Below are 144,179 nucleotides of genomic sequence, written 5' to 3'. Positions count from 1 at the left end.
ACCTTTTCAATGAAGCAGTGAAGAGAAGGGAGATGTTATAAAATTGAGAAACAGGCATATTTTAGAAACTCTGGAGACAGATCACAGAGAACTGTGCAGCACAAAATAGAAGTACATAGAGCTTTACAAACCTAGTCGCAAAAGACTTTGAATTTCAAGTAATCACATAGATTCTGAGAATGTGTGGATACTCTATCAGTCCTGATGAAAGGAAATTATAATGAGATGGCAAGTATAGGATATTGAAAAACATGGGTATCAGAAATAAGCCAATAAATAGGTGGTCCACAAACCAGCAATGGCTGGTGAAGATCTGGTCAAAATTCACTATGGTCATTTCCATGGTCTCAGTTAAGCATTTCACTACAACTTTAGTAAAGTACTGTTATGTTTAAAAATGGGTTTAAATTTAAACTAACTGTTCATATTTTCTGTCCCACAGTAAAATTTTAATCCTTCTTAATGGATTAGTTTTGTGGTCTTTATGAAATTCCGGATTTAATGAACCTCTTTAGATATTATTAAGGAGAGGTTATTAACATCCGATATTAAACAGAAAATCCCCACTCAGAATTCCAGTCCTTGAGCTGAATAAACCAGACAAGTGCCATCTCTTACAAAATGTGTCTGCACAAACTCTAGGCTTTGGTTATATCACGTTTCCTACGCAAGTATCGTTCAAAAAGCATGCATTCAGATCAATCAATTTCCTATTATCACCAAAATTCTTATTGGATCTGAAGTATGACACTAATTATTTCTGAGATTAGTGATGAGGCTGTGAAGACAAGAGAAAAACCCCAACCAGTTAGTCACTGAAACCTTCGGCATGGCGATCACTCATCTGAGGATTTGTTCAAGTGACAATATACAAGCATGGTTTTGAACATCAGGATGGACAAGGGTCACAGAAGGACACCAGAACAGGCGTTCAGATTGTCTTCTCAAGACTCTAGCAAAATTCGTGCTACTAGTTTTTATATAATAAATGCAGGTTCTTGACTGTTAAGCCATATCACAATTCTCTTTGAGAGACATGTAGCTGATATTCCACACTACTTTGCTATCATAGGAACTGTTTAACCAGCTAATTCTATTTCTTCATTAGCTCTATTGAGTTATAATTTACATACGAGAAAATTAACCAATTTTAAGTGCACAATTTGTTTTTGGCATCTGTCCAGATCATTGTGCATGGAAGTAGTTCAGACGTTTTATTGCTGAGTAGTATTCCATTGCGTGTCTACCACAACCTGTTTATCCACTCACAGGTTGATGGGCATTTTAATTGTTTCTAATTTTTGGTTACTACAAATAAAGCTGGTATGAACATTCACATAGAAGTCTTTGTGTGAAGATATGTTTTCTTTCTCTTAAGTAAATACCTAGAAATGGAATTCCCAGGTTATATGATAAGTACATATTTAATTACATAAGACATTGCCAAACTGTTCCAATGTGGCTCAACTATTTTTCATACCCAGCAACAATCTCTGAGAGATCCACTTGTTCTACATACTGAAAATACTTTTAATTGTAGTCACCCTAGTAAATGTGTAGTGGTATCTAAACGTGGTTTTAATTGTCATTTTTCTAATGATGTTGGGAATCATTTTTATGGATTTATTTATTTATTTATTGAGACGGAGTCTCGCTCTGTTGCCCAGACTGGAGTGCAGTGGCGCGATCTCGGCTCACTACAAGCTCCACCTCCCGGGTTCATGCCATTCTCCTGCCTCAGCCTCCCGAGTAGCTGGGACTGCAGGCGCCCGCCACCACGCCCGGCTAACTTTTTGTATTTTTAGTAGAGACGGTGTTTCCCCGTGTTAGCTAAGTTGGTCTCGAGCTCCTGACCTCGTGATCCACCTGCCTCGGCCTCCCAAAGTGCTGGGATTACAGGCATGAACCACCGCGCCCAGCAGATTTACTAGAAATTTATGTATATTCTTTGGTAAAGTGTCAATCAAATATTTTACTCAATTTTCTACTTGGGTTTTATGTTTTCCCAGTGAGTTATTACAACTCACTGGATATAAGTCCTTGATCAGTATGTATTTTGCAAATATTTTCTCCCAGCCTGTGGTTTTTCTTTCATTTTCTTAAGAATATCTTTTGAGGGGCAACTGTTTCTAATTATGTTGCAGTCCATTTTAACATTTTTTGTCCTTTTTGGATTGGAATTTTTCTGTGCTATCTAATAAATGTTTACTTAATTCAAGACCACATTATTTTTTGTTTGTGTCCTTTCAGAAGTTGTACAGCTTTAGCTCTTATATTTTGGCCGATATTCTATTTAGAGATTGTCTATGGTACGAAAAGCCAGGATTTTTTTATACGTATGTATGTACAAATTTTTCAGTAACAACTGTTGAAAGGACAATTCTTTCTTCAGGGGATTGCCTTTGCATTTTGCTGACATTAAATTGACCATAGGTGTAGGTCTATTTCTGGGCACTCTATTCTATTCCATTGGTCTATAGATCTGTCTTTTCAAACATACCCACAATGTCTTGACTATTGTAACTGTATATTGTCTGAATTTTTATTTTTTTCAAAAATTGTTTTGGCTAATCCAGGTCCTTTGAATTTCCATATAAATTTCAGAAACAGTTCATCAGTTTCTTCGAAAGAAAGTCTTGGATTTTGATCGAGATTGATCAAATGTCACCTCAACACTATTGATAGTCTGATCAATATACATGGGATAGCTCCACATTTATTTAGATCTTTTTAAACATTTAGCAATGTTTCATAGTTTTCAGTTTGTAGACCTTACCTAATTTTTGTTAAATTTATCCATAAACATTTTATATTTTTGATGCTTTTCTTAATTTCAAGTCTTTTTGTTAGTATGTAGAAATACTAATTGAGTTTTGTATATTTATATTGTAATTTGAGACATGGTTAAATTAGTTATTAGTTCTAATAACTTTTTTGTTGATTCCCTGAGATTTTTAGCTAGACAATTACATAGCCTATTACTGAAGATAGTTTTATTTCAATATTTTGGCAAATGTTTTTCTGCATTTCCTGAAATTATGATATGATTTGTCTTATTTTTATTATGATTATAAATCACATTGATTTATTTTCTAATTATAACCTAGCTTTGCATACAGACTAACTGTATTTGACAATGATGTTATAAATCAATTATGAAAAGATCAATTTGCTTGTTCCAGTGATTAGTGAACCTTACATATGGTTGGTATTTAGCAAATATTTATTTTAAAATAAATATTCAATTGAAAATATTCAATTTAGTCAAATTCACAAAAATAACGCAAAGTAGGATATATTTTTTTAATTGTTAGCCATAAAAATAATACAACTTTGTAGTCTTTCCTGAAGTAGTGCCTTGTGATAGAACTGTGATATTTGTATTGTCAATTTCCTTAAGTTCAGAAGTAGATAGTTTAGACCTAATAGCCAGTGCAGTCATCAGGTAAAGAATTTTAAAATGTGTCTTTCTGATATAATGACTTCTCTTCCTTTGGGTAGATATCCAGTAGTAGGATTGTTGGATCAAATTGTAAATCTATTTTTAGTTCTTTGGACACCTGCACATGTATGTTTATTTTAACACAATTCACAATTAAAGAGATATGGAACCAGTCTAAGTGCCCATCAACCACTGAGTGGATAAAGAAAATGTGATATGTATATATGTCTGTGTGATATATATCAATCACATTATATATATCTATAAAGAAAATGTTATATACATGTGTGTGTATGTATATTTATGTATACACACATACATACCAGAGAATACTACTCAGCCATAAAAAAAGAATAAAATAATGTCTTTTGCAGCAACTTGGATGAAGCTGGAGGCCATTATTCTAAGTGAAAGTAATTAAGGAATGGAAAATCAAATACTGTATGTTCTCATCTGTAAGTGGGAGCTAAGCTATGGGTATTCAGAGGCATATAGAGTGGTATAATGGACTTTAGAGACTCAGAAGAGGGGAAGGTGAGTGGGAACTGAGGGATGAAACACTGCATTTTGGGTATAATGTACACTACTCTGGTGACTGGTGCAGTAAAATCTCAAGACTTCACCATTACACAGTTCATCCATGTAACCAACAACCAGTTGTATCCCAAAAGCTATTGAAACAAAAAAATACAAAAATTCCAAAAAATAAAAATAAACAGATGATTTCATTGAAAATAATCTTAAAATGATAAAAGTAATGGTTTTACTATTCATTATTTTTATATTAGCATTGCATCCCATGTATAACATGTATAGTAACCAATGCACATAAAATAATTTTTCTCTCTTTCTCTCTCCTCTCTTTGTCATTCTCTCTTACACACACATACACACACACACACACACGAACAGGAAGTAACTTACTAGATTGGTGACTTAACTGACAAACTCAACAATTTGCAACCCAGAGACCAAAAGGTCTTGGAGCAGCCAAAATAAACATTTTTATCAGTGATTGTTCTCATAGCTTATTACCTGTGGTCTTATTACTCTAATTTAAATAATATATACATAGTATAATTGTTTGGATCAATTTGGCTGTGAGGTTAATCTGTACATAGAAGATTAAACGCAGTGCTTTGGCCTGAGAAAATGAACTTTAGTGAGAGGCACAGAGATGGGAGGATCTGAGAGCCTGCAGCAGGAGGGGAGAGATTACAAAGAGCAGACAAAAGAACTGAAAAATGTAGCAGCTGGGTCTGCTCCATTGCGTACTATTGTGCATGATTCATGCTTGAGAGTGATCATAGAATTTTAGCACAGTCTAATAGTCTGTGTTTGAGATGATGAAATGTAGTCATTAAGAATAAGTTAGGTCTGATCGGTATATTCTGTTTAGCAAGGCATGAAAGTGTACAATCCGTTTTACACAACTGTCCATTTAAAAAGCTAAAATATTTTGTAAAATTTTGGGAGTAAGCCTCATTTCTTTTGGGAAATTCACTTCCAAAATATGCTTCAGTGTCTCTTTGTTCTATAATGCTGCTTAAATAAAGAATTTGATCTATGCTTGAGCAGTTACCACTTAAAAGCCACAGTGGGTACACTGCCAACTTCAGGGGGCCGCTATTCACATAGACTCCAAGTTTAGTAGCACCCACCCTAGAACTGTGCAGTGCTGCAGCCCTGTCCACAGGGGCTGGGATTTTGTTTCTATTTTCACGGTATCCTCAGTGCCAGAACAGTACATGGCACATAGTAGGCATTTAATACAATTTTAAAATTAACTATGAATAAATGCATATGTAAATAAATTTAAACTGCAACATTTATGAACAAAATATTTGTGTTCACAAAAGAACTAACATTGCATTTAAAACTTTCATTTTTAATTTGAATAAAACATGGATGTCCTGCTCAAATTAGAGCATAATATTTTATGGAAAGGTAATAGGGAAGGTCTATAATGTAAAGATCTTATACCATACATATGCTACTAAATATACTTTAAATATAATATAAAGTAAAGAAGAGAAGCTGGAAAGCTCCAACCTCATAAATGTCATGCAGGAAAACTTAGGTTTTTTCCCCTCAGTCATCTTTGCCGGACAGTATTCACCTTTTCTTTCCTGGCCAAATTGGGCCCCAGAGTAGCTTTTTCCATACCCAAATTGGATCATGATGCATTGTATGACAAGGTTTACTCTTCTTATTCTCTGCTCAATCAATTGTAAATTCAATTTGTGGTGTTGCTGAACTCTATTTGTTTAATATGCTTTGTCAGTTCTAGTTTAATACCATATAAAGAGAACATTTATCCAGATGATAATACTAATAATGACAAACTATTGAATTTGGAATCTGAACATTAGAATTCTACACCTGTGAACCATTTATGCTGTGATAAATGACATAATTGACAAAAAAACAAGACTTTCTATTTTCCTGCTATCTTTTGTTTGTGATGTTTAAACCAATCTTAGAAGTATTATATCATTATGGATAGCAATTAAACAATTTGGAATCCAATGTTTTCATATTTTATGATAATGTATAAAATGCTAAGAACCCTATCAAACACATTAAAAATAAACTATTTTTGCAGCTTTAAACATATTAATATTTTAAAGCCCACTGGGATACCAGCCAAGCAGAATAATTCACAAGTTATTAGATGTGTGCATTGGCTTCCAGGATATGTTAAAGAGAATGGGGAAGTGGATTAAGAAAACAATCTTTTGTGCTGTCTTGGAATTCTTATCTATGATAAAGTCAAAAATAGTTTTGAAAATCTTGTAAGGGATATGCTATTTATAGGGCTCATGGTCAGTTTGTTGGATATAATGGTTTTCTCATATTGGTCATTAATCTTTGTTTCAGCAATAATCACAGACCACTATAAATGCTAAATACCCATGGAATTTTATGGTCTGAAATTATTCTTCAATTTAATGTCCAAGCATTAAAAATAGACCAAGATTTTGGGAATTTGTTTTCTTTTAATCAGTTGCAATGTTAAATGTTTATGAATCACAATCTTGAAAAACTATTTTAATATGATGAAATATTTTAGAACCTTTAAAGAAGCCATAACAGGGTTGGATTACATCCTTTATATTGAATTTAACAGAGGAATTTTTTTTTAAAAAAAACATATTTATCTATGAATTTTACAAGATTGTATTTTAGGTGCAACTTGAAGTCACCTTCCAGATGTCTTATTTATAGAATATGACTGGTTTATCCATGAATCACCAACAAGTAATTCTGCTTCAGCATTGAAGTTTTATGTAAATGAAGGAAAAACTGGGGTCCTCTGCTTTCCTGGGCCTTTTATTCCAGAATCTACCCAGTACATATTGAGTGATGATGAAAACCAGCGTTAGAAGACAGGCTGTGCTTGCAACAAGCTCAATGTCTTAGTAATTGGCTGTAATCATTCTGGAATATTATATCCCAGATTTAGACTTCTTTCCATTTTCTGTATTTTATTCAACAATCATGGTTTCTGTCATAACTTGGCAAGAGTCTCTAGAATGCTGTATATTGTTAAAACAATCCTACATTTCCTGAAGTAGACATTTTATATATCCTAGAGTGAAGAAGTCTTTGGAGAAGTTCTTTCTTCTTGAATTAAGTTGTATGTATAAAAAACATAGACTTAGTTTAATTACAATCATATGTTAAATGTCCATGATATAAAATTTCTGAAAATATTTTGATAAATCAACTATTTTTATTGCATGTGACTGCTTGAATTAAATGCGGAAAATTTCACACTTTATGATGGAAAGCTTATGATATAATGGAAGAATTACTTTGTATGAAGAACAGTTTAATTTATTGGGAAACAATAGTATTTTCAATTTAGAACTTATAATAAACAATTGAACAAATTTTTATGACCTTCTGAATATTTTTAGTAGTTATTACTGACCAATTATTGATATTTTCATAGCTTTTTGCATAAAACTCAAAGCTTTTTGCATAAAACTCAAAGCCTTTAGCATTATATCAAAAGACCTTCATATAGACTTGTGTAAGAGGGGCTCTCTCGTAATGTACTGAAAACACAGAGGGCCACTCATCTCATGAATCACATTTAATACATTTATTAAAGAAGAAAATAACTGCCTCTGTTACTCACCCAACACAGTCTGTAACCAGAAATATCACTGTCTCGAGGAATGCTCTTCCAGCCCCAGGATAATGCTTCTCTACATCTCTTGTTCCCTGTCCTCAAACTAAAGGTGAATATATCCTATTGCTCTCAATGTTGTAAAGGTGTATGGGTTTTGTCTCTGTCGGCAGCAGAGACAAACACAGTTTATGCATTAAGAAGGCAAATTTGTCAAGGTTAGAAAATACAACATCATTTTATCTAGGTATTTGTTAGCTTGACTAATAACAAAATATTTAGCCTCTATCTGTACTCATCTATCAATCCATAACTTCATATACCTGCCTCCTCTCTTTCTAATCTCTTCTCCCCACTCCTTTCTCTACAGAGGCTTTGTTGAATCATTTTGAAATACTTTCTGTTTTCTGAAACACACTTATCTTGCACCCATTTCACGCGTTTCCTTTCTTGGAATCTCTCTTTCTTCCTTGTCTTCTGGATGAAATTGCTTCATCTTCAAGATTCTTTTCAAGTTTAACACCTTTAAAAATTTTTCTCAACCACCTATAGTTCTACATGATGAATTTAAAAATAGCACTTAAAATATTGTAATTATCTCTGTATCCAACAGAATCTCTTTTCAAAACCTGAGTTATTTGAATGCAAGAGTTATGTTGTTAAAGGAATATATGGTGCCTAATGCCGAGAACATGGTAAGAATTTAGTGTGTTTGTTCTAGCACATAGTAAAAGTTCAATGTCTTGTTGTTGCTATTGTTAGTTCTTTGTGTTAAACTTAACAATCCCACGCCTACCCGACCCTACACCTCACTAGGTTAGCCAAATGTTACATGTTTCTGTGGCATTATGTACTTGGATATTGTCCATTTGTAACACTCACAAACTTGACTAATATTTACCTTTTGGTTTACATCTTGTTCATTGCTGTGTACTACACACCCGGTATTAAATTGAATAAATGAATTAGTTTCAAGAGGTGAAATAGAGGTGGGACTTGGAGAGCTATGCCTTGGATCTGGAATACTGAAGTAGGTACGGAGATGATAAATAACAATAATAATTTTTAATTAAATGAATAAAGCTACAGGGAATTTGCTATGGTTTGAATGTTTGAAAATCACCCTCTGAAAATTAGGCGGAAATTTAATTGCCATTACGGTGTGAAGAGGTGGTACCTTATATAGACTTGAGGACACTCTCCTCACCTTGATCAGCTCTCATATGGATTTGGTGATTCTACAGCTTTAATTGACATCTTAACTTAAGAGCACACCTCCTTTTGATAACATGGAGATATATCTCTATGACCACCTGTTAGTAAACATCAAGATAGCCAGTAAACAAACAAAATCGAGTTTATTTGGGTGGGTGTTATCGTTGATTAATTTCTTAGCTGAGCCATGGGGAAGATCACTTATATTTCTGACAACAGAATTTCTCTTTTTAGAAAATACTGTTCTGGGCTCCAGAAAAATGTTGGCATGAGTTCAGTGGGAGATCAATTATAATGACTGAATTTCAGTGAAAGGATTCTTCTCTCTTTTTTATGTTGTCCCATCAGTTTATAAAATATAAGACATTTATCTTATTTTTAAACATTTTTCCTTCCATTACATTTAGCTATAACTGACCAACTATATTAAAAGTCAGGAAATGAGTCTCCACCTAAAGATGACTTATTTTCTTACTCTGGGGCTGGCAAAAATTAGTAGTGAAAACACAGGAAGGAAATAACATCTTAAGTAGAAATTACTTTAAGTCAGGTTTCTCAAGTCAGTTAGGAGGCAGTATTCACTGCTGAATAATCAGTCTTAGTGAGGTGATAAGTCCATGAGTAATAGAAGAAATCACTAAATGACAAGTAAAACAATTGTATGAAAAGAAACTTAATACTTAAAAAAAAAAAGTATTTTCTTTAGGAGCTCATTATCCCAAGGAAAACTACAAACTGTATTAGAAAGCACTTCCATTTGAGTTGAAAATTATTTCAAAACACTCTATAAAGCACTAGATGAGGTAAGCAAATTTAACTGCTTCAACCCTCCAATTACATTTTCACCATCTGTGCTTCCACATTTTCATGAAATACCCCAGTGAGATGACACAGAACATTGCTGTGTAACTAACACACATAACATAACTCATGTATGTGATACAACGAATCCAAAAAATCCTGATACATTAAACAGCAGAGGAATTAAATTTTTAAACCCTGTTAAAGGATACGGTAGAAAAAACATCTGGAAAAGAACAGGTTGATTGAAATAGGCCTGCCTGGCTTCAGAATTGCAAGGTCATACTAAACTAATCACCAGAAGAACTCTGAGGGTATTACTGCCAAAAAAGACAAAAGTGGCTCAGGCATGTCATGCATTTGGATTTTCAAAGATCACTTGAAAATTCTAGAACTTAAAGAGATGGTCTAGCAACCTGTTATCCTTTATTTCTATCCTTTCCATTGTTTTCAAAAGTGGCTCTCTGGCTTGTTTATAAAATACATGTGAATAGGCAGAAAGAGTTAAATTCATTTAGGAAATATTTGTTGTACTTATATGTGCAAGGCAGGTACTGAGGTTGAAGAAACCAGTGTAGTATCTTCATCATTGAGATTCCCAGACTCCAGTCTGAGAAACAGGTAGCTATCCTGACAATACACTAGAGAGACATTGATATGGTTTGGCTCTGTGTCCCCACCTGAATCTCATCTTGAACTGTAATCCTCATGTGTCAAGGGAGGAACCTGAGGGGAGGTGATTGGATTATAGGGGGCGGTTCCCCCATGCTGTGCTTCTGATAGGGAGTCTCACAAGATCTGATGGTTTTAAAAATGGCAGATTTTTTCTCTGTTCACACTGTGCTTCTCTACCCTGCTGCCATGCGAAGAAGGTCCTTGCTTCCCCTTTGTCTTCTGTCACAATTGTAAGTTTCCTGAGGCCTCCCCAACCAAGAGGAACTGTGAGTCAATTATACTTCTCTTCTTTATGAATTACCCAGTCTTAGTAGTATCTTTGTAGCAATGTGAGAAGACTAATACAGAATTTTGCATAGTCTGCTTGAGCTACTTACAGGCAATTTGAATTTTATAAGTAAAAAGGAAGGTGAGTCCCACTCATACCCCATGGTAAACATATATGTATATATATATGCATATGGTTTTCTGCAGGAGCATTTTGTATAAATAGAAAAGAAATAAAATAATAGAATCTTAAAACAAAATGTCATTATGTATATTATTTTAGCTCTTTCCAGAGCAGCCTGAGTTATCTTAATTAAACCTTAAACACTATTGAATGGATGAATCATTTAAGAAGAACAGTGAAGGCAGTTACTACTGGAATCAAGCTACATGTTTCATATTAAATCATGGAACTCTATAGCTAGAGTCTCAGACAACTCTGGCTCAGATTCTTGAAGTATGTTCCTTAGAACAGTAGCCCTTAGTGGTGCTATTAGCTATGATACAAAAATAACAATTGTGTATGATCAAATAGTCTAGAAATCAATGGGTTAAATGAAGTTAAATATGTTTTTCTCCTGCAAGAATTCTCAGTGAATTTACTCTACCAATGTGCATTTTACTCTTCACAAAAAGCACATTTTACAGCATTCCAGAGATTTATTTAAATACACACACACACACACACACACCCCTTTTTTTTTTCAAAGAACGCTTTGTGAGGAATATTCATTTGAAAACTCTTTGGAAAATATTACCTTAGACCAAATCCCTTACTTTGCAAAAATATAATTAATACTTGGTGAGTTAAATGATTTACACAGAAAAGTCAGTTGTAGTCAGCCAAAACAAAGAATGTAGCTTTTAGATGTTCAATCTAGCACGCGTTGTTCTAAATCACAGTTTTCAGTATGTGCACGCATATCTCGAAGAGCACACAAAAATTTTCCAGATATATATGGGTTCAGATAGTTTTAAGGGCTCTAGTTCTAGATTTTGAATTTCCATATCTCTGTTTCCTAAAATTAATTTGCCTAAGAACAAGTCTATGGGTTGATCATGGGAAAAGGATTACTCTCTCTTTCCCTCCAACCCCTTTCACAATAGCATTTTCCCCACTTAACAAATAATCTCTCATTCATCTGCAATGTTACTAAGGTGCATTTCTCTCAACTGTAAAACTTCTGGAGTGCTACATAAGGCATATTAAGGTCCTTTGAGAACAATTCAAAGAGAGGTTCAGTACGAAATGATTGAAGGTCAGACATCTTATTTTATCTAGATGAAAAACTTTTGGCAAGGAAAACGTGTATCTATCAAACATATGTATCTATATCTAGGTATATATAGGTATCTATCTGGGTGTATATCTATAGGTATACATAGGTATCTATATCTAAGTACATATCTAGACAGGTATATGTGTGTATGACAGGTATATATGTGTAACTCTAGACAGGTACATATATATGTATATATGTATATACACACACACATATATATACATGTATATGTGTATCTGTCTAGATATATACCTATATACAAGGTAGGACTTGGAAGTGAAATAATTGTAAAGGAAGAATATTAACATGTTTATTGGATCTGACTGATTGGTTGATAATGAAGATTAGATTTGCCAGTAAAATATTTATGGACAAAGTTTTAATAAATTGAATTAGCTAAATTTCAGATTCAGTATTTTGATGAAAATATATCAAAACTTATATACAATAAAAATAAACTAGAAATTATATCATTCACAACTATTTAATCTTATGATAGAAATATCAGCTGTAAACTTAAAAATATATGAGTGAATACATATTTTCCCAAAGTTCTGTTGGGCAGTTATATAAACAATTAATTTAAGACCACTGTTCTATACCATGTACCAGAAATGTGTTCATAGAGTGTTAATTTCTGAGAATAATTAACAGTGGAATAAGAGAAAAGCAACAACAAAATTACTACAGAAAAATGTTTTTTAAATAAGGTTTTGTCATATTTTACAAATGCAAGACAATGAGATTGAACTTTGTATTTTTTATTTTTTGAAAAACTAACATTTATTGTCATGTTCTATTAAAAGAAAGTATGAAGTCTACGTGAAAGAAAATGATCACAGAGAAAACACATAAACTAAATCTTTTCTAGAGAGCATTAATATGTATTTCACAATGAATCTTTTTATTTGGTACATTAGAAGAAATTATTTAATTTTATGGAAAAGCAGTATGTTTTGAAGAAATTTAGCTTTCATTGGTTACTCACAGAATTAGGAATAGGAATATTATACTAAAATCTTGTTACTTCACCTTATAAAATATTAGTTTCATTAATGCAATAGTTATCAACACACAGAGACTGCAAACACACCTAAACCTTGACAGCATTAGTCACTAGTGTGCTATTGATTGCTAATTATCAGTAAAGTAACATTTATAAGTCATTATATTGACAAAGTAAATATCTATCAGCTGTCATGTACATATATATCACCTTTTTTCTTTTTTTTTTTTTTTTTATTTATTTATTTATTTATTTATTATTATTATACTTTAAGTTGTAGGGTACATGTGCATAACATGCAGGTTTGTTACATATGTATACTTGTGCCATGTTGGTGTGCTGCACCCATCAACTCGTCATTTACATCAAGTATAACTCCCACTGCAATCCCTCCCCCCGACCCCCTCCCCATGATAGGCCCCGGTGTGTGATGTTCCCCTTCCTGAGTCCAAGTGATCTCATTGTTCAGTTCCCACCTATGAGTGAGAACATGCGGTGTTTGGTTTTCTGTTCTTGTGATAGTTTGCTGAGAATGATGGTTTCCAGCTGCCTCCATGTTCCTACAAAGGACACAAACTCATCCTTTTTGATGGCTGCATAGTATTCCATGGTGTATATGTGCCACATTTTCTTAATCCAATCTGTCACTGATGGACATTTGGGTTGATTCCAAGTCTTTGCTATTGTGAATAGTGCTGCAATAAACATACGTGTGCATGTGTCTTTATAGCAGCATAATTTATAATCCTTTGGGTATATACCCAGTAATGGGATGGCTGGGTCATATGGTACATCTAGTTCTAGATCCTTGAGGAATCGCCATACTGTTTTCCATAATGGTTGAAGTAGTTTACAATCCCACCAACAGTGTAAAAGTGTTCCTATTTCTCCACATCCTCTCCAGCACCTGTTGTTTCCTGACTTTTTAATGATCGCCATTCTAACTGGTGTGAGATGGTATCTCATTGTGGTTTTGATTTGCATTTCTCTGATATCACCTTTTTTCTTACTGTTTTAGATGAACTTTCTGTGCTCCTATATAAGGCCAATTTCTCCATGCATGTACTATATCCCTTTCTCTCTCATGAGTTGTAGAGTATCACTTCTGTATTTTTCATCCTATTTCATCTTCATTTCATTGAGTTTCTTATCAGCATACACACATAGTGTTTTTTCTTATATCAAACACAATCCTCTGTTGATTACACTTGCTTCTCCAGCTATTTTTCCACTTCCTTCCTGGTTTTTAATTTTTTAATTAAAAACAAAATTGTAGAGACAGAGTCTCACTATGTTGCCCAAGCTGGTCTCAAACTCGTGGGCTCTGACAATCCTCTCCCCTCAGCCTCCCAAAGTGCTGGGATTACAGGCATGAGCCACTGCTCCCAGCCTCTCCATTTTTCTGTCCCCCTTCGTGGCAAAATTTTTAAAAGAATTCTCTACACTTATTGTCTCCATTTTCTCTCTTCTTATTCTCTTTAGAACAAATACCCATCAGTCTTTGATCCCTACACCTTCAAAACTATTCTTGTCAAGGTCACCCAAGTCCTCCACATTAATAAATCTAATAGTTAATTCTTAGCCCTTATCTTACTTGAGGACATTTGATATGTTTGAATACTTCCTTCTCTTCAAAATATTTTTCTTGTGTCTCCCTTGCTATTCTTTGTGCCCTTGGCTGGATCTTTCTAACATCCCTGCCCCCTTGACGTTAGTATGCGGGGCTTCTTGTTCTAATAATCCGTAAACACTTCTCTTGTCATTTCCTCCCATGGCTATATGCTCATCACTTTTTGTTTGTTTGTTTTGCTTTGTTTTGTTTTTGAGACAGAGTCTCACTCTGTGGCCCAGACTGGAGTGCAATGGCACAGTCTCGGCTCACTGCAACCTCCACCTCCTGGGTTCAAGTGATTTTCCTGCCTCAGCCTCTCGAGTAGCTGGGATTACGGGCACCCGCCACCACGCCTGGCTAATTTTTGTACTTTTAGTAGAGGAGGGGTTTTACCATGTTGGCCAGGCTGGTCTCGAACTGCTGACCTCAGGTGATCTGCCTGCTTCGGCCTCCCAAAGCGCTGGGATTACAGATGTGAGCCACTGCACCCGGCTATATGCTCATCACTTTCAAACTCCTATAGTGCCATCCAGGTTCTTCCCCTTGGTCTCCAGACTTGCATACTGAAATACCTGTTTTACATCTCCACTTTGGTGTTCCAAAGCCATCTCAGAGGTAAAATTTCCGAAAGCTACACTTCCAGGTTTTCCCTCCAACTGTTTTTCTCGAATTCTTTTCTATTTCCATTAATGGTGACTCAATCCTTTCAGTTTCTCATACTTGACTTTTCTCTTTCTCACACCTTATTCCCAATCCCTCTAAGAAATCTTTCAACCTCAAACTTCAAAATGTCTTTGAATTATGGTCCTTTCTTACCACCTCTACTGCTACCAGTCTGGTTCAAGAACCTGATCTCTTGCTTGGACTTTTGCTTCTACCTTTATGCTCTGGTTCTCATTCCATCTCCCCACTCACAATCTGAGGTCTGTCACAGCAGCCAGAGATATCTGTTAAGATGTCTGCTCAAATATTCTAATAGTTATTGATTTTATTCAAAGAAAACTCCAAAGATCTTACAACTGCCTGCAAGGCCCTACGTGATTGGGTTTTCACTCATTCTCTGCTATTAACCTCCAGTTCCATTAATCTGCTCCCACCCACAAAGCATCTTTGCTTTTCTTTGAACATGTCAAGCACGTCTCTTTCTGTTCTCTCAGTCTTGTAACACTTACTCTTCTCATTGGCTCTTCTCTCAGTCTGTAATACTTCTGCTCAATAACCTCACGATTCATTCCCTTACTTCCTTCACTCCTTTGTTTAAATATAAACTCTTCAGACACGCCTTCCTTGACCACTGAATTTAAAATGACAACGCTCCTCAGAACTCCATTGAACTCTCTGTTGCTTATTTTTCTACATATCACATACCATCTTCTAGTGTAAATTACTTACTAATTGTGCTTGTTGTCTGCCCACACAGCAGAATATAAGCTCGATGAGGACAGGTTTTTTTATATTTTTTATAAGGTATTTCTAACGCAAAACAAAAATGGTGGAAAAGACAATATAGCCATAGCAACTTCAGGATAACGGACACATTTATGGAGCAACAGACTAAAATTAGATAGAAATGAATAGGTGGCTTTCGTTTTATGTTTGTAGCTTTTTAATTTTTTAATTTTTTTTTTTTTGAGACAGAGTCTCACTCTGTTGCCCAGGCTGGAATGCAGTGACATGATCTCGGCTCACTACAACCTCCTCTTCCTGGGTTCAAGCGATTCTCCTGCCTCTGCCTCCCAAGTAGCTGGGACTACAGGTGCCTGCTACCATGCCAAGCTTTTTTTTTTTTTCCTGTATTTTCAGTAGAGACAAGGTTTCACCATGTTGGCCAGGCTAGTCTCAAACTCCTGGTCTCAAGTGATCCTCTCGCCTTGGCCTCCCAAAGTGCTAGGATTACAGGCATGAGCCACCGGGCCTGGCCTTGTAGCATTTTTCTTTAAATAAGAAAGGACTCAATGATAGTAAGTTTATTTCTGTTACATATTAATGGTGCATACATAGGTTTTCATCATATTTTCCCCTGGACTTTCTACATGTTTAAAGGTTTTATAATATTAAAAATAGTTTACTAAGAAAGAAAGAGATGGCATTCCAGGTAATTGGAGTTCTAGATGGCTGGTATATAGATTGAAGAGACAGATGGAAGAGAAAAGAAGGACAGAAGAGAAAGAAAATGGCCAGGAGTAAGTTATCAGTGTGATACTGCTGTCAAGTGTGCTAGAGCAGTGCTTCTCACACCTCAACATTCATAGCAGCCAAGGAGGATGGATTACCAGAATGTATAAAGAGCTCGAACAACTCTACACAAGGGATTTGCTTTAAAATGCAAATTCTGATTTCATAGATCTGGGACAGAGCTATGACTTTGCCCTCCTAAAACACTTCGGGGAGATGCCAATGTCCCTGGTCCTGAAGCACGGGTCACAAAACCCTGGAGTGTGGCATCTGTAACTTGGCTACATGTTGGAATCACCTGGAAATCCTAGAAAATATTGATGTCTACATCTGACTTCCAAAAATTCTGATTTAATACATATTGGGATTCATCTGGCCACTGGGGTTTTGAAAAGTAATTCTAATGTGTAGCAAAATTTGAATACCCCTGCAGGGAGTCCAGGCCAGGTACCTTCCTGGTACACTGCCTCTTCTGAGGACTCCTTCATGATGCCTGCTTCCTGCAGACTCCTTTTGAAGAGACTTTGGGCAGAGGTCACAAGAATGGACCAAGTGATGCTGCTTCTCAGGACAGACTATGTACCAGGTAGTGAGAGCTAATACAGACGTAGGCTGGGCGCCTGACAGGACTGCTCTTTTCTGAATGAGACCTAGCTGGTCAATTGCTTTAAGGACCTGCATCACAGTGATACACAATGTGAAAGTGGGAATTATGCCTGTTTCTAAAGTGGATGCTCTCAGGGATGCTGATAAGTGGCCAGATCTGTTGCTAGACTATGAAATCCATTATTTAATTCATTTGTTATTTTCACAATTTACTGACAGTCTGATACGTGCAAGACACATAGCTTAGTGGAGAAGACAGACTTTTTCCGGCCCTGGTGGGGCTGAAAGTCTATCAGTTATGACAGACAGTAAGCAATTTATTATACAATTGTGAATTTATTTATAATGTAGCAATTGTCATATGTGTATTCAGGAGTCTGAGAGAAAGTACTTTCTGAAGAAACAACAGATAAGCTTAGACCAGAAGGGTGAGAAGTCAGTGAGGATAACTGAGTATGAGACAGGGGAAAGCTGCTGGGGAACTCTGAATGTTATTCTATTTTTAGGGAGTTTCAGTGACTTAAACGATTTCCTCTCTGCTTCTTCTTCAAGCACTTTTACGTAAAACTTTTAGTAACTGTGTTATCCTGAATATTTCACTGTTTTTAAAAATTATTTTTAGACTGAGAAAGCCAACCCGCACTAGTTAATTGTTTCTAACAAGACCAAATGGTGAGATGCAGCAACACACACAGAACAGGTGAGGGCCACTGTCTCAGCTGTGCTTCACTGTGGTGCAGTCTGGGTGATTATTTGGAAAACAGTTTGAGTGGAAGAAAGGAAGTAAAGAATGTGAGAAGAGTCTGGAGGTTGTGAGGCCAGCCCAAAGGCAGGTGATATGGTCTGGCTCTTTGTTCCCACCCAAATCTCATCTTGAATTGTAATCCCTGTGTGTCAAGGGAGGTTCTAAGTAGACATGGGGTGGTTTTCCTTGCTTTGCTTATGATAGTGAGTGAGTTCTCAGGAGAGCTGATGGTTTTAAAGTGTGGCACTTCCTCGTTCTCGCACTCACTCCCTCCTGTCACCTTGTGAAGAAGGTGCCGGCTTCCCCTTCACCTTCCGCCATGATGGAAAGTTTCCTGAGGTCTCCCCAGCCAGGTGGAACTGTGAGTCAATTAAGTCTCTTTTCTTTAAAATTACCCAGCCTTGGGTATTTCTTTATAGCAGTGTGAAAACAGGATAAAATAACAGGTGTGTTAGATCCAGGTGTCTAAGTCAAATGCAATTTAAGAGACGAATCTCTAAATTTTATTAGGGAAGCAAGAATTGCAACTCAGGGCATACACACAAACTAGTGTCCAAAAAACAAGGAGAAGGTTGGAGGTTTTCTAAAAAGGAAAAATGTTACATATTGTTTTTTCAGAAAGTTCATTGGCACTAGTAAAATTCTGGGGAGCTGGCAAGCTCTGATTGATGATTGACAGTAGTGGGTAAAACTGGCCTTAGACTCACAGCAGGTTGTTTGAGTAGCTATGAGAGAAAAACTTGTTTCAGGTTCCAATAGGCAGTTTCAGCAGCTGGGCTTGTGGAACATTTAATTCTTGGAGCAGGTGCTATATGTCCCGAGTGCTTTGTCCCTGGTTCTTCTATTCTGATTTAGCTGAATATTACAAGAATGATCCAATTTGTACAATCAACTTTCACACAATGAAAAATGGTGGCTACTTATACAAAGGGCTTGGAGAAGGGATTGAAGAGAAGCCGCTAGTTTTGGGACGTGTAGTTATGGTATTTTGTGACTGATGGGATGTGGTCAATGACGGAGAGGAAGGAACCATGGAGGACTCCCTGAAGGACTTGATACACCTCAGGTTTAAGAAGGTGGTTCATAATTTCTTCATTTAAAAATTTATAAGCTTTGAGGAACTCTTAAATATTTCTTATTTGCGTTTAGGTTAATTGAAGCCTATATTTCATAGATTGTTATGACAATCAGTATGTATTGTTCTTTAGGTCACTTTCTTAAAGCATGCATTGAGACACAAAATCTAACCATAGTCCAGAAAAGGAGGCCCTAATCACATAATACCTTATGAGAATAATATGTTTAAATATAACAAATGAGTCACACTGAATATTTCTCAGTACATTGAGTATTACACAGTGTAATTAATTTTGGTCCATCTGATGCCATTCTTTTCATCCTAAATTAAGTTTCTTCTCAATCTCTGTTCTTAAAATGTTAATTGAATCACTATATTTGACATAGATGAGTGACTTCAGGAGGGCCAATGACTTTTACTTCAAGCCTTTTATCTCTCAATGGCCTGAAAGTCACAAATGATTGGCTTTAGGGGATGCTGTCATTAAAAAGGCAGACAAAACAAAACATTCTTGCAAACATAGCAGAAGCTGGTTTTATGACTTAGAGCTACACATATTAGTAAAGGGTCTAACAACTTTGGTGCATGAAATTTAGCTACAGAAAGGACAAGCAACTGCCTCTGCTAGCCAGAACAAAAGCTAACATTGTGAAATTTCAGTGGCATAATATACGGGCTTCAAATAAGAGTTCTGGTCAGTGTGACATAAAGGAAGTGCTTCATTAGCTATCATAGTGCATACCTCTCAGCCTTGTACCACATGGCAGCATGCAGCAAAAGCATGGGCGCAAAGAATGAGCCATTCACTCAGGATTCATAATCTTGCTCTGTTTCAGCCTCCTGGGTTGACAGCTTTCAAGTTAAGCGTGGAAGGTTCTAAAGAAACAGTCTTGCATTCTTCAGTGATATGGTTTGTTTTTGGAAAATGCCTATCTAAAATAAGGAGATAAAATGAGTTTAGCCTGTGAGCTCCATTTATTACATTAGCTGTCTTACCAGGGCGGGGTGATATTTTTATGCTTACTTTGAACGCTTTAATAAAACAGTTTTACTGAAAGATTCATCTCAAATAAAATAATTTGCAATTTCTATGTCATTCAACACTATGTAATTATGTTAACATTCATTCTACAGTAAAAGCTTACATTCTAAGTAGAAAAATTACAGTAAAATGCTTTGCAAAGATACTGAGTAATGGAAAAATAATTCTATGTAGTAGTTTTCAGGAAAATCATTGTGAATTCCAATTCTGTCATCTGTAATCACAGACCCTTCTACCCAAGGAAAACACAAAAGTATGTAACTCAAATTCAAATAGATGGCACGTTTCTGTGTTCATTTTATACATCATCTGTGCTATGAAAGGAAACACATTCTATTTAGAATCTCATTTATATTCATTTCCTAGATTCCAAGGTCAGTGTTCAATAGTATTGCCCAAAGGCTGAGGGACTTAACTTTATAAAATTGCATAAAGATGCCCAGAACCTTCTGAAATTGAACTACAATAAAGAGAATGTAAACAAGGCAGCTATCTATTGGGCTAGTGTCAGAAAACCTAGACATTATGTTGTTATCATAGAATTTCCAAGACAAAGTAGCAAAAGAGATCATACAATGCAAATTCATATTTAACATTATTTGTTAAGTTGCATTGCTGTCCTTAAATATATCAGCCATATTTATTTCTAATATAGCTGAGTCATGTAGGACTTGCATTTGTTTTGAATTTTACTGGATACTCAGATGGAATAGTAGGAAATCATTGCCTAATGCCTAAAAACATTAAAAATCCTGAAATATACCAATCTGAAAAGAACTGAAAAAGTAACTTTCACTTATTTTCAAATAAAAATAATACTTTCTTAAGATAATTTCTTACTTAAACATGAGATGTAAGCAATCACTCTGTAGGCTGGCCAGACAAGTTTATGATGGGGTCAGAGAATATAGCTTGTCCTCACAAGGCCCCCACAGACATGTACCTAAAATAAAGATACTTCTTAATGAACAGGTAGGTTCCTATATTTAACAATTTGTTTTTCTCAGTTAGAAAATCACCAAGTTTTCATACGAAAAGTTGACCCCAAAAGCAGATTGTGTAATTAGCCTTTAATCTGGTTTTCGTATAAACTACACATCATAGGTTAAATTGTACTCCTCCTCCCCCACCATTCTCAGGTTGAAGTCCTAACCTCCAGTATCAGAGAATGTAACCTTATTTAGAGATAGAGTCTTTAAAGAGAAAATCAGGTTGAAATGAGGCCATTTGAATGGGCATTAATCTAACGTGGCTAGTGTCCTCATGAAAAAAAAAAATTGGGCACAGAGAGAGGCATGGAGGGAGAACATCATGAGAACATGAAGACAGCCATCTACCAGTCAAGGAGAGAGGCCTGGAACAGATCCTCCCCTCACAATCTTCCGAAGGAACAAACCCTACTGATGCCTGATGCCTTGATTTCAGTGATAATATTCTTTACAAAAAAAATCTCAGTGAGATTATGTTTTTTTTTTAATTCAAAAAAATTGTTGGTTAAAGCAGGGACGTTTGCAATGTCTAGAATCAAACTTTTTGTGCTAGTTCATATTACGACAGTTCATTTTACAAATTGACAAAATCAATTTGTCTACAATTATTTAGAAAAAATTCAGATAAATATTGTATATTTAAAGTGTTCTCTCCCCCCCTTTTTTTTTTTTTTTTGAGACAGAATATTGTTCTGTCACCCAGGCTAGAGTACACTGGTGCAATCATAGCTCACTGCAGCCTTGTACTTCTGAGCTCCAGCAATCTTCCTGCCTCAGCTTCCTCAGTAGCTAGGACTAGAGGTGCACACCTGGCTAAGCAACTACAGTCACACCTGGCTAAGTTTTTCATTTTGTGGAAACAAGGTTGGGGAGAGGTCTTGCTGTGTTGCCCAGGCTGGTCTTGAACTCCTGTTCTTAAAGGATCTTCCTGCTTCATCCTCCTAAAGTAGAAATTATTTAAAAATGAAAAGTCACTACATGTGAAAGATTTAATTTTACTTTAATTTTTTAAAATGCAAAACTGGGGTAAAGTGAATAATATTCTGGCAATATTGAAGGAAAATAGATGGCAAATTTATTTAAAATCTTTAACTGGAGAGCTCATTCTTCAGTAGTTATTTCTTCATCTGTCTATTCATCTACCTACTTACCTATCTACCAGAGCTTTGCAATAATAGCATTTTACAGGACAACTATATATCATGCAGGTAATACTGACTGCTTGAATTTTTAAGTTCACTACATTTCAGAACTATGATAAATTTTATATATGTTTCATAAATCCAAGACAAATATAAATATCCAATTTTAAAAATGGGTAAGGTTATTAACTGTACTTCTAGTCCAAAATGTGTTGGAGGTATTAGTCAAAGAAATTAGATGTTGAAGACAAAGCCATTACAGACATAAAAATTAAAAAGGAAGAGGCTATCTTAATTTATAGATAAGATGATTATATATTTGGAAAACCACAAGAAAAAAATCAGTGGAAAAACTACCAGAGACAGGAGTTACAGGTAGGTTGAGGGTGTGCCAACAAAGGAGATAGAATAGGGGATTCTGCACCTTGATTTTTTGGTGGTTACAGAACCTATATATGTGTTAAAATTCACAGAGTGGTACACTAAAAGAAAGAATTGGGTCAATTTAAATAAAAACTTTAACAAAATAAAATAAAAACTAGTGTAAACAATCCAAGGACAAGTAGGAAAAAGATTGATACATTTGATATATGAGAGAAAAATCAAAATTTTACATGGCAAAACACAGCATAGACAAATAGACAAACTGAGAAGAGCCATTTGGAACCAAGTCACAGACAAATGAATAGTATTTCCAAAATATGAAATCATTCTTGAGAATTAAAAAGAAAAAACAAAATATCTATAAAAATAGGTAAAAGAATATATGGTACACATAAAAAGAAATGTAAATGGCCTTTACACATGCTTAAATGGTGTTCATTCTTACTGCTAATGAGAGAAATTCCATTTAAAATTACGCTGAGATATCATTTCTTATCCTTTAGACTGGCAAGAATCCATACATTTGAGAACATACCCTGCTGGCCAGGCTTTTGGGAACAGATGCTTCCATACATTGCTGGCAGAAATGTAATATGTGTACCGCCTATGGAAGGGGATTTGGAATTAAGCAGAAAACTACATATGTTTTCATCTTTTGTTATAGTAATCTCACTCCTAAAATTCATCTTGATAATATACCTCCACAGATACAAAGCAAATTTTGATTTCTTATAATAGCAAAATACCCATGAAAATGTGTGGATAAACTACACTGCATTCCTGCAATGAAATACTATGCAATCATAGAAATAAATTAGAATGATGTTTATATGCTGTTGTAAAGTGGTATCTAGAATATATTTTTAGGAAAAAAAAACAGAAAAATAGCTATGAGGCAATGTGTAGAGTATGTCAATTTGTTTTTATAAGAAGAGGGGACCACATATGTATGAGAGACGTTATTTATATTTTCAAAAAATTATTTTGAAAGAAAAATAAAAAACTCTAAAATTATGATTATCTATAGGGAACATAATAGCAAGAACAGAGAATAAAACTATACTTCTCTTCCTGTTCCTTTTCACTTTTTCATTTATAAAAAGTATTTGTACTTTGGAACTGTTAGGAAGTAAAACCCTTGAGGACTACATTAGCCAAATGCAGTCGGTGGACCTTGTTTGGATCCTGATTCTGACACTTCACCTTGCAAAAAGCCATTTTTGAGGCAGTCAGATAAATTTGAGCACAAAATAATTATGAGATGATATTAAAGATTTATCATTATGTGCTAGATGTGGTCATAATGTGGCTGTTTTTAAAAAGGCCTAACTTGTAAGAGATACAAAATGAAGTATTTATGGACAAAATAATATTATATCCTAGAAAAAATGATGTACGAAACTCTAAATTAATTTTTAAAAAATCATGAGTGATGTAAGATCCTTTTCTTCACAGAAACAGCTCCTCACAGCGAGATTCCTGGCATCTTTAACTTAGTCTCTTAGGAGAAGAGCTAAACATTTCATCTTGCTTGATTCACAGAACCTTGCACAGTGGCACTTGCAAAAATTGGTGTAAAGGGTAGAATATTTTTGAAGGATCTGTCAATTTAATCTATATAGGAGAAACAGATCTCAAAAGCATTAAAATGTGCATAAATTTTGACCCATGAATTATGATTTCTGAAATTTATCCCAAACATATAGCTACAAATATATATAAAGATTTAGCTAAAGGAATAATTTTTCATAGCAAAAAAACTAGAAATACCTTGTATCTGAAAGTAGTTGTTAAATGAATCAAATAATGCAAAACCACCTTTAAAATTATGTTGAAAATAATTTTTACAATGAATGCAAAGTTTCATTTTATTCATAACTGGAAAAAACTGTTCATAAAACCAAAATTCAATATAATCTAGGTTTTAATTAAGAAATTCAAGAAAGAACATTACAATACTTATCAATGTTTATAGTAATTCTCTTTGGGAAGTCAGAATATAGGCAGCTTCTGCTTAAAATCAGTATTTGTGGTTTATCATTTTTTTTTTTTTTTTTTTTTTTTTTTTTTTGAGACGGAGTCTGGCTCTGTCACCCAGGCTGGAGTGCAGTGGCGTGATCTCGGCTCACTGCAAGCTCCGCCTCCCGGGTTCACGCCATTCTCCTGCCTCAGCCTCCCGAGTAGCTGGGACTACAGGCGCCCGCCACCTCGCCCGGCTAGTTTTTTGTATTTTTTTTTTTTTTTTTAGTAGAGACGGGGTTTCACCGTGTTAGCCAGGATGGTCTCGATCTCCTGACCTCGTGATCCGCCCGTCTCGGCCTCCCAAAGTGCTGGGATTACAGGCTTGAGCCACCGCGCCCGGCCATCATTTTCTTTTTTAAAAAAATCTGCAGTAAACCTATATTATTACTTTTGCAAAAAAAAAAAATAGCTGTTAAAGTAGAAGACAGCTAGTCACAAGGCAGTTGACCAATTTCAGAAAAAAATACTAAAAACAAAGATGCAGAAAACAGAATACAAAGATAGAGATATTCATGAGGTAAAAACTTTTTAAATGAAGGTAAAGAACAACCGGTGAACCAGAAAAAACATATTGAACAACTATAAATAAAATTATTTTTCATCATGAGTGATATAAGATTCTTTTCTTCACAAAAATGGCCCTTACAGTGAGATTCTTGTCACATTCAACTTAACCCCTAGGAGAACAGCTAAACATTTCATCTTGCTGGATCCACGGAACCAAGCACAGCGTTACCTGAAAAGTTCATGTAAAGGGTAGAATATTTTTGAAGGCTCTGTCAACGTGGTCTCTCTTATACTTAAACTAGATTCCCACTTTGTACCCTGCACACCACTCGGAAGAGGTCCCTGCCAAATGCCAACTCATCAAGGAAACGGTTATGATATTTGGGAGGAGAATTGCTTGCCAGAGTGACAGATGCTGAAAGCTTGCTTTTCTCCCTCCATAGGAAAGGAAAGCAAGAGAGAAGGGGAATCACGAATTTGTTTTGACTTCTTCTTTCTGGGGTTGGCCTTATAGCTGCAAATGATTCTTGATCATTAAGGAAAAAGCTAGAAGAAAAGCCTTGGCCCTGCTCTCTGATAGGAACTACGAAGAAGAGAAAGTAGCTGCAGAACGGTAATAGGACCGGCATAGCAAGGTTAGGCCAAGAGAGCCTGATTGGACTCTTTCTCTTCTATTCTTCCTATCTCTCAATCCCCACCATAAGTAGCCACAGCTTGGTGCATGAAGGATTCTGACATTCCCAGCAGCCCCTGAGAGATGGCGAGAAGCTTGGGATTTCCAAAGGAAAACTATTACTCTTCATATTTGTTTAAAATCAAACTTTGACCTGTGTTTTCATGAATCTTATTTGACAAATATAGTACTGTTGAGATATTTTATTCCTTAGATAACACACTTACTAGAATGTAAAACTGTCCACTGGGTCACGCTGAATATTACAAAGAAATTAATTATACAACTTCCCACCCACCTTTATCTCCTTGTAGGATAAAGTTATTTTTAAAAATCAAGAGAAATTTAAGACACTTTTATAAAAAAGACAGATTACCCCAGACATTTGGCATGTTAGAAGACACAGATAGATTTTATTTAAAGTATAGCCTCCTTGTTCAATGTTATGGATAAGATATAGATAAAACGTGAATAGTGTGTAAATATGAATGTAAATATTCAGAGAATGAGGCAGAGGTTTGAAATAAAAATAAATAATGAAAATATTGAGCCCTACTGGAAATTACTTGGAATTATTCACAAATTACATGGTACCTCTTTTGTAAAGACTACCATTATATGATAAAATACAATTTGGGTTGAATAAATGAAGTTGGAGTCTCCTTATCTTCAATAGGAAGTTGGCTCATATACTTGAGATATGCTTTTTGAATATTTGACTTTAACTCTTTGCCAAAATGAACATTTGGGGAATATATCTGGCTAGACCTGAATAATACCCCCCCAATCCCCAGCAAACACAGGAAGAAAGAGAGAGAGACAAAACTGAGAAAGAAGGGTGTCTAGGCTCTTAAAATTATCCTAGACATTGACTAAGACCTAGACTCAAGAACTATTATGGCCTAGGAAAAGTCCATCTGTAGAGTTAACATTTTATAATTTCTCATGATAATTAATAAAACTCTACTGTGTTTTTTAAATAAACCCATTAATAAAAAATATATCCTGAAGAATAGCCCAAGTTTGGGAATTCAGTTAGAAAAAAGGTTAGATTTCCCTGAGCTGACAGTACTTATTTCCCCAAATCCTCTGGACCTGTGTAAGGTAAGATTTATTTGTTCCATAGCCATTCACTCAACAGAGATTTCTTGAACACCTGCTATGTGTCTGCTGATTGCTGAACACATACTAGTCAGCAACACCGAGATGATTTCTGCCTTCAGCCTTCATAATCAAATACTCATACAATCACATAGTTGGACACTATTTAAAAAAAAAAAAAAAAAAAAGTCTGGAAAGAGTTTAGGACAGGGGAGGGTATTAAGCCCTTCCTGAGGAGATAAGACTCCGAGGAGAAGGATAAATTAACCATATTAAGAGTGAGGACTGGCGTGGATATGCCAGCCAGGGGGCACCTGCATGGACAAAAGGCCAGATAAACTGATTTGGAAAATTCAGGTGCTCCCCCTGCCCCCCGCCCCCCAAACTTCAAGGTCGTCAGAATGCCGGAGCACAGAACACTACTTCTTACAGAATGGTGTATTTTGACTTTTCTCCAAAGACATGGTCTACAAGGAGGTCTCTTGGCTATAAACCCTGCAGACAAGTTTTAGCTTGTGCATGTTGTCCAGCGCGTTTTGCTTGATTTTTAAATCTAGATGCATTTAGGGGGGCGTACACGTTCGGATTTGTCACAGGCCACCTAACTCTATTCGTCTCACACACGTGTGCCACCTGTCTGACCCCTGGGAAACAGAGTTTGCAAGCTTTTCCCCTTGACTACTCGACTTTAGCACCAAAGAGAAGCGGGAGTGCAGAAGAAAGGGCGAAATCGCCAACCCAGTGTCAGCAGCGCAGGCGAAGTGGGCGCTGCGGGGCGCGGAGGAAAAGGCGGGACGCCGCAGGGTGGCCAGTCACTGCGCATGAGCGGCCCGCGTTGCCATGGCAGCTGGGAAGGCGGCGTCTCCCGGAAGACAAGCTACGCAGAGCTGACGGCACTGAGAGCCATTTCTGGAGGGGCCCGCTCCTGACGGATTCCTGAGCCAGTCTTAACCTGGGCAAAGGAAATGAGGAGCCGAGCCTGATGCATTGTGATGGCCATCTGCCCAGAATTGGCCCAAACGGACGAAAGTGCTCTGGCAAACCTTTCTGATGAGACTGAGACTTTGAAGAGCTTTACTGATGAGGTACAGACTTCCAGTTCATTCAGCTCCTCTGGAGGACGGCAGTCATCGCCCCTGACCTCTGGGAGCAAACTGGAGAGGGAAAAGCAGACTCCAAGCTTGGAACAAGAAGACAAACAATCTGAGCTTTTGGACTTCAAAAATTATGAAAAGAAGTTGAGTAAAAAATGGATCAACTACCTCAAGCGCAAAGACTCTGACTTTGAACGGCACCAACCAGACACCAAACTTCAAACAGAAATCACTCAGGTATCCGATGAAGAATTGAATGCCCTGCAGTCTTATTGCACCATGAAGATAAATTTGATTCATCATAGAGGGGATTCTAAGAAGAAGACGAGTGGCAGACATAAAAAGCTGTATGTTGGATTGGATGCAGAGGCTGCAGAGGGAGATGCCTTAAGTGGTACTGTACCCGATGAACTTTTGAACAGAATCTACTTTAAAAACATGAGGACAACGCCAAAACAGGAGGCAGCAGCTAAGCAACACATATCTTCTCAGTGTCCCGATTGTAACAGGAAAAGAGCACAGCTGGCCCTGTCTGCCTTTCTGAAACAAAAGAAGACTTTACTGGAGTCATTTCTACTTCAAGAGAAAATAGATGAACATCTTCATACCAAAGACTTTCTTACCCGTATTGGAGAAGCACATCAAGACTTCCCCAGGCTTTCAGATGACCCCAGAATAATCTGGAAAAGACTGACTGGGAAAAGTCATATCAGATACTCTGGTTTTAAAAGATCAGATACAGAGCAGAAGATGCAGCGAGATGGAAATAGTGCTTGTCATTTACCCTTTGCCACTTCTCAAGCCACTTACTCTAACCAAACCAGAGCTGGTGATTGTTAATGATAATGTGTAATGTGGATAGATGTCTTTGTTGTGTATTTGAGTAATTACCGTAATTTCTACGGCACTTGGGAAACTAACTTAAGACTTTACTATGCTTCCTTCACAGATTTGAGGATTAAGAACTTTCACTTTTTTTTTTTCTGATTATAGAAGGCACTGTTGTGGTTGGAATAGTTACAAAAACTTTTACAAAAATCCAAGAGAGCTATGTTGGTAGTTTGGGCTAGGGTGTTGATGGTACAGAAGCAAAGTAGTATGGGGATGTAAGAGAAACTTAAGAAGTAATAACTGTCTTTGGCGATCAAATGGCTATGGGGAATTAATAAATAGATATTTGAAATGTTATTAAGTGTCTGACTTGTGCGCCCGGATGAATGATCATTAATTTCGTTAAGATAGGAACACCAGAAGAGGACTGTGTTTGATGGGAGTGATGAAGAGTATGATTATTTGGACATATAAGGTGCAGTGGGGATGTGCACATTGACAGTTTGAGGAAACATTTGATTATTTATTTTTGCACTTCAGAGGAAAGGTATAGCCTAGAGGTGCAAAATAAATTGGCAAGGGCTGGGGGAAGGGTGGGGATCAATGGAACATAGCTGGAAATTGAAGCAACGGATTCTCAAACTCTTTTGGAAGTGACTAGCGTAAGAAGAGAAGCAGGGTTGATACCAGCTCTTGAGAAATGTCAATTAGTGGCCAAGTAGAGGAAAATCAACCTGCAGTTAAGGTTGTGAAAAAATTGTCAAGGGGATCAAAGAAATCAGGAATGTATAGTGTCATAGATGCTAAGGAATGAATATTTAAAGAAGGATAATTATCTAACCATATCAATCAACAGAGAGGCCATGTAAAGATGATATAGTCATGTATTGGGCACTGTTGACCTTAGCAAAAGCCATTTCACTTATAGAAATGGGATAGACAAAGTAGATTGAGGAAAAATGTAAGTAAATAATGAATGGATATAGAGTACCCCTTGCAAAATTTAGCCGTAGGGGGAAAACGAAATAAAGCTGGGGGCAGGTGTTGAGTTTTGAGGGAAGAATGCTTGAACAAATTATCTAGACAGCCATTTTGGTCATGAAGATTTTATGAAACTTCTGTTGTTCATCCAAATAGGAAACAGTAAAGGAAACAGTACTTTTTCCCGAGGAATACCATGGCATTTTGAAAACCCATTTATGGGGAAAAATGTTAGATGGCATTCTGAGAAGTCATTTATTATCTATTTCCTCTATCAAAATATAAAACCATAGAATTAGTGGCATTACCTGGAGGTCGCTTTTCTACATATCTAACACCTGAATTATCTCGGTGAAAAACCAAATTGTTTTTGCAAAAATCAGCATAGAAGAGTTTTTGTATTGTACCTCAGTATTACTCTTGAAGACCTTCATTTATGTATAAAGATACTATTTTTTCCCATAAAATTTAACATATTTCCTCTTAGTCATTCTAAATGGAAAATAACCATTACCATTTTCATAATAACCTTTTATTTGAAATCCATATTATGTCATGCTTTGTCTTTGACATCTCAGTATATTCATGTTTTACAGAATCAAAATTCTGAATAATTTTCCCTTTAGAATTCCCCCATTAAAGGTCATGCTCCACCCTTTTAGTCAACCAAGCTAGAAATCTGAGTCATCTTTTGTTCTTCCTTTTTTTTCAACTCAACCCCAAGCTAACTATTTTTCAGCAAGACTTTCAGCATACAGTTTCTAAATGTCAGCATACAGTTCTCAGAGTTATTATTTTTTAAATTTGTTATGTATTTACGATTGAGACAGGGTCTGGCTCTATCACCCAGGCTGCAATGCAGTGGTGAAATTGCTGCTCACTGCAGCCTCGCTCTCTAGGATTCAGGTGATCCTCTCACCTCAGTCTCCCCAGCAGCTGGGACTGACTACAGGTGCATGCCACTACCCCTGGCTACATTTTTTAAATTTGTATTTTCAGTAGAGAAGCTTCGCTATGTTGCCCAGACTGATCTGGAACTCCTGAGCTCAAGTAGTCCACCTGCCTCAGCCTTCCCAAGTGCTGGGATTGCAGGTGTGAGCCATCGTGCCCAGCAGCCCAGAATTATTTTTCTGACACACAAATCTGTTCAAGTAATTCTCTTGATTTAAAACAAAACAAAACTCTAAGTCGTTTATCTCTGCTATGGAAATATTTCAAAGGAATTAAGGTTACATACTGGTTCTTTAACATCTGGCCCAACTTTACCTTTCTATTCTCATATAATCCCTCCCTCGTATATTCAATCCTCTCTACAGTACTTCCCTGAGTTGTTTTGTGTCACTATGATTTCTATGTGCTCATTCGTTTCACCTAAATTCTCTTAACTTCCCTTTTCTCCTGGCATACTCTCCCTCTTCTTTGTCATCTTCCTTCAGCTCTCAAATTCTATTGTCCTGTTTTTATGATCAAGAGTTGAAAGAATATTAGAAAGGTTAGTTTGCAGAGTCTCCCCTCTACCCTGTAACTATCCAACCTCATTCTAGACTAATCTAGACTAACCTCATTCTAGACTCCTGTCCTGCCGGGGTTAACTCTGTACTTGCTGGACCATCGTGCAGACAGGTATCTTGGGATGAGAGCACAGGAGGAGAGAATTCACGGTATCAGGGAGTGGACATTTACCCACCAGAAGTATTTCTGTACTTTAACCAATACAACTTTATTATTGGATAGGGGCTGAATATTGATATACCTATAAATAACGACTTACTCTAATTTCTTCTGTATTCTTCCAGTGCTGTTTTATGTAAATACAAACACCAAAGATTGTTTATTATGTGTTCTCTTCAGCACCTTGCTTTTTTTTCCTTTTGTTTTTCTTGGGGTAAAATCTGCATAACAGAAATTTGCCGCTTGAACTATTATTAATAGAACCATTATTAATAGTACCATTCAGTAGCATGACATACATAATGCTGTGCAACCATCACCACTGCTTTCAGAATATTTATCACCTCAAACAGAAACTCTGGACCTGTTCAGCAATAACTCCCCATTTTCCCCTCCCTCCGGTACGTGGCCACCTCAAATGCACTTTCTATTGCTATAAATTTGCTTATTTGAGATACTTCATATCAGTGAAATCATGCAGTCCTTGTCATTTCGTGTCTGGCTTGGTGTCAAGGTTCATCCAAGTTGTAGCATGTATCAAAACCTCATTTTTATAGCTGAGTGATATTCCATTGTATGTATATGTAATGTGTATGTGTAACATGTATGTGTATTCATTCATCTGCTGAGGGACACTTGCATTGCTTCCACTTTTTGGCTATTGTGCAGCTAATTAATGCATTTTTCATTTTAAACAATTAATATAAAAAGATATTTCTGGGCAATACACAGTTTCAAGTAGAAAGTTATCATTAATTTTAGACATATTTGATGACTTTCTAAAATTTTGAAATAGGATAAAAATTTTTAATGCTCAAACCTAACATATATATTTTGCCCCTGAATATATTCAAAGGGGTTGGATATCTTTTCTCCAAATACTTTAAAGCTGCACCCAAGAGATTCTAATACAGGTGAAATGGAAAGTTCATCAGATGAGGTGCTAAGAAACCACGTATTTTCATAATTGTTTCCACAACACTAAAAATGTGTCTAGCCACTTAGTTCATAATTATACAAATGTGTAATTTATATGATTATAATATACAAATCATACAAATATTTATTTAATATTTTGTCATCTAGATTTATTACCAAATAGACTAAAATTCTGTGCCTAGAAACAAATCTGTTTATTAAACAGCATTATAATAACGGAACTCTTGAAACAGAAGTAAGTGATGATGCCAGACTGAGAGAAAAGTAAGCTCAATCCTGAACATCTGAGTCCTTCAAATTCCAGTCTCAGAACTGTTTAGGCATGTTTGGGACACCCAGCTTAGAATACCTCCAATTTTAAGCGTGTTAGTTTGTTTCATGATGAAACCTAGTACAGTAATTTAGCTCATTCTGCAGCAACATAGTAAACAGGTTGAAAAGAAGTAGGGATTGTGACTGAGTGTGAGCTCTCCCTCAACTTTGCCTGAAAGTGACAGATAAAAAAATAAATACACAAATAGTTAATTTGAGAAACACAAAACGAAAACATAGTTGAACTTCTATTATCAGTTGATAATTACCCTTTGGAATGGAGAATTCGGAAATTTTCCAACTTGCAGTCAACTCAAATTACAGTGAAAATTGCAAACTTCCATCAAAGTGTCTAATACAATCATAAGGCCTAATTTTGATGAGCACACTGTGTGTTGAGGTATTAATTGATGTTTAGGACAAAATTTATTGTAGTCCTCCCACTCAAAATTTGTACTGGATGTCAGGACTAATGGTGCCACTTATGCACCGAGAGAGTATGAAGGTTTATTTACTCATGTAATGAGGGTTAGGAGGGAGGTAGGAGGCGCAAGCTCTCAAGCAGATCTGAAAATGGCTTGAAAGTGAGGAAAGAGACTAGCATGACTTTCATTATAATTAGGGTGTGGGGCTTAGGGGAGGATTCTCACGTCTGGACTGGGGCTTGGGTATTTTGAATGTCCTGCCACACCAAATAAGGGAGCATAAGGGCTTTTTTATCAGCTAGCGCAGATATGGGGCAGAAGAGTGGGGCTTGAAAGCTTTCAGCTGTTAAACATGAAAACGATGGAGTCCTAGTTTTTATTACACTTTATCCCTGATGCTTGACTGATGGCTGAAATACATCATGTTTCATTTAATTAAATTTTAGCTTCAGTGTACCATAACAGTGCTCTCTCAGGCCTGTCACCTGAAACTGGTAAGGGCAGCGAAAGTTCACTGAACACCTTGTTTGAGAGCCCAGCATTGTGTATTTTGAGAAGTAAAATGAGTGCCTTGGTCATTATGAACAATATCTGGAGTTCTGAAGGGTATAAAGGAAGACTTTGTATTGTGGTTTTAGTATGCACTAAGACATGTGTAACTTTAACGTATTTTGAGTATCTATGTGGCAAGAGATTCCCATAGTTATTTCCCTCAAAGGAGCAAATCTTGGATAACTAGTTGTTGTTGCTACCGTTGGCAGAACCAGAGGGCTGGACCATTGGCAATAGCCTGTAAAAGTGCATAGATGGAGCCAATTGTAGCCCAAATTGACTGCCTGAAGTTCAGCTAAATATACTGGCCCTTGGATCCCACTCTTTATCAAGGATGGCTGGATTAAGGGATGAAAAGCAGCAGCTCCTCAGTAAGACACATCATGTATAGTTTTCATACTCTACGTAAAGTGTAGAAACCCCCATTGCTGTTCATTCATTAAATCCCAAGGGATTCCCAGGTAGTTAAGGGATTTGAAGGTTTGAGAAGAGGTTGCTAAAGCCTCTATGGTGAAGGAATTTTCTGGGGAGGGGAGAGGGATCATCAATGGGAGTGCCAATTGTATTGCAATTTGACCAGATTCTAGAGTTCTTTGTTTTAGAGGACACAATTCCAGAGGGAACAATTTGCAACAGCATAAATAGGCATCAGTAAAATTTATAATGAGAATGTAAACATTGAAATATATGAAAAATGTAAACATAGAAATATGTTGCCTCCAGATCCTGAAAAGTTCTAAAAGTTGAACTTCTTTTAACATTGTGGGTTCTGAGAGAGTCGATTGCTATTTCTTACAGATACAGAAGTCCTCAGCTTACCCAATAATTTTCATGAATTTAACTGGTGTGCAGGGCCTTGTGCTATGTGCAGAGAAATGCCTCTCTTCTTTTCGGGAGCATTCGCATGTCTTCAGTGAGTGTGTCAAATGAATCTCCCCAGAGGAGGGTATGATCAGTACAGTGCTGTGTCTGTGTTGCTGGAGAAAGTTGGATGTGGCTAAAGCCTAGGCTGCAAAGACTGTGTGCAACGATAGAGCTGAGCAAGTGCCCTCTGAGTAGCTTGGAAAAGATATATTGTGTCCTTTTGAAGGTGAGGGCCACGTGTGGCTGTTGAAAAAGGCACTGAACAGAGGAACACATTAGTGATACCTCTGACTGCAAAGTGCTTACCACTTGCTGATTGGATGGAATCTACTGACTCTATATTGGGCTTAGGGGCCTTCACGGGTGGAACCATGGCATTAAGGTTGTGGTAATCCACCATAAAGCACCATTAATTCTTTCTAGGTTTAAGAACAGTCCAAACTGGGCTGTTACTGGAGAAAGAGTGGGGATAAACATCTCCCAACATTGGACTTTATAATAGGTTTCACTCCTTGAAGACTGTGCTTTAATTTATATCAGTTTGCATTAACTATTTTCGCTGGACAGTAGGGAGGGAGGTCTGTAGAGCCCCAACTTACCAAGCCTAATATACATGACAAGGATCGCATCTAATTATAACTTATTATGCATGGGGTCAGTGTCCATGTCCACAGAGCATGTTTTAGAGTAATGGGTTCTATGATTATGAAGAATTTAGGCAATGTATTTTTTGCAGTGGTTAAGGTGAGGCATTTCTCTTTCATGTTCAATAATTCTCTTCAGATTTTAGGTATATCTTAGTTAAATTTAATGGGATCCTTGACTATAACCGTAACCTGAATTCAGCATTAATTTGTGTCATAAAATTTTGCCAATTGTTCCATCTCAGTAGATGCTAATTTAATTTAGAACCTACACTGTATAGGGGAAAAACAAATATTTTATGTTTTTGTTATATAAATTATTTGAATAAATTTTTCATTTCTGATTGAGTCAAATTATGACCACTGTTTTGGGCTTTTGTTTCCTCCTTTGTATCTAGGATTAATATATGTGTGTATGTGGTTATAGGATATAATTTGTTGGGAGAGAGTTATATTTACCCTGCTCATATTTTTAAGTTTCTTCCTGTAGAGAGTCTCAAATTATTATTTTTAAGGTTAGGGCTTCACCCATGAAAATTGTTGCTTTATTGGATTCAAGGATGCCAATTGATTGAAATTAATTCCTTGGATGTGCCACAGAAGGTGGGGACATAGGGATGGAAGTATGAATGTTTATTCCTATAACACTGAGGATCAGGTTCTATAGAAACAGGAAAAAAAAAGTGTAATTCCTACTCTCACACACTCAACATTTTATGTTTTAAAAATTAGTTTGCATTTCTTTGTGCGTCCAGTGAACCAACTCCCTGGGAGCTGGCTCTGTCTCTCAAATTCACTGGTAACTTTGACCTTCAGTAACTCAGCACAGCTGCTGCTCTGTACCGAGGATGACCACATGGCCACCCAGGAATCAATGGCTTCTCCTTTCTCTAATCAAAAGCTATCCTTTCTCATCCCAAGCCACATGTTTCAGTGAGTCAGAGCCATTCCAGCAAATCTCACTTCACTGACACCAATTCTGAAGGAAAAAACAAACTGCGTTTTCCTACTCTCTTACACAGTCACTCAACACTTATGACACCATATGTGTGGGGTTTTCCCTGCTACACCAAGCAATTCTGCAGTGGATACAAACTGGGTGTCCTAGAATTCATTCAATTCTGACATATCTATCTGGAGTTAAGGTCAGATCCCACAGGTTAAGAGCTCAGTCCTACAAGGCTTCCCCCCGACTGCAGATGCCCATAGCAGGTAATATTAATAGGTTGTCACCTACACTTCTGATTGACCTGCTATAAATCCAGGGTTTTCAGGACCCTCTCCTCAGGTTCAATTAATTTGGTAGAGCAGTTCACAGAGCTTAGGGAAACACATTTCCTGGCTTATGATAAAGGATATTACAAAGGATACAGATGAAGAGATGCATAGGGCAAGGTGCGGGGGAAGAAGTGTGCAGCTTCCATGTCCTCTCCAGGTGCACCACGCTCCAGGCACCCCAATGTATTCAACAACCCAGAAGCCCCCCGAACCCCTGTCCTTTAAATTTTCTGTGGCGACTGCATCACGTAGGCATGATGAAGTAAATCACTGGCCATTGGTGACTGACTCAACCTTCGGCCCTACTCCCCTCCCTAGAGGTTGAGGCGGTGGAGCTGAAAGTTCCAACCTTTTATTACAGGTTGGTTCCTCTGGCAACCAGCTCCCATTCAGAGGCTATCCAGAAGCCCACCAGGAGTCACCTCACTAGAACAAAAGAGACTCCTGTCACCTAGGAAATGTTAAGGGATTTAGGAGCCCTGTGCCAGACTCTCCTATCACTCATTAAATTACAACGGTCTTAGGAGCTTTGTGCCAGAAACCAGGGGTCAAAGAGCAAATATTAGAACAAAAGAGTCTCCTAGCACCACCACATAAAAGGTGTAAAGAGCTCTATTTGAGGAACTGGGAGCATATATATATATATATATATATATACACACACACACACACACACACACACACACACACATATACCTTGACTTAAAGTCAGATCCAACAGGTCTGACTTTATATATATATATATTTTTAATATAATATATATCTATATATTTTATGTATTTAATGTATTATAATATTTTTATATATATTTATAATATATTTAATATATTATATAAAATATATACACATATACATATGTATGTATGTATATTTATGTATCTTATTATATCACAATATTAGAGATTATTTTGGGGCAGTAGTGGCATAGGTAGCAGCAGCAGCAAAAACATTTTGTAGTGTCCTAGCGAGCCCACTGCTTTTAGAATTGTGGCACTCTGCATAGCTCATTGTGAGTGCTCCAGGTATGCCCATATATTACATGTTGTATCAGTGATTCCCTAAGCACTCCCTAGAACGGTGGCCAGTGCCAGGTTGAGACAAACAACAATGGTGGCAGGGCAGGAGTTATTCCTCTGAGCCTAGTATCAGCCATGGAAAATGCTGGGCTCCAGACACATGAGTTAATCTCAGACACATGGTCTAGGCTAAGACACATGACCCAGGATCCTTTGAGGAGCGCCCCAATCCCATATTCCCATATGCCAATCATCAGCTTCTAATTTAGGTTGGTTACTTTTTTTTTTTTTTTTTTTTTGAGATGGAGTCTTGCTCTGTGGCCCAGGCTGGAGTACAGTGGCACAATCTCGGCTCACAGCAAGCTCCGCCTCCCAGGTTCACGCCACTCTCCTGCCTCAGCCTCCCGAGTAGCTGGGACTACAGGTGCCCGCCACCACACCCGGCTAGTTTTTGTATTTTTAGTAGAGATGGGGTTTCACCGTGTTAGCCAGGATGGTCTCGAACTCCTGACCTCATAATCCGCCCACCTCAGGCTCCCAAAGTGCTGGGATTACAGGCAGCCACTGCGCCCGTGCCCGGCAGGTTGGTTACATTTTTAACTGAAGCTTACACAAAGCAGCACAGTTGAAAGCACAAGCTTGCCAGAAGGGGGCACAGGTAGAGCAAGAGCCCTCAGTCATGGTGGTCATTGCCTGGACTTCTGCTCACTGTGCCCATCCCTGACGTCATCTTGCAGAGGTGAGATGGACTCTCATGCAAAATATAGTTGAGATGACAAAACTGATGATTCATGTCCAAGGAAGAGCAGAAAGGATAAATGTCTCTTCTCTAAATAGATCTTGCATAATGGGTTTCCAACTTTTAAGACCCTGTTTTAATTTACATTAGGCAGTATTAACTATTTTAACTAGAGAGTAGAGACCGAAGCCCCCACACACCAGTATGAAAAGGTTTACTACGCACACAATCAGGCTTTCTGAGAAAAAGCAGGACAGGCTCTAAAAATAGCAAGATAATTCATTGTTTTCTATTGTGATGGGGGGTGAGGATGGGTGAGGGCTCTCCAGCATGCTCTGAGTTTTGCATGATTTGAGCTTCCCACCAGTGCTGAAACAAGGGGCACCCCAGCATTCTTATCAGTTTTCCCCCATGTAGGGCAGGACAAGAGAAAGTGGTGGAACTTTAAAGCTGTCAGTAGTCAAACATCAAAAATGGAGTCTGACTCTGTTACAAAGTATTTACTAATCTCTCAACTCTTTGCAATGAATTAAGACATCTGCAAGCCTGGGAGATCTCATTCAGTCAGGGTCCAATTTTATCCTTCACTTTCAGTTCTAGCTCATAATTGCTCTCAGCTAACCACACATTTTCTCCTTAAATTTCCATTTGTTCAATATCAGTGCACTTAGAATAAATATACGTATATAAATGACATCATTCAGAGGAAAAAAACTGAATCATTTGCTTCTAAATAGGCACCTTAAAGTTAGTCTGTCCGAAACAAAACTCTTGCTGTTTCCCCAATCCCCTCTCTGTTCCAGCCTTCCCCATTTCAGTAAATAGAACTAATATGTATCCATTCATTTAGTCAAGGCAACAATCTTGGTACTAAATTTCACTGCTTTCCTTTCTCTGATGTACCATGTCCAATCCAACAGCTAACCCTATATTTTCTTCGTCCAAGATTTATCTAATCCAATCCATTTAAGGGTCTTTATATCCGCTGTCACCCACCTTAGTTCAGGCTTAAACTATTGCGTTACGTGTCTAACTGGTTTTCCCGCTTCTGTTCATCACCCTGCAATCCAGTCTACATAATGAAGGTAGGGTAATCTTTCAAAGATATGAATCAGATTATTGGGCAAAATCTATTCTATCGCTTCCCATAGAATAACATCCAAACTCTTTATCAGGCCTTGCAAGGTCCTCTGTGATTTGTCCTCTGCCTTCTTCTCTCTCCCTCACTTCATCCTCACTCTCATGTTTTCAGTTTTGTTTTCCTATCTAAAAAAAGACTTATTGTAGTTCATGGAATCTGAAGTCCACACATCAAAGGGAGCTAGAAAAAATTTAATGTACTTAAAAAATTTTAGAAAAACTGTGTGTGTGAGTGTGTGTGTGGGTGTGTGAAGGGGGTAGGATGGATACACAAAGTTCTACTCTCATGGGATCTCTGAAGGAGAAGGGATTGGAGAAAAAACAAAGTCTACTTTCCCTAGAGAATAATAAATTCATCTCTTAAATGCATTTTTTTTCTGTAGCCTCTGGAGGTCATCAAAAAGAGCTTCTAAGCTCTTTTTCCAAGGGTCAGGATATGGTAATGTACACCCCTGCAGAGATTTTCTCTTTTAAGCAAGTGGCAGTGAGAAAAAACAAAACAAAATGAAACATTTTGCAAAAACTCTCTTCAAGAAAACACCACTAATATGGTATAGGTACCTGTGATGGTTAATACTGAGTGTCAACTTGATTGGATTGAAGGATGCAAAGTATTAATCCTGGGTGTGTCTGTGAGGGTGTGGCCAAAGGAGATGAACTTTTGAGTCAGTGGGCTGGGAAGGCAGACCCAACCATAATCTGGATGGGCACTATTTAATCAGCTGCCAGTGAATATAAAGCAGGCAGAAAAACATGAAAAGGTTAGACTGGCCTAGCCTCCCAGCCTACATATTTCTCCCAAGCTGGATGCTTCCTACCCTTGACCATCAGACTCCAAGTTCATCAGTTTTAGAACTTGAACTGGCTCTCCTTGCTCTTTAGCCTACAGATGGCCTATTGTGGGATCTTGTGATTGTGTGAGTTAATACTTAATAAACTTCCCTTTATATCTATATAAATATATATACATATACATATGTTTTTTTCCATTAATTCTGTCCCTCTAGAGAACCCTAACTAATACAGTACAGGAACTCACAGATTTTGTGGATTTGGTTCTATAATACTTCAGTAATGCTAACATCTCAATAAAGTAAGTCATACAATTTTTTTTGTTTCCCAGTGTATATAAGAGTTATGTTTACATTATACTGTGGTCTATAGAAGTGGTGTAAAGCATTATGTCTAAAAATGTACATACCTTAATTAAAAATACTTTATTGCTGAAAAATGCGAAGGATCATCTACATCTTTAGTGAGCTGTAATCTTTTTGCCTGTGGAGGGTCCTGCCTTGATGCTGATGGCTGCTGACTGATCAGGGTGGTGGTGGCTGAAAGTTGAGGTGGCTGTGACGATGTCTTAAAATAAGACAATAGTGAAATTTGCTGCATCAATAATTGAAACTTCCTTTTGTGGAAGATTTCCCTGTAGCATGTGATGCTGTTTGGTAGCATTTTTACCCAAAGGGGAACTTCTTTCATAATTGGAGTCAGTTCTCTCAAACTGTGCAGCTGTTTATCAACTAAGTTTATGGAATGTTCCAAATCCATTGGTGTCATCACAACAATTTTCACAGCATCTTCATCAGGAGTAGATTTCATCTCAAGATAATGCTCAGAGGTCAACTTGTCTTGAATAAATTCTCCTCTACCTGCCAAGATCTCTGATTATATGCTGAGTATTTTTGTTACTATACTCTCCACATTGTATTACACATATTTGTTAAATATTTTTGTGATCTAAGAAGATGCTAAGTTCATTGAAGGCAATGCCATGAATTAGTACTTAAATTCCTAGTATTTAGAGTTCCAGGAATTCCTCAAGAATATCTTTACTGAGTGAATAAATGAATTATTTTATACAGTGTACTACATAGTTTGGGTATACCAAAATGCAGAAGCTAAAATGAGATTGGAGGTACAAGAGATTTACTAAGAGGGGAGTTCCCTCTTAAAAGTGGAATTACAAGTTCCACTTTTAATTGGAATCAACTTCTTCCAATATGTAAACAAATGCAATATCTGTGAGGTACAATAAAGTGAAGCACTATAAAACAAGGTATGCTTTTATTTAATATTTTCATATCAGAGGATTGATGACAAAGACAAACCTGTTAATTCTTTAGCAAAATATTGATTAAAAAAGAAACAAAAACTGTTGCATCTTTCTGTTAGAGAGTCAGTGGCTCTGAGTTCAAGGCCTTTGGAGATGGAGACTGTGCTCAGTGAGGCTGCATGGTAAAAATTGCCTTGAGTGTCTTTGGCTTTTTTAGCACAGGCCCTCAGTAACCACTCACCTGAGGAGCTTACCCTGGCAAAATTGGTTGGCTTATTGGATAAACACGCACTGGATGACATCCTGGTCAGCTATCATGATCACTCACAGGGTCCAGGAGAGCTGCCTTTCATCTAGGAGCTGGCTGAATGACTGCTGTTCTGGTTGGATTTCTGTCTGCATGTTCTAGTAAGCATTGGTAGAAAGCATCTGAGTGCCTGATACCAGCAGGGACAAGCAGGTGTCTTGCCTCAGTAGGTTCTTTGCTGTGTTGGTTCTGTTCTACTGCATCAGCTGTATGTTCTGTCCAGGGTCACTCTGGGTCTGCTGGGTTCACTCCTGTGGCTGGATCTAGACAGTGTGAACTGCTGAACTTATCCAACCTGCAGCTTCCCAAGTGTGTTGTCTGGCCCTCCAGAGGCTGCACTGTGAAGATCTGCCTGAGCCAGATGGTGGTCATGGAGATGGTAGTCTTGCTCGTCTTGCTGCTGCCTGTGGGCCTGGACAGGCGTGGGCTACTGAACCAGGATGAAATAGTACTGGATGGACTATGCAGGAGGCCCAGATTGGTGCAGCTGCTCCTCATCTATGGCAGTCTTGATCATTTCTTGGAAAGTATCAATGAAAAAGTTATACTGACCACATTTTGTAATTGTCATGATGGTATCATTCAACTGTAGAATTTGGCACTTGTTTTCCTCTGAGAAATTCTGGGGTATATGCCGGGCACAATAAAAACACATTGAAAAACAGCATGGAACAAAGATTTACCCTTCAAGCTGGTAGAAGTCATGCTTTATGGGTGCAAGATTCCTGATGCGAGAACTGCAATTATTGCAGGTGTGTATACCATAGCTTAGCTGGAGTGCAGAGGTAGGCACATTCGGATGTGATGTAGGAATATTCCAAAGGGCAACTTTGGCTCAAAAACTTTTCGTTGGTTCAACAGAAACTTTCTTGGAACTGTGCACACACCAAGGCTCTTCCTACCCAACCCTCCCTTTTCTTTCTTCTGCAATAGGCCTCAAAACCACATTGTAATCTGAAGCCTTTTCCCACCACCTGTTATTTTCTCCCCTCTTAATAAATCTCTTGCACCTCCAATCTCATTTTAGCTTCTGCATTTTGGTGTACCCAAACTATGCAGTACACTATATAAAATAATTCATTTATTCACTCAGTAAAGATATTCTTGAGGAATTCCTGGAACTCTAAATACTAGGAATTTAAGTACTAAGACACGGCACTGCCTTCAATGAACTTAGCATCTTCTTAGATCACAAAAATATTTAACAAATATGTGTAATACAATGTGGCGAGTATAGTAACAAAAATATTCAGCATATAATCAGAGGTCTTGGCAGGTAGAGGAGAATTTATTCAAGACAAGATGACCTCTGAGCAAAGTCTTCATGAATGTGTTTCTGGAGTATAAAGAATGAAGAAATATGCCTGGCATGGTGGCTTACACCTGTAATCCCAGTACTTTGAGAGGCTGAGGCCAAAAGATTGCTGGAGGGTAGAAGATTGAGACTAGCCTAGGAAACTCAGCAAGACTCTCATCTCTATAAAAAGATTTAAAAATGTAAAAAAAATAAAAAAAGGAATGAAGAAATTAAAAACAGATACATGGCTATAGAGCAAGCCATAGGGTAACAACCTTGTGAGCTTAAATTGTCCTTTGTAATTTGTAAGGGTGCATCGTTTGTTAGGGCTGCTGTAACACAGTGCCACCATCTGGATGTCAAAACAACATACATGTTTTATCTCTGAGTTCTGAAGGCTGGAAGTCCAAAATCAAGGTATCAGCAGGGCTTGTTCCTTCTGAGGGCTGTGAGGGAGAATCTGTTCCATGCCTCTCACCTAGTTTCTGGTGGTTTTCTGGCAATTTTTGTTGCTCCTTGGCTTGTAGGAACATCACCCTAATTTCCTCTTTCACGTTCATATTTTGTTCTACCTATATTCATGTCCCTATCCAAATTTTCCCTCTTTATAAGGACACTGGTCATATTAAAGAACTTGATTACCCCTGTAAACATCCTCCCTCAAAATACAGTCACATTCTGAAGTACTTTGGGGTTAGGACTTCAGTGTATTAATTTTGGAGGGATATAATTCAAACTGTAAGAGAGAGAGAGGATAAAGCAGAGAAATATAATGCTTAGCCTTTCATTTTAGTGAAATCATTGTAGAGTCTTAGTTGAAAACATATTCAAGGGGATGATTCTCAACCATGGTTGCACATTATAATTATCTTGGAAGCTTTGAAAATATACCGATGGCCAGGTCCTGCTCATAGATATCCTCTGCTAATTGTCCTAGGATAGAGATTTTGGCAGTATTGTTTTATAAAAGCTCAAGTGATTGTAATATGCAGCTGCATTTATGATGACTGTTTTAAGGTGCTAAGGCTTGAGGCAGGAAGGGCAATTTGGATATTGTTTCATTATCTAAGAAAAGAGAGAATGAGGCTATGAAACTTGGCCATCAGCAGTAGGAAAGAAGAAGAGGAGATAGATGATTTCTAGAAACAGAAAGTAAATCAGTAGGACCTGATGACTGATTGAATGGTGGAGGGGAGTAGGGAAGAGTCAAAGATGGCTCATATGTTCTCATTTGGTACATGGTGGTGTCATCAACAGATGTTAAAGATAAAAGGAATGTGTTCTCTTGCGGGAGAGCATAGTAATTTCTTTTGGGGGAGAGCTTAGTAACTGAACGAATTTAGTTTTTTTTAAAATTAGACATTTAAAAAATTAGAGAATAATGCATATGCACACATGCATCTGCATGTAAAATAATACATGTTAGAAATAATACAGAGAGACTCCCTGGAACCTTACCTAGTTTCTTGAAAGGCAACGTCTTTCAAACATACATAATACAATATCACAACCAAAATGTTGACATCAATCCAGTCAAGTTACAAAACAGTTCCATCACCACAAGGATATATGGAATTTGAAGTGCCTGTAGATAGTACTCAAGCAAGACTTGTTATGGTGGCATTCTCTAAGACATGTTCTTCACCTAGTTTTGATCACTCTAAGGTACCAGAAATCTTCAGCAACTAAGTAAGACCCACCTGTATCAGGGGGCTCAATATAATAATACATGGATATCGAGGATTTTTTTTTAAACTTAGGGTTTTATGCAATACATGTCTAGTAGGGAGTTGGAAATATACATAGGTAGCTATTTCACCTGCAAAACAGGCTCTACTTGGGAAAATAATTTACAGACACACACACACACACACACACACTCATGCATATGCATAACCACAGATGGCGGCACATATACACCACAAGCTTGTACATGCATAGATGAGAATTTTATTAGAAGAGATAAAATTTTGTGAGTGGCCATTAGACGAACCCCTCACATTTAAAGAGAGTGATGATTCTGTTTTTTAAAGGGTGTGCTTTTAGTGTAACGATAGCCAAGAAAAAAAGAGAGAGAGAGAGAGAGATTGAAAACAGCTGGAACATATGTCTATTTTCACCTCCTCCATCTGGAACTTTGTTTTTGGATATCACAGACATTTTCCAAACAAACCTCTGTTGGACAAAATGATAAATGTAGAGGAGACATGCATTACATGTATGATTCTCTTTTTGTTTGAAGAGCTTTATAGAATCTGAACCGCTGGTGTGTTTTCCAAACATAAAAATAAACCTTTGAACAGCACAAATGTGACACTATATACATATATATATAGTTAACTATATATATATAGTTAACCTCAATATTGGCTCTTTAATCCATAAGTTCTGTTTACCTGGGTGGTAAAAATGAAGTCTTTTATTATATGTTGATATTTGAATAGAGCAATCAGAGAACTAAAGTAATGTGCTAGTCAGTCTTTCAAGTTTCTATCAGCACTCTACTCTCAGAGTCACACTTTTCTCTAAATTTCTCCTGTATCATGTCATACCCCCATTACTATAACTTTCTCACCCTTCCCCTCATGGCAGTATGATTTTACAGCAATACATCCTATATGAAAGTTATAGGTTAAACATTTAAAACTTCTTGAATAACATCACTCCCACTGTGTACAGATCAAATTCCAAAATCCTTGACCTTTATTATATAGGCCCTACTTCAGCTGACACCAGAGGTTAAGAGCCCAGGTTTTAAAAGTCAGACAGTCTTCAGTTCCAATCCCAGTTCTTCCAAACGTAAGTACAGTCTACAAGGATTCATGATTCTAGCTCAACCGATTACTTTTGAGGGCCTGAAATTACATAATGGCAGAGAAAACAGATGAACAATGGAAAAAGAATGGGGTTTAAAAAACAGGCAAACCTTGGTGCCCAGTTGATTAGAAGAGAGAAAATGGTAGGAAGCATGATACCTACCTTAGCCTACTGGGTGGATTACCGAAGAGGGAGAATCCAGGAAAGGGAGAGGTTTGTCAGAATGAGGAGGAATTCATTATTTTGAATTTGGTGTATGACATTTAGGTGAATATATTCATTTCCCAGTAGTTGGGAGCCAAAGAATGACAGCAGAGGCACCAATAAAAACGTAGGAGGCAGCAGAATATTATCATTGCCATGCTCATCCAACACTGAATATAAATTCATTCCACTGCAAGAATTACAACCTGGGGGTACAGCATATTTAAAACTCCCAATTTTACTGGATAATACAGCAATAAAATTAAAGTATATTCCATAAAAGTGACAGAAAATAGTCTTAAATGAAAGTTCAAATAAAAATCTTGGTACAATTTACCTCGAACTTTTGGCTCAATACAAGACAATTCAGAAATTATGGCTACTTGACTATCTCAGCAGCTGTTTTCTCAAAGACTAAAGATATAGACTTGGGATGCATGGTTAAGTGATATTTATTAGACTAGGAGAAGCATGGGGGCTGGGAGAGGTCATGGTTACTCTTCTGCTGTATGTTTATGGGAGTTCTTTTGTTTTGTAACAAAGCACATAGTTTTGGGATAAGTGAGGAGGGAGAGGGTCACCTGTTTAACAAGCTACATTACCCCAAGGCAGTCAAATGGGTGACAGATGGAGTCAGATTGCCCTCACATTCCTATAAGAGAAGGTATTTTTCACAGTTCTGGACCATATCCATTCAACATAAAACAGAATCTGATAATAATTATGGGTTGCTAGTGCACAGTGAGAAGTCAAATACCAAAGCCAGTTCTTGCCAAGTTTTTCTTCGTATTTTAACCACACGATCCATATTCTTCATTAGGCTATACTTCATCTGTCCAAACAGCAGGCTGTCATCAGTTTATACAGCTTAACCATTCTTAGCCCAGAGATGCTTACTTATCCTTCTTTAATATTATAATAGAATTGAGATCTTAGTATTTTAGATAATTGTTGAAACTGCTATTAGAAAAACAAAAAACAAAATAAAAGCTTTCTGAGAATGTTTGCAAAAACTAAAGGAACATTCACTGTTACAATAACAAGGCACAATGACTCTCCATTTCTTCTGAGAAAATTCTAGTAGACCTTTCTGACAGCTTTGATATAGGCGCTTTGTGGATAGATCACATGAGCCCTCTGAAACTGACATTCAGGGGAATGTTGGCTTGTGTTTAGTTCACTTTACAGTGCAGAATCCACTGAAAATTCAGCTATGACATCATAGAGAATCATCTTTAATTTTCAATTATCTTATTTAATGACCTTGAGGAATTTTTTCATGTTGATTAGCTATTTACACATTTCTTATTTGGTGAATTGTCATGTTCATCCTTTCTGCCCAGTTCTATATGGAATACTCTATTTTTTCTCACAGATTTAGGAAGCTTTCATATACCAGTGGGAACAGTTATCTTTTTACAAACAGAGATTGTGTAATTTTTTTTAATTTAAAGAATATTAAAATATAAATGGTAAAAGGAGGTATTTTAATATTTTAATAATCAAGACAAAAGAAGTATATACTCATCTAAATTCTAAAAAGAGATGTCTAAACATACTGTTTTGGAAAAAACGCAAAGAAACTGCACCAAGTATGTTCACAGCTGCTATCTGTGTGTTATAGGATTATTTTTTCTTCTTTGTATATCTATGCTATTTTCAAAATTTCAACAGTGAACATGCATTCTTTTAAAATGCTATGGAAAACTTACCAAAGTTTAGGAGAAACTCAACATGCATATATATATATACACACACATATTATAATATATTAAATATTTTATAAATATATAATATAAAATGTTATAATACATTAAATATTTGTCCACACACATACTTTCATTTTTTAAAATTTTCCCCTGAAGTTTATTTTCCTATGCATACATTTTTCCACATATGTTTGGATTGGCACCAATCCTATATTTACAGTATTAAGGACATTTTTCTTTTGTGGTCTCTCAACATCTTTGAATATCTTTCCAACATTCTAGTGATTTCCCTCATTATGAGTCCTGCCTTTCTAAGATAGAAGCCATAAAACCCACATCCCCAGTTTCTTTTGCAGCTATTGTACAGATATATCACAGAGGTTCCACCAAGTGGAATCTTTGGAAGGAACATTGTATTTAGAAGTGAGCAGAGTGAGAACGTGGTCATATATGCAGAAATCAATATTCTAATAATTATGGTCATGAAAACAGCTAGTTCTTTGTACACTTCAATGGTGGATATCCAGTTCTGAGCATCTTGGGTGCTGAGAGGAAGACACCAGTGTATTCAATAGAAAATCCCTCATAATATGCTTGGCCAATGGATTTTGTTGTTTAGTTCCAGAATTTTGCTTTACTAGCCTTCCAAAATACCCTGGGAGCTTCAAAATATTCGTTAGTAACAAAATAATCAGAGTGGGCTCTGTATTTGCATTGTCCAATAATGTGCAGTTTACATTTGTTTTCTCTATTTCATTGTAGCAGGAATTTTAAATAGCTTCATGCCTATTAGGCCATTATTTTAAAGTTCTATAATTTATTTACTCCATGCAATTCATAGAATATTTAGTTTGTTTTCTATCAATATAATTAAAAATGCTGCATTTACTACTTAAGCACAAATACAAACCTGTTTACCTTTCTTTTTTCTAAAAGGATACTCTGAGAAAAAGAATGACAAAATCAAAATATTTTATATTTTTGATGCTTTTACAAATTTGGCCAATATTTTCTTCATTATAATCCCCAGGCAGCAATAAAATGGAGGTACTTTAAATTAACAATGAACATAATGGATGAAGGAAATTTATGTGAGATGAGATTAGAGAAAAAGAAACAGGTCACAGAGTGTGGGGTTTCTAAGTCATGGTGAAGAGGTAAATTTTTCCTCAAACTGTGATGAGAAATTTTAGGGAGATATTAAAAATAGAATGGAAACTATCTTAAGTGCTTTGAAAAATGATTGTCACACTCATTTTTTATTGCAAGGAAGGTGATATGGTTTGGCTTTGTGTCCTCACCCAAATCTCATCTTGAATTGTAATCCCATAATGCCTACATATCATGGGAGGGACCCGGTGGGAGGTAATTCAGTCATAGGGGCAGTTTCCCTCATGCTGTTCTTGTGATAGTGAGTGACTTATCACAAGATCTGATGGTTTTACAAGTGTCTGGCATTTCCTCTGCTGGCACTCCTTCTCTCTCCTGCTGCCTTGCAAAAAAGGACATGTTTGCTTCCCCTTCCAACATGATTCCTGAGGACATGTTTGCTTCCCCTTCCAACATGATTCCATGATTCCTCCGTTTCCTGAGGCCTCCCCAGACATGCAGAACTGTGAGTCAATTAAACCTCTTTTCTTCATAAATTACCCAGTCTTGCGTATTTCTAATACCCAATGGGACTAATACAGTGGGATAACCATTGGGAGGTTTTTTTTTGTTTTTTTGTTTTTGTTTTTTTTTTTTTTGGAATCTAGGCAAACAATAATGTTGGCTTGGACTTATTGGTAATAGTAAAGGTAGAAATATTGGACATATTTGGGATATATTTTAGAGGTAGAACTGATAGAATTCATAGATATGTCAGATATGAAATTTGAGAGAAAGTGGATCCACAGTGATAAATAGGTTTTGACTTCAACAACTTGGAACAAATTGTATTGAAATACACTGAGATGGAGGAAATTAAACAAAGATTAGATGTAGGGAATGGAGAGAGAAACCAATGGTTTTGTTTGACCTTGTCAAGTTCAGTGTACCTTGGATATTCTTGTGGAGATTTAAAATCATCACTTGGTTACAAGTATCTGGAGTTTGGAGGTTGCAATCAGATATGGATTCACTGACATATGATTAAAGGTTTGGAACTGGGTAAAGTCGTAGGGTAAACCTGTGGATAGAGAAAGAGTTCAAACATAGGGCCCCAGGACAGTCCAGCGTTTAGAATTTAAACAGAGCAAGGGGCCTGAGCAAATAGAAGAAGAGCAGCTTTATTGGATAAAGGGTAAAAGGTCTTATATTTATCAACTTTTAGAACGTCTTCTAGAAATTTTCGATTCAAGTATTCTGCCTCCTTCCCTTATATTTTCTAGTGAGATATTTGATTTTTTATTGAACTATAAGATCTTACCATACATCAGTGACATAGCCTCTGTGTTATAAAATTTTAATTTGTATTTTGTTTCATTTATAGTTTTATATTTGTCCTTTATTTGTTTCATTTATATTTTTATATTTCTCCCATTTTTTGTAGCAAACATATTGATCTTTTAATGTTCTATATGGCTTATTAACTTACTTTTTGCTTTAAGTATTCTTGTCCATCCAAAACCTAACATTGACCAATATATTTCTATTTTAGAAATTCCTTATTTAAAAAACTTTAGCTCTTTAATTAATCCAAAATGTGTTTTGGTAACTGAGCTTTGGTAACCATTTGTTGAAACTATAGAGTAAGTCTTGGATAGCTAATCTGGTGCCTGCCAAGGTTTCCCCACTGAGAGGATTTCCAGTGTTTGGCGCTCGGAGTCCTGCTCTTAAGGGAGGCATTGGGAGCAGCGTTCAGCAGAGGACACTACTGGCCAAGCCAACGGTTTCTTTCTGTGCAGTTTATAGAGCCCTAGGATTTTGTTTTGTTTTGTTTTGTGGCTAAGCAATGATTTATCTCTGTTAACCACATTTTGCCATGTTAGCTTCCCAATTATTCTATTTGATTCTATTACTTATAATTAATCCCAGAAATCTTACTGACTCATGCTCTTCAAACAGGCTCACACCCTATGTCCCTCTTTCCTTTTTTCTTCCAAATATTTCCAAACCTGAGTTCGATTTCTCTGGTTTCTGCTTAAGGAATTTAGCTTTAGCATGTGAATATGATATTATAGCCTGAAGTAGCGAGGCTGTTCAAATTCCTTCTGAAGTTACACTGCAATACTCCTCACCTCACCCCACCCAATCTCTGTTCCAGTTGAGAATTTTAATAAGAGCCATCACCCATTTTATTAGCAGCAGGCCATGAGGAGGTGTTTTGGAGAAGAAATCTAGCATCCCTAAATCCAAATGCCTGGATCCTTTGGTTTCTTTATCAGCATACCAATTTTAGGAGTGTCAGAGAAATTAACTGCTTCAGTTCCACTGGGAATATGTGGTAGCCATTGGTTCTGTCCAGCAAATATTTCCAGTTCTTCTCGGCACAAAATAGGATTGCAATTCTTTGCTCTTCTCAAACTGAGTGTAACCGTTCAATTTGCACTGATCAGTGAAATGTTGAGTGGAAGTTATATGTGTTACTTCTAGATGAAAACTTAAGATTCAATTCACGCTTCACTAACTCTGACTCAGCAACCTGCCAGTTCTAGATAACCTGGATGCCAAAGACAGGCTAACGTGAAAGAGTGAGGAGATGTGTTCCTTGAATGACAAAGAAACCTTTGTTGTATTGAGTCACTTACCTTAAAAGATTGTTCATTATTAGACTGCAATGGAGCCCCACCCAATTCATACAGATTGGTGCCTGAAAGTGGGTTACTATGGAAACAACCTGATTTGAAAACTTATTTTGAAAACAAGAGACATATGGTTATTAGTTATACTCAGAAGTGAAACAATGAAAAGTAACTAGGAAATTAGGAGTTCAATTTCGCACATCCTTAGGTGGTGTGGGCAAAGACTTCATCTATGTGGGTGTTCTCATGCTGGCCGCATTGGTGAACACCAAGGTAAAATTAGAATACTGTGACAAAGCACAGGCCAAGAAAAAGGAAAGAAAATACCAATGCAAAGATCCTCTCAAGACCAGCCTGGGCAACATAGTGAGACCCTGTCTCTACAAAAAAATTAAAAGTTAGCTGAACATGGTGGTGCACGCCTGTGGTCATAGCTACTCAGGGGGCCTGAGGTGGGAGGATCACTTGAGTCCAGGAAGTTGATGCTGCAGTGAGTCATGATCATGTAACTGTACTCCAGCCTGGGTGATGGAGTGAGACCCGGTCTCAAAAGAAGGAAAAAAGATCCTCTTTTTATATGGTAATGATAAAAACTGAATAAGAATAAACAAATATAAGACTGTCTGATTCCAACAAACAGAAAACCTCACAACCTTTTGAAGTATAGGCCTTTTTATTGATTTTGCCTGAGACAATGAAAGACTTTTCAATGCAGCCTACTTAGCTCTGTATCGGTTCAGAAGAGGTTTCTGTAATTGTTGTTTCTATGGCCATTGTTTTGATTGATTTTTCAGAGGCAATGTAATTCTTAGCTTCTATTACTACTATCTATCCTCATTTTATCTGATTCTCCCACATTACTTTCGTCTCTTTGCCTTCCTCTGCATTCTGAGACAATACCACAAGTCTGGGCTTTGTATCAGTTCTTCAATTTTCTGCATAAGTCTTCTCCTTCACGTCTGTAACCCTCATTTTAATTTTGCATTTTACATTTCTTTTCCTCCTGAACTTCCTGACTTTACTGTCTTTTCAAGACAATATCCTGAAAACCTTTTTTTCTTTTTTAAAGGGAAAGCAAATTTATTAGAGAAGTAAAGAAACAAAAGAATGGCTACTTCATAGGCAGAGCAACTGAACACCTTTAAAAACCATACTTACAATATGGAGATTGTTGCAGAGGTTTTTTTCAAGCAAGTTAGAAGAAATTATCTAATTTCAGGGTGCTTTTATTTTATTTTTAATTTTATGCAAGGCATGTGTAAGTTAACAATTTATTTCACCATCCTTTTCAGGTTTTGGAGATTATGGAAGTTCATGTTCAATGTGACTATTGATTGACTCTCAATCTTTGATTCCTATTTTCTTGTGAATTTCTATATATTTCTGTACAGACTTCTTCACTTGTTGTGAGAAAAAAAAAGTGGAATAACCTGGATCACAGACCACAGTTTTCTCTTCAGATCGCCAGAGAATCTAAATGTAATGACCAATGATTGCTTGTGACATTATAATAATTATTGTTTACTACAGTCACAAGCATTAAGATTACTAAAAATAACGGCACCAACGGCCCTCACCCCATTCCCAAATGAAAGGCACATTTAATTTTTTTGCCAACAAAAATCACAAGGATATTATTTTTGAAAGACAGTAGTGTTTCAGATGTCAGGTGACAATTCTTCCGACTGTGCTATTATAAATGTGTTCATTTTCATGAAAATATGTGAACCATCTTATCAACATCAGTGGGTACAGCATATTTGCATGATGGAAATAATAGTTATGCAAACGGAAATTGTATCTTTCAGTATTTAAAAGTCATTTTGTGTTCATAATTTTGGATAAAAAGAAATTTGACAATGTGCCCGACGTGTGGTGTTTTGAATATTCTTGCCATTAATGAGATAAATACCAGATGAATGTTAAAATGTATCTTTAATCTTGAGGTCTTTATGATTAAGGGCAAAAGTAAGGAACATATGCTAAATATGTTGAACAGCTTTGACTCTTATTGAGTTAAAGAAATCTGGGTGAAAGATATGCTGGTAACTACTAGAGATACATATTTAAACATAAACATTCTCTCAAATAGAGAAAGATTACTAATTGTGAAAGTATGTATTTTTAATCCAATGCCAAAAATTGCCTGGGGTTTATTGCATTGCATTATCTTAAAGAACATCTTTAAATAGAACAGTACATTATTTTTTCTTGTAGAGTCACTAATGTTATCAACCTAAATAAAATGTTTTCAATAACTCTTGTAGGCAGCCTATGATAATTGCACATTACGACATTGGAATTTTCATTTCTAAATATATCACACAAAAGCAATCTATACAAAATAACTTACTAGGAAATCTTTTATACATGCAATCCCCACAAACATATATACATATATCTTCTACACATTTATATGATGAGTTAAATAATTCTGTGAATTAAATAAGTTTTAAACTAAGTAAGCTTCAGTTGGATTTGTTCTTTTGAGATCAAAATGATAAGAGTGATGTAGAGAGATTTAAAATGCTAAATATATTAATCTCAATGGTATCGCATCGTATAGTCAATTGTTGGGTGCCTGTCTTAGCACAAAATTTTGACCTTTATAGAAAGATGTTAGGAACCTTTAAAAATGACTTTCCATTTTGTTATTATATTGTCTTCTGGAAGGAATTAATAGGATGGTGAGGTTGGAGACAGTTTAAGGAGGGAAAAGTAGCTTTTCTTGGCAGAGCCCCTCAGTCCTGTGATTCTAAACATCTTGAAGAAAGAGCCTTCAGCCTCAAGTGTTTTATTTTAGGTTCTTCCATAGAGGGTCTATGGAACTTTTCCAATCCTGTTCGTGAATTTTGAAAATCAGTTTCCTTAGAGGCCTTTCTTAAAGGTAATTGATGATTTCATGGAAAAGATAGTTCTTTAACTCTTTAAGAAATTAGCAGAGTATTAGTAGTAGTTTTTTAAAGAGTGCTTGGGCTTTGAATGAGAGCATGTGAGCTTAGAAAGGAGGCAGAAAGGAGAATGGACATGCTTATTGAGATAAATTTGGGAGTCTTTCAAATGAAAGTTCTGTACTTTATAAATTTTCCTAGGAACCTCCAGGCTCCATCTAAAACCCTGGCATTATGGGCTTAAAAATAATCACACATAACACATCACACAAACCTGGGTTGAGCTAAGAAGCTGAAGCTCAAGAAATTCTTGGCAAAAACGCTTGTCATAGTCAATGTCTTAATAATGTAAATTTTGATAAAGGTAATTACCTTAGAATCATACAATGGTTCTATATTATTAAATGCCTGTGGAGTGTGGATCAGAATGCTTTCAGAACTCTGGAAGTTCTTGTGATGTAGATACACTCTTTTGTTTTTTCAATGTTCGTTTGTTTGAAAGAGAGATTGGCACTCTGGTGTCATCTTGTTCTTCACTTAGCAGAATGCAGCAAGGACAAAAAAATTTATATTTTTCATCTCAGTATGTCCATTTGTCCATTTGGACTTTTACTGGCCATGTGTTTAATGCTATTACATTTGCACTTTTGGAGCCAAAGTTCTTATCAAATTTATTGATATAATTCTAACATTCAGAATCAGAATGCCCACACTTAATTTGTAGAGTAAATGAAAGACGGATAGATTTGTCACCTTATATGTCACATTTTATTGTAACTGACATTGGACAATTTTGAAGCTAGAAGAATGACAGAAGAAGACGTGATTAGGCCTTCATAAGACGTGATCCGTATTGCTTCTCCCATTTCTTATGACAGTTTACCATCTACTCTTTGTTCAGATTGCTACTTTGGCCACTTGAGTTAATTCTAGTAGTATGTTAAAACTCATACAAAAAATAGTGTGAAATACCATCTCGTTTCTTGAGCTATGTTTGCCAGCATAATAGTAACTTTGGGTATTTTACCCTTTTGAGTTAAATTAAAGCTAGCAAGTCTTATTTTGTATAATTACAATAAGATAAAGATCACAGTGTGCTTTACATTGTAGTGTGTGTGTGTATATCATGGAGGATAAATGTTTAAATGGAATTATGGGATACACAAACATGGGAGGCACTGACCAGTCCATAATAACAGATGACATTGTGATATAGAAAATGTGTGTATATTTAATGAAGATGTTTTAACTTAAAGTCAATATCTTACTTTCTTGCAAATCTCTACTCACAGTACATTTCATAACTGCACAGAAGAACTGATAAACAAACAAACTTATAGACATACGCAGATCTATTTTTAATTTGAATTGCTACATGGAAGATTTGCAATTGTATTATATATAGAATAAGGGATCCGTGCAACAACTAAATTTAGTCACCTCTGTATGGAATGCAGACATGAATAAACTATTGGGATTGAAGACGTTTACACAGAAAATAAAATCGGTATCAAGAGTCTAATTACTAGTTTTGCTCCGCCACGTGTAGTGGTCTGCCCTGTTTCTAAGTAAACGCCACTAGACTTCAGTTTTCTCATCCAGCAGAGAAGTTTATTTTCTAGAGATTTTGAGTTCACAGTTCAAATCTTTACTAACTATTAAAATTATTAAAATGTAAAATAAGGAAAGATTTTCGAAAGTATAAAAATAAAATGAGATATAAATACAATTTCATCATCTCTTTCTTAAATTGTCTCATTTTTATAAATATGTAAGAGTAGCATTTAGTGCTTGCTGCTAGTCAGAGGCTTCTGTAGGGTTGCCCTGTGCCCAGCAGGCTGGGATGGAGAGGGAATAGAACAAGGGTGTCTCTACCTGTCTCTGCCGGGACCGCTTAGACAAAAGCTGAGGCTTTGTCAGTTTCATTGTTTACATAGCCAACAAATATTTGCTTTGAGGAAAGAGTTTCTTGGTTAAATAAGATATAGGAGTGACTGAGAAATGATTCCTTATGTCCCTTTTAGAATAATCTACTATTTTAGTAATCTATTACTCTTATGATCTTCAAAATATAGTAAAATTACCTCAAAAGAGTTATCATCCTTTGAAACTTTTGTTTCAATCCATAAGCTGATTAACACATTTACATTTGCATGTACTATTTTTTCTTACATAACTCAATATAATACTATTATTGTATTATTACTTTTGTAACTTGGCTTTAATAATTAGTATTTAATTAATCAATTTATGTATTGGCCTTAGAATGTGACAAAGCAACTCCAAGTCAACTGCCTAGCACATATTGTTACATCAACTCTGCCTCATTCCATGAATGAACTAAAATTCTGAAAAATAATTTTAAAACTTTTTTTGGGCAGTTGAGGCATGTTAAAATTTCAAAACTAATATTTACATTATTCTAAATAAAAATGAAATTTTAGATATAATATACCATTTAAAATAACCTATAGTTATACTCTGAGAAAAATAATGGCATTAATTGTTTCTGTAACTTAAACATTTAAGTAAGGTACCAAAGAAGAAGGCAAAAGGAAGTTCAGAAGTAAATTAACACAGATAAAATCTGAAAATTATGCATTATAAAACAAACAAGCATTCTGATTGGAAAAAAGTCTGCTTATATGGAAAGACACAGAATAAAAATATACCCCTGACATGTGAATAAGACAAAGGGAAGAAAAAAACATGATTTTAGAATTTATAAAGCAAATATATTCATAATTATAGAAGATATTAAAGAATTATAAAGATCATTATGCCAGCCTCATGTCAATAATGTACATTCGGATAAAATGCATGTGCCATAGAACAATAACAAATTATTAAAAGTTATTTTAATAAAAGAAGAAAACCTGTACAAATCAATATCTATGGGAAATTTTTAATGAATGATTTATCATTAAATGGATGTTAGGATGAAGTGGTTCTTTCTAACATTTGTGTGTTAGTTAAAATATTCCAGATGAATAAAAAGGCAGAGTGCCCTAATTTCTTTTATAAGTTTATTCCAAATCCTAATGAAGAAGGCATGAACAAAGAACAAACCAAGAACCTAAATATCTAGAAATAAACTACGGAAGTTGGAGAAGTCATTTATCAAGAAAATTATAAAACAATGAGGGACATTAACAAAGGTCTAAATAAATGGCCACGTACACCTTGCATATGGATTGGAAGACTCAATATTGTAACGATGTCAACTCTATCCAAATGCATGTATAAACCTCTCATTGGTGTGGAATGGACAAGTTGATTCTCAATAGGGAAATGTAAAGGTCCTTTAGTAGCCAAGGCACTTCTTAAGAAAGAAAAAACATACAAATCCTTTATATGATCAACAAAAAATGTGTAGATTGTGGATTTATTTCTGAGGACTCTGTTCTGTTCCAATCTCTGTTTTGGTCAGTAAACTGTTTTGGTTACTATATATGTTTGAAGTCAGGTTTGTATGCCTCCAGCTTTGTATTGACCTATTGTCTTGAACAGTTCCATATAATTAAAGCAGTTTTTTCCATCTGTCTCACTTTCATGGCATTATCAAATGAACTTGGGCTTGGCCATTTTGAAATCGGATTCTTCCTAATGACACTGTTCTTCCATTTGTTTGTGTCCTCTTTTATTTCACTTCATGGTTTGTAGTTCTCCTTGAAGAAGTCCTTTACATGTAAGTTGGATTCCTAGGTATTTTATTCTCTTTGAAGCAATTGTGAATGGAAGTTCATTCCTGATTTGGCTCTCTGTTTGTCTGTTACTGGTGTATAAGAATGCTTGTGATTTTTGCACATTAATTTTGTATCCTGAGACTTTGCTGAAGTTGCTTATCAGCTTAAGGAGATTTTGGGCTGAGACGATGGGGTTTTCTAAATATACTGAGCTGGGAAAATTGGCTAGCCATAAGTAGAAAGCAAAACTGGATCCTTTCCTTACTCCTTATACGAAAATTAATTCAAGATGGATTAGAGACTTAAATGTTAGACCTAATGACCATAAAAATCCTAGAGGAAAACTATAGTACCATTCAGGACATAGGCATGGGCAAAGATTTCATGTCTAAAACACCAAAAGCAACGGCAGCAAAAGCCAAAATTGACAAATGGGATCTCATTAAACTAAAGAGCTTCTGCACAGCAAAAGACACTACCATCAGAGTGAACAGGCAACCTACAGAATGGGAGAAAATTTTTGCAATCTACACATCTGACAAAGGGCTAATATCCAGAACCTACAAAGAACTCAAACAAATTTACAAGGACTTTAAGAAAAAAAAAACAAACAACCCCATCAAAAAGTGGGCAAAGGACATGAACAGACATTTCTCAAAAGGACATTCATCAGACCATGAAAAAATCATCATCACTGGCCATAAGGCAAATCAAAACCACAATGAGATACCATTCACACCAGTTAGAATTTCATTAAAAAAGAAACAACAGGTGCTATGTGGAAATAGGAACACTTCTACATGTTTGATTGTAAACTAGTTCAACCATTATGGAAAAAGTATGGCGATTCCTCAAGATCTAGAACTAGATGTACCATATTGAACTGGGTATATACCCAAAGGATTATAAATCATGCTGCTATAAAGACACATGCACACGTATGTTTATTGCAGCACTATTCACAATAGCAAAGACTTGGAATCAACCCAAATGTCCATCAGTGACAGATTGGATTAAGAAAATGTGGCACATATACACCATGGAATACTATGCAGCCATAAAAAAGGATGAGTTTGAGTCCTTTGTAGGGACTTGGATGCAGCTGGAATCCATCATTCTTAGAAAACTATCACAAGAACAGAAAACAAGCACCGCATGTTCTCACTCATAGGTGGGAACTGAACAATGAGATCACTCGGACTCAGGAAGGGGAACATCACACACTGGGGCCTATCATGGGGGGGGGGGGGGGGGGGCGGGATTGCATTGGGAGTTATACCTGATGTAAATGACGAGTTGATGGGTGCAGCACAGCAACATGGCACAAGTATCATATGTAACAAACCTACGTTATGCACATGTACCCTACAACTTAAAGTATAATAATAATAAATAAATTAAAAAAAAAAAAAAAAAAAAAAAAGAAAGAAAAAAAACATACAAATTTTTATATGATAACTAAAATGTGTAGTTGAGAAGGGAAAAAATATCTCAAACTTACTATATATGTATCAGTTTGTATGATGTATGGACCTATTGAACAGTATAATTCAGGTTTAGCATCTTCACCACTTTCATCATTATCAAATGAACCTTGCCTGAAATCGGAAACACTGCTTACTTTCATTAGTTGGAGAAGTTGACATGAATGGAGGTATCTCAAGAACCCTAAACTGTGTCATTAGAAAGCAAGAGGAAACATGGTTCCCTTGTTTTAGGAGTTCTACCAAAAATTCTGAGTATAAGGGTCCCAAAATTATGTAATTCTCAATTATTTCCTTGTGAGTCTTGATTTAAGCTAGTGCACTATGGAGAGACATACCTGTTTCTCAGATAGCCTTTTACTTAACTTATAAATTATCCCAAGGCATGGACTTTATAGAATTCAATGATCAAAACTTTAAGTAAGATGAAACCAATTAATGAATTTCTGGGGGAAATTCGGACCTTAAAATATCTCAGTAAGGCTGTTATTTTAGTTATTTCCATTAAAAGAAATGTATGGTTATTCATGTTATTTGGACCCCAGAAAATTAGCTACAACTGAAAATTGTCCAAGGAAACTTTAAAATAATACGACATCAAAGACATGTTGCAGTTTCTGTCAGTTACTAGCACGATTCTCCAGCAGTCATCTTCACCCAAATCACAATGTAGTACAGATGCAGTTGAAATAAAGAAAAAGTGGCAGTGTAAAAACGGATCATTGTACTCCTGTACAGGACTATTTTCTTTCTTATAAAAAGATTTTATTTTATTTTGATGCCTTTCAAAATCTTAGTATTTGAAGAATTAATTTTTATTTAAAGTAAATCTTATTTTTTTAGCCTAAAGCAATGATATTTTCATGAACCTTATCTACAGTGAAATTCCTTCTCATTAATTTTATTTTCATAAATATACAAATACAGATTTATAAGCATAAGTGATCAGGGCATTTATTTGTATATATTTGTAATGTAGGGTCATTTACTACTTCAAATGGCATATACTCATTTTATATGTAGTATTCATTTTAACCAAATCATATTTTCCCAATTTAATTTATATTTTATTTGTTTATTCAGTACTTCTTAACACATGCATACTCACTTGAGTCTCATAAACTTTTTAAAAATGGGCATCTACTTTGATCCAATCTCGTAAAGTCATATAAAGCCCTCCCAAAGACACACCTTCGTCCCTATTAATATTATTTTAGGTGTGGCAGTGTCAAGCAGTTCTAACATAATACTCAGTCTACAGTGTCAAGCAGTTCTAACACAATACTCAGTCTACAGTGTCAAGCAGTTCTAACACAATACTCAGTCTACAGTGTCAAGCAGTTCTAACACAATACTCAGTCTACAGTGTCAAGCAGTTCTAACACAATACTCAGTCTACAGTGTCAAGCAGTTCTAACACAATACTCAGTCTACAGTGTCAAGCAGTTCTAACACAATACTCAGTCTACAGTGTCAAGCAGTTCTAACACAATACTCAGTCTACAGTGTCAAGCAGTTCTAACACAATACTCAGTCTACAGTGTCAAGCAGTTCTAACACAATACTCAGTCTACAGTGTCAAGCAGTTCTAACACAATAATGCTCAGTCAGCTCACCAATAAATTAGCTTTTCTCTAGGTCTTGTCTGTGATATTTTAGTTTCCATAATCAGATTTCTGACTAGCTCTTGAGCTCAAATTCCAGTCTTCCAGTAAACAGATGCTATCTTATATTTCAGTGCATAGGGCCCTGTCTGAGAAAATTGTGATTTAAAGTAGTCTACCCATTTGGTCCCATAAATAATAGAACTTCTAAAGAAATGCCAGTATTGTAGCATGCAAGGCAAATTTCCCGGATTGTTAGAGATGGGACGAAATGGACTTTTCAGACTATGTGCCTTATTTTTGATTTCTGGAAACATCATTGCTATCATCACATTACTATTCATTGGAAAGCACTTGTTAGAGTAATTAGACTTACAAGATGAAGCTGGGATATAAGATGGTAACTTTGCTAACTTGTCAAAGAGTCCAGTAAAGAGCCACAACAATAAACAACAAACAAACAAACAAAAAGGAAATAGAAGAAAGAAAGGGGTGGGAGAAAACTGGAGTGTGCATTTTGTAAAAAACCCGAGACACTTAATTTTTACTATATATGATTTCAAATTCTAGAAAATGCAGTCATATATAACGACAACAACAAAACACCCTGCATTGGTGATTTTGCTAGCTATGTAACCCAGATGCAATATTTATATTTCATTTTGAGTCATTTTTCCATAAGTTTTAATGTGTCCAGTATTTTTCAGAATTAATTCTATGCTTTAACATTTCCAAATAAAATATATGGCATTGAGCTCCAATGGCTACCAACATACAAAAAAGAAACAACTACATACTAAGTGCCTTCTCAGGGATAAACACAAGGCCAGTTATAAAGTACGCAGCCAAAAATAAAACATGAATCTGAGCAATTCTCTAGCCTCAAATAGCAGTTTACAAAAACAGGGAAATCAGAGGAACATGTTAAACAATACCATGGTATTGCAATCAGCAAAATCCAGAAAGAAAAAGTGTATAAGACAAAAATTTAGGTTATTTTCAACGATGTGTGAAGAAAAAGGGATAGAAGAAGAACTTTTGAACTGAAAGAATCTTAACATGGCACAAGTATACATATGTAACAAACCTGCATGTTGTGCACATGTACCCTAGAACTTCAAGTATAATAATAATTAAAAAAGAAAAGAAAGAATCAATCAACTGCCATGTGTAGGTCTTATTTGGATGCTGATTTAAATAAATACCAAAAAAGACACACAGGAAACTATAAGATGGTTTATACACTTACTATTTTTATGATATTAAGGATATTTATTTTTTCAACTTTGATCATTGCATCCCAGTAATTTAAAGAAGAGAGCTTATCTTTTAGAGATGTATACAATATCAATTTTTAAATACTAAAATGTTTACAAATACAATGACATGATGTCTAGGGTTTACATCAAAACACATGGAAATTAGCACAAGTTGAAGAGGCTGTGTGTGAAACAAGAATGACTCTATGTGTTAATCGTCAAAACTTAGTCCTGAGTACCTAGAAGTTCACTATACTGCTCTGTACATTTTTGTACATGTTCAGAATTCTTTGTGTATCTTAAAAAGTTATGGCAAGGTAATTTTTTTCCCAAGTTGCTAAAACAAAACAAAATAAAATAACAAATTTTTTCAAAATTGTATTTCCCAGAATTTTAGCTTTTTATATTTTCCAATTCTGTGAAGATTTTAAGGAAAAGACTTTTTATTCCTTGTTGCTTAAAAAGAATTTTTTGAGATAAAAGTCTCTTCAGATAATATATTTCTATTTGTCGTCAGACAATTTTCAACATGCAGTGATAAAATAATTGAATTTTAAGGGACAGGTCTTTCTGCTGGGTTGAAAACTTATTTTAGATGTCAGATAATAAAATTCTTTAGGGATTTTAGGTGGCAATACCTTAGATAACCCAACTGTTGATATGACAAAAATAATCAAGATATAAATAAATTGTTCACAAACATTCTATTTTGTTTAATAAAATTTAGAATATTATCTTTTTCTGAAAATAAAAAAAACACTTATGTCACACAGAATAGTAATGCTGGGTTTTACTGTCATCCATTTCTATGTAGTGTTTCTAACATCACGATGTTAGACATAGTTAACTATGATTAATAGCAGTTCATTCTGAGTATATTCTAACATAATATGCATTATGTTAACATCATCATTCATTACGAGTCTTGGTAATATTAAAATGGTAATTCTTACACACAATTCACTGATGTAGACAGAGTTTGATTAATGGGAATTGCTAATTTTTTACTTTAGTATTTTATTTAGAATTTCCTAGCTGATATGGAAACAGAAGTCCCTGAATCAACAGAAATGTAATAATATTAAAATTAGGGTATTATGAGATTAATGTCGTGCCAATATTACCTTCCCTGCAAATTCTGATAACGTATTCAATATAACAAAAAAGGTGCATGTTAAATTTTAATTACTTATACTAAAATGTCTTCACTCTCTACATCATGTTGGCAATTTAAATCTCCCCAGCATAAATGTTCAAGACCTTTGCCCTGTTAGGAACCAACTAACTGAGTAAATGCAAGTGATTTTAAATTAAAGATGACTGTGCAATTACTTTAGGGAAGAAAAAATTAGCTTATCCATTAGTGTTATAGGTTGCTATAAGGAAAGCCATGCTGTCTGTTCATTCAATTAACTCCCAACCTTGAAGGCAACCGATCGTTTCCTTTGTAACCTTGTTGATTAAGCGGCTCTGAATTTTTAAAAAGCTATGCCTTTTGAGAATATAACCTCGGTCATAGGTTTCTTTTGGATTGCTTGAGTCTGTTTGGTACATTAGCTAATTGTCAGAAAAGGTAAATGATGTACTTAATAGGCTTTGATCAAACTCTACGAAAAAGTTTATAAGAAAAACATAAAAATATTTTTTTCTAATCAATGTAACTGTAAACATACATAAAATTATTCCAAAGTGCAATGATAATCTTATGATATGCTTAAATTATTCAATAAAATAATACAGGTAGAAACAAAAGTAAAATTGCAAACCCAAAACATTATCATCTACTTTAAATTCAACAAATATTTTCACTTTGAACAATGTAGCAGAAATCATCTTTCCAAAATATTATGTGACAGAGCATTACAATGATCAATTATTGTTAATATGTCATATTTCCGTGAGAAAGCATTACATATTTTTGGATGAATATAGTTTCAATCAATGTCAGACAGTGACACTGAGCATCTCAACTTCTTTTATGTGTATTTAGTCACAGACATTTTTCTTTCCTTCTATAACTTCATTTCATGAATAAAATATTGTGACGATATTTTTAGAAAGACTTTAATGTGCAAACTACTAACATAATAATACACATAGTAGATTGTTATATATGATACAAAGTATAAAGGAGAAGGAAAAGAGTTTTACCTGGTTAATCACATGTGTTGTTCTAAAGCAGAGTAGAGCAGATGAACTCACTGCCAATGTCTTGTCTGATAATCATGGGTGAGCTCAGCAGCAATGTCAAGGGGTGGGACTTGTTCTCAGTAATGAATTCCCAAGGGACTATTTCCAATCACAGAATGGGATTCCAGACAATGAAACCATTCTCCATTTGTTGACTCTAGTTTTGTGTTTACAATCAGCTGTGGGTGTATTCATGCCTCAGGGAAGGAATTGCCATGTATTTCACTGAGGTTTATGGTATGAAGAATATTTTGAAACAAGGATTACATGAAAACAAGATTGATCTTTAATTGCTTTGAAGTTTTTCCACCATGTGTTTATTCCTTTTAACTTTTATTCCCCGATTGGGATGAAAATCAGAAAAACGCTTAACTCTAAGCAGTACAGTCCCCTACCTGATGAAACAGGGAAGTCCTCTGAAGGAAGATGGATAATGGAGTCTCTGCCTTGGAAATCTGGATGATGGGAGTGGAGCTCACTATTTTCGGAGTCACTTTATTGAATGCAGGACAGACAGTGTTACCTATTAGCCATCTCTTTATCTTATGGTTATGCCTGCATTGTATTTTCCCCCAAATTGTATATAAACTCGTACATTTCATCTCTGTATTATAAATCAGATAGTTTTGTTTGATTATTTGTCTAAAACTTACATTTTCCAGAAGGATATTTTTCCTCTAAACACTTCTCCTTACTTGTTTGGACACATTCCTCACTCAATTCTGTCCATCTGTGTTAAGTGTATAACTGAAATACAACAACTTTGCACCACTATGAACACCACTGCCTTAGCATAACAGATCTGCAGCTCATCCTCCTAATCAACCTCCTGTCCTCTTCACCAGTGCCCTGTAGTCCATACTACGTAAGGCAGCCTGGCTGATTCTATTAAAACACAAGTCAGCTCATGTCATTCTTCCAATCTTCCAATAAGATCCATCCTCGAAGTGATCTCAAAAATCCCCTAATAACCTAATGCAGAATTATAATTCCCTACCATAGCTGGCCCCTCACCCCAGCTCTCTAACTTTGATTAACACTTACTTTTCCTCCCTCCACTTAACTCCATGCTCTCTGTGCTCCAGGTACATGGGTCCTCCTGCCATTCCTCAAGGTTGTCAAGGGCACTCTTGCCTCAGAAAGTTGGACCTGCAGATTACTTTCCTGAAATACTCTTCTGTGAATGGATTTCTCTGCATTTAGATCTCCATTCACCTCAACTGTGAGATCTTCACTGACTACTTGTAGAAATAACAGATGCCCTCTTTACCACACTCTCCTTACTTTGCTTTATGTTGTTACAGCATTTATTTATCTAAGTGTTTATTTGCTTATTATTTATCTCACCAATAGTATGGAAACTCCAAGAGAAAGGAGACTTTATTTGCTGATTTACCTTAACACCCAGGACAGAGCTTTGTGATGAATAGGTATTCAATAAATATTTTTTAAATTAATGACTAATTAAGCTTAAGCTTTACTTTCCTTCCCCATTTTACAGACTATTCTAACCAACAGAATCTAATGGAATAGAAGTATCAGTCTAATGGAAAGAAGTATCCGTCCAATCTAATGGAAAAGAAGTATCAGTCTATCTAAGGGATAGAAGTATCAGCCTATCTAATGGATGGAAGTATCAGTCTATCTAATGGAAAAGAAGCATCAGTCTATTCTAACAATGGCTTATTGACTGCATTAATTAGCATAATTAATTTTAAATCCTAAAACCTGAAGATCTCTAACATTCACCATGATTAACTGTCTGTTACCATCCTAGAATGCATTGACCTTGTGGACATTTTTTTTCTTGATCTCCATTTATATCCATTCAATTGGCTTAATTACCCTTATTATAAGAAAATATACTCTGCATAAAAACTAGTTTACTTCCTCAAATAATCTCTTAGAAGTTTCTGAAAGACTCTGAATAACCCTCTGTTTTCTTCCTTAAAATATGCCAAACTTTCTCTGAAGCACTAATTTCCTACAGGTCTTAATTTATATCTCTTTCGCTATAAAATTTTATCTCCCTGTTCATTTCAACAAAACTTCTGCATCTCTGTTAAAAGCAGAAGACTTAAATGAAGTGTCAGTTTAATGAAATGACAGGCACAAAAAAGTCTTTGCCTCTGTTGAAAGCAAGCCTTCACTTTTCAATTCCATATCTAGTTAAAGCCGATGGTTATTTCCAGATGATGGGAGGGAAAATGGTAAAACCAATACATAACTCATTTTTCCAAGACCTCTATCTTTTTAAGTTCTGAGACACATGAGCAGAACGTGAGGGTTTGTTACATAGCTAAACATGTGCCATGGTAGTTTGCTGCACCTATCAACCCATCATCTAGGTTTTAAGTCCTGCATGCTTTAAGTATTTGTCCTAATGCTCTCCCTCCCCTTGTTCCTTAGCCCCTGACAGGCCCCTGTGTGTGATGTTTCCCTCCCTGTGTCCATGTGTTCTCATTGTTCAACTCCCACTTCTGAGTGAGAACATGCGGTGTTTGGTTTTCTGATCCTGTGTTAGTTTGCTAGTAATGATGGCTTCCAACTTCATCCATGTCCCTGCAATGGACATGAACTCATTCTCTTTTGTCGCTGCATAGTATTCCATGGTGTTTATGTGCCATGTTTTCTTTATCCAATTTATCATTGATGGGCATTTGGGTTGGTTCCAAGTCTTTGCTATTGTAAGTAATGCTGCAATAAACATACATGTGCATGAATCTTTATACTAGAATGATTTATAATCCTTTGGGTATATACCCAGTAACGAGATTGCTGGGTCAAATGATATTGCTGGTTCTAGATCCTTGAGGAGTCACCACACTGTCTTCCACAATGATCGAACTAATTTACACTCCCACCAAGAGTGTAAAAGCGTTCCTATTTCTAGACAGCCTCACTAGCATCTGTTGTTTCCTGACTTTTTAATACTTGCCATTCTAACTGGCATGAGATGGTATCACATTGTGGTTTTGATTTGCATTTCTCTAATGACCAGTGATCATGAGTTTTTTTTCATATGTTTGTTGGCCATATAAATGTCTTCTTTTGAGAAGTGTCTGTTCCTATCCTTTGCCCACTTTTTGACCTCTGTCAATTTTTAAAAGTTTTAAAGGTTCTGTGAAGTCATAGGTTTAAGATATGGGAAGTGATATGAGAGCTATTATGTTCAAATGCAGGGGATGTTGTATATATAGGATTGGGATAGTTTAAGAATGGCTGAAATGTTTAAATGTTTTATTAAGTTGACTTTTAAAAAGTAAACATATATATCTGCAAGTACATTGAAATAAATATAAACACAGTAATCCAATCAAAGAGTGAATAGTACCAAGGTCCTAATTGTTTGAAAACAGTTCTCATTTGTTTTTGGTTGCATATTATTAGGATTCTAGCAAGATTAATCTGTTTGTCTCCATATCTGTATTTATCCATCCATCCATCCATCCTACTATCCATCATCCATCCATCTGTCCAACCTCCATTTATATTTCATCATACTTATATAAACAGAACATTTAACAGCAGGTTTAGCTGGAGAAATAACCAATTTGAATGAACATTGGCCATAATCCTTTACACAGAGTTCTGGAGCTCCTTACTTTGCCAAGGATTAGTTTTATTTGTTGGATTACAGGGAAATGAAGTTGCAGGCAGGTACTGGTCTGCACCAGGGCACTCAGAGGGCTTGAGGCAGTAGCTAATGACGAATTGGCAGTGAAGTGTTTGGATATTTAACGTATCTAACAAGCATTATGGCTGGTTACATTATTTAAGTTTCACATTTATAAGTTACACACATAAATAAATTTCAAAGGTAAAATAAAGTTGAATCAAAAATTGTAGTGTCTGTATAATATTTTGAGCCACAATAACTCTGAGAAAGGTTGATTATGAACATTAGTGATTAAAAGCTCATATTTCAAAAAATTCAAAACTTTTTGGCTGACTTCTTGTCAGATTTTACTTTGTAATTTGGCTGATGAAGGGCGTGTAATAGGGAAATAGTCAACTCTACCAATTTCATATTGCTATCTTTGTTTGTGTTATTATTTTTATTATTACAATAAATGCATAGAAGGTACCTGACTACTGAAATCAATACAGAGAATTCAGAAGAATAAAGAAATCTAGCTATCATTTGAAAATAAATTGCTCTTCTCTGCTCCATTTGAACTTTGCTCATACCACTCTTGAAGCCCTTATTATATTACATGAGATTATTTCCTGTGGTGCTTTTCCTGTTTTGGCTACTAGACTGTTCTTCTGGGATAAGGATAGGAAATCTTCACTTTTAACAAGGTCCCCGTATAATTCTTGTGCATGGTAAATTTGAAATCCCTAAACCAGATAAAGAATTCCTCACAAAAAGAGCCATTTTGTTCATTGCTATATCCCCTAACCTTCATAAAGCTTTGGTTTCAGATATCTCTTAATGATAATTTCTTGAATAAATTTTTATTGTTCTTTGCCAAGTTTAGTGGGAGCTACTGGTGATGATATTTATAGATATAAATATGCACTCACCCTCAAAAGATCTTCAGTTCTGTTGGGAAACCTGGCAGAAACTGTCAAATAATAAATAAAGTCAAATCAGTTTAAGTAGTGAATAAGTAGTATAGGTAATACAAACTCCAAAATAGGGTCTGGTTGTTTCACAATTACGAAAAAGAAATGAAGAAGAAAATTCTAACATAGATTATTAAAGCACTTGGTAGTTTTCATTAGTCCTTGTAGCTGAATTGTTTTATTAAATATCAATGCAGGATTATTTGTAAATAGACTGGAATGCCTTTAAATTGCCTATGAAGGCATAATAGTCATTGCAATAGTTGTGATCTGATAGCGGCAAACAATGATTTATGGTAAATAAATAAATAAGTGTGTGTGTATATGTGTGTGTATCTAATAGACAAAGACCAGGAAATGAAATATGAGTCCTATTTTCATTTTTCTCTTATTTATGAAACTTTTCACAACTAAGGTGTGCACTTCTGAAATACTCAATATTGACAAAGTTACCAGCACTTAGTACCCACCCATCATATTGAGACAAGTCCAAATTCCAGGAGAAAGCGTTGTCAACATAAACTTCAAACACGTTGAGATAAATCACGATATCACATAGAAGGAAGTTCTCTGTACTTAACATTACTTGAGCACTGGGTTCTATTCTATCTCACTTCCCTGTTGTCAAACATGTCTTTCCCTTTTTAGAACAAATGAACAAATAATCCCCATTCAACATAGTCCTCCACTTCAGCGTATAACTCTAATATCTCTGCACCAATGTCAATCACTATCCCCATTCTCTTCCCCGGACTTCAGATCACTATTTTATTATAGTGCAAGTTATCTGTACTTGTCTTCTTTTCTGATAGACTTCTAACCCAACGTGGTAAATCTACTTTCCATTCCTGGAAAGTCCTCTCTTTAGGCCACAAATGACCTCTCAATCGCAAATCTTTTCTCACTGGATAATTCATTCTGCATTGTTGTTCTTTATAATGCTAGTTCTTGGGGAGAGTCATGTAATAAAAAAATAGGGTTTTATTATCAACAATATTGGGAAATACTACATACTTCATTTCCCAATATTTGAAAACAAAACTTGAGGACAATCACCACATATTGGCATGAAAACTCTGCAGCATGGAAAATCATTTAACAATATATAACTCAAGGATGTTTCCAAATTACTCATTTTGTTCCTTTCCATTCACTTTTCTTAGTACCATTTGAGGTTTTGGATCTGAGACTCCTTCCTTTACTATTTATCAGCAAGGACTGTACTTCATATTGATTTTATAAGCTGTAAGTCACTGCTAAAACTGGAGGGGTTAATTTTACTTCTTAAATCTGTCTTATCTTCATTCTCTCTTATTCTTTGTCTGCCCCCACCCCATATCCTCTATGATTTACTCTGCTAAATCAGGCACTCAGCAGTGATGTGCTAAAGATTGATTATTATAGCCTTGCCTCTAATTTTTCACCCCTCAAGTCCATTCTCCACTCAGTAGCTATAGTTAGATATTTCTTAAAAGCCAATTCCAATTATCTCACGCTTCTGCTTAGCATTTGCGCGAGTTTACTAGGGCTGCTGGAACCAAGTACCACAAAATAGATGGCTTAAATAATATAAATGTATTTTCTCACAGTTCTGGAGGCTGGAAGACTGACATGAAGGTGTCAGAGGGTTGCTTTCTTCTGAGGTCTCTGAGGGAGAATTGGTTCTAGGCCTCTCTCTCTCACCTTCTGCTGCTCTGCTGGGAATCTTTCGTGTTCCTTGGCTTTGGGTACATCACCAGGATCTCTGCCCCATCTTCACATGATGTTCCCTGTATCCATGTCTGTCTCCAAATTTTCTCTTTCTATGAAGACACCAGTCACAGTGGATTAAAGCTTGCCCTAATGATCTCCCTTAAACTTGATTACTTCTGTAAAGACTCTGTCTCCAAATGGAGTCACATTCTGAGGTATAGGGGCTTAGAACTCCAACATATTTTTTTATTTGTGAGAATATAATAATTCAATGCGTATCTTTCTACCTATAAAATGTTTGCGACTTCTAACATGAAAATTCCTTGGCCGGGCGCGGTGGCTCACGCCTGTAATCCCAGCACTTTGGGAGGCCGAGGCGGGCGGATCACAAGGTCAGGAGATCGAGACCACAGTGAAACCCCGTCTCTACTAAAAATACAAAAAAAAATTAGCCAGGCGCGGTTGTGGGCGCCTGTAGTCCCAGCTACTCGGGAGGCTGAGGCAGGGAATGGCGTGAACCCGGGAGGCGGAGCTTGCAGTGAGCCGAGATCGCGCCACTGCACTCCAGCCTGGGCGACAGAGCGAGACTCCGTCTCAAAAAAAAAAAAAAAAAAAAAAAAAAAAAAGAAAATTCCTTTACATGTCATACAAGATCCTGATCTCATTCCTGCCTTCACTAATTTCAACTATTGCCGTTCTCAAAATATCTTGCTCCTCTCAAATTAAGGAGACAGAGAAAAAAGCTCCTGAAGGAATTTTTATGGTATCACCAATAAAACATGAAACAAGAATACTGATAATCTCACCTAGGTTTCCTAGCTAACTCTTATTCTTTCATTAGGGCTCAACATAAGAGTTACCTATTTGGTAAGCAATTTAATTACTCAAGTTTAGTTGGGTAACTTTTGTGCATTTAGCATTCTTCCATCTTTATTTTAAACCTCTTCATAGGTCACTGTGAGCACCCTGAGGGCAAGTTCCATCATGTTTATTTCTGTGGCACAACCCAGCTCCTGTTTGAACAATGATTAAATGGATGCGCCTTTCAGGGATCATGTGGAAAGTGGATTTATTCTAAGAGGTGAAAAATGAACACCCTAGGACAGGACATCAGGGTTATTTGATCTGGGAAAGAATACCAGCAATTACTGTGGAGGAAAGAGATGTAAACTTGGTCAAACTAGAGGGGAAGGAAATAAGGCAAAACATCAAATAAAGGTAAAATTATGAGACACTTTGTCCACTGCCATAAGATAGCTTCAAACAGTAGAAAGAAAATGTAATTTGCAATTAGACAACAACATAGTTCAAATTCCAGCTCTGGTACTTACTGTCAGATCATGCATGTGTTGCTTGAATTCCAAAGTTTTATTCCAAAGTTAAAGCATAAAATGGCAATAATGCCACCTATTTATGAGGGCTTAATAAGTAACCTTACTTTCCTCAATTCCAAAATAACCTCAATAAAATAGAGACCCAATGTTTTAGGTTAACATTATCATGAAATTGTGAAATATCTTATCCTTGTTCTCAGGAGAAACTTGCCACCCAACAGACGGATGAATCACCTGTTAGGTAGAGTTTTCACAACTGGGGCATGTGCAAATTTAGTTTTACCTCCCAGATGTTAATATCATACAGTTTTAACTTAAATGAGAATTCATAGTTGTAGCTTCAGTTTTCTTTGAAGGAAAATTATAGAACTCAGCACTGCCATGAGAAGTTAATGTGTATGCAGAAATCTCCTATCATACTAGTGAGAAAGGTAGCAGAGACAAACAGTAGAAATCACCAAGTAGATAGAGGAGGAAAATACAATTGTTGGTGGTAGAGAAGTATCACATTTTGCTATAAAAATACCTGTGTTATTTGAATCCTGTATGATGACAAGGCACTTATGTTTATGAAATTAAAGAATTTAATAATTTTAAAGCAGAAATTGCCAATTAGAATACATCATCCTATTTTCCAGAAAACAGAAAAGGTTGATGTGGCAAATTGATGCATCCTTATTAACTGTCAAACACACACTTAATATTTCCATATCAAAAGTTTACTAACCAACTTACTAATGAAAGTTGTTTAATTTTTGGAGGTCCATAAATTAATTAAAGAAAAAGTAAAACCATGAGTTTAGCCGTAGGAAACATTGGAAAATCCCTCAGTAGTCCCCCTTTATTTGCTGAGAATATATTCCAAGACTCCTAGCAAATGCCTGAAACCCGGGACAGTACCAAACTCTATACATACTATATTTTATCCTGTATATACACCTATGACAAATGTATGATAAATGTACAAATATGGCACAGTACTCTTGTGCTTTGATACCATTATGAAGTAAAATAAGGATTATTTGAACGCAAGCACTGAGGTACTGCAAGTGTTGATCTAATAATCAAGATGGCAACTAAGTGACTAAAGAGCAGGGAGTGTCTACAGAGTAGACACACTAGAAAAAGATGATTTATGATTCCAGATGATTTGTAGCAGGGCGGGGAGAAATTTCATCATGCTACTCGGAATGGTGTGCAATTTATAACTTATGAATTGTTTATTTCTTGGATTTTCCATTTAATACTTTTGGACCATGATTGACCACAAGTAACCAGAACCATGGAAAATGAAACTGTGGATAAGTAGGGAGCACTGTATACTCAAGAGGTCAAGATCACGAGCAAAGCCTGTCAATAGAGCAAGATGTAATTTTGCAATCAGATGTAGCTGCTAAAGAATGAAAGCAATTTGGATAAATCTAGTGTCTGGATTTGGAGAAGACCTGTATGCAAACGTCCATTCTGGTACTGAAGAATACTTTGAATTACTAAGATGGATGAAATGCAATTATAAGCTATTTTTGATTGGTTAAAACTGGATATATAATATGCTTCTTTTTCTCTTTTAAAGAGCTTATTAAAAATGTATTTTACACTTATTGAAGTTGTTTTCCAACTGCAACAATGTGTACTTTTTTTTTTTTCTTGAGACGGAGTCTTGCCCTGTCGCCCAGGCTGGAGTGCAGTGGCATGATCTCGGCTCACTGCAACCTCCGCCTCCCAGGTTCAAAGGATTTTCCTGCCTCAGCCTCCAAAGTAGCTGGGATTACAGGCGCCCACCAGCATGCACAGCCATTTTTTTTTATTTTTAGTAGAGACAGGGTTTCACCATGTTGGCCAGGCTGGTCTCGAACTCCTGACCTTGTGATCTGCTCTGCCTCGGCCTCCCAAAGTGCTGGGATTACAGGCGTGAGCCACTGCGGCTGGCCAATAAATATTTCAAAGAATGTTTTACTTCCCTTATGATAAGGACTCAATATTGGAATATTTGGGGCCTTGCAGGTGAAATCTTGAATACCTATAAAGCACCCTTAAAACATTCTTAACTAGAAGTTGACTAGTTTTCTTGTCCATTTTACTGCCCAGCTCATGCTGTGGTTGCTGCTTCTTCAGTCCTTTCTGAGTTGCAAATGAAGAAACTTACCTGGGGTGCAGAGAAATGACTCTTAGAGTGAGAACAGTTCCTGTATAAACAATAGATCTAGGAACTTCGAACATGAAAAAAACACCACCAATAACACAAGTTTTATAAATAGATGTATGCGTCTTTTTAAAATCAGCTTTATGAGGACAACACATTTGTTTTCTAAGAAAATGATTAAATATAAATATGTAATAATATAAAAACATAAATATGTAAAAAGTCTGTTGGGAAATTTTCTAGTCTGAGATCTAAAATGTTACTTATATGATGTACAGATATTTCATTGAAGAAGTAAAGTTTTAAAAACTTACTTGGTCTTTTTTTGTACTGTAAATTTAGAAGTTAAGGAGATGGCATTCTAAAGACTTTTAGAATTACTAAGAAAGAACTATGTCCCTTATTTTTGTTTTGGAAAGTATTTTCAAATAACCTTTGAAGTGGTGTTTATAAGATCACTATATTCCAGGCTTTGGAAATCATTTTCTCAGATCAAATACAAGCTTAAGATACCATTTAACTGTTCTCAGTATGGGAATAAATTTGTTCATTTCTGAGTTCTGTGTTGTGGTTATATTAAATTACTGTCTAACTGGTTTCCATCCACTTTCCAGATTACCTTAATAGAAAATAACATTACTGCCCCAGGTCATTTTTCCTCATATAAATGGATTAGATATATATTTTTTCTCATTGCTCCTTTAGGGAGATTTAATCTGGCAGCAGCATTTTCTGTGCTTACCCTGGTTAAGGAGCATGATATCCATTACCATTAGTGGACAAGGTATAGTTAGATGTTAATGAAATTACGTTATTCCATTTTGGAGGTGGATTAAAATAATCCTTTTTCCTTGAAAATGGAAAACCTTTCTGCATGGTTAGCAGCTGTCATTCTAATTTATGAAGCAATATGCAGAGTGGTAGGAAAGAAAAGAGTACTTCAGAAACAAAACAGAGTCCCAGAAGAAATCCCTGTCATTTATAAACCTGGAAAAAGGCTCACTTTATATTTGGCGAATAAACATTTTCTGGAAGTCTGAAGTCCAGCATTTTTCTCTGAGCACTATGAAATTAGAAATGGCAATTAGTATGTTGTGGTGTCTTTATTCTAAAGCGCTCCAAATCCAAATTCATAAACATGTTACTGCGTCTTTGGCTTCTATTCATGAGAGAGAACATCAGAGCATTTGCAAATGGTGCTGGGTTTGCTGGAAGCCCTCTATGCCCAAAGGTTGGAATAAAGCCTATTACTCTGGTGGTCTTCTGTGCCCCTTCCAGACTAAGTTGCAGGATTAATGACTTAAAAATATATTGGACTTAAAGAGTTAACTGCATGTTAAAGGTATTTTTCTTACCTTAGTTTCTATTCTCTCTGTGTTAAAAATTCCTCTCTCTTTACTCACTGTCTACTCATCATTTAATTTTTAATGCTTGTGTGGCCTCCCAGGTAGAGGGGGCAAAGATGGGTATGGAAGAGTGGGGACAAATGACAATAGAATGTAGCCATTATGTGTGAAAATAACCTAAACTCAATTTATCAAGGCCCTACAGGGACCTATTTGGAAAGCCCGAAGCAAGAAGAATGAATGCAAAATTTTGCTTTTAATCCTAGTATTCTAAAATGGCACAGGAAAATCTTATTTAATTTTACAGTTTTTTTTGTTTGAGGCATCGAAAGAATAATAAAATTAAACCAATACAAAGGACATTTTGTTTGAAATTTTGAATGAATAATGAAAAATAAACCTATAAAGTGTGCATTGCATAACTCTAAATATGCTAGTCTATGTATTTTCTGATTTTATCTTCTAAAGAGCCCTAGGCATATATGGTGTCTGTACATTTAAGATAATCCAGTATTACATTTTTTAACCTATTTACTAGACAACTGGAGCTGAAAAAAATGAAACAAGCAGCTTTAAAAGTTGTTTTTTATTAACCCTCTGTGCATACACATCCTTAGCATGTTTTCTTTCATCCTCACACCCGTAATAAGACTGGAGCACCTCAGAAAATCACATCTGCATTCGGAAAGCCAAAGGCTTTCTAAAAGCCCCATCCAGAAGACCTGGCTTAGCTCCAACCACTTGTGAAAGGGGAAAGAGGTTGCTAGAATTGGTTCATACTTCTCATGAGTCATCTCCTGGAGGAAGGGTACTGTTCACTTCTATCTTCAAGAATAAAGAATCTCTGCCGCAGGTTTGTGAGCAGGGAGGGAGGGAGGCTATTGTTGAATCAGCAATAGCCAGTGTCGAGATCTGTCACACCAGATAGGACTCCTTCCTTAGGATTCTTTCTGCTCAGAGGCAGATTTGCTTCTTTCTTGTGGTAATTTAATGTATAATCCTCCCAGAAAACCAGAGCCTCCAGCTCCTGAAACAACAATCACAATAATGGTATTTTTCTTTTCCACTGGTTTGGAATAGGATCACTGCATTGATAAAAAGTACTTAAATTTTGTGTAGATAAAAGATATAATACGTCATCTACAGTAGAAATCTATCAAATAGGTAGCAAACCAGGCAGTAAGTTTCTGTGGAAAATGCACCTGTTTTAGAAGCAGTATTTAAATTTGAGTTCTGCCATTAAGTAGCAATGTTAACTTGGGGGATTTATTTATCCTTTTAGAGACTCCGTTTACTTAAATAGAATAGGATTGCAACTTGCAGAATGCTGTGAACATTAAATGAGATTATGCATAGAAAGTACTTATCACAATTTTTGGCACATACCAACAGCCTAAATAAATGGTAGCAAATATCATAATATAGGCCCTAATATATCCACTTTATTATAACAAAAACCTATGTTGTTACATGTTTCTAAGGGTGAACATGTTCCCTCTGGGAAATGTATGGATTTTTTACAGATGAATCATCACTTAGATGACGTTAACAATCCGGTGTACTACTAGGCTGACTGTACACTACTTGTTTGCTACCAGAAGTACTATTTTTAAGCAACTGTCACATGCTCCTTCTTTGCAGGTTCACTTACAAAGTATCACTGGATTAAGTGCTACAGAGGTTTATCCTGCCATTGTAAAACAGAGCACAAATTTGGTAGAAAATCATGACACTGATAGAAAAGTAAACAGTTTCATTTTGAGTACTCTGTGATGTAACTTGCAACCTCATTTCACCCAGGACTGGAGAAGAAAAGCTCATGTGTTCCTTTTTAGAGAATATCAAGTACTTCCTGAGGAAATGTTTACATCAGTAACTTACTGGACTAAATTACCTTTTTTTTAAAAAAAAACAGAAATATCTTTTTTGTTATTTTTTTGTTTTTCTTTTAAAATTTATTATTTTTTTTTTTATCATACTTTAAGTTCTAGGGTACATGTGTACAACATGCAGGTTTGTTACATAGGTATACACGTGCCATGTTGGTTTGCTGCACCCATCGACTCGTCATTTACATTAGGAATTTCTCCTAATGCTATCCCTCCCCCAGCCCCCACCTCCTAATAGGCTTCGGTGTGTGACGTTCCCCATATTTTTTCCAGATCCTGAAATTGTCTTTTTTTTCCAATTAGATAAAATTCTGATTATGGATTGGACATGAGATAACTGTATACATTTTGAAGTGTTTCCTTAAAGGTGAAGTTAACTTTTATCTAGCTGTTAAGAAGAAAGTTACGATTAATTAGGCCAGCTTATTTTTTTTACAGTTTTCCTTCACTTTTATAAGAATTTACAGGAAAAAGAGGAGTTAACAACTTTTTCATCTAATGCCTTAATATAATAAATTATTGAAGACTTCAAAGCATTTTAAGTACCACTTAAAATAATGAAATTGACTCTATTTACCACTGTATTGAAACATAATTTAATTCATTCTATTGATGATTAGTGGAAATGTTAATGCAAATAACTAATTTATTCTCCTGACAGTCAAACACACTACAAAATATGTCCAACGCCGAACACAGCTTCCTCTAACAAAATGTATATTCATAATTAAGTGTCTAACTTGAGTAGAGTTCACCAGAAGAATAAAAATTAAAAAGTCAAGATAATGTAAAATAAATAATAGAGAACACATCTCCGCTATTAAAAGTACTGCATAGAGATATTTACCATAAAAGCAATCGCTAATGACAATAAATTTTAGAGAATTAAGCTACAACATGTCTGTTGAAAAGGAGTGCCACTGGATAAGCTGGACAAGGCAACAGATATTATAAGCAACTCCAAAATCTCAGTGAATTAAGAATAAAAAAATATGCTTTTTGCTCATATCACAGTCTAGAGAGAGTTAGGTAGTGCTCTTCCAACCAACGACACAGAATTTCAGGCCACTTCCCTCTTTCGAGCCTGCCATCTTGGAGTTTCAAGATAAACCCTGCCTCAGTGAGTGTGGAACCTCAGACACTTGGTACTTAACACCTTCAGCCAAGAAGTGGATGTATATCACTTACACTCATATTCCACTGTCAAGAAATAAACCTATGGTCCCAACCTGCAAGCAAAGGAGAGGGTATTCGGATATGTCGTCCCCAGTTGCTCAGTGATGAAATGATTATACACTATGGAAGAGAAACTTAAAACTTTAGTGGTAAACTGCCTCTGCCACCCTAATCAGCCCTCTAAGCATGGTTCTAAACTGTTAGAATGACAGCTGAGAAGGAAGAATGGGAAGGTCAGCATATAGCAGGTGGAAGCAACGTAGAGAAAATGCCATCTACCTATGACCTGGAGTCTAGCGATGGTTTTTAAGGATGATTTCTCAGAAAAATACATACAATTATTCTACTTTCTGTTTCAGCTTAATATGATTGAGAGGTTGGTAACTTTTTAAAGTAATGTGGGACAAATCTTTATTGACCATTGAGAATCCAGGTCTACAAGAAGGTACTATGACTGACTTAATCAGTAGAAGCTGAGTAGAACACATTTTAGACAAATACTTCGCATAAACTTTATCAAATCAGTACTCACAGTCAGAAAGAAGGAAAGGATGGGTCTCTCCTTTCTGTATTTTAGTAATAATTAGACATTTCCATTATCCCCCAGTGGAAGGTATCTTCATTGTTCTTCAGCTAATCACTTTGAAGGGGAAGTGAACAAGAAAGGGTAGTACATAGTGGAGAGTTTTATTTCTGTAAATATTATGAATTGGTAAAGAGAAACATCCCTCCCAATGTGGAGAAAACAACATACACGATAAATAAAATAGAAAATTAAAAAGTTAAATGCAAAGCTGATTTCACACAGAAAAAGTAAGGCAAATCTCTAGGAGCTATAAAGCGGGTAATGTTTAAAAGGCTAAAGGAGGGGTGCCCTAGAGCAAAGACATGGAACATAACTTCTAAATAAATAGAAAAAAATGAAATAAGAAAACCCAAACAACAGAAAATATGCCAAGAAAGATAAAGGAGATCAGAGAAAAAAATCTAGGCCAGAAGTAATAGTGGTATAAATACATCCAAAAATATCAACAATCTTCATAAATATAAATGGACTAAATTTGTTGGTTATGAGATAGAGATTGTTGAGTTGACTACAAAAGGTGCATTACAAGCTCAAGACACATCTAGAACTGAAGGAAGACTAGCTAACAGTAAAAGGATAGTAATAAATCAGGCAAATACTTACAAATGAAAACTGGAATGACTGTGTTAGTACACAAAGTGGACTTGAGTACCAAAAAAATGGATATTAAAAGGGTTACTGAATAATGATAAAAGGTTTAACCTCCACAAGAAGATGTAACAATTCTGAACTAGAATGTATCTATCATATACCAAATGTTTATGAGCAAAAATCACTGGAACTCTAAGGACAAACTGAAAAACTTCGATAAATTTTAATATCCATTGCTCATTAGTCAATAGACTACAAGTAAAAACTCATAAAGAAGATTTGAACAGTATAATTAATAAGTTTATCTTATCTAGGAAGGAAAGGCACAATTTCTTAAGCAATTTACCAATAAAATATAATGATGTAACTGTATTTATTTATAAAATATAATTATTAAATAATAATAAAAATGGCACATTAAATATAGTAATACCTAGAAGAATACATTTCCATAAAGTGTAAATATTAAAAAGGAAATCTGAAAAGTAATGACATAAAAATTTAAGCCAGCAAGTTATAAGAAGAAACAAAATAGAACTGAAGACCATAGAGAAAAATATAATAAGAAAAAATAAGTGTGAAATTAATGAAATAGGATACAAAGTTACAATAGAGAAAAGCAGCAAAGCCAGAGTTCGTTCTTTGAAAATACTAATACAGTAGTCAATTCTGGAAGGTTTTGCAAGGAAAAAAAAGGAAGAAAATGAATAAGTAACTAATATCAGAAATAAAAAGAAATCTAATTGGTGATATGATATTCATTACATATCTATATTTTATGTAATATGTATATATATAATATATATTTATGATCAACAAATGTTAGCAAACTAAAATAAAATAAGAAACTTTCTTAACTTCTTAACCTAAGGCCTATTTAGCAAAACCTAATGCAAATATCATGCTTGATGATGAAATATTGAAATCACTTCATTTGAAATCATTTCCACCAAGGATGTCTGCTACTATTGCTCCAATGTAAAATTTTACTGAGGATCTTAGTAAGTAAAATACAAAAAGAATATATAAGAATAGATCATGGAAAGAAGAAACAAACTTATCTGTCCACAATATTTGTCAGAGAACCTGTAGCCATATTACTAGAAATAAAAAGTTCATCAGATTTGTACAAAATCTAAAAATACACTTTGGGAGGCTGAGGCAGGCGAATCACCTGAGGTCAGGTGTTCGAGACCAACCTGCCCAGTGAAACCCCGTTTCCACTAAAAATACAAAAAAATTAGCCAGACGTGGTGGCGGGCGCCTGTAATCCCTCAGCTACTCAGGAGGCTGAGGCAGGAGAATCGCTTGAACCCAGTAAGTGGAGGTTGCAGTGAGCTGAGATCATGTCACTGCCACCCTAGCCAGGGGGACAAGAGTGAAATTCCATCTCCAAAGAAAAAAAAAATCTAAAAATAATTTAATTTACTACACCCCAGTAAAAATATTTTGAAAGTATAAACTTCAAAATATACTATTCATAATAGCAACAAAAATATAAAATACCTAGGAATAAATCATAAGGTGCCGAGAAAGTATTCGAAAAAAGTGTATTTTACTAAAAGATATTACAGAAAATTAACTTATAAAAACTTAAAATTAACAGAGACATGTTTTATGTTCATGCAAAAGAAATATCAATAAAACAATACTGTCAATTTTTAAAATCAAATCTATCCATAAACGTAATGCAATTTTAATAAAAATCTTGTTAGGGTTTAATCAGTATTTGATATGATTCTAAAAATGCACAGAAAAGATCAAAGAGCCCTAAAGAAGTGAGATAATTTTGAATAAGAAAAGTCAGGTGGGTGTGCTCGTCCTACCAGATGTTAAGACTTACAAAGCTTTATTTTAAGAAGACAGTGTGGAACAAGAGACAGACAAATAGAACAACAGTAAAGAAATGAGTCCAAGAATTGGACTAATAGACCTATAGAAAGTTAGCAAATGACAATGTTGGCTTTTCAGATAAGCAAAGACAAATCTTTTAAAAAAGTAAAACTTTTAAGTTATTCAGAATAAGATAAAAGAGTATTAAGAGAGTATTTAAATATTGCAGATAAGAGGAAGAATTTCTTAAACAAGAGAAATAAAGAACAAAGGCTAAAGAAAATGATTAACAAAATTGACTGTGTCATAACTCCAAATGCCTGTGCAGCAAAAGATTATAAAATGTAAACAAAACAAAAACCCAGGATAGTCTATAGTCTACAGAAGAATATTTGGAATGTGAAAAATTAATGAAGTCAGTATTCCAAATAGAGGTTTGAAACTATAAATAAAATAAGAAAAGAAAAGAAAACTCAGTAGAAAAATGGAAAAATATATAAAAAGGCAATTCACAGAATAGGAAGCACAAATGGCCAATAAACACATGAAAAAATGTCCAACCGCTCTGGAAAACAGTGAAATGCAAATTATAGTCACAAACAGGTACAATGTTTTAGCCCTAAAATAGAGAAAAATGTAAACCGTCCAACACTCGCAAATGCAGGTGAGGATATGGAGCAGCAAACAGGACTTCTTGTCGCTGATGAGGAAATGTAAATTGTTTTAATCATACTGGAAAACAGTTTGTTAAAATCTGGCATATATAAGTTGTATATAAATGTTGTCCCAGCAATTCCACTCCTAAACATATATCATACAGATTAAGAAGGCATGTACAAGAGTGATTATAATAGCATTGTGTGTTATAGCAAATAACTGGAAAATGAAATGTTTTCAATAGGAGAATGAGTGGATAAACTGGGGCATATCCACCAAAAGTAATACAAATATGAATAAAAAATTAGTCATCAAGCATTAGGGTATAGTCTTGGATGAATCTCACAAATACTATGTTGAGAAGGGAAGAGCAAATTGTCCATGAATTTTCCAGAATGCCATAATTTAGGGAGCATTTAGTGGCATGAAGGAGTGTACTACATATACTTTAAGATACAAACACATGTAGTAAAGGACAATGAAATGTATAGGAATGAGAAACCTATGTTTCATGTATTTATTTATTTATTTATTTATTTAGCAGTAACTGAGTCCCGGGGAGAGAAAATAATTTAATCAATGCTATCTAGTTAATGATAGAATTAGGACGAAAAACCATGGATCTGACTCAAACTCCGCTGATTTAATATTTCCTATTACTAAGGAACGTTGGAGAATGAGATTGTTTAGTCTCTTTTGCAGTTAGGAAAATTGATTCTGAAGGAAGTTTAATTGACTGCTTACGGTATCAGAATCAGAAAATAGATCAGCTTTTTTTCTATCCTGACATAGTCGATAAAAAGATTTGTCAGTAAAAGTGGCTCAAATGACCGTAATTTTATAAACCTGTGTAATGGCAAGTGCGATATATTCAAGATCCCAGAGGGAAGTTGCCTGACTGAAAATTGCCACTGGCTGATTCTGATATATTGTTTCCCTTTGCCAACGATAGAGCGGTTTAGGGGGAAATCTTTTGACCCATGGAATTAAACACTTCCCGTTCAGTTCAGAAGAGCTGTACACATATTTTTGTTGTTCATGTTAGGAACTGGGCATGTATGAATTAGATGACACATATTAGTGAAAACTGTGTCTGTGTTTTGCACACACAGATTTTTTTTTTTATGTCAATGAAATAATGTACTTTTTTTTTTTTTTAATTTATTTATTATTATTGTACTTTAAGTTGTAGGGTACATGTGCATAACGTGCAGGTTTGTTACATATGTATACTTGTGCCGTGTTGGTGTGCTGCACCCATCAACTCATCATTTACATCAGGTATAACTCCCAATGCAATCCCTCCCCCCTCCCCCCTCCCCATGATAGGCCCCGGTGTGTGATGTTCCCCTTCCTGAGTCCGAGTGATCTCATTGTTCAGTTCCCACCTATGAGTGAGAACATGCGGTGTTTGGTTTTCTGTTCTTGTGATAGTTTACTAAGAATGATGGTTTCCAGCTGCATCCATGTCCCTACAAAGGACGCAAACTCATCCTTTTTGATGGCTGCATAGTATTCCATGGTGTATATGTGCCACATTTTCGTAATCCAATCTGTCACTGATGGACATTTGGGTTGATTCCAAGTCTTTGCTATTGTGAATAGTGCTGCAATAAACATACGTGTGCATGTGTCTTTATAGCAGCATAATTTATAATCCTTTGGTATATACCCAGTAATGGGATGGCTGGGTCATATGGTACATCTAGTTCTAGATCCTTGAGGAATCGCCATACTGTTTTCCATAATGGTTGAACTAGTTTACAATCCCACCAACAGTGTAAAAGCGTTCCTATTTCTCCACATCCTCTCCAGCACCTGTTGTTTCCTGACTTTTTAATGATCGCCATTCTAACTGGCACACACAGATTTTTTTAAGTTGATGACAGAAAAGTGCATTAGCTACAAATATTCAACTTTGTGGGGCTTAAATATATTAGTGGGGGGCGCTGGCAAACTGTTTAAGTAAAATCCACCTGTCAAGGCAGAGGTCAAAATTCCAAAGAGGGGACAGCATGGCCTCCAGATAAATGAGAGAATTTATCTGTTGTGGGTTTGTACGTATCAGGTGGTGTCCATAGTAACCACCTATCATTTTATACATTAGACAATATCCAGCAGAGAGAATGAAACCTTCAAGAGCAGAAAAATTTCACCAAGACTCTTTTCACTTAATTACTGAGACAAAATCCACCTTCTTTCTCATCTCCTTATAAATCCATTAACTCTAAGATTTGTCTTGGTATCTGAGGGGTCTCCCTTCTTCCCCCATGTCAACTGAGCTAATCTACCTTCTTTTGTTTTGGTAACTAGAAATGGAGATAGATGGGTAATAAACACACCTGTTTAGGTGTTCTAAGAAGTTCTAAGAAGTTCTCAGGCAAATTTACAGGTATAGAAGAAATTATGTAGAAATCTTTAGAATTAAAAAAAAAATTCAAACTGAACAAAATTAGTAAATCTAGCAGGATTTCTGGAATCAAGAGAACAAACATAGAACAACATAATCAATTTGCCCTCAGGTTCTTACTACTATATGGAGAAAATAGACTATGCGAGGTTTCAACCATATTTGTAACATTGGGTGTTGCACACCCAATTGTTAATAATGCTATTATTTATGCATTTTTGTATATTAAAACTATTCATAGCTTTTTATCTCAAAAGATACTGATAATGAAATGAACCATAGAAATATGTCAGAACTATTTTATAGCTTTTTTCTCAAAAAGATACAGTTAGTAAAATGAACCATACGAAAGTCTAATCTGATGTTTTTATTTATATTCTTAAGTAGTAACTGAGCAGTAACTGAGCCATGGAAGGGAAAAATAACAGAATCAATGCTTTCTAAATAGTTAATGATAGAATTAGGACTAAAAATCCACATGACTGGCTTAGTGTGATAGAGAAAAGTATAGAGTGGTGATATACAAAGACCATGTAAGCAGTAGTAGTTGTGGAATCTCCAATAAAAATATGAGTGCAGCTTTACTCAAAGGAGAGTGCCCTGACATTTTTAACGGGAACACTGATGATTCTTATGGAGCAGGGTGGTATGAATATAAAGAGGAGAGTGGGCAGATGTTCCCTTACTCCACAAGAAGCTTCCTCTTCCCTGGAAACCTGTCAGGGGTCTGTCTCGGGCCTTACGGTAGAGTTGATGAGAGTAGTGGGACAGGAACCAGGAGCATCCTGTAGGAAGGACACTTTTCACTGATCCCTTAATTTGACAGAAGCTTAAGAAAAGACAGAATATCAAGGCCTCAATTAGATGTAGCCTCTGAACCCGAGTCCCACCCAGGAAGCAGAGGAAACCATTATTTGTAAAACAACCTGCTCTATCCATTCCTTAGCATTTTTTCTTTAAGCCACTCTAAAAAGGACAGGCTTTGGATTTAAAAAATAAAAAATAAAAAAGACAAAGTCCAGTCAAAACCAGGGAATAAGTTAACCAAAAATAAACTGGAAAAACATTAAATGGTTATATTAAGAGGCAGAAGTCCAAATGCACACAGCGGGGCCCCAGCTAAAGTTACAGATGATTTTATTCAAAACATCGACCAAGAAAAACTAACTCTTTAGGGCTACCACTAACAGGCAGACTCACTCCAGGCGACATGGGATTCTGTAATCAAAGCTGACCAATTGTCACATCACTATAGTGTCAACAAAAGAGGGGCATTTAATAAGGCATGGCTCAAAGATACTGACACCCATCTCTGACTTAAAATGAATTACAAGAGCTTGCTAATATTCTCAACTAACTACCAAATGATATTGCCTTACTATATTTACAGATTCTAAGACTGGGTGTGATGTCCTAGCTAGATAATGATAATCTAAACACAGTCAGCAACGTTAATGCTTTAACGTTACCATTCAAAATCACCTTACATACATTCCTTCCAAAAATTAATAAAACATTTTAAGCATTCAAAAATGATATCACAGAAATCTACTTTACCTCTCATTGAGATTAAGCAGATGCCAACATGTACTATTTGCAATAGATGTCTTTGCATTTTTAAAGAAATATCTTTAAAAATACATTTTTTCACTTTTTTCCCCAAGTAAACATTATTTGGAAGTTAGTGTTTGTCATTCCCACATTTGCTTCATTAATACATGTGCTATAACAATCAATTTTTGAATTTTTCATGATGGGTATATACATTTCTATTTCATATATTGTAGATATATATTTTGAGATGCATACGGATTCAAATTTTTCTCATTCAGATGAATTATTTATTTCACTATAATGTAGTTACTATTTTTGATAACACCTTTTATTATTTTTATCTTTGATGATAATTATAATATTCTTGGTTTATTCTTTTCCTGATCTTTTTTCTTTTACACAGAAGAAATATTATAAAGGCCTCAATGGCAAATATATATAATGGTTTTAATAAGATAAGTATATAGGGGTTATTTGTACTGTATCAAAGGACCTTAAATCTGTAATATGAATTTCACTGGCTTCCAAGAATGACGTTAGTCTAGAAGCTTGCCTGATGGTATATTAGTAAGACTCAATCAATTACAGATAATGGTCATTAATTCCTGGAAGAGATGTGGCATGGTATCTCTTATGGCTACTATGTCTTAGCTCTGACAAGTTGCTTAACTCTGACAAGCAGTAAACATAAGCAAGAAATATACTTACTGCTTTCTCAACTTAAGAAAGCAGTAAACATATTTCTCTCCTCCAGCCTGGGATATTCTTAATTCTGTGTTTATTTTCCTAGTGTATTTATTTGCTTTTTTGTTAGACAGGATGGATGATCTCTTAGGGACCACTGCCACTTTAAAATAATTAACAGTGAGTGGGATTGCCATCTGGGAGAATAGTAACTATTACCAGCTATCATGAAGTACCTCCCAGACCCTGGATATATTCCCTGCTGGGTGGGTAAGTTCTGTGTTACTGGGCGAATAGAATGCAAACAGTATCCAGTAAGACATTGTAGCAGGGGCAAACACCCCCTACTCAGATGTTGCTATAAAGACTAATACTCTCCATATCTCTTTTCTGACGACTAAATAGGAGGTAACTTGAGCCTTGATGTGACAAGTGTTGTCCCCGGACTAACAGCTTCAGCTTTGCAGCCCCAGCTCTCCTAAATCAAAGCCTGCATTTTAACAAGATCCCCACGCTATAGTTTGAGAATTTATGACCTGGCATGGTGGCTCTCGCCTATAATCCCAGCATTTTGGGAGGCCGAGGCGGGCAGATCATAAGGTCAGGAGTTTGAGACCAGCATGGCCAATATAGTGAAACCCTGTGTCTATTAAAAATACAAAAACTTAGCCAGGTGTGACAGGTGCCTGTAATCCCAGCTACATGGTAGGCTGAGGCAAGAAGAATCGCTTTAACCTGGGAGGTAGAGGTTGCAGTGAGCCGACATCATGCCACTGCAGTCCAGTCCAGCCTGGGTGACAGTGAGAGATTCCTTCGCAAAAAAAAAAAAAGAAAAACAAAAAGAACTGAATTGATGATCTAGAGGGAATACGTGCGACGTGTGGATGGAACATAATAAATAAGCATGAACATAAACATAAATAAGCATGAACTATTAGGAAAATTGTAGCTGGAGGTCTCTTTTTTTCTTCACACATCCTAGTAAGTGCCTGTTGTGAGTGGTAGCAGCAGCAGCGGCAGAATTAATGATAGTAGGAATAGTGGCAGCAAGAGTCATCATAGTAAGAGACGCCAGAGACATGGGCAAGAATTCCATTATGAAGAGTTGAAGGTCGTTGTCAAAGTTCTGATGGAATTTAACAGGAGAATGATGTAATGGAATGTATTTGCAAAGATCATTGTAGTAGCAGAATTCTGATAAGATGGAGGAAAGAAAAGCCAGAGTGAGGCAGACCATTAGCAGATAATTGTCATAATCTTGATACTAAATGGAGACCAGAATTAAGGTAGTGACTGTGGAGATTTAAAGAAAGGGTGATTATTTAGAAGAGAGAATTCATAGGCTGGGTGACCCATTGGAGGAAGGAGATGAGGAAGATGGAGTCATCAAGAATGACCCTAAGTTCCCACTAGCTGAGGTTGGGTCTCCCAGGAAGAAGATACAGCGGCAGAGATTTTTTAAGAGGGTGAGGGAAGAAGTGGAATTGGGCAAAGGGAGATGTAGAAGGGTGATGTGGTGGCAGTGGAGGCTACATGGAGCTCTGGAGGTGCAGTGGCCCCTCAGAGTTGTCCCAAGTAGAGACACGGAGGGTGAGCCTTTTTCCTCCATATTTAGTAATCACTGGATGTGGGCTACCCCAGGAAGGGGATACAAGCTTGGGTAAAAGAGATTCTTTTAGCTAAAGGCACTTCCTGGGGAAGTACACATCGATGAGTTGTCAGCATTCCTGTAGCAACGGGCGAAATGCAGGCCTCAGTCTTAGGGGTGGGATTCAGCTGGCACGGCCCAGAACACACCGTTCTTGTCTTCTGTGTTCAGGTTGGTGATTTTAACATGCAACAAAACAAAAGAGCTCAGAGGAAGAGACAGATATGTTAATAAAGATGTGTTAATAAATGGACATGTTTGATTTGATTAGCACATTAGAGTTGATAATAAATTTATTAGATATAGGGACCACAAATTAACAGAGAGATCTGGAATTACAGATTTAGGAAGCTTTAGCCTGTAAATGGCAGTTGAAGCCATACTTAGTGCTGAAATTGCATACAGTTAGAACACTGAATACAGAAACTTGAAGAACATCTTTTCAGTCAGGAGTACCAAAAAGAGCTTTTACGGAAACAGAAGCAGTAAATGGCATAGAAGCTGAACCTAAAATATTCAGTGAGTCTCCTGTGCTTTGAAGGGCACCAGCAGTGTAAGGAAGGCTATTTGTAAGGGATCTGGCATTGTGCCTATCAGTGGCGTCAGTGAGTGACAGCAGGGTCAGTGGAGTGACAGGTAGTGAGGACTTGTAGATAAACCGGGTAGATTACTTTTTCAATAAATACGTTGCTCATATTGATTGCTAGAACTAAGAAAGCAGTAATAATTGGGGAGTTAAGGAAGAGATAATTGGAAGAGAGGTGAATGTATCATTTAGGGTCCTGGCAGGGAGGAGATGGCAAACTCAAATTGAATAATTAGAGGCAAGTTCAGTAAAAGACAACTTTTAAAGGTATAAATTAGGTGAAAGGCAGGCCATGCAGGGACCCTGTATTAGTCCATTCTCACACTGCTATAAGGACATACCTGAGACTGGGTAATTTATAAAGGAAAGAGGTTTAATTGAGTCAAAGTTCCACATGGCCTGGGAGGCCTCACAATCATGGTGGAAGGCAAATGAGAAGCAAAGACATGTCTTATATGGCGGCAGGCAAGAGAATGTATACAGGGGAACTCCCCTTTATAAAACCACCAACTCTCATGAGATTTATTCACTATCATGAGAACAGCACAGGAAAGACCCACCTCCATGATTCAGTTACCTCTCACAGGGTCTCTCCTACGACATGTGGGAATTATAGGAGCTACAATTCAAGGTGAGATTTCGGTGGAGATACAGCCAAACCATATCAGATCCCAAGGCTATTAAGATTTATGGTCATTAGAGAGAGACCGAGAGACAGAGAGAGAGAGAGAGAGAGAGAGAGACAGAAATGGAGGAAGTGGGAGGGAAAGAGGAGAAGAAAGAGATATTTATTGATTTGTGTTAAGAGGGTGGCCTGACATTAGCTATGACCCCTTTGGTCGAAGGATTTAGTCAATCTATATCATCCAGGATTCTCCAGATAATCCTCCAGGAAGAGAAAAGGGACATTAAATACCTGATCCCACACTCCTTCCTTCCTGTATTTTTTTTTTTTTTTTTTTTTTTTTTTTTTTTGGTGTTCTCCATTCAAACTAAGTTGAAGTCAGAAGGCAAAGGATCCTTTGACATAGTCCATTCAGAGCAGAAGGAGAAGAATGCAGAGTGAATCTGCAGGGACAAATAGAAGATGCAGCACAATGGAGACACGGTTTAATGCCACGGGGGACCTGTGCTCTTTTCCTCTCTCCTATGTAAAGAGAATTTCCTCCATCCAAGTAAAACTGATGGGATTGGTCAGATTTCTAGACAACAGAAATAAATAATTAGCTCTGTGAAGAATGAGAATTATTCCTATGACTATGAAAACGATAAACCTACCTTCAATTTATAATCTTAGAAAGATTCAGGGAAATGAACAATCTATGATACAGTAAAATGCACCAAAGAGACTATACATTCTTAATAATATGTCTATTATGATAGTAGATTATAGAAAAAAAACATAGTGTTAGAGTTTTACGTTTGCCAGTTGCCTCTTTGTTTTGTGGGTTTTGGGTTTTTTGTTTTTTGTTTTGTTTTGTTTGTTTTTGGTCTGAAGAAATGGAAAGCAGAGAAGCTTGGAGATTTACCAGGACTGAATTTCTTCACAGTCAACAATTGGCTCTTAAACTTGCAAAATATTTGGAGCATGTGTTTTTCTTTGCTTGTTAGTTTTCCCACACTACAGATTTTCTAGATTTTGCTAATCCAAGTGCCTGGCTCATTTTTCCCTCAGCATCCTTATGCATTTCCTCTACAGATCAAATTCCCTGCCTAAATTAGTACACATTTTTGTTCTTGAAGAAAGAACCGAATCAGAAAGAGAATCAAAATAGGCCAATATTGTCTTGGCATGAAGACAAGCAATTATTATATTCTTCCTTGCGGTTTTTTCACTTAAAATCATCCCAGAGTTGTATAAGAGATTTAATAAAAATCAGTTATGGTGAATTTGATTTTTAAATTCTTAAAGTTACTTATTTGTTGTTGTTTTAGTGACCGATGTATTTGGCTTGGAGCTATTTGGGGACAAACTGAAAAAGAAGAAGAAGCTGGTGAATTCCTTCAAAAGAGGTTTACTGTTTTTTCCTCTTCCAACCTTGGTTTACCTTGAGAAAAAAAACCTAAATTGTATAGGGAGACAGGAGATGTGAAAGGGAGGTTTGAAGAGAGCCCTGGGGAGCCTACTGAGCCTTTAGTGGCCTTTAGCGCACTTAACACTGGAAGACAGAGCCCTTCAGGAGGTGCAGGGAAGAACACAAGGATTCTGGCCCCTAAGCTAATGAAAGAAGAGCAGAGGTGATTCCCAGAGGGATTTCATTTGGAAGTAGCCACTGACGCTGCTTCATCTGCCAATGGCTTTTCTAAAGTTCCTAATTGCTCTTTGTGGTATAGTTTGGAACTATAAACGAATTTCTAGGAGTGTTGATTTCTGCCATAATCTGCATATTTGTGAAAACTTTCTCTGGGCAGCCTTAGCCCTCAAAATAAGCTTAACATTGCTTTAATGAGGTGATATGGTTTGGCTCGGCTCTATGTCCCCACGTGTGAAGGGAGGGACACGGTAGGTGGTGATTGGATCATGGAGGCAGTTTCCTCCATGCTGTTCTCGTGATAGTGACTGAGTTCTCACGAGATCTAATGATTTGTAAGTAGCGATTTGTAAGTAGCACCTCCTCCTTTGCTTTCTGTCTCTCCGGCTGCCTTGCGAAAAAGGTACTTGCTTCTCCTTCACCTTCCGCAATGATTTTAAGTTGTGTGAGGCCTCCCCAGCCATGCAGAACTGTGAGTCAATTAAACCTCTTTCCTCTATAAATTACCCAGTCTCAGGCAGTTCTGTATAGCAGTGTGAACATGGGATAATACATGAGGTATCAATTGCAGGATATGCTTACACTTAGAAACTGCATTACTCACATCCATGTATGGATTGAGTCAGTAGATATCATTTTAGGCAACCTTATTATTTAGCAGATAAGATGGCCTTGATTTATCTTCCAATCAATAATTATGAAAAAAATATTTGAAAACTTTCTTTGGTAGAATAGGGAGTGAATTAGGGGTAGATATTCACTGTTGTCATGATTAAATGCAAACCCTGTTGCCAAAAGGTTCTACTATGGATGCCTTAGATCTTTGTCTCAGACCAATATTTATGCAGTCATATCCCACATCTAAATGAGAAACTTACCTTTGTAATAGAACTGCCAATTTTTACAAGCAACTTTAAAACGATCTAAAATTTATAATTTACTTATTCAATTATTAATGGTGACAAACCATGTGCCAGAAGGGTTTTGGTTCCTGTTTATACAGAAGTGAACAAGCAAATTCCCTGTCTTCATGGAAGTTGCCATTTACTGCTTAGTAATATAGCCAGTGGGAAAACACACCCTTTCAGATATACCTCAAGGATATCCAAGGTAAATGGCACATAAGCATAGCTTAGTCCTTTATGGTATGAACAGCAAAAATGCCTCCTTCTATAGAATCTCCGCTTTTTATAGTTAGCGTTGGATGTAGGAAAAGTGAAAAATTGTTTTCACTTCTGTCTGATGAGTACCCCCACCTCACTTTTTTGGAAGCCTCTTCCTTCCTATCTGGAATCTATCCTGTACCACCATGTTAACTTAAGTATGACTGTTACTCACGGGAGACAGCTTAAAGGATAGACACTTCTGGAGTTATTATATATTAAAAATAATGTATCGAAACAACATAAAAATTGTAAGCCTTTCAAAGTCACAAGATGTAAGATGTCGATTTGACAGGGAATTTGTGTTGGTATTTTTGATTTCAGGACTTGCCTTAGTTAATTCATCATTTAACCCTGCTTTGTTAAATATGAGCAGGGGTCTTCTCGCAATGTTTGTTTTGCTTTGATGTGACTGAGTCTATACATCTATCAACCTTTTTTACTGGATCCCTGAAAGATGCCTTGGGCATTTCTGAAAGGTTGATAGGAACTCCAGCCAGTTTAAGCCAAACAGCAGCAGCAGCAACAACAACAACAACAAAGAGCAAATAACACTTCATTCTTATAGTAACAAAGAACAACTTGTTAAAACGAGCGCCTTTATTTTTTAAGACCCCAGTTCTATCAGCCTTTCTCAAGTTTCTTCCTTCAAAACTTCTTTGAATACTAGGATTTAGTAAAGACTTTGGAAAAAGAAACCCCGAGCAGGATGTCCTTGTGGCATTCCAAGTCAAGAGTATTTATCAACAGAAATTTCTATTTTTATAAATGTCTGAGATCATGTGAGTTTAAAAAAAAGAGTGGTCTATTTATTATAGTGAGGCCTTTTATGTTCTCCCATGACAGGAGCAAGCACAAGACTAATCATTTATCTTTTCACTCTGTATTTACTTTGAGAACAGTAACTCTTCCAGCACTGATTTATGTATGTGCCAAAAATTATTTCTGCTAAATATTTCCATGTTATGTACACAGACGCCTCAAGTTTTAGAGCACTGTAGTAATTTATTAAAGATATATTGGTATTTCTGTAATATAAAACTGCACTAATCTACATTAATTAACAAAAATCAGGCTGAATTAAAGATGTATCAATTTCTGATGCTTGAAGAAAGCCAGTTCTATTACTTCCACCTTCATATATATATATATATATATATATATATGTGCAATTGTTACTGATCAAAGTCTTTATTTAATATATTTCATAAATAAGCAAAGATGAGCTACAGTTATATCTATCTATAATCTTATCAATGAAGGAAAGGTTATAAAATTATGTTTTAGATTTGCATTGCAAGTCCTGCTGTGAACATATATGTTCTCTCTACACAAAATTCTGTTTTATCATAGTTATAGGTGCATTAACCTTGAGCATACTTTGAGAATATAATGCATTCTGAAATGTGTACTCTTAATCAAGAATATTTTCCACATGAGAAGTTATCAGTTTTCAAATGGGTGATATTTTAAATTGTTCCTGACTATTATTTGGGGCCCTAAAATTCATATAATGCATTTTATTTTTTTGCCTGAATTCCTTTGATATCTTCTTTAACTCAGAAGTATCTGATACATAGCACTATATTAGATTAATAAATTTGCAAAGTTGTATTTACACTCATGTGAGCTTGCACGGCAATTTATATGTAGTTCACTGTGTAGGAGATACAGCTTAGGCTTGAAATAAGTATCTTGACAGAATGGAGTATAACGCACCATTCCTGTTGGATGTAAATTCTAGAAATGGTCTTGAATCAGCGTATTCACAGGCCGTATTCCCCACAATAAAGTTCATGGGGATACCGCTCACTTTCTGTACTTGCGTTTCAGTACTTTCTAAGGGCTGATTGCAATAATGCCTTAACTCGTAACCTCTCCTTGTGTCTATACCCTTCACTCAGTTACTTTGCAGTTCCTCACACTGAAAGGGCAGAAAATAATTTTTGAGCTTGTAAATCTGAGTTTGACGATGTGACTTGACTTTTTCCAATAGAGTTAGATGGAGGTGGCAGCCGGTCTGTTCTGAGCCTAGGCCTCTAGAGACCCAGGCTGTTCCATGTGCTTTTCTGCATTTCTGCCATCATCCTGGGGACATGGCTAGTCCAGTTGAGTCCAGCTGAGTCCAGCCTAGAGGAGCAGATCAGCCAACCTACCCCTAGACAGGAAAGCAAACCCAGTCTTTATCTGCAGAGCTGCTTAGTAGAGCGCAGTTGATTTCAGCCATGTGATCAACAAATGCTTATTTTTATATGTACTTAGATTTTTGTTGTTGTTGTTGTTGTTGTTACTCAGAAAAAGTTAACTGATACAACCAGACAGGAAAACTCATCACATTGAAAGCAAGAAAGTTTATGTGGTGGTTTCTCAAAACGTAAGCCATCCACCTCCTGTGTCAGAACCATTTTACTGTGTGTGTTAGAATGTAGAGGCCTAGGTCATATCTGAGGCTCACTGAATCAAAATATCTGGGAAAAGGCTATCTGAAAGTGGATATATGGAAGCAAATATTTAATATCCCCATAATTATTATATACCTTAAAATTCGAAGATTGATAGTGTATGGGCTCAGTCTCCTAGGGGAGAATTTTCTGTGGTGACAGCAGAAAATTTCCCAGGAGAACTATCAATGGGACATGTTTGGACACTTCCTTAAGTTGCTCTTTTTTCTAGATTCCCACAAGTAAAGTAAGCATAAGAGTCATAGAAGAAAACAACCATACACAAATTTTCATGGTCTATTCACGAATGCATCTATGCCTGTTCTGTAAACAATGTGTTTGAGAGTCATGATGTATCTTTGTGCCATAGACAGATTTACTGTCAAAAGTACACAAGTAAAAAGAATTAAGTCCTGGGATAAAACTCTCAGTGATCTAAGTTTCTCAAACCCCTTATGTAATAAGTATTTTTCAACCTTTTATCCCCTCACATACAAAAGATGTGGGGAGTTCTAGATTGTATAACCATACATATAACCTCAAAAAAAGCACATTTCCTTTTTTCTGGTTTTGGAGTTTATAAAACTCATTTGAAATGGCTGGCACTAAATGTTCATATGGTGAATTTGGATACCATAAAAGTTTACATTTTTGTGACCGTGTGCTATATCATGTCCTGGATTCAATTGCTAAATAACATACAATATTGCACTTTGATATCTTGAAATATCAGTAAAACTTTTCCATCCCTTTAGTTTTATTCTTAATGAACTTGATGTGATTATTAAAATACAAATTTAAGTAACTGACCATTGTTTTAGCTGTTATATTAGTCAATGTTCTCCACAGAAACATAACCAAAAGGGGGAGGAGAGATTCATTTGCTATAAGAAATTGGCTCATGCAGTTGTGGAAGCTGGAAGGTCCCAATATCTGCAGTCAGTGAGCTGGAGACCAAAGAAAGCGGATGGCGCAGGTTCCATTCCAAGACATAGAAGAAGCCCAGTATCCCAGCTTGAAGACAGTCAGGCAGAGAGAGCAGACTCTCCCTTACTCAGCCTTTCTGTTCTACTTAGGCTATCAAAGAACTGAATGAAGCCCATCCACACTGGGAGGGCAGTCTGTTCAGTCTACTGATTGAACTGTCAGTCTCATCCAGAAACGCCCTCCCAGGTGCACCAAGAATGTTTAAGCAAATATCTGGGCATCTTGTGGTCCATTCAATTTGACATATAAAATTAACCATCCTATGGTTCAACATACGTGTACCTGGGATGTTTAACCTACAAATAAAGATTGCTAAGAGGTCAGTATTTCTGAGAGGGAAAATTGTTGTACATGTATAGTCTTATGACTTTATGTTGGAGCTTGGAAATCTGTTTTCCAAACCTGGCTGCCTGTAAAATAAGTTCTCAGGAAAAGTGAATGGAAAAGCAGGTAGTGATGTTTCTTTCTTTTATTTCTATTTCTTAATTCCAAAGTGTTTTCTTTGTTATATGATAATAAGATAAAGATAAAAGATTAGTCAATATATAGAGGAAACACTGGGATCACAGAGAATGCTCTGAAATAATAACTGTGTAGTAATTGAATGTTTTAAAATATGTTAATTATTTTTTTGTAATCATAAATTTACTTTCCATAGTACCTGTAGGAAAATGTACTTTCCATGGCACTAATGCTTAATAGCTTACCAAGCATAAACAAAAATAGATCTCTTAAATTAAGTGTTCTTAATTTTTAGGTGAGATATACATTTTGTAAACAAAGGTAAAGATAAAACCTACTAGGTTAACCTTACTCTTCACTTGAAGGTAAATATGAAAACATTTTGGTTGCTTATTTATTTATTCATTCATTTATCTTGCGAAGTTTTCCATCCTAGTGCAGAGAGCATAACAATAATATTTGCAAAGATGACCAGGAGAAAAAAATTTAAGAGCTTGAATACTTTTACTCTGTACTAGTTAAGGTGACACTAATTGTTTAGAAATTTAAAAATGTAGAATGTTTCAAAGATGAGAAAAATTTATTTATCTCACACATAAAGTCCCAAATGGTTTTCCTAATCTGGGTAACTCTCCTTCAACTGGGGATATAGGAGTCCATGTTCCTTCCACGTTATGGTTGTAGCTTATTAAATATGTTGCTTGCAAGTTCCCTGCAGTCATTTTGCAACAAGCTAGTAGAAGGTGACAATCCCATCAGTGAGAAGGGTTTATGGGCCAGTCTTGAAGGGTTAAGCAGTGCACATCACTTCGCATCACATTTTATTGCCAGAGCTCAGTCACATGGCCACACCTAACTAGAAGGAACATTGAGAAATAGTTAAATTGTGTGTCCAAAAACATACAGGTGAAGAGTTATCCACATTGCTAATAACTGGCTACTGAATGTTTATATGACAGATTTGGATGCTATTAAAAACTCACACTTTCAATCTAGTTTTGATTTGTGGGATCCAGAGATCAGGCAAATGCTGCTTATGGGCTTATAATGGACACATTTGATCACTTTTATAGTGCACACTTTAATTGGTGGTGCACAGTAGCAGGGTCTTCAATCTTTTATGTAAAGGGCCAGATAGTAAATACTGCAGACATTGCAGGTCATAGAGTCTTTGTGTTTACCACTCAACTCTACCATTGTAACACCAAAACAGGCAGTATGGGTGGGTCGGGCTATATTACACAAACACTATTTACAAAAACAGGAGGTGGGCCAGATTTGTTCCATGAACCATAGTTTATTGACTACTGCTGTAGTTGAAATATTCATTTATAGATTGCTTATATTGTCTTTTTCTTACAAGTACTATAGCTTTGTTCCATTGCTGTTGAAATTAGTGGAACATAGTTAAATTGGCACTCATCTTGACATTTCCTTACTATGCATATTTTTTGAGAAGGGTGAAAACTATATACAACTATTAATGGCCATTTAGTTGCTTGTCCTTGAAATGTTGTTCCAATGTGAGTCTAGGGCTTGAGAGAAATGGCAGGAGTGTTTGAGAGCTCAAAATGTGCTTTAATCACTATCTTTCTGTTGTACATGGGCAGAATCTTAATTTAAAAAATGGTATAAAGAAAAAAGAGCTTTTATTGGCTCACAAAACTGAAAAGATCAGAAATAGATTTTCAGGCAGAGCAAGATCCAGATGATTAAACAATATTTCTATACATGTGTCTCTGTCTATCTGTCTGCTGTCATTTTCTGAATGTGGTATCTTAGTTGGTTCAGGCTGCAATAACAGAATACTATAGTCTGGCTGGCTTAAATGACAGAAACTTGTGGCTGGGCATGGTAGCTCATCATGCCTGTAATCCCAGCACTTTGGGAGGTTGAGGCAGGCAGATCAGGAGGTCAGATCGAGACCATCCTGGCTAACATGGTGAAACCCCGTCTCTACTAAAAAAATACAAAAATATGAAAAATTAGCCAGGCGTGGTGGCGGGCACCTGTAGTCCCAGCTACTCGGGAGGCTGAGGCAGGAGAATGGCGTGAACTCGGGAGGCGGAGTTTGCAGTGAGCTGAGATCGCGCCACTGCACTCCAGCCTGGGTGACAGAGCGAGACTCAGTCTCAAAAAAAAAAAAAAAAAAAAAATTGACAACAAAAACCAAACAAAAACAAATGACAGAAACTTATTTCTCACCGTTCTGGAGGCTGTGGCGTCTGAGATGAAGATGTCAGCATGGCTTGGTTCTGGTGAGGGCCTTCTTCCTGGCTTGTAGATGGCTGTCTTCTTGCTGTGTCCTTACATGGCAGAGAGCTCGAGGAGACTGAGCAAAGTCTCTGATGTCTCTTCTTATAAGGGCACTAATCCTATCACGAGGGCTCCCTCCTCATGAGCTCATAAACTCCCAAAGATCCCATCTCCAAATACCACCTGAAGATGAAGATTTCAGCCTATGAATTGTCTGGGGCCACAAGCATTCAGTTCATAGCCTGTAGTCTTTCACTTTTAAGGTAACTATTTCCAAGTCGTTTCGAAAATAATCTTCCATACTTCTGGCCTTATATCCTCCTTGGTCAATAAGCTCAGTAAACATATAAGTCTGTGTTTCTCTATCGTTTCAGTAAAAGTGGTGGTAGGGATAACATGCATTGTTCCAACTTAAATCAATGCCACTCTGTGTACCTGATGGCTGAAAGGAAGGGATAAACTCCTTAGTTCGGGAAGCATTACGTTGCCATGTTTTGGAGATATGGAACGTGGAGTAAAAGTGAGGCAGATAAAGTTAGCCTAAGGAAATAAAACTCTCATACCAGAAACCGAGGGGATGCATAGTGGTTGAACAAAAATTATCCATCGTAATTTAATAAATGTATTTTTCAAAGTTTTCCAAATAAACTTTAGGTGACTGTATTGCAAAATCATTATATATGGATGCTTTGGTTGAGGGGCTAAGGAAAACCAGAAAAACATTACGAAGGTGAGTTCAATCTCTCTCGAGGGATACTTATTCTTACAAAATTTGATTCAGTTAAACACTGACACAGTCCTCCTCTCCTTAGAACAAATTCTGTCCTATAAGGTACTGAATGTTCAGAATGGTCTAATTGGAATATAAAATTATCCTGATAAAATAATAATTTGAATTTGTAATATAGATATAAAATATGAGAGTCTGTTCTGCCAAAATATTAATTTTAATGGACATAAAATAAGGATGTTTTAAATAATTAGATTTAAATTTGCTCCAGTGGCTATACATTCCAGATGTTTGCATCTATGACTTACTTGTTAATAAATTCAGATTTAGAATTAACTGACCAATTTGTTATTTTCATTTTCTTCCATATGTATGGCTATGTGTGCCAAATTTGCCTTCCTAAAATACTATGTAATTCTTTTATTCCACAAGGAAATAACATCCACCAGATGGTACAAGTATACGTGCATAAAGCCCAGATGTCAATATTTTCAAAACTTCATTTTTAATGAGTAGAGATGAAGGCAAACATGAATTACATAATGGTTAGCATTTCGCACTATTCAAATTCAGGGGAAAAAGTTGAGAATGTTCCCTACTGTTAAAAGTTGGTGCCCATTAAAAAAATCATTAAAATATTGAAAGCATAGGATATAGGTAAATTCCTTTTGTCTGAAATGTATTAAGAATCATTGTAATCTTGAATTAAGCGAAAAAATCATCTGCAAAAGTTCAATATGAAGGTAATATTATTTCACAGAAACATATGTGGTAAGATTAAGGAGCCTCAACATGAATCTTCATATGATGCCACTTGAAAAATTGCAAGTTAATGTGATGATGAGTAAAATAAACTCAGGAGATGACCGTCTCTTGCCAGTATGCCCCAGTGTGAAAACACTTGGGGAATTGCGTGGCGTTCTGTGCAATAAGCACTACATGGAAAACTGACAAACAGAAATTCAGCCAGAAAATAACAGCTGTGTCATCTGGGGACTGCTTATGACAAGTGGGGACAGTTAAGCTGGAGCAAAGAAGAAGAGATGAATGTTGTTGCAAGCCTGCCATATAGAAGACTCTGTGAAGACGAGAGGACAAATACCCCATTCACATAAATGAAACATCCTAACATTGGTGTTGATTCACAATGGAATGGATTTTCTTGGAGGGTTTTAAGTTTCCTGCATTAGGAATATTCATGGAGATTCAAAATTGTCAAGAATATGATGGACAGCAAGTGTTCTGTCAATATTTTTGGAATGAATACATGATGATAGGAAAGATGATTTAAATTTATTGAGCATCTACCATGTTTCTGTTCTAGGAAAACAGTCGTGTCATTTCTTTAAAGAGTCTCGTCCACAGGAAATATTGTAATCTTCATCTTACTGATTAGACCACAGATGCTCAGTAAATGGGGAACCCGAATTCTTGCAAAGGCCTTTCCCATTTTCTGATTTCAAAACCTATTCATGCTCTGTCTAGATATTTTGTTTTTAAATCAGGATTGTGCAATCTGTTGTTTAATATAGGTATTATTGGGGGTGGAAGCTGATAAAATGCAGATATACAAGCATGTTACAAAATATGTGTGTCAATAAAGAAAATCCAACTGATAGAGGCTTTTTTCTGCTGAGGGGAAACAGAAAATGAAATAAGATTATTTTATTTTGTTTATTTATTCATTCAATCATTCATTCATTTGAGATGGAGTCTCAGTCTGTCACCCAGGTCAGAGTGCAGTGGCATGATTCTGGCTGACTGCAACCTCTGCCTCCCGAGTTCAAGCAATTCTTATGCTTCAGCTTCCCAAGCAGCTGGGACTACAGGTGAGTGCTACCACACCTGGAAAATCTTTGTATTTTAGTAGACATGGGGTTTCACCATGTTGACCAGGCTGGACTCGAACTCCTGACTTCAGGTGATCCATCTGCCTTGGCTTCCCAAAGCACTGGGATTATAGGCACGAGCCACCACACCCAGCCAAGATTATTTTAGATAGTGCTATATAGAAAATGTAAAGGTAGAGAAGTACATTGAGATCTTTACATAATGTAGTCACGTTAGGACTTGATATAGTTTGGACATTGTTCCCCCTAAATCTCATGGTGAATTGTAATCCCCAGTGTTGGAGGTGGAGCCTGGTGAGAGGTGACTGGATTGTGGGGGTAGATTTCTCGTGAATGGTTTAGCAAGATCTGGCTGTTTAAAAGTGTGTGGCATCTTTCTTCTCTCTCTCTTGCTTCTGCTCTCACCATGTGATGTGCCTGCTTCTGCTTTGCCCTCTACCATGAGTAAAAGCTCATTGAAGCCTCCCTCAAAACCAAGCAGATGCCAGTGCCATGCTTATACAGCCTGTGGAACGGTGAGCCAATTAAACCTCCTTTCTTTATAAGTTACCCAGCTTCAGGTATATCTTTATAGCAAGGCAAAAACGGCTTGACAGAGGACTGTTTGAAGAGATGAGGTATATAGGGAATACCTAAATGATGAGGAGTCAGGTGAGAGATGGCCAGAGGAAATGAGTTCCAGGCAGAAGTAGCAGAAAGTCTTGAGGCAGGAGGGCAGGGTAGGGTTTGGCACTTTCAAAACTGCAAAAACAGGCCGGGCGCGGTGGCTCACGCCTGTAATCCCAGCACTTTGGGAGACCAAGGCGGGCGGATCACAAGGTCAGGAGATCGAGACCATCCTGGCTAACACGGTGAAACCCCATCTGTACTAAAAATACAAAAAAATTAGCCGGGTATGGTGGCGGGCGCCTGTAGTCCCAGCTACTAGGGAGGCTGAGGCAGGAGAACGGTGTGAACCCGGGAGGCGGAGCTTGCAGTGAGCCGAGATCACACCACTGCACTCCAGCCTGGGCGACAGAGCGAGACTCCGTCTCAAAACAAACAAACAAACAAACAAACAAACAAACAAACATCGTATTATTAACACTTGATGAATAAGAGACATAATTCATGAATATGGTCAGGGAGAAAGACAATAAATAGAACTTCTGCTGTATAGCCAGGTGTGTAGATCTGATTCTTGGGGACGTCTAATATAATTTGGGTTATGTGTTAAAAGTTGTTTACTACTGGATGAGAGAATAAGCACAAGGTTGATACAGATAGAAGAAAAAGATCACCAGGAAAATATTTTTAAGAATAAAGAGAAAGTGAGAGAGTTTAAAAGGGAGAAATAAGTAGATAGTTTCTAGCTATAAAATCAACTTCATTGAGGTATCATTTGCATGCAATAAAGTACAAGCCTTTTAAGATCAATGTGCTTTGACACATAATGTATCCTCAAGTACTTTTTAGGGAACATAATCAAGGAACAAGAAAGAGCTCATGAATAAAAATACTGTAATTTACAAGTTAAAGTGATGACTTGGGAAATAAATGAAGGCAACCTCTCAGAATGTAGGACAAAGAGACACGAGACTTAGAAATATTGACAGAAAAGACAAAAGATTGTCTTAGCTTGGGCTGCTATTACAGAGTCCATAGAGTGGGTGGTTTAAACATTGATTTCTCATAGTTCTGTAAATAACCCCTCGGTATCTCTTGTTATGAGGGCAATAATCCCGTTTCTAAGGGCTCCATCTTAATAACCTCCCCAAAGCCCCACCCCCTAATATTATGACATTAAGTATTAGGATTTCAAGGTTGTGAATTTTGGGGGGACACAGCGTTCAGTCCACATCAGAGATGTAGAGGATTTCAAACTATGAAATTTCAAACTATGAAAAATATTTTTAAAGTGAAGAACATAGTTACATAAAATGATGTTGTATGAAGTTTTGTGAGAGAAAAAGCAGATAACTTTGAAGGGAGCAAACCCCAGGCAATATTAGCCTGACTGCTCATTAGCAACATTGATTATTAAATGTTGATGCAACGGCACCTTTAAAATTCTGAGCAGAAAATTACTTCTAGCCTAGATTTTTTTTTTTTTTTTTTTTTTTTGAGACAGAGTCTTGCTGTGTCGCCCAGGCTGGAGTGCAGTAGCACGATCTCGGCTCACTGCAAGCTCCGCCTCCTGGGTTCATGCCATTCTCCTGCCTCAGCCTCCCAAGTAGCTGGGACTACAGGTGCCAGCCACCACACCCTCTAGCCTAGAATTCTATACCCAGCCAAACTACTAATCAAGTTTGAGGGCAGAGTAAAGTCATTTTCAGATATTCATAATCTCAGAATGTTTATGTTACACACACTTTCTCTTTGAAGTTTTTTGAGAAAAGCTTTAGGAAACCAAGTGAGAGAAAGACAAGGGATTCAGGAAACAGTGGGTGGATCTAACCCAAAGAGGTAATAATGGGACATCCTAGATAATGTTAGGCATAGACTCAGAGCACCAAAATGAAGAGAGCAAATGGAATCATCTGGAAGCACCTTTCTGGGAGTGGGGGGAGAAAGATGAAACTTTAGAAAACTTTAGAAAACTTTAGAAGATAAAGGTAAATGAAGCTTAACCCCCCAAAAGCATAATATATGTCCTATTAAGAAGCACAAAAGTTTTGACATTTGGCCTGTAAAGGAGGAAAGCATTATCAACACACTATATGGCTCTGGAGTGAACATTATCAACAATAATATAATTTTAAAATTTTTTAGTTCTGCAAATCAACCCAAAACAGAATATAAATATTACCAAATCTGATGATATAAAAGTAAATCCATAGATGACATATTATATATGGAAGATGTAGGAGAAAGGAGGAAAAGATAGGATCTCTCTTACTCTTCAGCAAAAAGTAAAAGAGATACTGTCACTAAGGAATCAAAAATAGGTGGTTTATGTCAGTTAATTAAATTTGCAATGGTAACCAGGGAAGCATCCATAAACAATGAAATAGTCATTGGGAATAAAGAGCAAAAAATGTGGCTTCAGTGAGGTAAATTCCTCCCTATCATATCTCAAAGTCAGTAAGTGATACCTTCATCCAATAAGCCAATAAAAATCAGTATAAACACATGATTCAGAATGACGGAGATGACTGCTGGAGGAATTCAGAATGGTTTTTGCTTCTGAACGCAGAAGTGGATGTTCCTCAGAAATATTTAATTTTTAAAAGTCATGTATGGTTTATGTATCTCATTGATAAACTTAAGAAGTAAAGTTCAAATACTACTAACTAGGAATAGAATTTCTTAAATATTAGATGTGTTGGAAAGCTTTTAATTATTATGAATTGATTTAATGCATACATATTTTTAAGACACCTAACTTCTGCTAAGTAATATTAGAAAGTATAAACATGATGAAAAGTATACTTTTGTCCAAATGTGTAGAAATAGTGCTATCATACCCAGTAATGGGATGGCTGGGTCAAATAGTATTTCTAGCTCTAGATCCTTGAGGAATCGCCACACTGTCTTCCACAGTGGTTGAACTAGCTGACAGTCCCACCAACAGTGTAAAAGTGTTCCTATTTCTCCACATCCTCTCCAGCACTCTCCTGACTTTTTAATGAACATCATTCTAACTGGTGTGAGATGGTATCTCATTGTGGGTATATTCTCAAAGAATTATAAATCATGCTGCTATAAAGACACATGTACACGTATGTTTATTGTGGCACTATTCACAATAGCAAAGACTTGGAACCAACCCAAATGTCCATTAGTGATAGACTGGATTAAGAAAATGTGGCACATATATGCCATGGAATACTATGCAGCCATAAAAAAGGATGAATTCATGTCCTTTATAGGGACATAGATGAAGCTGGAAACCATCATTCTGAGTAAACTATCGCAAGGATAGAAAGCCAAACATCACATGTTCTCACTCATAGGTGGGAATTGAACAATGAGAACACTTGGACACAGGGTGGGGAACATCACACACTGGGGCCTGTCATGGGGTGGGGAGAGCGGGGAGGGGATAGCATTAGGAGATATACCTAATGGCACACCAACATACATATATACATATGTGACAAACCTGCACGTTGTGCACATGTACCCTAGAACTTAAAGTATAATTAAAAAAAAAAAAAAAAGAAATAGTGCTATTACCTTTGATTACAAAAAAAAAAAAAAAAAAAAAAAAAAAAGACTAATGGATTTAGAATTGATGAAAGAAAAACATTGTGGTAATTTTCTGGAGTGTGCCTCAGCCGATATTTATTTATCTTAGTTGCATGTTCTTTCTCATTGCTAGGCAATAAAGATATTTTTAAAATTACATCACCAATTTTTATTATTAAGTGCTGGAAACTTTGTTAATAAAATGAGAACTCATCTTGCTCACTAAACTCAATTCAGAACAATTTTAGTTAAACAAAAATTGGAAGAATTATAGACTTAGCCAGCCAAATACTAATAAATATCACATGCACCGTAAATTGCACAAGATCTGAATATAATCTGTTCTTTGTTAACATTAAATAATTACTCAATATTGTGAGGTTTCAATTCACTTCATTTTGGGAATATTCAGTGGTTTCAAGTGATAAATCACATCCCCAACATAAAGTAAGTTTTATAATTATGTTTGATTTATTGTCATTTCTTAATGTCAGATTATGTTAACCTGAGTAATTTTTATTGAATTAACTTGTATCAAAGTTAAAGAAATATGATGTTTATTTTTCGAGATTATTTGTAGCAATATGTTAATATTTTTGGCAATCTTTATATTCTAGAACGCTAATATTACGCAAAATGAATTGGCACGTTTTTATTGCTTGGCTAATCATAACTTTCACAGCATGTCACTCTAGAGACATGAACTTGAAAGCACCCCAAGAACTTCTACATCTCTGAGGGACTAAGTGAAGGAACATGGAGACTCTTAGTAGATATATTTACTTTTTCATTAAAAAAAGTAGATTTGTGTTAAATTTTGACTTTTGAGTTTCTAGGCATTTTAAATGTACCCTTGAATCAAGATGTTACTTTTTGAAATTGATTTTGGTTAGCGTGCCTTGGTAAACCATTATGTAGTCCCGAGTCCCCTCTTGATTTCTTCTATTTGACTTCCTTGTTTTTGACTGGTCACACAATTTCCATTTTTGCTCTCTCTATGGAAAACTTAAGCAAATCTCACATAATTTTGTTAATAGGCAACTACAAAATGCATACCATCCAGTGTTCACTCAAGAGTACTTTCTGATTCTGATCCTTTTAATTTGCTTTAGAATGTTTAACGTAACTTACTTTTATTACATAGAAGATAATTGTAAATGGCCCCAAATCTGTGAATGTCACATAAACACCAGATTGTCAGAGCATGGGGAAAAATAGGGAGTGCTCTAGGAAGCTAGTCTAGACTAACACTTATTAACTGCATTTTTGTGTTTCTTTTAGTTCAGTTGTATCAAATTCCCAATTTTTGTGTGCTATGGAAAAACATAATTTGGGGTAATATCAATGAGAGCCAATTACTGTGGAATTTGTAGCTTTTTCTACATAACTATGTACTAATAAGAGAAACAAGAGAAAACATTGAGAATTGGTAAAAGAGAAGGAAAGAAGAGAAAGGGAGAGAAGAAAAGACTATGCTAATGAAGATAATCTGCTTGAATTATGAAATATGGCCCAAACTAACCATCTGAGAGTGCAGTTAGCTTCTGAAATCTGTAGAGAACATGCCAAGAACTTTACTTCTTATTTGAAGATGAAGCTAATTCTTCATAAGATGTGTTCCACGTGTGACATCTAGGATTGCAAATTAGTGTTAGAATGTGCTGGTTGTGTGTGGGTTAATGGCGAGATGCCCCCAAAGCACCTTAACTCAAAATTATTTTTTAAACTTGGAACTAAATCTATAGAAGATTAAATCATTGCTCATTATGGAGTGTCCATTTGCAGGCACACACTGAGACATTCAATAAGCTTTACTAGCTCCTTATAGGAGAAGGTGCTCCCTGGGCTTCTGCCTGGGCCAAGATGGCAGGTAAGCATGTGCCCGTCTCTATAGTAGTGAAGACAGCTGGTGAGGAAGCCTTATATATTAGTGACACTTTATGTTTTGACGGTATCCTATTATGTCTTATTATCCTACTCTTACAAAATTCTTTTCTGCTTGAAAATTAATCCCAATTTTTGAAATTTCCTTGAATACGTTATCTTTTCAGACCTTTTAGACACATGAAATTCCTGTCAAACTTCTCCAGTGTCTCTAAGCCATCATTAAATTCTGGCCAAGATGTACTTCAATGTGACCGATTCCATCAAATAATGCATTTGAATTTCATTCAGGGTAGGTCCGAGATATAAGAGGTAATTATTATCTCAGTTGTTTAAAAAGTGTGACTGAAGATTTTATTTGAACACAGGAATGTAGAGATTATGTTTTTTATTTAGCTAAATAATTGAATCTTATCAACTAAAGCAGAAAACTTTCACTTGAAAAATAAAAACACAAAAACAAAAATAAAAATCAATCTGTCCTTTAATCTTCAAAATGCCATGTAACTGCCATTATCTTTTATGACTTTTTTAAAAACACATTGGTCAGATTATTTTTGCTATAGTGGAAAAATAGGGTTTCATAGAGTACTGCAACTTTTTTTCAGCCATGGGCAGTTCTTTTCTGTTTCTTAATTGTAAAATTTAAATAACACCATAAAAATTTAATTATCCATAATGCCAGAAATCTAGTAAGGCTATTTCCAATTTTGCATCTCCTTCCTGATCTTTGGCAGAAGTATTTAGTTGGCACAGAAACATGGCTTAAATCCTTATTAGCCTGCTATGACAAAGAAAGTTTGAAAAAGGAAATCAAGAAAAAGTAGTAGAGTAAAAGGTTTACTGTTTTCAGCAGGGCAATCTTCCCAAAAGCAATTCCTTCTGGCCCCAAATCAAAGGGGACTAGATAAGCAGTCCCTCCCACCGCCCTGGGAAAAGTGCAGAGCAGATTGATTTTGCAATCCACTCAAGAAAGGACTGTGGGAATCATGAGATTGGAAATGTGGTCAAGGTGAGGTCAGTCATGGGTCATTCATTCATTCCTTCATGCAAACCTTTATCGAGTACAGACTACGTGCCATGCTTTTGCTTTTGGGAAGGCACAAGTGCATAAAATGCAGTTTCTGACTTTGCAAATTTCATAGCTTATTGGAAGATGCTGATGTGCAGGTACATAAAAAATACATCAAGGCTGTAACAGAAGGATCAATAGAGTTTGTTTGGAGCAAAGGGAATGGACAACTCAAATTGATCATGAAATTTGGAAAATTCTTCAACAGAAAAACTCTAGGTGGCTCCTGAAGAATATATGTAGACTGCAAAGGAACAGGTGAAATGAAGGAGAGAAGAGAGGAGCATTTCAAGGTATTACGTTAGATTAGTTCTTGGGTGGCAACTTGTCAGGGCTCACACTTAAAATCAGAAAGAGACATCATGGTAGCTGCCATTTAGCTTTGACTGTGTCAGATGCTGTGTTTACTGCTTTACTGCATCATCTCGTTAATTTCCACCACAACCATTTCGAGTTAGATGTTATTCTCATTTTAATAATGAGGAAACCAAACCTAGAGAGGTTAAGTAATTAGCTTGACGTCACAAAAATTTGAATCCATATTTGTCGGATGCCCTGTGATCAATAACAACATTCAGTCCAGCTATGCAGTTTTGAGATTACGAGAAAATCTAAAACCAGTCTCCAGGCTTGCGCCTGTAATCCTAGCACTTTGGGATCTTGAGGCAGGAGGATTGCCGATTGCCTGAGTTCAGGAGTTCGAGACCAGCCTGGGCAACACGGTGAAACCCCATCTCTACTAAAAAAAAAAAAAAAAAAAAAAAAAAAATTAGCCCGTGTAGCAGCGTTTGCCTGTAGTCTCAGCTACTCGGGAGGCTGAGGTAGGAGAATTGCTTGAACCTGGGAGGCGGAGGGAGGTTGCAGTGAGCCGAGATCATGCTACTGCACTCCAGCCTGGGCAACAGAATGAGACTCTGTCTCTATTAAAAAAAAAAAATGTGTTTTGCTACAGAGGGACTTTTTAAAAGACCAAAGGTTTTTTTTTTAAACAAATTCATATTTTGCTAACATGAAAGCATAAAACAGTAACAGAACGATGTATGAAAAAATGGATTACACTGGGATAATGTTGATATTTGAAATGGCTAGATAATTGGGGGGTGTTATATGCAACAACAGTCAATAATCACAAAATGTTAAGGTTAGAGCAAGATCAGTCAATGGCTAAACAGAATGAACATTTTCATAGGACTATTTCTGATTATTATTGTTTTTATTTTGTAAATGGGGACATACTGGTAAGAATGGAAGAAAGAGAAAATAACATGCATGATGCTGAGAAGAGACATACAGCTTTCAATTGAAAAGAAAAGAACACAAAACTGGACTCAGAACTGGGTGCGTCCAAGAGTGGTTAAACCAATGACTTTGAGAATTTGTTGAATGTGTGTAAACCATCAAAGGGGTTCAGTGTAGGCTCAAAGGAAGCATTTCGTTTTGACTTTGCTGGCTAGGTAGATTTTTTTTCAGTCTGCTAAAAGACGAGTTATATATGCAGTGGTTACTTATCTGGCACTTTAGTAAGATTCACTTGTTAAGGTCCACGGCCAAAGGAACCTTAGAGTGCCTTCAGTTATAATTTAAATGAGACATCGCCCTCTAGAGGTCTTCTAAGAGAACTGACCTGACCAAGATCTAGATTCAGGTGAGACAATAAAGTAAATTCAAAACATAAAACACCATTGCATTTAACATACATCGGTTAAATTGCTTATATGTGTCTCCAATATCCCCTTAAATTTGCTATTAGCAAAAGCAGTAAAAATATCTTTAAAATACTCTGGTTCTCCATACATTTTCAAAAATTCTTTTGCTACAGAGGGATTTTTTAAAAGATCAAAGGTTTTTTTTTTTTTTTTTTTTTTTAACAAATTCATATTTTGCTAATATGAAGGCATAAAACAGTAACACAGAATAATGTATGAAAAAATGAATTGCACTGGGATAATGTTGATATTCGAAATGGCTAGATAATTGGGGGGTGTTAAATGCAATCGTTCTTTCTTTTTAAAATAGTCACTTTTTGTCCTTTGCTGTTTTTCCCTAAAATAAGTACAAAATCAATTTTGTGTTTATTAAGCAAACACAAGTCTTTACAGCCATATTTCAATTATCTGGTGATTTGCTGTGCTCCAAGAGATTAAGTGATTATGGGAACGTAGTTCTCTTTGAAACACAGCTATTCTTAATAAGAAGTCATAGGCCAATTTATTTATCACACAATTGTCTTGAAATATTGAGTATTTCTTGTGGAGAAAAAGGAATACGGTATCGATGCATTGATGGTAACGAAAAAGTAGGGTTGGGAATGTGAGTGTGGGGTAGGCATTGAATTACAAAGAGATTTTTATTTAACATCAAATCTAGTATTTGATTTTTTTTCCCCAAAACTTCCTTCTTCTTTCTTTCATCTCCTTGAAGATAAAATTAGATGTTCTTTTCTTGCTGTATGTGTTAGTCCTCAATTGGTTCACTATATCCTTGGCTCCAGGCGACTTGAAATCTTACTCCACGCACTTTCCTTAATCTCCAGTAATCTTTAGCTTGTCAGTGTTCAACTCTCATTTTTCAACATCACAAGGTGCTTCTCGAATAATCACTCTTAAATGGAGGAGGATGGTGCAGGAAGACAAATCTTTGAGTGAAGATCATCAGATGAATCTGGATACTTCCATCTTCACTTTTCTGCCTAAAATTCATAACCAGGAAGCTAAATATTTATACTTTGATTTACTAATTCATTCAATCATCACCCACTCACCCATTTATTCACTCACACAACACTCATGCTTTCAGCAACTATTATGTGCCAGACACTAAGTGAAATCTAATATTAAATCTGGTGGCAGGGATTAATGGCACATTTTATCATCTGGTATTATTAATCCGTGGTGAGATATCATCCCTGCCCATTGCCCCTTTAATGTCTTCCTTGCTCCTTCCTGATGTCTTTTTCCTTGAACATGTTAGGCCCTTTGAGATTAGGATAGAAACCGTTCAGTGAGGATATGATGGAAATCTGAGAAATCTTTTACAAACGGAAACTCTAACCTAACCTACACTGCCAGCATCTCTATGAGATCTGGACAGTTTCCCTCCGCCTGCTCAGTTTGTTGTCAACGCTTGGTTTCTTCTGGAATTGGCTTTGTTATCTTCCTAAATTTTCAGCTGCTTGTTCATGTCCTTATTAAATCTCTGTCTCAACATTGGCTTTCCTGAATGAGTAGCTCGTTCAACAGGAAGGAGAATGCCCACTTCTGTTTTTGTTCGCTGTCAGATTCTTACTACCTGAACTCCTGCCTTAGTTTCAGAACACGTACCCTCGAAAACTTGACCTGTCATCTCTCAGCCCCACCATCCTCTGCAGTGTGCCAGTCAGATTTAATGACGTGATTCCTGACAAGACCAGCTAGGGCTCCACTGCTAGCAGGAAGAAGACAGGCAGGATGGCTTTTTATTCCTAACATAAACAAAAGCCACTTAATAAGTAAGAACTGAGTGGGGAGCGGGGGAATCCCTCAGAGAAAATGATCACGAAAATTTTCATTCTCCCCCATCTCCAATCCCCCAGTCCCAACTCTCCAGGCAGTAAAGGGAGGCAATGGGTTCTGTGCCAGGAAAGATAGAAAGCAGGAGTCAGGTTTGACAGAGAAGGGTGATCTTGAGCAGCGGCTCATTGAGGGCAGCAGTTTTCTGGCAGGAATTGAATAGAACTTCATGGAAGTAAAGGGTCTGTGAAGAGGGTGCTTCAGTTCGCCGGGCTGCGCTTTTCTTTTTTTTTTTTTTTTTTTTTTTTTTTAATTATTATTATACTTTAAGTTCTAGGGTACATGTGCATAACGCGCGGGTTTGTTACATATGTATACTTGTGCCATGTTGCTGTGCTGCACCCATCAACTCGTCAGCACCCATCAACTCGTCATTGACATCAGGTACTACTCCCAATGCAATCCCTCCCCCCTCCCCCCTCCCCGTGATAGGCCCCGGTGTGTGATGTTCCCCTTCCCGAGTCCAAAACAAATTTACAAGAAAAAAAAACCAACCCCATCAAAAAGTGGGCAAAGGATATGAACAGACATTTCTCAAAAGAAGACATTCATACAGCCAACAGACACATGAAAAAATGCTCATCATCACTGGCCATCAGAGAAATGCAAATCAAAACCACAATGAGATACCATCTCACACCAGTTAGAATGGCGATCATTAAAAAGTCAGGAAACAACAGGTGCTGGAGAGGATGTGGAGAAATAGGAACACTTTTACACTGTTGGTGGGATTGTAAACTAGTTCAACCATTATGGAAAACAGTATGGCGATTCCTCAAGGATCTAGAACTAGATGTACCATATGACCCAGCCATCCCATTACTGGGTATATACCCAAAGGATTATAAATCATGCTGCTATAAAGACACATGCACACGTGTGTTTATTGCGGCACTATTCACAATAGCAGAGACTTGGAGTCAACCCAAATGTCCATCAGTAACAGACTGGATTAAGAAAATGTGGCACATATACACCATGGAATACTATGCAGCCATAAAAAAGGATGAGTTTGTGTCCTTTGTAGGGACATGGATGCAGCTGGAAACCATCATTCTTAGCAAACTATCGCAAGAACAGAAAACCAAACACCGCATGTTCTCACTCATAGGTGGTAACTGAACAACGGGCTGCATTTTTCTATCCAGCAATTTAAGGAACTGAGTCATTCCGTTCTGTAGCTTCCCTGTCCCCTCTGGTTTGAATAGCTGCATACCGTCTATGTATTAATGTTGTATTCCTTATCTTTTCCACTAGATATATTCAGTATTTCAGTACAATTTTAGGACAAATAAATTGGCCCATGACTTTCTACTAAGAATAGCTGTATTTCAAACGAAAAATCTGCTTCCGAAACCACGTAAAATCATTTCTGAAACATAGCCAATATGGATAATTGGATAATTGGAAAATGGCCTGTAAATACTTGTATTGCTTGACAAATGCAGAATTGGTTGGCCTTTGCTTTCCAGTGGAAGAAGGGGAAAAAGAGAATGCAGGAAACTTGTCAGCATCTTTAAGGCCCTAACCCAAAAGAAACAAACATCACTTCTATTCACATTCTCTTGTGAGTACTTGTCACGTGGCTTTACTTGGACTCAACATGGGCTGGGCCAAGGCCTCCACCTTCTGGAAGGGAAAGTACACATTTTTAGACTTTAGGTATTATCTTTAAGACAGGAGAAAATGCATATTACTACGTGGACATTAATGCCATGTGGTCTGATGTGTGTTCCCTTATAAGCAACTGTTAAATTGTGATGAAACCACAAGACTAAATGTTTATTCTTAAACGTTCAGAAAGTAAAATGTTTTTAGTTATAAACAAGCTCAGTTTGTGAATTATTAAGCAATATAACTAAGCAATGCAGTTCATCATCAACCCATCATTTTTTGTTTATATCATGTTCATGTTTACGAATCTGAAATACACATACAATAATACAATTAAATCACTCTTCAGTTCAAAACCCCAGAGCCATCTAATCTCAGAATACAATCTAAGCTGCTCATAAGGCCTTCAACAGCGTGTATGACCTGCTTCTTACCCACGTTTCCAGCTCTTCTCTCTCCACTCTTTGATTCGCGACTCTTTCCACATTCAAGCTTTCTTTTCTTCCTGTTATCAGTGAAAGAGAATTGCATTGTCAGGACCTTTGCAGTAACTTGTTCTTCAATTTCTCTTTCTCCTAATTTGAGCAAGGTTGTCATTTCCTCAGCATTGAGATTTTGGTGCAAATATCGTCTCTCAGGAAGCCTTCTTGGCCATCCTACAGCACCTCACTGCCTATCACACGACTTCGTCTTCTGTTTCTACAGTTATTGACTGCTTCCTGTGAGGCAGATGTGGCTCTCTGTTCACTGTTTCTCTCGAGCACCTGGAATACAGGTGCCTGGCACATAGTAGGCACTCAAAAGTTGGCTAAATATCATGTCGATTTTCCTAATATCCTAAACATGATATAGATATTTTTCTTGGTTTAATAATTCAAAGGTTTTCTTTGTTTTATTTTTATTATTTTGTTGTTGTTGTTGTTTAGAGATGAGCATTTGCTGTGATATCCAGACTGGTCTCAAATTCTTGGGTTCAAGCAATCCTTCCACGTCCGCCTCTCAAGTAGCTGCGATTACAGGCATGCACCACCACAGCCAGCTCAAAGAAAAAGTTTTGTGTTAAAAAGCCTTACACAAATTATTGTAAAATATCTGTTTCAGATAATATATAAAAAATATGAAATAAAGACAAGTTACACAAGTATTAGCATTTTAGGGTATGTGTGCATGAGGGTACAGCTTTAAAAAGCCTATTCTGTTCAGTGTTTCTGTACATTATGTAATAAACAGGGCAATGTGCAATGATGAGGAGTGCTCAAGATAATCATTTTCTAGATGAGTACATTCTGACTCATTAAGTTTAGCACATTTTCAGTTTATTCAGAGAATAAATTTAAAAAGATGAAACCCAAACCCAAGACTTCTGGCTCCAGAGCCTATGCTTTGTCTATTGAGATATTTCCTTAAGCAATGTGCTTCATATTCAGAAACACCTGGTAGCATCATTCCCGTGAAAAGCATTTATTAAAACTTGTGGTACAATAACTGATTTTAGTCACTTAAAATGAGTCAACTAACCTCACAAAACACCAAACTAATGCAGTTATTGGAGATTTAGAATAATATGGTGAAACGTCAGTCTTAGTCTAGAAATCTCACACATTTCAGAATAATCTATTTATTTTTTATCCAGCCTTCTTTTAAAGGTATCATAAGTGTCCTAATGAATTTGCATTTTAATCACTGTATATCTTTGAAATTTGTAAATATACAACTTATAGTAACAATCTGTTAAAGACAGAGAAAACAACTACAGTCTTGGAATGGTAATTATAACCTAAGCATTAAGAATTTCCTTTTATTTATTTTTTTTGAGACAGAGTTTCACTCTTGTTTCCCAAGCTGGAGTGCAATGGTGCAGTCTCTGCTCACCTCAACCTCCGCCTCCCAGGTTCAAGAGATTCTCCTGCCTCAGCCTCCCGACTATCTGGGATTACAGGCATGCATCACCATGCCAGGCTAATTTTCTATATTTAGTAGAGACAAGGTTTCTCCATGTTGGTCAGGCTGGTCTCGAACTCCCAACCTTAGGTGATCCGGTCCACCTTGGCCTCCCAAAGTGCTGGGACTACAGGCCTGAGCCACCTTGCCCCGCCAGAATTTCCTCATATTTTAGAGTAAAAAAAAATCTGCCATCCTGTACCTCAGAATGTGTTCATTAATTTTTTTGGTTTAATTTATGGGAAGGTAAAGCAGATAAGCCTTGTGATTTATCTTCTGTTTGAAAACATTGGAATCAAAATGAATAAATTTAGGGAGAGGATTGAGATGCAGAAGATAATGGCAATTAAGACGGAGGTTTATTCCTTTTGCTCATTTGTTCTCCATCCCAGGTCAGGGAACATGGCATGACCCTCATATTGAATAGAAATAAGAATCTAATTACAAAGTGACTTTCTCATTTATTGAAGCAAGCTCAAGAATTTTTCTAAAATTCAACCAAATTAGTTATGAGAGATGCTTAGTCCAATCTCCTCTTACAGAAATGAGTAGTTTGGCATCTACCCAGTGATATTCTTTAAAAGGTATCTTTTCTTGTGGAAGAGTTGGAATGATCTAATTGTGACACTTGTCTATTATGCTTAAGTAAGATGCATCAAGATATATGAACATCATTTCCAGGAAGAAATAATATTGAGAAGGAGGAAGTTGGTATAGTTGAAGAATCTCCTATTTCAAGCTTCTTTGTCTGCAAATTATTCTGGTATGTTTTGTGGGTATCTAAAGAAAATCCTGCCTCTTTAGTGCCTCAAATTAGTGTGTGATTGGATGTCATCTTTTAACCTGCTTTAAGCTGAGAATAAAGTGGGCAGATGACACCCTGCTCCTAAAATTTCTGCTCTAAGAGGAGGTAATAAAAGGGATTAGAAAACATTTTTACTTTGAAGCTGTCACCTTATTTTCCCACACAAAATTCAACTCTTGGGTAACTGTTCCCTTGACCAAATGAGCCATACTCATTTGCCTAACATAATGTACATCACACAGTTCAGTTGTATATCTGCAATATATTAGTGTCTGTGCTCTGAGCTGTGCACCCAAGGATGGGGGTGTACCAAGAATGGTTCCTAACTTCTTGGTGTTTACAGTTTAGCAGGAAGCTGAGGTATAACAACAACAACAAAAAATCAAATCACATAAAAAGAGGTTGAATGAGGAAAAGAGCAAAGTGAAATAAAAAACACATCCACAAAACAAAACAAAACAACAACAAAAAACAAAGACTTGGAAGCGTGTTGCCGTTGCTGAAGGAAGAATATGAATCAGTATAAGGCTGGAGGAAATACACAAGTCAGATCACACAGGCACAGCTTTTAATTCCATGGTATACAGGCACTGCGTACCAGCTGAAATGAAATTAACAATTTGTGCACCTCCCATGTGACAGTTGTATTTAAGGCTCACAGTAATGCTGCATTTTTAAATTCCCAGTTTTGCAGATGAGAAATAGGATTCACAACCTGGTGAAGAATGGAGTTTGACATGTCCATTTCGGGGTGATATTAACTTCAAATACTGTAATATATATCTTTCAAACATTTTACACAGGCACACATCTCATATATTCCCTACATAAAGACATTCAAGAATTAGAGCAGGTGAAATATTTTTCTGCACTATGAATAACAAGTTCAATATGTATAGTGTGTAATCAGTATTTAGCAGTGATTCTAAACCCCATTGAAAGTCTGTCCAAATGTATTTGCATCTCAGTCCTTCCATTTTTCTGCCTCCTCCATCTTCATTACCTTTCCCTATAGTCCTTTTGGATTCTCCTTTATGTCTCCTTTTTTTCTTTCCTTTCCTCTTGTCTCAATTGGGTGGGATTTAATATGAGTTGGATTGATTGAATACTAATGTATTACCTCTTCTTAACTTAAAAATATTACCGTTTGCATGCATGAGCATGTGAGAAAAACCAACAACAAAAGCAATAGTCTGCCCAGAAAATAAACTGGTATATTGAGAACTCAAAATTTTGGAGTGAGAAGACCTGTTCTCTTTCTACATTAAGGCTTTGCAATGCATGAACACTTCAGTTTTCTTATCTGTAACTGAGGGTAAGTTAGACTTTCTGATCTCATAAAATCATTTGGAGGATCTGTTGGGATGCTAGGAGAATCACTTGGACTCGGGAGGCGAGGGTTGCAGTGAGCTGAGATCACACCACTGCGCTCCAGCCTGGCGACAGACCGAGACTCGTCCCAAGAAAACAGAAACCAACCAAACAAAAGTGCTGCTGTTTTCACTATAAAGGCCCAGGTCCTTCCTCTGACCCATTTCCTATGGTGCCTGCTTCTCTGCAAGACTTTTAAGTAACACTTCCACTACTGAAGCACATATAAACTTATGTTGTCTGGAATCATATTTAAACCATGACAAAATTGTCATTTCTGATTTTTTTTTTTTTTTTCTCTCTATGGAAAAGAGACAGCCCTATTAATGACTTTATACATCTTAGCCACCTGTTTTCTGCTTTGCATTTCCTGGCATGTTGTTATGTCGCCATCTGCTGGACAGTCAGTAGGTTGTCACTGAAAACCAAGAAGCATGGCAAAAATTCTTCTTATACAATTAAACATGATTTCAGTCTTCTTAGGTACAAATCACCATAAACTGTGTTTGCAGTAATGACTCACCTCCTTCTATATTATGATATATCCATGAAACAAAATACTATGTAGTATTTAAAGCAATGAAATAGTCCTGAAATAAATGTAGTTCCAAGATGTATTAAAATATCCAAGAATCAGGATGCAGAACAATGTGTATAATTGTATTATTGTTTTCATTCCAATATAATATGTATGTAGATGTATATATTTACATACTTTTCATAGACCATATTGTACACGTTGACATTTTAACTGTTAACAGTGTTTACTTTGGAACAAAGTTAGTGAAGGTGAGGGTCTTTTTAAAAATTTATTTCTATCCACATTGTTTCTAATCATGCACATATATTACTTTTATTTTGTTTTACTTTATTTTTGAATGTCAGTTGAGATTATTTGTATACTGAGATTTTAGAGCTATTTGTTTTACCTTTACATTTGCCTGTGTTTAAAAATTGTTAACGAATGTGTTTTTAAAGTATTATTAACTGCTTTCTTCATGCCCCTATAACATTTTGTCTATTTTTTATAGTAATTATGTTAATTCGGTTCTAGTATACGTACTATATCAATAAACCCTAAGTTTTCCAGAATAAAGCTGATTTCAAATATTCTGGCCTTTGGTTCCTAATAATTACAGGTGTACATTTTATACTGTGAAGTCTCTTTATAATTATACTAGGTAGCTCAAAGTAAAAGTCTTTACTACTAGCTGTGTGAGCTCTGGAAAAGTTACTTAATTTCTTTGTGTCTCAGTTTCTTAACTGTATAAGGAAGACAATGTTATCTACCTTTTTTCTTTTTTTTTTGGTCTCCCAGGCTGGAGTGCAGTGGTGAGATCTCAACTCACTGCACCCTCCACCTCCTGGGTTCAGGCACTTCTCCCACCTCAGCCTCCCGAGTATCTGAGACTAGGCATGCCACCATGACTGGCTAATTTTTTGGTATTTTTAGTAAAGACCAGGTTGGCCAGGCTGATCTCAAACTCCTGGCCTCAAGTGATCCTCCCACCTTGGCCGCCCAAAGTGTTGGGACTACGGTGTGAGCCACTGAGCTTGGCCTGTTGTCTGTCTTTTAGGGTGGTTATATTTGCTCACTCACTTGTTCGAGAGCTCTTGAAGCCTGGAACATACAATATTCATCCTCATAGCCTCAAGAGCCAGCAAAATGCCTTAGATATATTAGTAATAACACTCTTTGAATTAATTTTTTAATGACTTAGGAGAGAATTACAAGAACTAAGTACAAGTTCTAAGTATCAAGACACACTAGGATGTAAAAGTGATCCTTTTCAAAAAGTGAATTTGGAACCCCAGATATTTTTCTACGTAAGAAATATTTTGACCAATGTTTTTACATTTTTATTTGTGTGTTTTTTTCCTAAATAATTGTTATAATCCTTCCAACAGTGTGTATATCACTTTCAGCACCTATGAATACAACAGAGCAGTAAATCCAAAAGCAGCAGAAAAATAAACACCAGTTTTAGATGTAACAGTATTACTAAATGATAACATCCACAGTAGGGACTGGTTTATTCACCTTTACAGCCTAACTTTTACCAGAGTGATCAGAATTGAAGCTCTTCATTTGTGCGTAATTATTAACAACAATGACTTGTGTTTTCAAAGTTTTCTAAAACTCCCCTTTTCCTCTCTGCTGATAGTTTAAGAAATCAAATTAACTTAAAATGAAGGGACATAAAAGAGGTCCTGAGAAAATAAAGCAGGAATTGGGTCAACTTTAGTCTATGAATTAGGGAACAAAATCCTAAAAGTACTAAGGATGGAAAATCTTCGTATTAAATGCTTATTTAAAACATATAGATTGGCTGTAAGTGGAAATGTATTAACAAATTAAGGTGAGACAACAGTGGTCCTGTGAAATAATGTTGAGTTAAATGAAGAAAAGACGATCACTATGGGGCTCTCTTTTTTTCTTACTACTTGTTTTAATTCTGGACTGAATCAATTTACTTCCTACTATGAAAGATAAAATAAATTAGTACAGCACATGACCTCCTGACTTCCTCCCTCACTCTCTAAAATTTGTTATTTCTATTGTTATAAGCTTTACACAGTTAAGGTTTATAAAGCTTATGTGCAGATTATTAAAAAAAAAAAAAGGAACAAACAAAATACCCCTTTAAACAGCTGTAATGAGGTAGTTGACATCCAAATATATTGTATACTTTGAAGGAATACAATTTGATAAATTTTGACATGAGTGTACACTTAATAAATCGTCATTATAATCAAAATGGGGAACACATCCGTCACCCCTGAAGGTTTCCTTGTGCCCTTATTTTATCCTTCTACATCCGTCACCCCTGAAGGTTTCCTTGTGCCCTTATTTTATCCTTCTGACACTTTCCTATTGTCCCACCCAATCAGCTGGTATGCTTTTTGTCACCGTCGCTTAGCCTGCATTGTCTATAATTTTATATTTACAGTCATGCGCCTTATAATGACATTGTAGTCATTAGGACATTTAGTCATTTAGCATATAGGATGGTGGTCCCATAAGATCACAATGGAGCTGAAAAATTCCTATTGTCTAGTGACATATGGACATCCTAACTTTGTTAGCAGAATGCATTGCTCACGTGTTTGTGGCGACACTGCTGTGCTGGTAGACTTACAAAAATGTAGCACATATAATTAGGTACAATATATAATACTTGATCATGATAATAAATGAGTATGTTACTGGTTTGTGTATTTACTATACTTTTTATTGTTATTTTACAATATCCTCCTAATTATTAAGAAAATAAGTTAACTGCGAAACAGCTTCACGCAGGTCCTTCAGGAGGTATTTTGGGAGAAGGCATTTTTATCACAGGAGATGACAGTTTCGTGCATGTTATTACCTCCAGAGGCCTCCCACTGTGACAAAATGTGGAGGTGGAAGGCAGTGATGTTGATTATTTTAACCCTCTGTAGGCCTAGGCTAATGTGTGTGTTTGCCTTAGTTTCTAACCACAAAAGTTTAAAAAGAAACAAAAAAGCTTACGGAGTAAAGGTATAAAGAAAGAAAATATTTTGTACAGTTGTACAACGTATTTATGTTTTAGGCTAAGCATTACTACAAAAGGGTCAAAAAGATTGTAACACTTTAAAGTAGTAAAATATAAAAGCTACAGTAAGCAAAGGTTAATTTATTACTGAAGAAAGAAACATATTTTTTTAACACATTTAGTGCAGCCGAAGTGTCCAGTGTTTATGGTTTATTGTAGTATACAGTAATGTCCTAGACCTTAACACTCACTTGATATTCACTGACTCACCCAGAATAACTGCTAGTCCTGCAAGCTCGATTTATGGTAAGTGCCCTATACAGGTAAACCACTTTTTACCTTTTATACCATATTTTTACTGTGACTTTTCTATGCCTAGACATGTTTAGATATACAAGTACTTACCATTTTGTTACCATTGTCTATCGTATTCAGTACAGTGATGTGCTGCACAGATCTGTACCCTAGAAACAACAGGCTGTACCATACAGCCTAGATGTGTGGTCAGCTAAATCATTTGGGTGTGTGAGTACACCCTATGATGTTTGCACAATGATGAAATCACATAGGGATGCGTTTTTCAGAATATGTCCCTGTTGTTAAGTGATGCATGTGTGTATATGGGATCATACAGTATACATGCTTTATTTGCCTTCCTTCATTCAACACATTTATTTATTTATTTATTTATTTTTGTTTGTTTGTTTTTGAGATGGAGTTTTGCTCTTGTTGCCCAGGCTGGAGTACAGTGGAGCGATCTCGGCTCACTGCAAACTCTGCCTCCCGGGTTCAAGAGATTTTCCTGCTTCAACCTCCCAAGTAGCTGGGATTGTAGACACCCACCACCATATCCAGCTAATTTTTTGTATTTTTAGTAGAGATGGGGTTTCACTATGTTGGACAGGCTGGTCTCAAACTCCTGATCTCAGGTGATCCACTTGCCTCGGCCTCCCAAAGTACTGGGATTACAGGTGTGAGCCACCACGCCCAGCCTCAACACACTTACTTTAAAATCCATGCATGTTAGTGCATGTATCAATAGTTGATTCCTTTTTATTGCTGAGTAACAGCACATTATGTGAATATATTACATGTTGTCCATCCATTCACATGTACATTAACATTTGAGTAGTTTCCAGGTTTTAACTATGGTATATCAGAACACCCATCTGTGATAATATTTTGGTATGTCTTTTGCATACAATTAACATTTTTTTTTTTGGCTCTGAAACACATATTTACAAAATTATTTTAGATTATTCACTTTTAAATGATACCTTATTTTTGGCTCTAAACAAAAGAGTCAGCCTTCCTAATTTGTGCTGGTACTACCACTAATTAATCATTTAAAAAATGCTACTGATTTGCTTAAAAATATTTGATGACTCACTACCCGCTGGTGGGATACAATAACCTTTTTAAATGATACAGTGTGTTTTCTTCTCTTTGCTCTGTGTAATTTTCCTTTCTATCACAAATTCCCTCATCCCAAGAAGGTAACCAAAGCTTCTTTTGCCCCCTGTGAAGCCCAAATGTGAAGTTTCCATACAATTTATACTAATGTCCAAGTTTTCAAAGCTTATGCATACTGAAGGGGTTTTAGGGAGAATTGTTTCAGAAGGAATGGTTTAGAGGCAGGAGTTATTTGGTTGGGGACGTGAAATAGCTGGACCTAGAAATATTTAAGAGGCCTTACCCCATGCCTAAAAGTTGGAAAAGACACTTCCGGATTTTGAAAATACCTAAGTTCAGCTATCTGATCCCATGCAGAGCTTCTCATGACTACACATGGGACTGTGTGTTGAAGAATGTCAAAGAGGACTGAGCGGTAAGACCTGTGGGAGCCACGCCAAAAGATTTCAAGGCCAAGTTTGACAATGAAGCATGGACAGAGGTGTATCATAGGCAACTACTAAGCAAAGGATGTATGAGGTCCTTTCCTCTAATGTTTGTCACTATTTAAAACACCAAACGTTTTGCATTATCCTAAAGGTGGAAGTAGGGCATCCCCCAAACATGATTGAAGTAGAATTCTCCACCAGTTAGACATCTGAGGCATTGAAGCATTTATATGCATTTCAAAAAACAAAGGGAAAATGATATTTCTTTCATACTAATGTTGTGGATTAAAAGTCACACCATCAAGGCTGGGTGCAGTGACTCACACCTGTAATCCCAGCACTTTGGGAAGCCAAGGAGGGAGGAACGCATGAGCCCAGAAGTTCGAGGCCAGCCTAGACAACATAGTGGAGATCGCAATTCTACAAAAAATAAGCAAATAAATGGCAAGTCAGGCATGGTAGTGCGTGTCTGTGTTCCCGGCTAATTGGGAGGCTGAGGTGAGAGCATCACTTTAGTACTGGGAGACTGAGGCTGCAGTGACCCATGATGTGCCCATGTACGTGACCCGTGGAGTGCCACTGCACTCCAGCCTAGGCGACAAAGTGAGACCCTGTCTCAAGGAAGAAAAAAAAAGTCACACTGTCTAGATTCATTCGGTATAATTAATAACCTGTCTGGCTACAAAGAGCAGAAATCTCAACCAACAGCAGTTTAAACAAGCATATATTTTTCTCACATGATAGACATCAATGTTAGAGATTAGCCGCTGGCACTGGTTCAGCTGATCTGCAATGTCTCCCACCAACTTAGCATGCTGGCTCTATTCTCCTGCTGGTGTTTTAAGTCTTATGGCCACAAGATGGGCCATGACAGATAAAGACATTGTGTAAAGCTCAGGACAAGAGAAAGAAGCCAAAGGGGGCTGTAACACTTCCATTTGCTCACTTCATGGGAAAGCATAAGCTTTTCTTGAAACTTCCCAGAGATTCCCACTGGTGTCTCAGTTTCAAGAACGGTTTCACCTGACCACATCTAACTGTGATGCTGGGATAGTCAGCACGTATCTTCTTTGTAGGCTTTAGTGGAAATAAGACAAGTGAGAAGGGGGTTGAGATTAGGAGTTTTTCAGCTGATCCACAGTATCTTCCATACCCTGAAATTCCCGAGTGGTCTGGTGACTGTAGAAGTCCCTCCACAGTCTAGCCTTGACTTACCTTTCTAGTCCTGACTTCTATACTTCTATTTAATCTAACAGGGATTCTTTTTTCCAGCTGGGGTCCTTCATTGTCCTTCTGATTCTGCGTAAGCATCCTTGCCTTTGCTACACATGTCTGATCCTTTCCTTGATATATTTTCGCACGCCTCCTCACTTCTCATCATTTATTCTTCCCTACCTGCTTGAAATGGTTTGGCTCTTTGTCCGCCTCTAAATCTCATGTTAAATTGTAATCTGGTCTGTAATCCCCAGGTGTCGAGGGAGGGACTTGGTGGGAGGTGATGATTGGATCATGAGGGCGGTCTTCCCATGCTGTTCTCGTGATAGTTAAGTCTCACGAGATCTGATGGTTTTATAAAGGGCAGTTTCCCCCATGTTTGCTCTTCTCGCACTCGCCTGCTTCCTTGCAGAGAGTGTGCCTGCTTCTCCTTCGCCTTCCACCTTGATTTTAAGTTTCTTGAGGCCTCGGAGCCAGCCATGTGGAACTGTGAGTCAATTGAGCCTTTTTCCCTTATAAATTACCCAGTCTGAGGCATTTCGTTATAACTGTGAAAAAGGACTAATACCCTGCTGAAATCTTTCCCACTATTATACCTTACACTGATTTTTATGTTTTTAAAAATGAACTAGTGGAATATCACGTAAAATAATTGATATTTTTGTAGCTTTTAAATTTTAAAGTGTAGCTAATATGCACATGTTTTATAAAAAAGAAAGAAATTTAGAGTTGCTCTGAAATACTTAATCATTTTAAACAGTAAAATCACAGGGCTCCTAAAAGTTTCTGCTTCATATAGGAGGACGTTAAGATTACTTTCACCTTCTCAAGGGACCTACTAGGAAAGAGAATGAAGATGCTAGTATCAAATTTTTATCTTATAAATCGGTGAATCGTGGTCACAAGCCTAATTAATTTGAAGATTTCTAGGCCCAATTCTTAAACATAATCCAAGTAAGCCTATAATTTGCATTTTTTATGAGAGTCCCCGGGTTATGTTGATCTAGTTGATTTCCTGATCACACTTTAGAAGCCACCATCACAGAGAGAGTGGGATAATTAGCAAAGCTACAGCTTCAACCATTAGAGTGAAAATAAGAGTTGCAGCACCTGTGTGACTGAGGCTAACAAGCAGGGACTGTGACTCCCCGTGATACTTCAGGATAGACCAAAACTGGTGGAACAAGGCCAATGTGAGAGTCGAACTATGGACTAAAAGATTTTTTGGCCATTTTGTGTAATGTATAGTTCTTATTTTAGAGATGGAAATTAAGCCATTTCTCTCTTTTTTAATCTTAAATACATTTACAGAGTTTTAACAAGTAAATATGGACTTCCATTTCCACCGGTAGGACAGACTGGATATCCTGAGACATTTTAGTGTCCCTAAAAATGTTGAATACAAATATTAAAATGATAAGTGCCTAGATGAGAAGGGCAGGAATGTAATGGAATTCCTTATAGGTCAGAAATAAGAAATTTAAAAAAATCTAAGATATTACCAACCATGGAATATAGCTTTAGCCCTGAGAAAATCTGTTAAAACTTCATTGGTCTGAACAGATAGAGCAAAGGAGACTAAGCCTGAGTGGGAGGAGATAACAGGGACCTGAAAATAAAGCCTGAGTCCCCAAAAGGGAACAGTATCATGTGGTTAACTTGGAGAAAATGTGCTTTGCAGAGGAGGATCATAGAGTACTTGTATGTCTCAGCATAGTCTCTGAATGAAACAGTAAAAAATATATATATTCATTGAGAATTTCCAATCATATGCATTTTGGGATCAAATTTCACAACTCTTATATGGGCTAAACACACTCAAGCTAGATTGGTAGGGCTTCCTCCCAAAAACATTGTCACCTAGGTAAAACAACTGCAAGCATATCTAAAAGAAAGCAATTTAAACACAGGCTTCGACAATTCCTACCGACAGTATTTCAAAAAACACAAGCCCACAATAAAAACCACAATCACGAGAGAGTCAAAGCAAAATCACATTCTACAAAGACTTTATATATTGGAACGATCAAAAACATATATAAAGCAATCTTATTTTACATAGTTAAAACATAAAAAAGATAAAGGATTTAAAAAATCATATAGAACTACAAAAGTAAAACAATAAAAACTGCAATCAGAGTCTCAGTGGACATGTTTAAAAAAGATTAGATACAACTCAAGAGGTAACGGATGACCTGGGTGATAAAAAAAAAAAAAGTAACGTGGAACCCAGCATAAAGACACAAAGATGTAAACTGAGAGCCTACTGAGAGGTACTTTCTTATCTCCTCTCTATATGCATTTTTGTCTTACTCCACCCATGTCTCTGTCCCAGGATGCCGACTTGTATGAACTTTATCCCGTGCCCTACACTTCTGGTTGGGAGCAATTAATAAAAGCCCTGGTAGAGGATTGGAGGGAGGAAAAATAATAAAGTAAGGATAGTTAATCTTCTCTACCTCTCTGCAAATTGCCTTAGTCTAGCTTTGTCTTTCCATAGAAGGTCACTGCTTATCTCAGTGTGGTCTGCAATACATAATTCTCTGTCCTTTTGAGTTCTGGCAACCACTCCACCCCCTCGTTCTTTAGGGCCTAGGAATGGTAACAGATTCACTGTTGCTAGACGTGGTTGCTGTATGCATCATGGTTCCCTTTCATTTGTTCAGCTTTTAATAGATACTATTTATGCAACCTCTCTTTGAATTTGTCTAATATGAATGTGCCAATTATTTTCCTATTAAGAGAAATGAATGGTAGAGTGACACAGTCTAATATGGATATAATTGGAATTCTGTGAGAAAATGAGGGGAAAACATGAAAAATATACATAAAAATACAAACACATAAAAACTGATAAATACCCAGAACTCATGAAAGATGATAATTCTCAGATATGTGAAGCAAAATGAATACTAAAGATAAGTTCAATTTGCATATAACAGGCACTGAAAAAAAGAATGAAAAAGATCTTAAAAGCTGTCAAAGTAAAAAATAGATTATACATAAATAAAGAGCAGTTAGATATGTTTCTTCTTAATGGCAGCAAAAGACGCTCGAGGATTGTAGAATAATTTAAGAGTGAGAGAAAGTAAGTATCAACTTAGAGTGGGAGACTTGGGAAAAACAATTGGAGTGAAATAAAGCTGGATTCTGACAATTAAAAATGGGGAAAATTCATTACTAAACAGACTATACTAAAGACAGTTTTAATTAATGTGGTCAAGGAAAAAAAAATGCTTGAAAAAAGTTGAGAAGCAAGACAAATAGTGCAGAAAATAATAGAACTGTGGCTAAGCCTAAACTAGTATCAGACATAAATTGACAATGATACATCTAATTTGTAGTGTTAAAATGGGTAGATTTTTAAATCTTGAACAGCAATGGCATATGATTTGGGAAGTGTCTATTGCAGTGTACTAAATAAAGCTTCATCTATTGTAAGAACTGCAGTTAGTGTTTAAGAGTTCATGCACATAGGCTAGGTTTGTATTTCCATAGTAGAGATTTAAGGCAATCATAAGTGGGGTGGTAATTCAGGGGAAAAACAATAACATGAAATTTGTTGAATCTAGACAAGTACCTTATAATTTGCAGAGTTGTCTTATTCATTCTAGCATCCATAAAGGAAAGTGAAACCGTATAAAGCCCACATGGGCTGAGAGACCGAGGAGCTGCCTTTCTCAGGTTATTTGGGAGGGGTCCCAAGACACTTCTTTTCCCAGTTATACATCCCTTCTTTCCATTCCTATGTTGAACAGGCAACCTGGTGATAACTCAGAATGGAATTATGCAGCACAGCAAGGGTTCTCTAACTCCACTTCAGGGTTTTCTTCAATTGAAATCGATTTCTGTCTATGTTTTATGCTGTTTTGTACCACACCAGGCTACATTTTATGGGCAAAAAAGAAAGGTCATGGAATTTACTCATTGATTTGCTATTAGGGCCTATTCTGAAAAATACAATGAATTCTGCTTCTTTGCAATGCTGGGCCATTCCAGATAGTCAATTTGGTTTCATCCTGGTTTGAATGCTTCCTATGGACAGGGTTTGATTTCTTCCAATAACCCTCTTGGCACATGCTCAATGACTGGCTGGCTCTTCACTTACCTTGTTATTTCTCAGTGCTCTATTAGGCCCAGAATTCAAAGGCCTGACTCTTACTTTCTTTTCAACAGAAATAACTGACTTTGCTCCCTGTGTTTCAAGGGCAATATAAGTAGTTTAATAACCTAGAAAGGTTTTCATCATTTCTTTCACTCAATACTTTATCATTACCCCTGGGATATAAAAAAAATAGACTGTTTTCACATTGATTTTCTTTGCTCAGAGCAGAATTCAGTCTTTGGTCTTACTTCAGAGACAAGTCTAGTTCCCTGTGCATCCAATTGCTTTGCTGGAATCCTAGCAGCGTTGAGTTCAGGAGTAGCATCAGAGGTGTGTGGCTCTTTTGGGGACTCGGATTCGTCTGCTAAGTGCAAACCTTCAGGCTGCCTGTGTGGTGCTTATTAGCATTATGCTCTGACAGAAATGGAATTTGGCCTCTAAAAATATTCATTTGTATTTCTCAAGGGAACTTTACTCCACCTAAGACCTGACTTACTTCTTTTTTCATAAGAGAATTTCCATCATATAATACAAGGTACACACAACGATTTTCCAAGTATAAATTGCTAAAACAGTGCAGCCTTGAGATTGAACTCTCTTAAGTCAACCTCAGTCCATATTAATTCAACCCTTAATTCATACTAAACACATTTCTATAAAGAAGAAATGATATAGATCAGGTCATAGATGACTTCCGTGCAGGATGGAATTGTTTTCAACTGTTTTGTTGATAAGTAACGCTTATACTTAGTTTTTAACCAATGAAATTCAGTTGATAGAGCTCTGTTTTGTGGAGTGACATGGGTTTCTGTATTCCACATACAGTACTAAAGAGTTCTTTATTTTGTAAACCTACAATATCTGCCTGGTCAGGTAACAAGAAATCCTCTTCTTTGGGAAACAGGAAAAAACATATTTCTTTAAAACTCAAAGTTGTTAAAATGTAAACAAACTTCCAGGTTTGGAAATACTTCCCCTCAGGATTTTATTTTTGTGAAAAACAGAAAAATGAACAGGAATCTAAATGTACAGCTTGATAAATTCTCATAAACTGAACACCTGTGTAGCAAATGTCCCAGTTAAAATAGAATGCTGACTTCATTTAGAAGCACCTCTTGTGACTTCTGCCAAATACTAAGCCCCTCTTTAGTCCTGAATGTATATACTATCTTGACTTCTAACATATTTTATTTTTCCTTGCCTTGGAAATATATTTAATTGGAATCATTTGTGTGTGTGTGTGTGTGTGTGTGTGTGTGTGTGTGTGTGTGTGTGTATGGATAGATAGATATGTACATTTCTGTTGCTAATTTAGGTGTAGGATTTTGGGATCTTTGTGCATGCGCCTGTTCAAATTAGTAGTGAATAAAATGCTTTTCCAAATAGTTTTGGCCATTTACTCTCCTACAAGGAGTATAACAGTTCCTGTCGTTCCATGTCCTTGACAGCACTTGGTGTACCATTCTTTCTGCTTTGGCCCTGGTGGTATATTATGTAGTAACAGCTCATTAAAAATTTAACTTGAATTATCCTGATGATTAATGAAGTTTGAATAGATTTTCACTTGATTTCTTCGTAGCTCTTGCCCATTTTTCTACTGTGTTGACTCTACATATTCTTACTGATTCATATGTTATTTTTTAAACCTCCTGATTGTGAGGCGTTTCTTGGTTATATGTGTTGCATGGGATATTTTGTATAGCATATTTTGATAAACAGACATTCTTATTAATATTTGTAATGTAGTTCTTGTTATTTTTTCCTTTAAGGTTAATGCTTTTTGTATTTGTTTAAAAATATCTCTACTTATGGCAAGACAAGGAAGTTATTTTCCTGTATTATCAACTGGAAGTTGTATTGTTTTTCTTAGAGCTACAGGTCATCTGCGAATGAGCTGCATAATTTAATGTGAAGTTTCATCTTTTCCCGTATGGGTATACAGATTACAGAAGTCTCAGTTTCCTCTTAAGATTTTCATTCATCGATACGACCCATCCATCTCTACATTATTTCCCTTGCATTAGAATATAGCAGTCATATTTTATGAGTTTGTATTTCTCATTTTATATTTAACTGGTCAGATTTCAGCAAAACTTTGCTTTACAGAGTCAAAGGAGATGGGAAAAATGATAGAGGAGTAGCTGAAATTCTCTCTATTAATCCAGCTTTCTTCAGTAAAGGCCATAAAGGTGTTTTCTGACTAGCAAATTAATACCAGTTCTGCACTATATAAGTTATATTGGACTCAGTAAATCCATTTTTGGATGTCGATGACTTTTATTTTTCCTCAAAAAACACTTTCTACATCTCCATGAATAATATATATTTTTTACATTACTGAATCATGTGATTTCAATCAAGAACAATTTGACTTATAAGACAACAAATTACTGACATGACCTTTTTAATTTAAATTATTTTACGCGTGAGAATGTTTAGAACCTCTAAATACTTATAGTCTAATCAAATGTATAAGCTACATATAGAGAACTATATCTACCTTTTTTTAAAAATGAAAAGTATTAGTTTTACATTGATAATACAGAATATTTTAATAGATAGTTCTAGTCATTTGGTACAAATATTATTTCCAAAAAATTGCTATAGTTGAACTTATTCCAGTCATTGTTTATTAATTTGGTAAAAGACATGGTACCATGGTTTGAATATACTTGGCTCTCCCCAAATCATGCTGAAGTTTGGTTGCCAGTACAGTGGTATTGGAGATCGGGCCTAGTGAGAGGTTTGGGTTATGGGGTGGCTCCCACATGAATAGCTTGTTGCCTTTCTCACAGTAATGAGTGAGTTCACGCCCACAACAGAATGGGTTATTTCTCTTGGAAATGGATTATTCCCAAGACAGCGGATTGTTATAAACAGGCCCCATGATGGTTTTGTCTCTTCCCAAGTGTTTGCTTCCCCTTGGGCCATCTCCGTTGTGTTTTTACACAGTATGTGGCCCTCACCAGAAGCTGAACAGATGCTGGCACTGTGCTCTTTGAACTTGCCAGCCTACAGAACCATGAGCTAAATAAACTTCTTTTCTTTATAAATTCCCATCCTCAGATATTCTGTTACAGCAGCACAAAATGGACTAAGATGCATGGTGAGAGCAAATTTATAGTGGTATCAAAAAATATTCTCTGTTGCAATAATATTAAAACCTCTCATCACTTGGTAAAACTAGAAAGTCTTATATTCCCCCTTTGTAATACAACCAAATTTATGTTAATTTATTTTACATATATTCTGACATCACATTTGAGGGTATAATTGTGATAAAATGTGACTAATACTAATACGAAGTAATGAATTAAATAATAACTAGCTTAACTTTAAGGATTGAAATACTAAGTAAAATTAGGTTGGGCACAGCCTTTTAAAAAAACATAAATGGCATCTTTATGGGTTCATTATTTTTTAAAAATATAAACTAGGTAAAATAATCTGAGAATAGAATAAAAATATATCATATTCTTTTATTTAGTATAACTATATTGAAATCTGTCTTTTCAGTCCTATTTTCTTCAATGTCCCGTTGTATACCCCTAGTAAACATTTGACTTGATTCTTACATTGAATGTGTAATGTGTCTGAAAGTAGGCATATAGTATTTCCCTCAAAATGGGTGTTCTTTTCCACATTTTTGTCCCTGTTTAGTTTGCAAGTTTAGGTCTTTTTTGACTTCTCATCTCACTTATCCACCCATTTCCAAAAGGTCACTGATTTTTATTGATTCTAATACATCATCTTCTCTGTCCCGATTGTTGTCAACTCATCTGGATCGAGCGCTGATAGCCACATAATTTCTCAGCCTTATCTTTTTCGGTCCATGTTATATACCACTGGGAGATGTGTTAAAAGTATCATTTGTATAAGGTCATATTGAGGATAAAATCTTCAAATAACTATATTCTGAACATAAATCCTGAGGTCTTTAAAATTTACCTCTGTTCCTGTGAATGAAATCCTATGGGGACATCCTTGTCTTCAGCAATTCTTGACCCTTAGGCCTCTTCTTGCACCACTTTCTCAAGCAAGCTAACCCTTTGTCTTACATTCAAGGCCCCATACTGTAGTCTTCCCCTCTAGTCTTTGCCTAGCTCTAAGGCCAGATTTATGGTGGTCAAACTGAAGAGGATGAGGGGAGAGACAGACGGTGGGAGGGAGAGAGAGAAAGAGAAGAAATTGCAGTCCAAAGCTATCCTCTTCACAACATTGGCCGTGCTTTTTGTACCCCAAGTATTTAGTCTTGTCACTCACTAAATCTAGGAAGCCTAAATTCATACTCAGATGAAATATGAAATACCTCTTTAGCAGGTTGAGCTAAACATACTACAGTTGTATGCATGTTCTTAGAGGGACCAAGAACTTTCTAAAGGGCTCCAGGCATAGCATGATCATCCACATCTGCAATCAAGGAAAGGCTTGTTGTTCTGTCTTCTTGGAAGCGACCTTCTTACTCGGGGCCATACCCTTCCTAGGATTGGCAAGAACTTGATCTCCAGTGTTCCCCACATGGTCGCCTGAGGCTGTTGCCTAATCGACATCACAGCTCTGTCTCCCTCTGCCCTGTCTGGTGTCTTCCCGTTTCCCCACCCTGATCTTGATTACATTTGCTAATAAACTTCTAACACCATAAACTTCATCTCAAAGTTCTTTTTCCAGAGAACTCAACCTTGTAATGATAGTCTTATTGGAACTTGATATGTGCATTTTTCTTACATTGATCTGCCTGAAAGTGCGCCTGTGGTTGGGCGGCCATACTTTTTTTCATTCTGACACTTCTCTCACCCATTCTGATTCTCACTGTGGATCATTTATTCTAGAGTTTAAGAAACTATAGGGCTTCCTGGCCAGATAACTCTGCCTGATTTCTCAGATATTACTTATCTGGGAAACTTTCCATCCAGCACAGGAGCTTAAGAGTGGCATTATCTTCTCGCCTTAATTTCCAGAGATTCTTTCTGTACTGGGAATCCTAGAACATACTATCCTAGGATATTTAAAGCTGCATGGTCTGTCTTGTTTTCATTTAATTATTGTGAATACCTGGAATCTTTCTAGGTCCTGGTTTCTCTTGCTTAATCCAGTCTTTATCTCTAACTGCCCCTTATTTGATCAACATGTACTAGGGGCTCTGATAGCCAGCTCATCTCCTGATCCTTGAGGCAACATCCTTTTTCTATTTGAACTTCAGTTCTGTTCTTCAGTCATGACTGGATGTTTCTTACCCTCTGGTCTCAAAATTCTCTTGGCTTTTATTCCTTGATCCACTCTCCGGTTTTATCACTTTACCCTTGTTCCTCATGGCTTCCCATCAAGCCATGGGTATTAGGCGGCAATGTAGTTTATTAGATTCTGGTTTTGCCCAAATACTGGGAATGCTTTAAGAAGAATCAAACCATTTCATTATTTGGATAGCCATGGGTACCTTATCAAGCAGATTAAAAGGATATGTTACCCGTCCTTTAGAAGAGAACAGCTAAAACCTTGTTGTGGATTATGGATTTAGCATAAAGAAAAACAATTGGGCATAAATTAAGAGTAAAAGGGAAAATTAATGGAAATTTCACTTCACATAACTTAAAACGTGGCTGTTTCAATAAATGAAACTGAAGTTTCTCCTGGATCTCAGAATTCAACCTGTATTTAAAATGTATAATGTATTTACCTACTATTTGGTTTAAATGAACTTTTTGGGCTAGCTTGGTAAATGTTATAATCTTTACTATTTTCTACAGAGAAAATATTTTCTAATTTAAGTTGGAGCTATCTCTGCAGCAGGTTCTCTACAGTTGTACATAGATGCTTTCACTATGAAATGAGCTAATGCATAAGATACTACTCGATACCATAATAAAGAGGGTCATACTTTGAAAAAAAACTGTAGGACTTGAAAAAAGGGCCAATTTGAAACATAGGAGTCATCACTATAATCCTGCCTAACAGGGCTTTACAAAAGTCATTTTACATAGGATTATGGTGATGACGTTTTGTAATGTCAAATGGCAAATGGTTAGAAGTAAATAAAAACAAAATTTTATCTATGTATCATCTATCTATCCCTCATCTCTCAGTTCACAAAATGAGGTACTTTGGCTGGGGTATGTGGCAGAGTGGAGTGGAAGTCGTGATAACAATATTCATTTAATGACCCATTCTCTTCTATTGTCCTCTACTGTAAAGAATGCAGGCTTCCTGAGGAAAAGTTTCATGAGAGTAAAATAGAGAATACCACCAAGAAGTAGTAAAGAGAGTAGAAGCTCCTTGTTTCTACCAGAAAGCAAACCCATTGTAAGGTGCCATGCGTTATCTACATATCTATCCTAGAACACTTAAAATTTATTAAAGTCATGATGCAAAACACCAATATTCTACAAAATGTACTGTGCTATTTTATTCTCATAATGGAGCATTTAGTGAGTCTTAGTCTGTTATCTTAACAGTAGACAGATCATATCAAGAAGTAGAGGGGGAAATTCCATGTTGATATTAACAGATCAGTGTTATTTCTTGAAATAGAAGAAACACATAATAGAGGTAAATCAATTTTATTCTTAAAAATATATTCAGTTTTTGGAAATATTTATTAATCTTTCTAATAGGTTACTGAAGGCAATAAACCCACTTTTATTTTTTTATTTAGGTGTACATTTCCTGCTGGCTGTCAAACAAAAACAATTTCTCTACATAGTCATGAACTACTTCTGCGTACTTTAGATTTGTATTAAACTTAAGATAATATATTATCATATATATGATATGTATGTGTATATATATATAAAAGAAAGATATATATACAATTTTATTTTTGAGACGGAGTCTCACTCTGTCGCCAGACTGGAGTATAGTGGTGCGATCTCAGCTCACTGCAACCTCTGCCTCCCAGGTTCAAGTGATTCTCATGTCTCAGCCTCCAGAATAGCTGGGATTACAGGCACCCGCCACCATATCTGGCTGATTTTTGTATTAGTAGAGACGCAGTTTCACTATGTTGACCAGACTGGTTTTGAACTCCTGACCTCAGGTGATTCGCCCGCCCCAGCCTTCCAAATTGCTGGGATTATAGGCAGAAGCCACCGTGCCCGACAATATTTAACTAACATATTTAGCACATTGTTAGCCCCTCACCTACTCATGGCCTAAGGCCTTCACTTGTTTTGCTGTTTATTTCCACAAAATTTATTCATAAAATCAGAACTGCCACTTGTGAAAAGATACAGGACAAAATGTCATCCCATATAATTTCAAGCATAATATTCCTGAACTTTAGAAAACTTTTAATGGGATTTAATTTTTCTCTCTGAACAGTCGATGTGGTGTTCTCGTTCTGTCAAAGGCATAGTTGAATGTAGTGTCCATTGTATAAAGTTTAAAGAAATGTATCAGTTTTAGTTTTAAATGCCAATATTTATCTATGAAGTTCAGGCTTTTGAAGTGATTTAAATTAATATTGAACAATTGTAAATATTAAGTTGTATGATGGCGTGTAAAGTGCTCCGAAACTCTTTTAGGAGATAAGTAAAGAGTACATTTGGAAGACCACTGAGCTAAGGAATGCTTGTGCTTGTCTTCTAAAATCTACATGAGTGTTATCTCTATCTTTTGTGAATTGAGAAACATAGCATTATGTGCATTTCATTTCTGCCTTTCTAACAAGTACAAGAATAAAAAACTAAGAGTTACTCATTCTCTTTTTATCTTGAGGAGAGCACATACGCAAGAGACCTTAAAATCTTGACAGTGAACACTTTTCATTAATTTTTTTGTTGCACTGAAAAACCAACGTAACTCACAGTTAACAAAAAATGAAAATCAAAAACCTACCATTGTGATCTGCAAAACAATCTTGGAAAACCAGTAAAAGGTAATGAGATTTCATCAGGGTTAGGGGCAGGAGAGAGCCAGGAGAAGAAGCTTTAAGAACAGTCTTTGTAAGTCCATAGAAAAGTAAAATAACCTTCATAAGAGGCAACAGTTAAAATAGCTGCTGTGTTAAGAAATGAAGGTAGGAGAAGTCTTCTTGAGAACAGAGATAAAAAGCTTTTGTAATATCAAGTAACTTTATGGATAGATGATTAGAAGGAAATAATTTTTTTAAGGTAAATGATTAGAAGTAAATTAGTGATGTGTAAAAATGGCTGAACTACTAGCCAGATAATTTGAGTTCTAATGTAGACATTCATTCCTTGGAAAAGTTGGCAAAGTCACCGACTGTCTCTGAGATCCAGCATTCCTGTCTCTCAAAGCACACTGATTTCAAGGAGGAACAATACGGTCAGGCTTGACTCAGAGTATCGCGAAAATCCTAGAGGCTCAAGCACAACTTCAGTGATTTGTGACGTGGCCATTTAGACTTCTTCACAACTCATCTTCTCCTTGTTGGCTTCTTTCTCTATTGTACCTTCTTCATTTACTACTACCACATTTGATTTCTGTCAACAGGTCTGAGATTCAAAATTCCAAAACTGAACATTTAATTAGTCTGTTAGACGCAAAAGAAAACATAAGACGATGATGCCTGAAGTGTGAGGTAACTCAAGAAACGGAAATTATGCAAAAGGATTGTTAGTGCCTGATTTGCTCCAAAAGAGGTGGTGGGTATCAAAAGATCACGTTTCAGAGACTTACCTTGTACAAGGCAATAGATTAAATAATCTCTTAGCTCCTTTATAGTTCTAAAATGTATATATAAATATTTTCAAAGTTTTATTGCATTGCTAGAGCGTACCCGCAATAGTTCTGGTAGTTTTACCATGATTTAAGTAATGCAATTATAGTCATATGAAAATTTTACAAGCCCAAATATTGCCTATTTCTTATGTGATGTGTCTATATATGTAGGTATTGTCTCAGATAGGTTGTTCTTTGACAGCACAGCCATAGAGGTTATACAAACTACAAACTTTCTGTATTAAAATGTCTTCAAAAATTCAATGGAAGTAAATTTGTTCTTTCCTTTTTTTTTTTTTTTTTTTTTTTTTTTGAGATGGAGCCTTGCTCTGTTGCCCAGGTTGGAGTGGAGTGGCACAATCTCGGGTCACGGCAAGCTCTGCCTCCTGGGTTCACGCCATTCTCCTGCCTCAGCCTCCAGAGTAACGGGGACTACAGGCGCCCATCACCGTGCCCAGCTAATTTTTTATTTATTTTTTATTTTTAGTAGAGACCATGTTTTGGTTTCACCATATTAGCCAGGATGGTCTCGATCTCCTGACCTCGTGATCCGCCCGCCTCGGCCTCCCAGAGTGCTAGGATTACAGGCTTTGTTCATCCTTTTAAAAATACATTCGTGATTTTTTGTTTTGTTTTGTTTTGATATTTCAAATCTACTTGGAGTCCTTTGTTGAATTATTTCAGTTACTTTACTTTTTAATTCTATAATTTCCATTTGTTTTTTGGTTATAATCTGAATTTCTATATTAATATTCTCCAGTTATTGAGTCATTGTCATAATACTTTAATTCTTTATAGTTTCTTTTCTCTATGTACATGTTTGTAATAGCCTTTTTGCAGTCTTTGTATTGGTTTGACTTGTTTCTTTGCAGTTTTTTTTTTTTGAGACAGAGTCTCGCTCTTTCACCTAGGCTAGAGTACAGTGGTTGTAATCTTGGCTCACTGTAGCCTCTAACTCCCAGGTTCAAGTGATTCTTGTACCTCACCCTACCAAGTAGTTGGGATTACAGGCGCGCACCACCATACCCTGCTAATTTTTGTATTTTTGGTAAAGATGGGTTTCATCATGTTGGCCAGGCTGTCTCGAACTCCTGACCTCAAGTGATCCACCTGCCTCTGCCACCCAAAGTGCTGGGATTACAGGCGTGAGCCACTGCACCCAGCTGGTTTTTTGCAGACATGGAATTATTTTTGTTGAATACTGGACATTTTAAAAAATATATTACAGCAACTTTAGATTCCAGGTTAACCAAGACATTCGAGAATAAAGGAAGTGTTGCCATGTTATTTATGTATCATTTTACTTATTAATATTTACAGCCCACTTATTTCTATTGACATGTTAAAATCCTACGCCGAAAAGAAGACACGGTGAAAACCACAGTAGTTCACCAAAAGGAAACAGGAGTAATAGTAAGCAATCAAGTGAGTTGATTGCTGCCAGTGGCTACGTATACTAATTGTCTATTTCCTGTGCTATTGAAACACTTTCCAGATAGCTATTCTTCTTTCGAAGTGTGTTCATTTTATCTTCTCATAGTGATCATTTAATACAAAGACAACTAATGAGCATGCAGTATATATTGTTCACTAATAATAGTGAACATTCTTTTGGCATGAAAGTATAAAATTATAAAGCTAGGAAATAAAACATAATTATGTGCTAATTGTAAGATCTAACCAAGAAAGAAAAACTGTGATAACTGAACAGATAGGGGGCAATTGCTAGTGCAGTGTTTCTCAGACCTTACAATAAACCTGGTCTAAGGCCTGGGAGTTTGCGTTCCTATCAAGTTGCTAAGTGCTATGGCTGCTGTTGGTCTGTGATTTGATAACTACTGTGCTAAAACCATATCCTTGCCCAGTTTCTTTCTCTCTCTCTCTCTCTCTGTCTCTCTCTAATATATATAATGTATATATAAAATATATATTGTATATATTATATATATTGTATATATTATATATTATATATATTGTATATATTATATATATTGTATAATAGTCCTGTAAAATATATATATATATATATATATATATATATATGTATATATAAACATTAGAGGACTTTACTTGGTATATACAATTGTTCACCTTGTGTAAGTTCCCTTCTTATTGCTTTAAAGGTCATTACTGAGAGAGAGCTATATTGTATATATTATATATATTGTATATATATATATATTATATATATTGTATTATATTATATATATTGTATAATAGTCCTGTAAAATATATAATATATATATTTAGAGGAACCTTGTGTAAGTTTTTGCTTCAATTTTCTAGATGCAAACACAGATTTGGTTATTTGCAGAGTATATCAATTAACTTATGTAACACACCATAAAAATTAGTTTTTAAAAACAACCCTTTATCTCAAAGGTTTGGGGGTAGAATTTTGGGTTGAATTCCTCTGCATTTGTTCTGGTCTAGGTTGATTTCATTCATGGGTCTGCAGTTAGCTGCTAGTCTGGCTGGTTGCTAGCTGCCTGGCTTGTCTCTGCCCACTGTGGTCTTTGATTCTCCTGTAAGCCAGAGTTTGATCACATGACGATGGCAGGGTTCCGAGAGAAAGGACAGGAGTGTGCAACATCTGTTAACACCTACACTCGAGAATGGCACATGAGCATTGGTCAAAGCAAGTCACAAGGACAGCTGACAGTTAACAGGTAAAAAGGAGAACAAAAAAAAAAAACTACCTCTGGATGGGAAGAGCTGAAAAGTCCCATTAAAAAGGAGCTTGTATACAGGAAGATGAATAACTTTAGCTATTTTTTCAAAAATCCACCACAGTGTAACATTAATCAAAAGAACAATTAGTGTGATAATTAGAAATAAATCTGGCATTGTATCTAGCTGGGACCCACCATCCTACAGTTCCCTTTAACCCGGGCAGATGCATCTAGGTGGACATTTGTTACTCTTCTCATCCCATGGACAGGTGGAAGTGCACATCCAACCACTGTATTTTAAAGTGTCCTTGCTCCTGGAGACAGCTCTGTATCGTTCAGGACATGAGATGACCTCTAATGCTAAGACTCCCACCTCTGCAGTGTAGCTTTAGCTTACATTGTTAACTTGATATCCTCACATATCACCTGTACCAGCATCTTCTAGGAGGGTGGATTGATTCCGAAGCAATACCACACTTCCAGCTTCATCAGCAAAGCACTTAGGATAGTCCACAGTCAGTGTTCCATTTCCACTTTGACATAGTTTGGATGTTTGTCCCCTCTAAATCTCAGGTTGAAATGTGATCCCCAAAGCTGGATGTGGGGCCTGGTGGGAGGTGTTTGCTTCACAGGGATGGATCCCTCATGGATGGTTTGCTGCCCTCTCTGTGGTTAATGAGTTCTCACATGATCTGATTGTTAAAAAGAGTTTGGGACCTTCTCCCTCTCTCATGGTTATTCTGTCCATGTGACCTACATATTCTCTCTTTGCTTTCCACCATGAGTGAAACCTTCCTGAGGCCTCACTAGAACCTGAGTAGATGCTGGTGCCATGCTCATGCAGCCAGCAGAACCATGAGCCAAATAAAGCACTTTTCTTTCTCAATTACCTTGCTTCAGGTGTTTCTTTATAGCAATGCAAAATGAACTAGCACTCTCTCAGATATCAAAACACACTAGCTCACTGCAGTTTTTAACTTCAAAGTTAACCCCCTAAAGCTTGGAGTTGGGTAACATTTTCTCACTTGTCCTAAGAGAGGATCAAGGAGACAGATTGGGAAAGGAGTATATATGTGTGTGAGGAATATTTGTGGCCCCCAGTTCTTCACGGGGTATCTCATTATAATTCTCCTGACAGAAATTTCTGTGTGTTCTTCTATTAAGGGTTTGTATTCTTTGTCTTACTGAGTTGTCTAAGATACATGGACCTGTTCTCAGGACCATTTTCTTTATAAACCTGCACGTGCTTAAGCTTTCTTACCCTCTCTTTTATATGCTGTTTTATGTCTTCTTGGCACCTCAATTAAAATTGAGACTGGGAGGATAACATGCCCATTTAGATTTTGTGTGTTAAACAGAATTTTTTTTTGGTGACAGTGGTAGCTGGGAGTGTTTTACAAGACGGCTTCATGAGCCTCAATTCTCTCTGAGGAGCAACTTGGGAAGCTGTATCCATTCTACACAGCCATTTGACCCTTCTCTACGTCGTTGCTTACCTATTGCTTTTGGAAAGGACAGAGTATTTAGTGGAACATAATGGTATATTGAACCAGATGCCCTGGGTATTAGCTCTGGTGTTGCCATCGGCTTCATTTTACTTTTCATAAAATTGTGTGGTCTAGCCGATGAAGCTCCTTCCAAATTTGTTGTTCTGTAACTTCAAGTTAAGCTAAGCTGTAATTTATTTAGTTCAGAATGTGTTTCTGAGCTAAATTATCCCCTTAAACTTGGTGAGTGATGTTTATGTCATAGTGTACATAGAACACTAAGTTGAAATCTATATGGTAGCTAATGGAGAAAAATTAGTTGTAGAAAAGAGAATAACTTGAGTCTGTCAAATTGGTTTTAATGAAGATGTTTTGAAAAGTTGTTCCTCATTATATAAATGTAACCTTTTATACCAAACGTACAGAGTTTAACTGAAAATGTCATAGAAGATAAGGCAACCATATTCGTATTTATAGCAATTATGTAAGCCGCATTGCTAGTGATAGAGATGCTGCAAAAAATATAAGAGTATAGATTTTTAAGAAAAGATTTTTAAAAACATTTGCAAACTTATGAAGCCATGAAAAAAAGTCATTTTGTGGCATGAATAGTATGTAGATTAAAGCACCTTATGCTTGTTTTGTTTTGGATTGGAGCTACCAGGAAGTAGGGATTATTCTGAGTATCTTAATTTAATTCAGAAAGGAAGAGTAGAAAAATACTACAGTTATAATTGGTAAAGAAACAGCTATCACTCACATTAACCAGTACAGAAGGATGTTTGATATTTTTGTGGTTTGCACAGTGACCTTAGATAGTCTGTGCCTAGACAAATGTATGTATAATTGATTTGATTTATGGTAAATTAATTTTAGGCTGCAGGTCTTAGTAATATTGTTATATTTCTAAAGAAAAATTTTATTCTTCCTTAAACCACTGCTATTTTTCTTGCACAACATATATTTGCTTCATGCACTACCTATCAATAACCTTAGTTAAAGCATTTTGAAATTTTATTCAAATTGAGATTTTCAACATTCATAGGAATTCGTTGCATTAAATTATGATTGCTTTATATATAGGCTTTATACTGTGGTCCTAAAATGAGTTTTTAAGCATTTTACCATGCAGGAGAGTGATTAGTCTTATCTTCACAATACACTAAATCAGTGTACACTGTCACACATAGAATTTCAAGAGTAATCATCTGCATTTTCTTTGTCTGTATTTCTTTCTCCTTTCTTTCTTTTTTTTTTTCTCTTTTTTTTTTTTTTTTTTGGAGTTTTGCTCTTGTTGCCCAGGCTAGAGTGCAATGGCGTGGTCTCAGCTCACTGCAACCTCCACCTCCCAGGTTCAAGCCATTCTCCTGCCTCAGCCTTCCAAGTAGCTGGCATTACAGGCATATGCCACCACACCCAGCTAATTTTTGTATTTTCAGTAGAGAAAAGGTTTCTCCATGTTGGCCAGGCTGGTCTCAAACTCCCAACCTCAGGTGATCCACCTGCCTCAGCCTCCCAAACTGCAGGGATTACAGACATGAGCCTACTGTGCCCAGCCCACATTTTCTTAAAAGAAGTCTTTAAGGGGAACAAATGATTCACAAGTCCCCCTTTTTTCCCCCAAATTTCATCAAGTTAGTGAAAATTTAGTCATATTGATCATTTGGAAGTGGTAGAAAAAAAGACTTAAAAAAAGCCCCTGTAGGTGGCAGTCAAACTCTGAATAATGAATTAAGTTTCTGCTTGTTACAGTTAATTGCTATCCTTGCAACATACGTTGAGTTTTAAAAAGACAAACAACACTTTAAAATTCTTTGCTGCTATTTCCAACGCATCTGAGTTTTTACATTTCTTCTACACATTCATTTATGTAAGAGGTACTATATAAAACTTTCTCAAAGTTAGAAATAAGTATGATATGTGATAGGTTAGTCTTTCTCCATCAATTGAATTAGAAAAATATATTTGTTAAGTTTTTGTTATAACTTATCAAGTCATTTAAAGTAATTCAATATGTAGAGTACAAAAAGTCAATTTTGCTTAACTCCCCAGTAAAAACATATTAGGTGTTTTTTTCTTTTTATAGCAGTAACCACTTACATTGTTGCTTTAGAAAAGCCATTGACATTAATTTTAATCTTACAAATCTTACATACTAGTTAAGAATGTGGTTATTGCTTTCAGATACTCAAAGTAATATGACTGTCTTCTAATATGCCTATTATTTTTACAAATCACTAAAATTAAGTTTCACTTTAATGCAACACCTTATATTAACATCTGCAAACAGATTATTTTCTCTCTTTTCGATTTAAATGTGTTTTTACCTGTTTTTGCTTAATTTCTCTGTCAAGGACTTTCAGTACTATGTTGAATGACAGTGGTGAAAGTAGGCACCCTTGTCGTGTTCCAGTTCTTAAGGAAAAGTTAACAATATGGTGTTAGCTGTGGATTGTGTGTTTGACCTCTCTTGTGTTGATTCATGTTCCTCTTTACCTAATTTGTTGAGAGTACTTAGAAGGGAAGGTGAATTTTATCAAATGCTTTTGCAGCATCGATTGAGATGATCATGTGATTTTTGTTCTTCATTCTGTTGATGTGACATACCATATTTGTTGATTAACATTAAACCGTCCTTACATCCCTGCAATGAATCCCACATAATTATGATGTATTATCTTTCTGAGGTGCTGCTGGAATTGGTTTGTTAGTATTTGGTATAAGAGTTTTGCATCTGTGTGCATCAAGGTTTTAGGCTTGTAGTTTTCTTTTATGTTGTGACCTCATCTGCTTTTCATAT

General features: G+C 36.3%; 1 protein-coding gene across 1 annotated transcript; it reads left to right on the top strand.

The window, feature by feature from the left end:
* The first annotated feature begins 27,752 nt into the window (after positions 1–27,752).
* C8H8orf48 (chromosome 8 C8orf48 homolog) lies at positions 27,753–29,185 on the top strand. The gene has a single exon (XM_050802180.1). It carries the CDS (start codon positions 27,896–27,898, stop codon positions 28,835–28,837), a length of 942 nt encoding a protein of 313 aa, XP_050658137.1. The 5' UTR covers positions 27,753–27,895; the 3' UTR covers positions 28,838–29,185.
* The last annotated feature ends 114,994 nt before the right edge of the window (positions 29,186–144,179 follow it).

Source organism: Macaca thibetana, chromosome 8 (assembly GCF_024542745.1).
Source record: "Macaca thibetana thibetana isolate TM-01 chromosome 8, ASM2454274v1, whole genome shotgun sequence".
NCBI classification, from domain to species: domain Eukaryota; kingdom Metazoa; phylum Chordata; class Mammalia; order Primates; family Cercopithecidae; genus Macaca; species Macaca thibetana.
This window is presented reverse-complemented; position numbering and strand designations above follow the sequence as displayed.

Excerpts from the sequence above, each read along its gene's own strand:
- C8H8orf48 (XM_050802180.1), top strand. The coding sequence starts at position 27,896 with ATGGCCATCTGCCCAGAATTGGCCCAAACGGACGAAAGTGCTCTGGCA.